Source organism: Ixodes scapularis, unplaced genomic scaffold (genome assembly GCF_016920785.2).
Source record: "Ixodes scapularis isolate PalLabHiFi unplaced genomic scaffold, ASM1692078v2 PGA_scaffold9__187_contigs__length_104089568, whole genome shotgun sequence".
NCBI classification, from domain to species: Eukaryota; Metazoa; Arthropoda; class Arachnida; order Ixodida; family Ixodidae; genus Ixodes; species Ixodes scapularis.
The window spans coordinates 102,018,870-102,163,048 of NW_024609884.1; the positions used below are offsets into that span (position 1 = coordinate 102,018,870).

The 144,179-nt window shown below is 44.8% G+C and overlaps 2 protein-coding genes and 3 long non-coding RNA genes across 7 annotated transcripts in view; 4 read left to right on the plus strand and 1 right to left on the minus strand.

Annotated features, from left to right (window-relative positions):
- Positions 1-7,950: 7,950 nt before the first annotated feature.
- LOC115317821 (uncharacterized protein K02A2.6-like) lies at positions 7,951-9,662 on the minus strand. Its single transcript, XM_042287478.1, has 3 exons — positions 8,590-9,662; positions 8,282-8,520; positions 7,951-8,151 (listed from the first exon to the last, which is right to left on the minus strand). The coding sequence occupies exons 1-3, from the start codon at positions 9,323-9,325 to the stop codon at positions 7,951-7,953; spliced, it is 1,176 nt and encodes a 391-aa protein (XP_042143412.1). The 5' UTR covers positions 9,326-9,662.
- Positions 9,663-44,056: 34,394 nt separating this feature from the next.
- On the plus strand, positions 44,057-70,036 carry LOC121833697. Its single transcript, XM_042287180.1, has 8 exons — positions 44,057-44,084; positions 68,021-68,081; positions 68,149-68,216; positions 68,278-68,334; positions 68,553-68,648; positions 68,742-68,804; positions 69,428-69,490; positions 69,749-70,036. Exons 2-8 carry the CDS (start codon positions 68,041-68,043, stop codon positions 69,883-69,885), a joined length of 525 nt encoding a protein of 174 aa, XP_042143114.1. The 5' UTR covers positions 44,057-44,084; positions 68,021-68,040; the 3' UTR covers positions 69,886-70,036.
- Positions 70,037-97,777: 27,741 nt separating this feature from the next.
- Positions 97,778-99,413, plus strand: LOC121833737. The gene is made up of 3 exons (XR_006076798.1): positions 97,778-98,045; positions 98,989-99,072; positions 99,179-99,413. It is a non-coding gene; the product is annotated as an uncharacterized LOC121833737 (long non-coding RNA).
- A 15,366-nt stretch (positions 99,414-114,779) lies between these two features.
- On the plus strand, positions 114,780-119,071 carry LOC115318634. Of its 2 annotated transcripts, none has more exons than XR_003918297.3 (3): positions 114,780-114,952; positions 117,333-117,410; positions 119,034-119,071. It is a non-coding gene; the product is annotated as an uncharacterized LOC115318634 (long non-coding RNA). The 2 variants fall into 2 exon arrangements; XR_003918300.3 differs by having other exon boundaries at positions 117,338-117,410.
- Positions 119,072-119,253: 182 nt separating this feature from the next.
- LOC115318633 overlaps positions 119,254-144,179 on the plus strand; it is a 34,157-nt gene continuing 9,231 nt past the window's right edge. The window contains exons 1-4 of one of the 2 annotated variants that reach the window (XR_005715854.2): positions 119,254-119,312; positions 120,886-121,009; positions 123,088-123,207; positions 127,773-128,348. This is a non-coding gene — a long non-coding RNA (uncharacterized LOC115318633). Of the gene's footprint in view, positions 119,313-120,885; positions 121,010-123,087; positions 123,208-127,772; positions 128,349-144,179 lie in introns of those variants that run through there. The other variant, XR_005715853.2, reaches the window with a different exon arrangement.

A 144,179-nucleotide genomic window follows, 5' to 3' on the forward strand; every position in this document is an offset into this window, starting at 1 on the left:
TGCTTGCCAGGTAATTGTTTTGAATTTAGTTGATATATCAGTATTCAGTTAGGTATCCCAAGTCATTAGTCGTTGAGGTGGAGTCTCTCTGTAAGTCAGTCATGTTTAACAGTCATAGAAATGCTTGTCAAATAATGGCACTGTCGAGGACATGTATTCAGCTCGAACAATCGCTGGGCACAAGCTGGTCGTGTGGTTACAGGCAGCAAACATCCCGGTTGGTACGTCCTATTTCGCAATGTAGCTGCAGACTAGGTGAGGGCCCCACTCGTAAACGTCTATACTTTTAGTCTCTTTAAGCTGGACCACTTTTAAAACTACAAGCCTTTGCAGCAAAAACAGCATGACGCATGATTATAAGCTCGACGTACCATGGCGTCCAACTAGAAGGTCACATGGCTTGCTTTGTGCACTGAATTTGCAAGGATGGCTTGAAGCTTCTGTCGTGGTTAACTTTAAGCTGAGATAGTTTAAAATAATGCTCTCAGTTTTTAGTGTTGCCCGGCATGGTTAACAAGTTGGTGATATAGCGCTGCATTGAAAAGTCTGTGCATTCATGACTGTATCACCTTATGAATGCAAGCTACCTATTAAACTCTTCGTTTTTCAGAGAAATGAAATGCACTTTGCTTCCAATTGCACCCGCTTCTGTAACTTCATGGTATGAAGCACCTTATGGCTGCAAGCTCTGACCGATCTTGTTCTGTGGTCTGCGCAGGCCCATATGAGGGAGTCACTCCGAGAGCCTCACCAGAGTTTCCTGCCCGTGGTCGTTCTAAATGTTTTTGTTGTAGGTATGCATCCTTTCTGTCTTTCCCTTAATTGTACTCAAACGTCTTCTTTTCATTGTCGCCGATTTGCCTCAAAATTTGTTAAGCACACAAATGCACGCTGTACAACTGTATTGTACATATTTTTTCCAAGGTAACTTTTCTTTGCCAAAGTTACAGATTTTTTTATGAAGGTTAGTCTTTTTTGTTTTTATTTTCAAATTTATGTGAGTTTCCATGGGCAACTCTAAAACGTTATGCCAGAAGCAAGGACAAGTTCACTGCTCTAATTTGTTCTCAACTGATTGCAAGAAATTTCGTTAATGTCGTGAAACCTCCTTCCAGCGCTTGCTTTGCAGCATAAGAAAAAATTATACATAGGACATACTCTGTTTCTTAAACTCCTTGCTCATTCTGCAGGTCTGCCTGCCATAGATGTCGTGCTACTGGAGAGCAGGCGAATTCGATTGCTGGTTTTGCCATTGCTTTTTTTTTTTTTTTTAGACGTTGTCTTGTCTTAGTAGTTGTAAATTTGGAGATTTTCCTAAAAAGCAAGCCGGGAAGAATATTTAGTTTCGTTAGGAAGCTGAAAATAATGATTTAGTACCCCTTTGTCAGTAAAATAGATACTGTGTGCCGCTGTTAGTGTCAAGCCGAGATCCACGCTTTTTTGGCATTTTGCTCAGAGTGGTACCCATTCTTATTCGTTAGCCTCTTGGTGTGCCAACTAAACTCTTTGTATACAGACACCTGCCCTCTGCTGGTACACTCTACCCTCATGTTCAGTGAGTGTATGAACCGGAGTTGTATCCACAGTCGACACTCGCTGAGCACGAGGGTAGGAAAATCTTTCCGTTGCAGCAGAGCCATATATGGGGAGAGTCTGGCAGTCTATGATTTCGCTGCCGTAACGTCTCCCTTCCGAGTGAGCTGATCAGCCCGCGGCACAGAGCAAGAGGCGTGAGCGCATGCGCGTGAACTCTAGGCTGCTCCCAGCTGAACGGGGAGGGCCGCCATTTTCATTCATTCGCCCGGCATGGGATCGATATTCAAATTTCGGTTCTTTCCTTTTATTTGGCAGGCTCTGGCAATAAAATGATATAGTGTTATTCCTCGGTGGCTTAAAAACCTAAAGAAAGAAGTTCCTCCATGTTTGAACGCACTTTTATTTAGGCAAAAAAAAAAAAAATAAGCCCGTAGCAGACGACACGTAGCCTCAACAGTGCTCCGTGCAGACAGCTTTGCGTCAAAATGGTGGTCGTCTCCTCTTTCTTTCTCTGCTGCCTTCTCTCTCCCTCCTTCGGCGTTCTCCTCCCTTTCCTCCTCTCCGGCGCCTTCGTTGCCACACCCGCTGGCTAAACTCTCCCACTATACGGCTTTGCATTGCAGTAGTAGTTTTATTTGTAGTCTTTACAGTTGAATGTGAATATTTGAAAGAAGTCTCAGGTTGGGGCGAAAGGGGGTTAAATGAATGCATTTGATCATTCACCTAAATTCGGTACCCATCATTTTAACGCCTACGTAGCTTTGTCCTGGGGGGTGACTATGACTAAAATAAGAGGATCTATGTGCTGATCACGAAAGAATATGCTAGCCATTCTAATGTAGCTCTGCCAAGTACTTGATTGTGATTTGTTTTTATTTTCAGCTACTTGGGTGCCTCAAGATCTGGAGATCCTAGTGGCCACAAGCTTGGACTCAATCTTTTTCTGTGGTCTGGGCAGGACCATGGGGGAGGTAATCCCAGCAACAAGAGCATCGCAGTATCTCCCTGGCTGTGACTTTCGGTCTGCGTCACGACACGGGAGTCCTCGTGCCACCAGGTGTTAGGTATGCCACTTGAAATAAGCATTTTTCTTACCTATTAATAGAACAGCAAAAGCACTACCAAGCCTAAAATGCAAAAAAACATATTCAAATCTTGGGTTGGATGAAATTCCAATTACAAAAAGGAGTCTGCAGACATGATTAACATGTGAACTTAAAGCCCGCGGATGTAGGTTCGACGGTGTCACAGAAATAACTTCCCGCAGATCGCCTTGCTCGTGCTATACCCAAACAAATTCTTAAAATAATCATTGTGTTTCGTTGGTGTCATCAATCTTATGTCCCTACCACACTCACCAGTCGGGACATGTGAAATATAAAAAAACAGGAACTTGCACATTGTCAGCTCTGCAAAGATTTATATAGTGAACAGAGCACAGCACGTTCAGCTTAAGAAAAAAATTCAGTGCAGGCCTATATTCATGGTTCACATATGTGTAATTGCTCTTTATAATGAAGTGAAAACTGCTTAAGTTGTGGCCCACTACAGGCTTTCTATAAGTGTTAAAAAGTGCGGTAGAAAATATGATTGCGCTTGGAAGACGGGGACATAGGAAGGACAGACACAACAGAGCGCTAACTTTCAAGTGATTTAATTCAAGAACCTCAGCGTAGAAACGGACTGTGTCACCGCACCACATCTCAACCAATCCGTGGCCCTGCCACGGACCGCAAGTACGCCAACTCCTTATCCGCCAAGTCAATTGACGCCACACTGACACAACTTGTGCCGGAACTATTTATAGTGTCAGCCTCCATAATCTCGCTAACAGTCCTATCTTTGTGCCTCTCAAGAACAATAGACGAAGCAAATAATGGTTTGCACCCGCAGTCATGACAGTGACACGACAGATCATGACTGCGAGTGCAAACCATTATTTGCTCAGTCTACTGTTCTTGCTAGGCACAAAGATATGACTGTTAGAGAGATTATGGAGGCTGATGCTATAAATAGTTCCGGCACGTGTTGTGTCAGTGTGGCGTCAATTGACTTGGCGGATAAGGAGTTGGCGTACTTGCGGTCCGTGGCAGGGCCACGGATTGGTTGAGATGTGGTGCGGTGACGCAGTGTGTTTCTACGCCGAGGTTCTTGAATTAAATCAGTTGAAAGTTAGCACTCTGTGGTGTCTGTCCTTCCTATGTCCCCGTCTTCAAAGCACAATCATGTTTTCTAACGTACCGTACCAACTTGCCCAACAATCAGCACTTGCTAAAAAGTGCTATTGTGTTTTAAGCAGCTCGCACCAAATATTTTCTTGAAATACATAGGTTCATGGAAATTATTATGTAGATGTTGGCAGACAGTCATGGTGAGGCCAATCTTTAATGCCAAGTGGTCCACTTATTCAGAGTTAATTGAGTTTGTAAATATTGTAGGTCGCAAATTAAATTTTTATGGTACGCAATGGGCACAATCATCCGTAATGACTAGCTCTACCTAGGGGAACTTCATACGTTTACTACGGCAAGATGGTTTCGAAAAACAAAGTATTTAGTTTATTCAACTCCTGCACTAACCTTGTCTTTAGAAACTTTTTATATTCTTTGCGATGCTGAGATAAGATTCTGGAAATAGTTTTTCTAGAACTACTCTAGATATTTCCAGTTCATCATTTTTCTCGCAAAGCATTCGAGAGAGCCAAACCCTGTAATGTATGGAGGGAACTCACAGAATGATGCGACTGACAGTTTGGAACATTCGGCATTGTAACAGTAATAATGACATGTCACTTATGTAATGTTCATTATCGCAGATCAAACTGCTTTTTCCGTCTACACTCATTTTCAGTAGACTCATTCAGCGAACTCCCACCTGAGACTGCAGCGCTGGGTTCTGCAAAGTAATTTGAATGAATATAGATGCAACAGGTTTCTTTGAGCGTGCGTCTAACACATATTCTTCATATTGAATCTGCTAACTGTATTCATGTCCATGTCCATAATTCCACATTCCAGCTTATTTTTATTTTCACATTTGAGTTTTCTTCAGTACTTTTCTCAACATCTGTGCTTGCTGAGCCGTACTCAAGTCCATACATCTTGTCTTTCGCTATTACATTAATATATAAAACTGTTGATGCCGAGTGAGAATTCAAGGTACCGAATCTGTCGTGCGAGCTAAATAAGAACCAATAAAAAGCTCTACAAAGGAAATTTTGTTAAAGGATGCTGTATGGGCATTAGAATAGCACATGCCATGCTAAGAAAAAATACAAATTCTTGTTAGGTATGCGAGGATGACAGTGCTGTGCTGTTTCTGATGTGTCACAAAAAAAAAAAATCAGTGCCATACAGTGTTCCTTATGGAAGTACAAACTGTTGAATTCGAAGCCCAGAAGTTTTATTCAAGAATGTTCCTCAATACAAATGTATTTAGAGATCTGAGCCACTGACTCATACATGACTATGTGGCAAACATTAATTTTCATGTGGATTATAGTTTACAAGGTCTAGTCTGCATTGATTTATTGCATTCATGCTGAAACTGGGAGGGGTTCCCTGGGTATGAATAAAGAGATAAACATTTCTTGAAATCAAAACATTTGAGAACGGACAAAAGGAAGGATCTGAGAACGGTATCTTAGATTCTCTTCTTTTTCTTACAGTATCTCTAATGTTCACTTTATTTCACCTGATGCATTTAGTTTTTAGCGCAGCTCTTAGCACCCGTTTCCGCGTTTCGCGGCGTCGCTGTCGGCGTAACCACCCAACTAAACTTGGCAGGAAATTGAATTAACGTTGTGGTCATGTGACGTTAATATTTCCGCTAAGTCTAGCTGAGAAACTGAATTTTTTTATGGATGACGTGACACGGTCATGCGACGTCATTTTCCCCGCTACTTTTAGCGGAAAAACTGCATGTGTGTTGAGGTCATGTGACATCAATTTCTGCGCTAAATTTAGTGGGAAACTTAACCAGCTAAATTTAGTGGGGAAATTTTCCCGCTAAATTCAGGGAAGTTTCCTGCTAAATGGGAGGGAGCAGAAGAGGAGGAGGGGAGGGGGAGGAGGGGCATACCTTCCCATCCTCCTCTTCAAGATCTGTGCTCTAATTTCACGTTACAGAGAATTGTAAACGTCTCATATTTCATCTCATGTTTATTCAACTTTTATATTGCAGGTGCGCTCACAGCACAAATCTGGGTTGTGCTGATCCTCTACGCACAAGTTAGGAACTCCTGAGTGGCAAGAGTGGGAGTTTGGTCTGACAGCTCAAGGGACACCATTGTTCAGTATTGAATTTTTAATAATCTTCTTTTAAGCAAAGTTAAGCTTTGCTGCATGCAGTTCTTGTAAAAATAAATACCTGCAACCAAATTTACCAGGTCACGACATTTCGCCTCTGCTCTTAGTGGTCCTGGTGAGCCTCGGATAAGAGCTTACTGGTGTGCAAACACCATGCTTGTTTGAAACTACTCACTGATGTAGAGACTCGCTGACATCCAGCATTCCAATGAAACGCTGGATGTCCACAAGTCTTTCTTGAACAATGCAAGCGGGGAAGGAACCATACAATCGTATCGTATTGGGGGACATTCTACAGAGTTTTTTTTCTATGTTTTACAGATTTTTTTTTAAAAAAAGCCGTAAAAACTACATTTACGCGGTCTGTGCACGTGTGTTATATGGCCAGGGCGGCATAGTATAAAAGGCTAATTTGTAATGATCTGTCGGCTTATTACAGAGATATGCCAGACTTCTTTCAGAAAACTAGATGGAGGTTCATTCTAGCGTAGTTTTATCCCGCGAATCTGAATATCCCGTTCGTTTTCCTCAAAGATATAACTAAACGTGAGAAAACACAAAAAACATCCCACCAACAGTGACATCGTAAGAAGACCTTTCGGCCGCCAAGCGTGTGTCGCTTAAGGGCCGCGCGTCCAATCGCAAGTTTTCTAGGTATATTCTCCGGCACTGGCAACAGTCGTGACACATTTTTCTGCCCTTTTAAAAAATAGCACGTGCGTGCATAGCTTTGATAGGCGCTGAAGATGCGTGAACAAAGATTTTGAAAGCTGCTGTTGTGACGTCGCTCTCTAGGGAGGTGCTTTCACAGCGCTTTAAAAATGACTGTGCAGCCTTGATTAATTAAATTAGCAAATAATTTTGATATTTAAGATTCTCGAGGTCGAATGAAGAAGATTTAAAAGTGTTTTCTCAAATACAAAACTGCTTCAGCCTCTCTCTAAGTATAGTAAGTTCGTGAAATTTTTAATCAGTGAAAATAGACCCATGGTTCCAATTAGAAACCTGCTAAGCATCATCAAAACACACTAAATCAATTTTCTTTGTAAAGATAGACGAGTAGCATTATATGGCGTTATAAAAAAATGGTCAATTTGGACGCATTTCCAGACTTCGGTTTCTTACCAGAGCGCATCTTTGCACCTGCGGTCCAGCTGCCCGGTGACCACAGTGCGAAGCCGCCCCCTCGCCTCCCTCGTAGGATGAAGGGAAGCAAGGCGCATGTGTGTTGCGTGTCTATGCCCCTGGGGAACAGGACCGTGGGCGCAGAGATGAGCTCTGATAAGAAACTGAAACCTAGAAACTCGTCCAAATAAAGCTTTTTACAGAATGCATAAAACGCTACCCCTGAATTATATCCTTCTAAAAAAAAACTTGATTTTGTGGTTTTCAATGACTCAGCAAGTTTCTAATTGAAACCATATTTTCATTTTCACTAATTAAAAAGTTGATTAACAAATTGTATTTAATTATCTGACTGATCGTTACGACTAGGTCCCTATACTACGTACGCCTGGCCGTATAACTCGCCTGCACAAACCGCATTAATATAGCTTTCACGACCTTTCTAAACATATATGTAAAGCTTGAAACTAAATCGCCCTGTACAACAGTGAAAAGGCGAAACCAACACGCTGGAGCCATATGGCTCCACCATGGTGGTATCGCCTTTTTGCTGGTATAGGATGTCCCATATTACGTTATGCATGTATGGTTCCGTCCGCCTACATGGTTCCGCCTATATCCACTACGCTGGTATAGGATGTCCCATAATACGACACGCTTGTATGGTTCCGCCCACCTGTATCGTTCCGCCTTATTCCACTATACTGGAGCCGCCTTTTTCGCTTGTATAGGATGTCCCATATTACGGTTACGCTTGTATGAGCCTTTTCCGTCATCTTTCCATCATCGAGATTTTCCAACAGGGACAGTAGACCGGAGGACCATGGCCCGAGGTTTATTCAATGGAGCGTGGAACTAGAACGAACCTCTCGTGCTATCAAACTGACACGACGATAAAGAAGAAGAGCGAAGGAACTAAAGCGCCGCCACTATAGTCCCAGTAGCGCGCGCTTGGCGGTAACTACACAACACTCCTCCCCCTTTAATTACGTAGCAGCGCCAACGGCAGTATTATACAAAAGTTAGGAGCGAGCTTGGTATCTGTCAGGCGGACGCCGTTCTCTCGATGGGTAGCGTCCTTCAGAAGTAGATCGGCCTGTAGGAGGTACAGGATCCCGTTGCGGGATGGTGTGAGGCTGCTGTGGCCCATGCTCTTGTACCGTGGCCGGGACGCTTGGCTCGCCTGGTGAAAAGACCAGGAACCCCTCAGCGTCGTCGGTGTCCGAAGGTACCGGCGTTGCCGTTGGCCGTGTTTGGCTCAAAAGTTGATCGAGGTGCCGACGCCAGATGAACTTGCCTCGAGGCGTGGTAACCTGGACTTGGTAAGATACTGGACCAGTCTTCTTGAGGACGGTACCACGTAGCCACCTCGGCAAACTCCTGTAATTTCGCACTAGGACATTGTCACCAGGGCAGATTTCTTCTCTGCTTGTCCTCCGTTGCTTACTTTGTATAAATTGCTTGTGGATCACTTTCCCCTCTACCGTAGGCTTGATTACATCCAACCTGGAACGCAATCTTCTGCCCATCAACAAGTTTGCTGGCGTCTCTCCTGTTGTTGAATGTGGAGTATTCCGGTACGTCAGCAAAAAGTGTTGCAATGCTTCTTCCAGAGACTCACCAGCGGATGACTTGCGTAGTGCAGACTTCAGTGTCTGCACAAACCGTTCTGCCAGGCCGTTTGTGCTCGGGTGGTATGGGGCGCTCACGACGTGTCTGACCCCGTTGTTCCTCATGAACACCTTGAATTCCTCGGACACCAGCTGCGGCCCGTTGTCTGAAACGATTGTTTCCGGAATTCTGAACCTGCAGAAAAGTTCACGTAGGCACCTCACAGTGCGCTCGGTCGTAGTGCTCTGCATGGTGAACACCTCTGGCCACTTTGAGTGCGCGTCCACCACGACTAGGAACATGGTTCCGCGGAACGGGCCTGCAAAGTCTAGGTGTAGTCGTCTCCACGGTGCTGTCGGCCATGCCCAGGGGTGAAGAGGCGCTTTGCATGGATCATTACGCTGTTCCTGGCATGCTTGGCAGCTTCGTACCTTTCTTTCAAGGTCTGAGTCAATTGATGGCCACCAAACATAGCTGCGAGCCAGCTCCTTACTTCGCACGATGCCGGGATGGCCTTGATGCAGTTCGTCGAGCACGGGCTCCTGCAGCTGGGACGGAACAACAACCCTCATGCCGTACATTAGGCACCCTTGATGAACACTCATCTGCAAGCGTCTGTCAAAGAACGGTCTGAGTTGTTGTTCTTGCACGTGCGTCGGCCAACCCATGCTTGTGTATTCAAGTACTTGACAAAGTAACGGGTCGCGCGACGTAGCGCGTGCAATCTCCTGAGAGGACACCGGCATTGACTCTAGCCGCAGTGCATAGAAGGACTCTTCGCCCTCGCAACTATCGTCTTTCCCACTTTCGAGAGGGAACCTAGAGCAAAAATCGGCCTCTGCATTGTCACTGGATCTCTTGTACACCAACGAGTACTTGTACGCTGACAAGGTAACAGCCCAGCGCTGCAACCGTGCTGCCGCAATAGACGGAATGCCTGTCTTTGGGCCCAAAATAGTCTGTAGCGGTTTGTGATCCGTGACGAGAGTGAAAACTCGGCCATAGATGTATAAGTGGAACTTTTTGATCCCAAAAATAATGGCTAGTGCCTCCTTTTCAAGTTGGCTGTACTTCTTTTCAGCTTCGGTCAGTGTGCGTGATGCATACACCACAGGACGAGTGTTTCCATCTTCAGTCACATGAGACAGAACAGCGCCTATGCCATACTGGGATGCGTCGCACGCCACTTGCAATGGCTTACTTGGGTCGTAGTGTGCCAGAATCGATGGTGTTGCTAGCGCTGTCTTGATTTCCTCGAACGCTGCTTGACACGCTTTGTCCCAACACCAGCGCTAGTCTTGACGCAGCAGCCTGTAGAGCGGGCTCGCCAGGGTGGATAATCGTGGAACAAACTTCCCGTAGTAATTTACCATACCCAGGAATGACTGGAGCTGCTGCTTGCTTGAGGGTGCAGCAACCTTCAGCAGAGCCTCGATCTTCTCTGGCGTCGTGCTGACACCTGCAGCACTGATCACGTGGCCCAGATAACGCAGCTCCTTCTGGAAAAACGCGCATTTTTCCTTCTTCACACGAACTCCACGCTCTGACAACCGCTTTAGGACTGCTTCCAAATTGGCCAAATGCTCTTCCGGCGTCCTACCGGTGATGAGGACGTCATCCAAGTAGCAACTGACGCCTTTCAGATCTTTCAGCATTGTGTCCATGATTCTCTGAAAAATGGCTGGTGCCGAGGAGACTCCGAACGGTAACCTGTTTACGGCAAACAGTCCTTTGTGTGTATTTAAAGTTAGGTACTTGCTCGACGTTTCAGCCATCACCACCTGGTGATTAGCCCGGTTTAAATCAATCTTCGAAAATTCCTGGCATCCTGAAAGCGCTGCGAACAAGTCGTCGACTCTCGGGAGCGGATACTGGTCAGTGTCAAGGCAAGGATTCACGGTGGTCTTGTAGTCGCCGCACAACCTTATTCCACCGTCCTTCTTCACTACTGGCACAACCGGCGTCGCATAATCACTCGTTGTGACTGGTGTTATGACGCCCATGTCTTGCATCTTCTTTAGTTCAGCCTCGACAGCAGGCTGTAGGGCAAACGGCACGTTTCTTGCCTTGAGGAATTTCGGTACGTGACCTTCTTTTAGCGTCAGCTCTGCCCTTTCTTCAGCAATAGTTCCCAGGTCTTTATTGAACAGATTTTGGTACTTGTCCAGAAGCACACCAAGCTTTGTGCGTTGTTCGGAAAGCGCCAAAACATCTGACCTGGCAATGCTGTTGATCCCGAAAATCCGGTTCCAATCCAATCGGATCGCTTGCAGCCACTGTCGGCCGAGCAGAGGTGGTCCCTTTTCTCTTGTGATGTAGAGGGGAAGCTCGGTCCTCTGCTGTCCGTACTGCACGTCGACGTGAGCAACCCCGACGGGCTGAACGATGTCTCCCTTGAACGTGCGCAGCTTGAGCGTCGTCGGCATGATCTTTGTTGACGGAGATATCTGACGAAACTGTTGCAGTGACATGACAGAAACAGTTGCTCCTGTGTCCAGTTCCATTTCCAAGGCAACTTCCTGCACGTTTATTGTGAGTTTTATTGGTTCCATACCAGACGTGGTCATTTCCTTCATGCCAACTGGGTCTTGAACAGGAACCAGTTTCTTCATCGCCTTACGTGGCGTCCACTTCGATTTCTTTTCTTTGTCAGCATGACACACTCTTTGGACATGCCCCTTCTTGTTACACTTGAAACAGATATCCGCAATGTGCGGGCATACCCGGCTTCCATGTTTCGCTGAGCCGCAGCGATAGCATTCTCGCTGTGTCACGTTCGCCTCCGCGACGGCCTTCACCTTGTGTACGTCTGAAACTCTAGGTTCTGACGCATGTGTTTCAGCGACGTTCTTTTTTGCTGCTTCCATGGCTAGCGCTTTTTCGACGGCTCTCTGGAAAGTTAGCTTGTTGTCCTCTGTGAACAACACACGTTGAATGTCCTCTCTGCGTAAACCGCAGACGAAACGGTCCCTCAAGGACTGGTCAAGTGCGGCTTCGAAGTCGCAGGTTTGCGCCAATTTGCGTAATTCTGCAACAAAGGCTGCTACAGATTCGTTCTCGAGCTGCGTTCTTCTGTGAAACTTTGCGCGCTCGCTGATTACCGATGGCTTCGGTGCCAGGTGATCCCCCAAAAGCTTCTTTAGCTCATCAAACGTTTTTCTTGCTGGCAACTCCGGTGCGGTCAATGACTTCAGAAGACTGTACGTTTTCGGGCCTATCAGACTCAAAAATGCGTGTACCTTGTCGTCCTCGGCGATTCGGTTGACCAGAAGAAACGACGTGAGTCGTTCCTCATACGACGGCCAGTCGCTCGTCGATTCGTCAAAGGGCTCGATGTGTCCCAGTCGGCCGAAGACTTGCGGCACTTGACCCGTCGCTGCCGGATCCCCCGTTGCCATGTCGGCTTCCGCGTAGCAGTTCAGCGAAGCCTCCTCGTCGCCAAGTTGTCGTGTCTTGACGGGGCAACAGACACAGTAGACCGGAGGACCATGGCCCGAGGTTTATTCCATGGAGCGTGGAACTAGAACGAACCTCTCGTGCTATCAAACTGACACGACGATAAAGAAGAAGAGCGAAGGAACTAAAGCGCCGCCACTATAGTCCCAGTAGCGCGCGCTTGGCGGTAACTACACAACATCGGTGAAGTATTGTTGTGAATTTGCGAGGATGTCTGCCAAGCTGACGAAGCTTCGAACGACGATGACATGTCCAGAAGTTCTGACGGTAATAAAGTTTTTGGCATCGCCCCGTGCTTTAGCTGAGAGTGATGTAAATAAAGGTTTGTTTCTTTTGCCCAAAATTTCAACTGTTCGTAATAATAAAAAAAAAACAAATCGACCTATATTTGAATTTTTTTGTTTTTATTCTCGGTGGGTCCAACAAATAGGGTTCGACCTATTTTCGAGTAAATACGGTAACTTTAATTTTTATTTTGGGTTACGTCGGACGTAACTCGAATGCTTAACAGTTACGTTGGGCGTAACTTTAATTTTTATTTCGGGTTCCGTCGGACGTAACGTTAGACACTGCGTTACACTTAAGCAAAATAGGGGCTGCTGGTTCATCATATAAACCAACCATTTGTGTTTAATTAAAGCGCATCACTGGCCTAAAAAAAATACTGCCATCCTATAGGAATGTAGCGCTTCAGATAAATTTGTTAATTTTTACTTTTAGTCCCTGCCCCACCAGATACAACATCTGGCCTAAAGCAGTGTTCCGGATCTCCTTCCAAGACCTCAGGCGGGTCGTCATTCAATCCAGGAGTCGGCGGCGTCTCATGGGCGTGTTGCTGGTGCTTCTTACTGGATGGTGCTACCGAGGGAAAAGTGGTCGTGCTTGGGAAAGGCAAGTATGGCCGCCGTAAGTATAGATATTGTTTTTACCTTTGCTCAAAGCCACCTTTAAGAAATGCACAGTTTGCATGTGTGCATCTCTCAATGCTTCTACAGTCGGCTGTTAATATTTGGAGTGCTCCAACTCTGTCAGCGCTAGTTTCTCTAGATCATGCAAATGGGATGCAACACTAAACCACATATGCTCTCGCAACAAACAGTGCTGTGCTGAAGCACTGTGGAATCTACTCTGGCTTTATAATGCAGCACAAATTAGTTGACGCCAAGTATAGCTACTTTTGTGACTCCGTTTTACCAAAAGCTCTGCCGAAATAAACTTTCCACCTTATAGGTAGTGCAAAAGAACCTCGCGTGCTGGAGAAGGGCATTTTTTTCATAGGTCAATTTTTTCTTAAACCAATACCTTCAGCCTCCTTGAAATGTTAACATCATGTGACACTCAGAAGAACAGTGAACCCCTTAATGTTGGCGAACCTTTAATTTTCGCGGCCTTTAATTTTGCGGAATTCAGTGGCTGCGATTATGTCCTCTGTGACCGATTCGAGAAGAAATAGGGGCCACCAAGCTAAGGGGGTTTTACTGTACATCGGAGGAAAGAGGAAGTAACTTTTGTTTGTATGCAAGAGTAAAACCAACAACAACAATCATGATGTCGACTCTTTGTGAGCCTATCTGTGTCTATTGAATGATATCAATTTTGTTTTAGTTCGTTAAACATTGTTGCCTGTACATTGTGGGACGTCGCCTTCAACACGAGCAGTGGTTTTCCTCTGAAGCAGGCAGCATGGACGCGTGCCGCAGCACAACATAGTTCATTTGCAGGTGGTACCGCAGGTTGAAGGATGGTTCGCACAATATGGGAGAATCGCAATTCAATGTTCTACCTCGGGCGTAGACAAGATTCGCTCATTCTAAATCATTTTGTCTACAAATAAGGAACTTGCGACGAATGTACCCGCATGGTTGGAAGGGTCAGACAAGCCTTGTGAGCGCTTCGTTTTCTAGCCTCTCAGTCCTGAACCCACTCACTCACCACATGTGTAGATGTTCCGATAGGTGGGAGCACTTATTTGGAAAATGGTGAATGGCAACTGTTGTTATCTTTAAAGTGGACTGCATATTTGCAATACTTTTCTTCACTTAAAAATATGTTTTACTAAAAATATGTAGTATAGCCGATGACAAAAAGAGAATGGCTGGGCGTCCTCCAGCACGTGCTTGTGCTTTTCACCCCGCTTTGGACAGATGTGCTCGCTCCAGGCTCATGAGGCGCTGAAACGTCATCGAAGGTAGCAGACGGGCTGGAGGTGGAACAACGGAGACTTCTCCCTGCCTTTCTGATGGTGTCAGTGAGCGTGTACTTCTATACTCTAACTTAGCTTAACCTGCACAGAGCTGAGTAGAATAGGCTTGGCAAGTGCCCTTATTGCATATGCATTTGTACAGCTGAGGTACTTTCTAAGTCAAGAACATTGTGTACCTTACCTTCAAAAACACATCATTTTGGGGGTGCAAAAGGAATTCTAAGGCATATTTTTGTTTGTATTGTCCTATTACGCATCGACTCCTTCAACTTAATGCGGAGTCGACCCATCCTCTTGAAAAATGTTATGCTTGCCAGGTAATTGTTTTGCATTTAGTTGATATATCAGTATTCAGTTAGCTATCCCAAGTCATTAGTCGTTGAGGTGGAGTCTCTCTGTAAGTCAGTCATGTTTAACATTCATAGAAATGCTTGTCAAATAATGGCACTGTTGAGGACATGTATTCAGCTCGAACAATCGCTGGGCACAAGCTGGTCGTGTTGTTACAGGCAGCAAACATCCCGGTTGGAACGTCCTATTTCGCAATGTAGCTGCAGACTAGGTGAGGGCCCCACTCATAAACGTCTATACTTTGCGTATCTTTAAGCTGGACCACTTTTGACTCTACAAGCCATTGCAGCTAAAACAGCATGACGCATGATTATAAGCTGGACGTACCATGGCGTCCAACTAGAAGGTCACATGGCATGCTTTGTGCACTGAATTTGCAAGGATGGCTTGAAGCTCCCTGTCGTGGTTAACTTTAAGCTGAGATAGTTTAAAATAATGCTTTCAGTTTTTAGTGTTGCCCGGCATGGTTAACAAGTCGGTGATATAGCACTGCATTGAAAAGTCTGTGCATTCATGACTGTATCACCTTATGAATGCATGCTAGCTCTTAAACTCTTCGTTTTTCAGAGAAATGAAATGCACTTTGCTTCCAATTGCACCCGTTTCTGTAACTTCATGGTATGAAGCACCTTATGGCTGCAAGCTCTGACCGATCTTGTTCTGTGGTCTGCGCAGGCCCATTGCAGGGAGTCGCTCCGAGAGCCTCACCAGAGTTTCCTGCCCGTGGTCTTTCTAAATTTTTTTTTGTTGTAGGTATGCATCCTTTCTGTCTTTCCCTTAATTGTACTCAAACGTCTTCTTTTCATTGTTGCCGATTTGCCTCAATATTGGTTAAGCACACAAATGGACGCTGTACAACTGTATTGTACATATTTTGTTCAAGGTAACTTTTCTTTGCCAAAGTTACAGATTTTTTTATGAAGGTTAGTCTTTTTTGTTTTTATTTACAAATTTATGTGAGTTTCCATGGGCAACACTCAGTGGCGTAGGCAGGGGGGGGGGTTTGGGGGGTCGAAACCCCCTCCGAAATGCCAAAGCACCCCCCCCCCCCCCGCGGGCCCCGCCCGCCTTCCTGCTCATGCAGTCTGTTTTGCACCAGGCACGAAGCAACGGGGGAGCGCGGACCATCTCCAACCTATATGCTTTCGGAAAAATTGTTTGTGGGGCAGAGAATGTTAAAATTAATAAAATATGCAATATTTCTTCATTCATGTTTATTCGATGGGATGCGGAACTTGATCTCAGATGTATATAGAACGGCTATTTCGAAACATTCGTGGGGTGAAGGATGGCAATTTCAAGGCAAAGTTTAACAAACTATTTTCACTGAAGTACACTGTTCAATCAAACCAAAGTGAACATAATAAAACGAACACACGGTGATGATACAAAACAATGTCAGTGATGTAAAAAATAATAAATCAATTGTAAAAAATAAAAAAATTGCGCTGTAAGCAGCGGGTGGCGCTGCGCTCACGCGCACATTTCGTGATCAGAATTACGTGCTTTCGACTAGAAATTGCAGCGAATAAAAAGGTAACTGTGACTAGTTGTATTAAAATGCAATTTACAGGACCCTGTAAATTGCTTTCCAAGTACCCACACATTAAAATGCAGCCGCCTGCGTTCACGGAAAACAATATCCAGGACGTCCTCTGCTGAACTTTAATGTCGCGGTGAACATTCAAAAGCGCTATACTTCGTTTCAGCTTAGGTCCAGACGCAGCCAATGCTACAAGCGTGAGCTCCGGGCTTTCAGCGTTCCTGCCATGCACGCGCGTTCGTGCAGTGCAAGCACTGTTCAGGGCCACATGCACGCGCCTGTAGCATCGGCTGCGTCTGGAAGTCGAGCAGTCGCTCATTCGAAGTGGACGGTCTCAGGTATTTTTTCAACCGTCGTAGTGAAGAGGACGAGCGCTCAGTTTCCGCTGTTGTTAAGGGCAGAGTCGCTAGGATCTTGAGGAGACGATGGACGTTCTGAAAAATGGGCCTCCGGACAGAGGGCGACCGCGTATATACCGCAGACCGTGACGGGCGCTTCACGTCTCTCCCTCTTGCATTGGACGCCTAAAATTTCCCTATTTTTTGGAGAAGTTTCCCTTACTTTGCGAAAATCGTCGCTCACGGATGCGACGAAGTCTGTCTTGCTTTCTGCTTTGCATATCGAGGTGGCATCCGATGCAATTCCTTATTAGCTTAATCTCTTCGTTGCACGGAACATCAGAAACTCCGAAGAGACAAGCCATCATATTCTCACTACGCATGGGCGCAAAGGTAGTCAAGTTCCTTTCAACGTTCGGCGTGTAGTTTCTGTGTGGTACGTCTTGCCATTTCTCTGAGTGACGGAACGACGAGTTCGGACTGATGACTTCTCCTTACTCGGAGGATATGCTGCTGCTGCCTTTGGACCATGCTGCAAGATAAAGCGGCCTAGCAAATAAACCTTTAACAGATAATAGATTTTCGGTTCGTGATTGCTCAGAATTACCTTCGCCCTAAATTTGGGCTTCTAGTGTTTGTGCTCCAATCGTTCCAATTTTTCATCGTCCGGTTGCTCCAATTTTTCAGCGTCAATTTTTTTTTTTGCCGATTCTTTTTTTTTTGTGTGTGAAAGTTTAGCTATTCTTGTGTTTTGTTTGGCCTTCACGCCTTGGTAATGCAGTGCTACCTCAAAAAGCGGAGGGAGTTGTGTGCTGTGAGGACCGCGAGTACGACGACGGTAGAACATTGAGCCACCACGCCCGTATTCCTGTAAATGAAGCATGTGCTCTGTTTTGAAGAATGACAATGCAGCTTTACCCGTTTTATCTTAATAGCGCTGCCTGAGCGATTGTGTCGGCGAGCTCACCCTGCGTCATTGAGGGGGGAATTGGGGGGGGGGGGGGAAATGCCGTTGAACCCCTCCCGAAATAAAATCCTGGCTACGCCACTGGCAACACTAAAACGTTATGCCAGAAACAAGGACAAGTTCACTGCTCTAATTTGTTCTCAACTGATTGCAAGAAATTTCGTTAATGTCGTGAAACCTCCTTCCAGCGCTTGCTTTGCAGCATAAAAAAGAATTATACATAGGACATAGTCTGTTTTTTAAACTGCTTGCTCATTCTGCAGGTCTGCCTGCCATAGATGTCGTGGTACTGGAGAGCAGGCGAATTCGATTGCTGGTTTTGCCATTGCTTTTTTTTTAGCCGTTAATAGTTCTTGTAAATTTAGAGATTTTCCTAAAAAGCAAGCCGGGAAGAATATCTAGTTTAGTTATGTAGCTGAAAATAATGATTTAGTACCCCTTTGTCAGTAAAATAGGTACTGTGTGCCGCTGTTATTGTCAAGCCGAGATCCACGCTTTTTTGGCATTTTGCTCAGAGTAGCACCCATTCTTATTCGTTAGCCTCTTGGTGTGCCAACTAAACTCTTTCTATCCAGACACCTGCCCTCTGCAGGTACACTCTACCCTCATATTCAGCGAGTGTATGAATCTTTCCATTGCAGCAGAGCCATATATGGGGAGAGTCTGGCAGTCTATGATTTCGCTGCCGTAACGTCTCTCTTTCGAGTGAGCTGATCAGCCCGCGGCACAGAGCAAGAGGTGTGAGCGCATGCTCGTGAACTCTAGGCTGCTCCCAGCTGAGCGGGGAGGGCCGCCATTTTCATTCAATTGCCCGGCATGGGATCGATATTCAAATTTCGGTTCTTTCCTTTTATTTGGCAGGCTCTGGCAATAAAACGATAAAGTGTTATTCCTCGGTGGCTTAAAAACCTAAAGAAAAAAGTTCCTCCATGTTTGAACGCACTTTTATTCAGGCAAAAAAAAAAATAAATAAGCCCGTAGCAGACGACGCATAGCCTCAACAGTGCTCCGTGCCGACAGCTTTGCGTCAAAATGGCAGTCGTCTCCTCTTTGCTGCCTTCTCTCTCCCTCCTTCGGCGTTCTCCTCCCTTTCCTCCTCTCCGGCGCCTTCGTTGCCACACCCACTGGCTAAACTCTCCCACTATACGGCTCTGCATTGCAGTAGTAGTTTTATTTATAGTCTTTACAGTTGAATGTGAATATTTGACAGAAGTCTCTCAGGTTGGGGCGAAAGAGGGTTAAATGAATGCATTTGATCATTCGCCTTAATTCGGTACCCATCTTTTTAACGCCTACGTGGCCTTGTCCTGGGGGGTGACTATGACTAAAATAAGAGGATCTATGTGCTGATCACGAAAGAATATGCTAGCCATTCTAATGTAGCTCTGCCAAGTACTTGATTGTGATTTGTTTTTATTTTCAGCTACTTGGGTGCCTCAAGATCTGGAGATCCTAGTGGCCACAAGCTTGGACTCAATCTTTTTCTGTGGTCTGGCCAGGACCATGGGGGAGGTAATCCCAGCAACAAGAGCATCGCAGTATCTCCCTGCCTGTGACTTTCGATCAGCGTCACGACAGGGGAGTCCTCGTGCCACCAGGTGTTAGGTATGCCACTTGAAATAAGCATTCTTCTTACCTATTAATAGAACAGCAAAAGCACTACTAAGCCTAAAATGCAAAAAAACATATTAAAATCTTGGATTGGATGGAGTTCCAATTACAAAAAGGAGTCTGCAGATATGATTAACATGTGAACTTAAAGCCCGCGGATGTAGGTTCGACGGTATCACAGAAATAACTTCCCGCAGATCGCTTTGCTCGTGCTATACCCAAACAAATTCTTAAAATAATCATTGTGTTTCGTTGGTGTCATCAATCTTATGTACCTACCACACCCAGCAGTCGGGACATGTGAAATATAAAAAAAACAGGAACTTGCACATTGTCAGCTCTGCAAAGATTTATATAGTAAACAGAGCATAGCACGTTCAGCTTAAGAAAAAAATTCAGTGCAGGCCTATATTCATGGTTCACATATGTGTAATTGCTCTTCATAATGATGGGAAAACTGCTTAAGTTGTGGCCCACTACAGGCTTTCTATTAGTGTTAAAAAGTGCGTTAGAAAACATGATTGCGCTTGGAAGACGGGGACATGGGAAGGACAGACACAGCAGAGCGCTAATTTTCAACTGATTTAATTCAAGAACCTCAGCGTAGAAACACACTGCGTCACCACACCACATCTCAACCAATCCGTGGCCCTGCCACGGACCGCAAGTACGCCAACTCCTTATCCGCCAAGTCAATTGACGCCACACTGACATAACTTGTGCCGGAACTATTTATAGCGTCAGCCTTCATAATCTCGCTAACAGTCCTATATTTGTGCCTCTCAAGAACAGTAGACGAAGCATAATGGTTTTCACCCGCAGTCATGACAGTGACACGACAGATCATGACTGCGAGTGCAAACCATTATTTGCTTCGTCTACTGTTCTTGATTGAAAAGGTTTACTCCGACTTAACATAACAAATTAATAACAAGAGGTACAGGCGTTACGCCATCTATGCAGGTGGCATCTTCAGTATACACTGACACAAATGAGGTGAGGTCGACCAGTCTACTTATCACACACGTCCCCGTAAACGTCCGGCAGGGGGCCACGGTTGGTGTTGCACACCGATGAGTCACGGCGAATGAACCAGGACTCGACGAATTTTCTTTGCCCCCACCTTTGTTCTCGGGCCAGCGTCGTCGCATTGTCCAGGTCGAAACTGTGTCCTGTCGTCCAGCAGTGTTCGACAAGTTCCGTCTTGGACCGCGTGGCATGGGTGGCCTTGGCAACGTCCCTTTTGTGTTCTGTCTTGGCCACGCAACGTCCCTTCTGTGTTCCGTCTTGGCCACGCGGTCCAAGACGGAACTTGTCGAACACTGCTGGACGACAGGACACAGTTTCGACCTGGACGATGCGACGACGCTGGCCCGAGAACAAAGGTGGGGGCAAAGAAAATTCGTCGAGTCCTGGTTCATTCGCCGTGACTCATCGGTGTGCAACACCAACCGTGGCCCCCTGCGGGACGTTTACGGGGACGTGTGTGAAAAGTAGACTGGTCGACCTCACCTCATTTGTGTCAGTGTATACTGAAGATGCCACCTGCATAGGTGGCGAAACGTCTGTACCTCTTGTTATTAATTTGTTATGTTAAGTCGGAGTAAACCTTTTCAATCATGAATTCACCCGGCTTTTGGAACATTTTTGCATCTACTGTTCTTGCTAGGCACAAAGATATGACTGTTAGAGAGATTATGGGACTGACGCTATAAATAGTTCCGGCACGTGTTGTGTCAGTGTGGCGTCAATTGACTTGGCGGATAAGGAGTTGGCGTACTTGCGGTCCGTGGCAGGGCCACGGGTTGGTCGAGATGTGGTGCGGTGACGCAGTGTGTTTCTACGCTGAGGTTCTTGAATTAAATCAGTTGAAGGTTAGCACTCTGTGGTGTCTGTCCTTCCTATATGTCCGTCTTCAAAGCGCAATCATGTTTTCTAACGTACCCTACCAACTTGCCCAACAATCAGCACTTGTTAAAAAGTGCTATTGTGTTTTAAGCAGCTCGCACCAAATATTTTCTTGAAATACATAGGTTCACGGAAATTATTATGTAGATGTTGGCAGACAGTCATGGTGAGGCCAATCTTTAATGCCAAGTGGTCCACTTATTCAGAGTTAATTGAGTTTGTAAATATTGTAGGTCGCAAATTAAATTTTTATGGTACGCAATGGGCACAATCATCCGTAATGACTAGCTCTACCTAGGGGAACTTCATACGTTTACTACGGCAAGATGGTTTCGAAAAACAAAGTATTTAGTTTATTCTACTCCTGCACTAACCTTGTCTTTAGAAACTTTTTATATTCTTTGCGATGCTGAGATAAGATTCTGGAAATAGTTTTTCTACTACTCTAGATATTTCCAGTTCGTCACTTTTCTCGCAAAGCATTCGAGAGAGCCAAACCCTGTAATGTACGGAGGGAACTCACAGAATGATGCGACTGACAGTTTGGAACATTGGGCACTGTAACAGTAATAATGACATGTCACTTATGTAATGCTCATTATCGCAGATCAAACTGCTTTTTCCGTCTACACTCATTCTCAGTAGACTCATTCAGCGAACTCCCACCTGAGACTGCAGCGCTGGGTTCTGCAAAGTAATTTGAATGAATATAGATGCAACAGGTTTCTTTGAACTTGCATCTAACACATATTCTTCATATTGAATCTGCTAACTGTATTCATGACCATGTCCATAATTGTATCCACATTCCAGCTTATTTTTATTTTGACATTTGAGTTTTCTTCAGTACTTTTCTCAACACCTGTGCTTGTTGAGCCGTACTCAAGTCCATACATCTTGTCTTTCGCTATTACATTAATATATAAAACTGTTGATGCCGAGTGAGAATTCAAGGTACCGAATCTGTCGTGCGAGCTAAATAAGAACCAATAAAAAGCTCTACAAAGGAAATTTTGTTAAAGGAGGCTGTATGGGCATTAGAATAGCACATGCCATGCTAAAAAAAATACAAATTCTTGTTAGGTATGCAAGGATGACAGTGCTGTGCTGTTTCTGATGTGTCAAAAAAAAAAAAAAATCAGTGCCATACAGTGTTCCTTATGGAAGTACAAACTGTTGAATTCGAAGGCCAGAAGTTTTATTCAAGAATGTTCCTCAATACAAATGTATTTAGAGATCTGAGCCACTGACTCATACATGACTATGTGGCAAACATTCATTTTCATGTGCATTATAGTTTACAAGGTCTAGTCTGCATTGATTTATTGCATTCATGCTGAAACTGGGAGGGGTTCTCTGGGTATGAATAAAGAGATAAACATTTCTTGAAATCAAAACATTTGAGAACGGACAAAAGGAAGGATCTGAGAACGGTATCTTAGATTCTCTTCTTTTTCTTACAGTATCTCTAATGTTCACTTTATTTCACCTGGTGCATTTAGTTTTTAGCACAGCTCTTAGCACCCGTTTCCGCATTTCGCAGCGTCGCTGTCGGCGTAACCGCCCAACTAAACTTTGCAGGAAATTGAATTAATGTTGCGGTCATGTGACGTTAATATTTCCGCTAAGTCTAGCTGAGAAACTGAATTTTTTTATGGATGACGTGACACGGTCATGCGACGTCATTTTGCCCGCTACTTTTAGCAGGAAAACTGCATTTGTGTTGAGGTCATGTGACATCAATTTCCGCGCTCAATTTAATGGGAAACTTAACCCGCTAAATTTAGTGGGGAAATTTTCCCGCTAAATTCAGGGAAATTTCCCCCTAAATGGGAGGGAGCAGAAGAGGAGGAGGGGAGGGGAAGGAGGGGCATACCCTCCCATCCTCCTCTTCAAGATCTGTACTCTAATTTCACATTACAGAGAATTGTAAACGTCTCATATTTCATCTAATGTTTTTTCAACTTTTATATTGCAGGTGCGCTTGCAGCACAAATCTGGGTTGTGCTGATCTTCTACGCACAAGTTAGAAACTCCTGAGTGGCAAGAGTGGGAGTTTGGTCTGACAGCTCAAGGGACACCATTGTTCAGTATTGCATTTTTAATTATCTTCTTTTGAGCAAAGTTAAGCTCTGCTGCATGCAGTTCTTCTAAAAATAAATACCTGCAACCAAATTTACCACGTCACGACATGTTGCCTCTGCTCTTAGTGCTCCTGGTGAGCCTCGTATAAGAGCTTACTGGTGTGCAAACATCATGCTTGTTTGAAACCACTCACTGATGTAGAGACCCGCTGACATCCAGCATTCCAATGAAACGCTGGATATCCACAAGTCTTTCTTGAACAATGCAAGCGGGAAAGGAACCATACAATCGTATCGTATTGGGGGACATTCTACAGAGTGCTTTTTTGTATGTTTTTTTCAGATTTAAAAAAAAAGCCGTAAAAGCTACATTTACGCAGTCGGTGCACGCAAGTTATATGGCCAGGGCGGCATAGTATAAAAGGCTAATTTGTAATGATCAGTCGGCTTATTACAGAGATGTGCCGGACTTCTTTCAGAAAACTAGATGGAGGTTCATTCTAGCGTAGTTTTATCCCGCGAATCTGAATATCCCGTTCGTTTTCCACAAAGATATAACTAAACGTGAGAAAACACAAAAAAACATCCTACCAATAGTGACATCGTAAGAAGACCTTTCGGCCGCCAAGCGTGTGTCGCTTAAGGGCTGCGCGTCCAATCGCAAGTTTTCTAGGTATATTCTCCCGCATTGGCACCAATCGTGACACATTTTTCTGCCCTTTTAAAAAATAGCATATGCGTGCATAGCTTTGATAGGCGCTGAAGATGTGTGAACAAAGATTTTTGAAAGCTGCTCTTGTGACGTCGGTCTCTAGGCAAGTGCTTTCACATCGCTCTAAAAATGACTCTATGCAGCCTCGATTCATCAAATTAGCAAATAATTTTGATATTTGAGATTCTGGAGGTCAAATGAAGAAGATTTAAAAGTGTTTTTTCATATACAAAACCGCTTCAGCCTCTCTCTAAGTATAGTATGTTCCAGAAATTTTTAATCAGTGAAAATAGACCCATGGTTCCAATTAGAAACTTGTTAAGCATCATCAAAACACACTAAATCAACTTTCTTTGTGAAGATATAAGACAAGAGCAGCATTTTATAGTGTTCTAAAAAAACGGTCAGTTTGGACGCGTTTCCAGACTTCAGCTTCTTACCAGAGCGCATCTTTGCACCTGCGGTCCTGCTGCCCGGTGGCCGCAGTGCGAAGCCGCCCCCTCGCCTCCCTCGTAGGATGGAGGGAAGAAGGCGCACGTGTGTTGCGCGTCTAAGCCCCTGGGGAACAGGACCGTGGGCGCAGAGATGAGCTCTGATAAGAAACTGAAACCTAGAAACTCGTCCAAATAAAGCATTTTTACAGAACGCGCAAAATGCTACCCCTGCATTATATCCTTCTAAAAATAGTTGATTTTGTGGTTTTCAGTGACTCAGCAAGTTTCTAATAGAAACCATATTTTCGTTTTCACTAATTAAAAAGTTAACAAATTGTATTTAATTATCTGACTGATCGTTACGACTAGGTCCCTATACTACGTACGCCTGGCCGTATAACTCTCCTGCACAAATCGCATTAATTTAGCTTTCACGACCTTTCTAAACATATATGTAAAGCTTAAAACTAAATCGCCCTGTACAACAGTGAAAAGGCGAAACCAGCATGTTGGAGCCGTATGGCTCCACCGTGCTGGTATCGCCTTTTCGCTGGTATAGGTTGTCCCATATTAAGTTATGCATGTATGGTTCCACATGGTTCCGCCATATTCCACTACGCTGGTATACGATGTCCCATAATACGACACGCTTGTATGGTTCCGCCTACCTGTATCGTTCCGCCTTAATCCACTATACTGGATCCGACGATTCGCTTGTATACGATGTCCCATATTACGGTTACTCTTGTATGGGCCTTTTCCGGCATCTTTCCATCATCAAAATTTTGCAACAGGGGATCTTCGTTTACATTGGCTGAATGAATGCGCACTCGCCATCTCGATCCACCTCTGTCTAGCGACTTTAATGCGATGCGCTTTGCGCATTATGCCGTTTGCATGTCCGCATATTGAATGCGGCAACTGGATTCAATGCGACTAAGTCGCATTTATGTAAACGCGACTTATGTTCTCTTTCGACATGTATGGTGTATGTAACGATACCGGTGGTAAACGATGGACGTCTTTCTGTTAGAAGATGGCGGTCGTCTTTCTGCATGTATGGTTTGGTTATACCGGTGGTCTTGTGGTATAGGCGTTTCGTTGGAAAGATGTCGGACGCCTACGTCATCGGACGCAAAATCATACCAGCCATACCGAGTCATATCGGCGAGCAAACCGGCTGCCAGTATAGACAGACCCGGAGCCATAGCGGTGCCGGTATCTCCAGTTATGGAGAACGCAATACCAAACTAGCTGCATGTATAATAACAGGGTGATTTCATTTGAATTCGACCAAACTTAGAATTGTATAGTTTAAGAGAAAAAAATTCTGAGGCGCTGCAGGGTAGAAAACGTCAAATTCCCAATTTGATTTTATCTCGACTTTAGCCGCCATTTACAAAATATCGAATTCTTGCAGAAATATTATATTTATTACGCAATATTTACGCAGACTTGGCTATTTTTAGAGGTAAATTTCTGTCTTCTGTTATTTTAAATTAATTTTCTAAAAAATCTCAAACATGCAACCTAGAGCAAGTGTGACGCAACTTCGGACAGCTATATAAAACGAACGGTAGGGCGCAATGACGTGAGACAGATATCTGTGCGTAGCTATCAATGTAAGCTATCGATTGACATGTATTTTCTGGTTATTGTGTTTACCGTGTTGTTTTTATTCTGCCACAAATATAGACAAAAATGAAAAATATGCAAATTTTGAAGTCAATTTTCTCAAAAAGCCATTTTTTATTTCGTTCATACTTTTTTAATTTATTGCCCAGATTCTGCTTAATAACCGGGTATAAATATTGCTTGACCTTTTTTTGTTGTAGTTTTAGGACAACCAGTTGAATAAGTCATTTTTATCGCGTAATACCAACCTCCGGCTCCGGTATGCGGGCTTCACCGCAACATTGATAATTGGCTCAGCAATATCAGATTTCACTGAAAACTACTTTACCCCGTTGAATTTTTACTAATATATTTTTAAAAAAATCAGTAACGTCATAAAAAAATGAGAGATGGCTGAATTGACGAAGTGATGTCTGCGAAGTCACAGCTTGCATTTTCGGACGTCGCCACGACAACGTTTTACTACTGAGGTTGCACGAAATTTATATATTGAAATTATTTGTTTGAACATTGTGCCGTGATAAAAAACAACAAAAGTAAATTTAGTTAACATCAATGTTAACTAGCCAAAGCGAGTGGAGAGATCCAAGACGTTTCATCCGTTTCGATCATGTCGGGTTGCATTCTACGGCACTATCCAGTCCAGAAAAACAGTATCCCCGTTTATGCGTTTCGGACAATCTTTATTTTATACAAACATTATCGGAAAATCGGCTCGAATTTTTTAAATTTACCGCATGGCATTCTTTCGCCTATCCTTCATTGGCCCTTAGTATTCCGAGGTACGTGAAAAAAAATTAACTACATTTTGTCCATCCTTCGGCTTTTGGACTACTTGTTGCATACGTTTAAATTTTTTGGGCTAAGCACAGCATATCGGAAGTTGCTTTTCAGCTTACAGTAATCATACTCTTTTGTTGGCAGTATGCAATAAAACATTCATAGGTAACAGTTTAACAAAATCACTCTATTTATTGAGTAATTTATTTGGGTTAACAAGGCACACCTATAGAAAGACATAATTTTTCACAGAAGCGCAAATGCACAAGAAGAGGCTTTAACAACAAAACAAAACAAAGCCGTAGATCATCTGAGAGTTCCGCACGTGCACCACAGAGGTTCATGCATTAAGACGAAGATAGAACAGTTCGCTCAAGCTGCACTTCGCCCCTTTCGCGTCGCGACACGTGCGAAGCGCGGATGCCTTTCCGAGTCGGTACGCAACTCCACTCTGTTTTCTTGATTCTGCGGAAGTCACTCACCTCCTTCTCGGTTAAGTTCATGAGAGTTACGTTTTTGACACGCCTTCCAACCTTGTCTACAAAATCTACTGATGTTCGGACGAGCTGCTCCTCCGGTGAACGGAGGTTGTGCACCGTTGCGTGGTGTTTGAGAAGCCCTCCAACCCCGTCACAAGAGTTTTTACCATGCCCAGAGGCAGAAAATATCCACTTCAATTGGGTATGGCCCACTCGTTCGAACTCATGCAGCTGAAATCTATTTTTAAAATGAGCAGGTGCCCCGTCGGATATGTACGTTAGTGAAGCATAAACTGGGATGTGCTCCTCCAGCCAGTCTTCTATAAGTCTCAGAGCCAGCAGCGCATGGGAAGTGTCATGACATAAGTCCTCACAGACAACGCCGAAGCATTTTGAGCCTTGCGACGTGGATGCCACACACGTGAACACAGAGAGCTGACGCTTGTGCCAGTGGTACTCCTGTATCTCGTGTGGCAAAATTACCGTCCAGTTCTCCGCAAAATCGAAGTGCATGACGATGTGTCTTGAGGTCACACTAGACTTCTCAATCCGTATGGCTTCCCGTTGTGTCCTACGAATAAAATCGTGCGTGGAAAACCTTGTGGCCCATTTCTGTAGCTCTTTCAAAAAGGCGCTGGAGTCGGCAGTCTTGCTTATCAAATTACCATTCTCCCATGTGAAAAATGTAATTTCCTCTTCAGGCACCATTTCCAATGATTCTAAGGAGAGTCTGTCAGTCGAGGGGCAGTCTTTGCATTCGCCTCTGAAACATTCGGACGAGGGTTCAGGGCAGAGGCACAAAGCGAGAATCTCCTCTTTTGTTATTTTTTCTTCTCGCATGCTGTTCAGGGTGGAAAAGCACAAATCGAAATTCGTACAGCACACACATGCACAGACAGTCTGTTCAGGGTTTAGCTTGACCCACTTTGGCCGCAGCGAGTAAAATTTAGTCAGACCTAATTTTGAGTCCGGGTTTGCTTCCTTAAACAGCCTGTACGTCTCTCGGACAGACATTGTCATTTACCGCTTCACGACCACATGTTCTTCGCCATCCTTCAGAAGCTTAACAGCATCTTTTTTGTTTGGGCTCTGCCGAGAACAGTCGAGATCGTCGTCGGTGTAATATTGCGTGGCTGCCCGTATGGTGTCCTCGCTTATGCTTCCACCGTGATAAGGCTCCGGACGCTCCCATACGCCGAACCGTTCACGAAGCTGCTTTGATTTCTTCAGAAGGTACTTCGATGCCTCAGGAATTAGCCGTTCTACCTCCCTAGTGGCTACGCCCTTGGGCACAAGCGTGAGGAGCTGACATCTCTCCTGGTAAGATGCCGCCTTCACAAAGGCCTCTCTGATGTTTGCCCACCACCCGTCGCAGCCGAGGCATGGTTGATCACTGCGAGAACTTGACCCACTTGGCTCCAAGGTATATGCAGTCGCCAACTTTTTTCGTACCTGTCGGCTGTGTGATCCTTCAATCTCCCGCTGTTTTCTTTCAGCATATGCCTGACGGCTTTTCGGGTTTACTGTAGAAGGCATGCGCAAAGGAGTTGTTTCAAGCCCAGCAGCAGAAATCTCTTCGTTAAGACCTTCCACTACTTCGTGCTCTTCGATGCAGCTTGCTGGAGAGCTCGAGCACGGATCACTGACAGATGATGAAAGCTTCTCACCGGTGTACTGGAAGCAGTTCTGGCAGAGCACGTCATCCAACGCAAGAGCCGCGGCTTTCGATGGAGGCAGGATCATCTTCAAGGCGTCTACGTTGAGATCGGTGACATAACGAAAACGTCGGTTGCGGTATACCCTTCGCTTATGTCTCTCGAAGTAGTCCGCGCAACTCTTTCTTTTAAAGCTGAAAACTGCAGCCATGACTGAGTTCAAAATAACGCGTTCATTCCTCGGGAGGTTCCGGCTTTCTGCTTTCGACGCAGTTCCGCAGTTCTCTTATACAAATTCATTGCTGCAAGCCCTCTTCTTATATTTTTTTTATTCTCTTATACTAGATGAGTTTGTCAAATATAGACACTGATTAGCGAATCAACCTAAGGACGCCAGAAATGTCATGGTGCGTGTTATTCGCTTACAAGTAAAAATAAATAATGGATAAGAGAAACAGACAGGCCATAGCACCAGGGGCTCAAAGAGGACTACAAACATTAGTTCCGGAGAAAAGCGCTGCAACGAAGACACAAAATGATAAGCCAACCAAACCTTCCTTTTTGTTCTGATGCTCTTGCCGACACTGTGGCCATGTTTGTACTGGTGATAACTTGCCACCCTTGAAGCAAATAAGTATCCGCAAAAGCTGTATGTATACAGTTACGACTCCATCGACCGGCGTGATAATGTCTAGTGTTTACTGCATTTGTTTTCTCCTTTTGACAAACTTGACCCAGCCGAGCTACAGAAACTTCGGGCACCAAAGAGTCTCAAGCTTCCGCCCATAAATTTATTGGGAGAAGGACAAGGACTGCTTCACACAGTTCCACTTCGCTGTGATGCATTGCGACAGCCCGTGACGACGCGAGTTCCACTCTAACAAGATTAGTATAACCCTCTTGCAACGGCGCACGCCGAGGTCAACTAAGAGTCGCATGGTAATCTTCATGATAAGAATCGCAGCCTTTTGCTGGCGCTCGCGAAGAGGTTACTGAACCTATACTTCACCTAACAACTGGACCAGTTGCAACTGATGTAACGAAGATGGCTCTTTCTTTTGATGTAAAAACAAACATAAAGAAAAGCGCCAGAAAACGTGCATACCCAGCTGGTAAGCAACACACGGGAAATCAATTAAAAAAGTTTGAAAGAAAAAAAAATTTGCCTACGCCACTTGCCTTCTGTCATTTTTTTGTGACATTTCTTTTTTTGTAAAAAGTATATTACTAGGAATGCAACGAGGTAAAGTGGTTGTCAGTGAAATCTGATATTGCTGAGCCAATTATCAATGTTGCGGTGAAGCCCGCATACCGGAGCCGGAGGTTGGTATTACGCGATAAAAATGACTTATTCAACTGGTTGTCCTAAAACTACAACAAAAAAAGGTCAAGCAATATTTATACCCGGTTATTAAGCAGAATCTGGGCAATAAATTAAAAAAGTATGAACGAAATAAAAAATGGCCTTTTTGAGAAAATTGACTTCAAAATTTGCATATTTTTCATTTTTGTCTATATTTGTGGCAGAATAAAAACGACACGGTAAACACAATAACCAGAAAATACATGTCAATCGATAGCTTACATTGATAGCTACGCACAGATATCTGTCTCACGTCATTGCGCCCTACCGTTCGTTTTATATAGCTGTCCGAAGTTGCGTCACACTTGCTCTAGGTTGCATGTTTGAGATTTTTTAGAAAATTAATTTAAAATAACAGAAGACAGAAATTTACCTCTAAAAATAGCCAAGTCTGCGTAAATATTGCGTAATAAATATAATAATTCTGCAAGAATTCGATATTTTGTAAATGGCGGCTAAAGTCGAGATAAAATCTAATTGGGAATTTGACGTGTTCTACCCTGCAGCGCCTCAGAATTTTTTTCTCTCAAACTATACAATTTTAATTTTTTTCAAAGGCAGTTTCTTTTATCACAAGGATTCGGGTATCATATATATTTTTTACGATTAAATCTAAAGACCCCCCCCCCGACAAGTTTGGTCGAATTCAAATGAAATCACCCAACAAGAAATTACGGTGGTGTCATACCAGGACTGCACAAGCAGCAGGTTTGTTTCTTGTACGTTTTTCCAATAGGGTAGCAAGTTTCTAATTGGAACCATGGGTCTATTTTCACTGATTAAAAATTTCAGGAACATACTATACTTAGAGAGAGGCTGCAGCGGTTTTGTATTTGAAAAAAAAAAAAAACACTTTTAAATCTTCTTTATTTGACCTCCAGAATCTCAAATATCTAAATTGTTTGCTAATTTGATGAATCGAGGCTTCCGTAGAGAGCGACTTCACAAGAGCAGCTTTCAAAATCTTTGTTCACGCATCTTCAGCGCCTATCAAAGCTATGCACGCACATGCTATTTTTTAAAAGGGCAGAAAAATGTGTCACGACTGGTGCCAATGCGGGCGAATATACCTAGAAAACTTGCGATTGGACGCGCGGCCCTTAAGCGACACACGCTTGGCGGCCGAAAGGTCTTCTTACGATGTCACTATTGGTAGGATGTTTTTTGTGTTTTCTCACGTTTAGTTATATCTTTGTGGAAAACGAACGGGATATTCAGATTCGCTGGATAAAACTACGCTAAAATGAAACTCCATCTAGTTTTCTGAAAGAAGTCTGGCACATCTCTGTAATAAGCCGACTGATCATTACCAATTAGCCTTTTATACTCTGCTGCCCTGGCCATATAACTCACGTGCACAGACTGCTTAAATGTAGCTTTTACGGCTTTTTAAAAAAAATCTGAAAAACATACAAAAAAATACTCTGTAGAATGTCCCCCAATACGTTACGATTGTATGGTTCCTTTCCCGCTTGCATTGTTCAAGAAAGACTTGTGGATATCCAGCGTTTCATTGGAATGCTGAATGTCAGCGAGTCTTTACATCAGTGAGTGGTTTCAGACAAGCATGATGTTTGCACACCAGTAAGCTCTTATCCGAGGCTCACCAGGAGCACTAAGAGCAGAGGCAAAATGTCGTGACCTGGCAAATTTGGTTGCAGGTATTTATTTTTAGAAGAACTGCATGCAGCAAAGCTTAACTTTGCTCAAAAGATAATTAAAAATTCAATACTAAACAATGGTTGATTGATTGATTGATTAAGGTTTTATGGCGCAAAAGCATCTTAGGCTATGATGCGCCAGATACAGACTATTGCAGAGAAGGTTTCAGAGGGGAAAGAGCTTTAGTAGCTGTGATGGATTAAAACTATGTATATGACTTGTAAATAGTGATGGAGATGAAGTTGAACATAAAATTAGAGCCGGTGTAAAAGACCGATAGCTCTCAAAAAGTTAAAAACACAACTGTGTGGTACAAGTGGGACGTTGCCAAGTAGAATACTAAGGTGTAAAGGCGTATGCTCGTTATATAACTGAGAAAAATGTTTCCGACGTTCTCGGTCATACGCTGGGCATTCAAGTAAAATGTGTAAAACTGTTAGAGGACTAAAACAGTTCTCGCACTCTGGTGCCTTTTCCCTGCGCAGGAGGTGGGCATGAGTAAGGTGTGTATGACCTATCCTCAGTCGACACAAGACAACCTCATAGAAACGTTCAAGGTGCCGGGCACTCTCCCATTCACTGATCAATGGTTTTACAGAATGGAGCTTGTTATCAACTTCTTCATCCCGTTCTTGCTGCCACTTCCTTCTAATACAATGCTTTAAAAGTGTGCTATAATCTGTGTATGGAATGTCATGCAGGTCCACTTCTTGCTCACCAGCAGAACTAGCAGCAAGGTCTGCTTCTTCATTTCCGGGTATACCAACATGGCTAGGAACCCAACATAAAATTATTTTAATATTCCTTCTTGAAGCATCGATAATTTTATTTTGTAACTCTATGATTATTGGGTTTTTCGAAGTCTTTCATGATGAGAGTGAACGCAGAGAACTCAGTGAATCGGTGTACACGACTGACTGCTTGCTCTTTGTTTTTACAATGTGATCAACTGCAAGACGGAAACCGCACAACTCTGCTGTTAAAATGGTAGCTGTACGCGCAATTCGTTTTACACAGCGAACAGAGGGGCCGACCATAGCACATCCAACAAACGATTTTGTCTTAGTAGCATCCGTGTAGTATGAGTTGTTTCCAGAATATCTACTCTGAAGCGAAAACAATTCCTGTTTTATGTATTCTTCGTTTTAATTTTCGTTAGTGAGAGGTCACAGGAAATGAGGCAGTGGTCCCACGGAGCTATTGCTTGTTGAACAGGAGTGACAGGCATTGTACTACTCAGTCCCCTTGAATCTGCTTTGGATGCATTTCTCGTACTAAAAGGTGGTATTACAGTGGGCTTGTTGTCAAAAGTATGTTTATATCTCATTTCTTCAACAGCTTCTCGAGAAGGGTGCAAGGGAACCGAACGAATTCTAAGAGAATACATAAACCCTAAAGCAAACCTTCGCTTCTCCAGAGACCATTCATTTGACTCTGCGTAAAGGCTGGGGATAGGCGACGTGCGAAATGCACCTGTAGACAGCCGCAGTCCCTGGTGATGAATAGAGTCAAGCATTCGTAGGGCTGAAGGCCTTGCCGATCCATACACACTACTACCATAATCAAGGCGCGAGTGAATCACCGATCCGTAAATTCGGAGGAGGCAGAGGCGATCAGAGCCCCAGGAAGTGTGGGAAAGCACCTTAAGGATGCTTAGTACCTTTTGGCTATTTACTTTGAGATATCTGATATGCGAAAGAAAGGTCAATTTTCTGTAAAAAATAAGCCCTAGGAATTTATGCTCAGGTTTTGTTGGAATTGAAGTGGATCGCATGGTCAACGAGGGCTTCACTGAAGTTCCCCGTAGGCTAGAAAAACAAACAGACACTGTTTTTTCAGGTGAAAAGCTGAAGCCGTTCTGGTCTGCCTACTTGAGCAAATTGTTAATTGCTAGTTGGACCCTACGTTCGCACAAAGCAAGGTTGCAGGATGGGACGGATATCTGAAGGTCGTCAACATAGAGTGAATACTATACAGATGGTGGAATGGCCCGAGCTATTGAGTTCATTTTAACTATAAAAAGGGTCACACTCAAAAAGCTTCCCTGAGGAACGCCATTTTCCTGGCGGAACTCTCTAGAGTACACTCTCAGAAAACAAAGGTGTATTATTACACCCCTCGTCCCATATAATACACCCCAAAACTTCAATTCGACGTACAGCGCCCCATAATCGAACAGGCGGCCCCAAAGTTTACGAGGGGCTTGATAGCCGTGTGGTACAACTTATTAAGATAGCTGATGTACGTATTATTGACTACAAAAAAGATTATCGCAGTTTTCTTGGCCGCACTGCAAAAGCTTCATGTTTTCTTTCTTTGGTCTTTGATACGTGCTTTAGCAATTTAATAAGTTATATTGCACCGTTATCAAGCCCCTGGTAAAATTTCGTGCCGTATGTTCGACTCTAGGGCGCTGTACGTCGAAATGAAGTTTTGGGGTGTATTATATGGGACAAAAGGGTGTAAGGTGATACCCTTTTTTTTTAGAGTGTAAGTAGTGCTCAATTTAACACGGAAGGTACGCATCCCCAGATAGCTCTTGGCGAATGCTAGCATTCTACCACGAATGCCAAAACTATACAGGTCTTGCAGGATGCCATGACGCCATGCCGTGTCGTACGCCTTTTCCAAGTCAAAGAAAACAGACAGGCAGTACTGCCTATTTACAAAGGCCTCACGAATAGTAGTCTCCAGACGAACTAAATGATGTATTGTAGACCGTGACGAACGAAACCCACACTGGTATTTGTCAAGGATATTCTCTTTTTCCAAAAAATACTTGAGTCGTTTGTTAAGCACTCTCTCCAGAGTCTTACTAAGACAGCTTGTTAGCGCTATTGGGCGATAACTGGTCGCGCACGATGCATCTTTTCCAGGCTTTAGCAAAGGGATAACAGTGGCCACTCTCCATGAGGATGGAAATGTGCTCTCTTGCCAAATGCTATTAAACTAATACAGGACTATGTCAAGTGTAGAGGGGTGGAGATGTGTAAGCATGTAATAATGAATTCCATCTGGTCCGGCAGCCGTAGGTTTCACTTCATGCAGCACCCGTTCCAGCTCACTCAGCGTAAGGCGCGAGTTGTAAGCTTCTCGAGAACCACCGGATGTTCGAACAGACTGCCGCTCTGCCTGAGTCTTGTGTTTCAGAAAAGCAGCTGAAGAGTGCTCGGAACTAGAAACACGTTGAAAGTGTTCCCCAAGGAGATCTGCCTGCTGTTCAAGGCTCTCGGGGCAAAGTCCATTTGCAGAAAGAAGCGGTACTGAAAAAGCATGGTAGTTCCCATTGACTTTATGAATTTTGTCCCACACTTCTTTGCTAGTGGCAGTGCTCTTAATCGAGGATGCATATCCTTGGAAACTTTGACGTTTAGACTGACGGCGTATGTATCTCGCACGAGCCTTCATTTGTTTAAATTTGATTAGGTTATTTTGATTTGGGTAACGTCTGAAAATCCCCCAGGCTCTGTTTTGCTTTCTTTTCGATTTTTCACAGTCGGCATTCCACCATGGTTTAGGACGACGGGGTAGGTGAGACGAAGTCATGGGGATAGCTATCATTGCAGCATGAAGAATGTGACTACTAAGCAGACTGGTGATTTGATTGACAGACAGGTTGTCAAATGATGTGCAAGCGAGCTGAGTGGCCTCACTAAAAGTACCCCAGTTTGCCTCTTCGAACTTCCAACGGCGTGTTCGTGTGGATAGTGTAGCGGGTGGATTGATGCGGTTTAAAATTATGGGAAAATGGTCGCTTCCGTATGGGTTGGGATCAACAGCCCATGAAAAAAAGGGGGAATAATGTTGGGTCACTTAGTGACAGATCAGTGGATGTGAACGAACGAGTTGGAGCACTGAAATATGTAGGCTCTAGTTTGTTTAACAGGCATAAAGCAGTACAAGAAAGAAAACACTCAATCATCGAGCCACGTGCGTCACGTCGTCCACTGCCCCACATAGGGTTATGAGCATTGAAACCTCCTAGGATTAGAGCTGGTTGGGGGAGTTCGTCATAAAGAGATTCTAGCTCTCTGCGAGATAAGCTGTAGCTTGGAGGAATATACACAGAACAAATAGTTATCAGTCGATCAGACAAGATGCGAACTGCCACAGCCTCTAATGTGGTATTTAGTGGTACCTCGACACAAGGGGTAAGCCTTGCAACAATTATAGCTACACCGCCAGAGGTGTGGGATGAATGGAGACGGTCCCTACGAAAAACCTGGAAGCGCGTTAGGATGTTAGTATGATTATTGTTCAGATGAGTCTCCTGAAGGCAAAACGCTAGTGTTTGATGAAGATCTAGTAGAGAGTAAACGTCGTCATAGTTTCGGAGTAAGCCTCTGCAGTTCCACTGGAGAACTGTTTCTGCCATCTCACAAACAGGAAATATATATATATATATTCAAGAGTATTTGTTTAACTAGACCTTAAAATCTATTTTGACGCGGGGAGCATTTTTCTTTTTAGCCGTATCTTTCGGCCTGCCGGTGGTACCACCGGAGGCCGAAAGTAGGGACTCCGAACTTGAGTGGAGTCTGTCCTCGTCGGACTTGGACCCACTCTCGTCCATTGGTTCACTGGGGGTTGCCGCAGGCTGATCCTTACGGGCCTGCGACCCCGACGGCTCACCAAGTTTCCGGGCGCCTTCAGAGGTGCGAGGAGGAATTCCCCGACCTCGAGGCAACTGAGTTTTAGCGGGCGCAGGGGGTCTACACCTCTGCGCTTGGGTGGACCCTGACGGACCAGGATCCTCCCTTCGATCAGCGAGGGGAGTGGCTTGTACCACTCCAGGTGAGGTTGAAGGGGACTTGGGGAGGACACACAGGTCGTCCGTCGACGTCTGTGTTCCTGCTGACACCGTTGACCGCGCAGGTCCCCTGCGCGCGGCCTCGGCGAACGAACCTTGAGATAAAAATGAGTGTCGTTTTCTTGCTTCTGTGTCGGAAATATTGTCTTTGACTTTCAGGGAAATAACTTCCTTCTCTCTTTTTCACACAGGACAGCTGCGAGAGTATGCCGGCTGAGGTCCCTGACAGTTGACACAAATAGCAGTGTTGTTACCACAGTTATCGGTGGGGTGGTCGGTTCTTGCACACTTGGCACAGGTAGCCTTTCCTCTGCAAGAGGCTGTTCCGTGTCCAAAGCGTTGGCAACGGAAGCAACGCCTTGGATTTGGGATGTAGGGCCGAACCCTACAGTTTAAATACCCGGCCTTGAGTGTTTGAGGAAGCGTAGTCGAATCGGGTTAATACTAAATGTTTTGTGGGTCGCTCTTCACCATCACGCCGGAGGGTAATACGTCGCACAGAAACGACACCCTGACCTGAAAGTCCCTCAACGATCTCGTCGGTGGAAATTTCGAGAAGGTCATCTTCGGAGATGACGCCCTGCGTGCTGTTGAGTGAACGGTGTGGGGTCACAGATACTTTGTATTCCCTTACTTCGTTGAGAGCCAGAAGTGCCGTACTCTGCTTCGCAGTAGTGACTTCCACGAGCAGGTCGCCAGAGGGAAGTTTTTTTCGCTTTGAAGTCCTTTCCTATCACATTCTCTATGCTTCGTTTCAGCTTCCGTCCGAGCGCAGCCAAAGCTACGTGTGGCCGGAGCCAATCACACGCCGGCAATAGGTCACGCGATCTCGCCTGCACTTTGGTATCACTCCGCTGCGCCGCTGGACGTCCGCGCCGCCATCGCTCGCCGATTATTTCGTCTGCTACGGGTGTATCAACGGTATCGTCTGCTAGAGGTTTAAAAAATGCCCTTTCACGTTCTGAAATTTAATCACAGGGCATATCAGTGCGGACACAGACACAGACAATATCTGTTGTCTGTGTCCGAGCTTTCCACTTGTTCGGCATAGTTTCGAGATGTAAGGTTGCAAGGTGCCCGACGACCCGGCCGTTGATGGTTCCTTGTATTGTCTGGATATACCAGGGCTCGAGGCGCAGTTTTTTCCACCAGCTTCTCGGCATTCAATGTGATCGGCAGGTAAAGGGGTGCCCTGATTTCGCCGCGTATTAGTGAATTGTAATGGCCCGGACGCTTTTCTTGTTTACAACGCATTCGCGGTACGACGCGGCCGGAGTCTCCTACCGAAGTTGAAAGTAGGCATTCATCACGACCGCTCGCGCCTGACGCCCAAACGTGCCTTGGCGAAAGGACGTTCTGAAGCGACTCAGTGAGGAAAGCAGCGAAGCACATGATTTGGCCATTATAGGGAACGAAATCACACAGAAGAACCAAGCCGACCGAGCGCTGCAGCCGTGTTGCCAGCGGATGTACGCGTTTTCACCAAACCGCCTGCATTTAAATATATTATTAAAAACATACACTTCAGATATTTAATTTTTTTCGTTACAAATCATTCTCAGCAGTACACATCTGGAATGTTGTGCAATGTTTACGCACAAAACAGTTATTCTAAAAAAAAATTACTTTTGTGGACTACTTTGTGGTGCTTCGGAATGCTCTTCTCGCAGTTGCGAACCGTCCCTCAGCCTTTGACTGCGCTCGGACGGAAGCTGAAACGAAGATTAGGGTCTTTGCAACCAAAAAAGGTGAAAGTTTTGAGAGTGGTTGGTTGTCGTTCTCCGAGTGCATTACCAGAAACTTTGGGAAGGTAATAACTGGCATTGTAGGGCTTGCTTTTTTTATGTTTCTTCGGTCCGACCCCTTTTCAAGGGCCGATCTAGAAAAGATTTCGCTTTGGAACCCATACGGATGGGAGAAAAAAAAATGAAAGCCGTTTACAATCCCTGTAACGCCGAATTGGAGCGCAGCTCTTGAGGAGGAGTAGGGAAGGGTACTGAGGGGGGTCACGTCACCTGCGGGTAGTCACGTGACCCCGGGGGTCACGTGATCCCGGGGGTCACGTGACCTCGAGGGGGGAGTCACGTGACCTCGGGGGTCACGTGACCCCCCCCCCCCCCGGTTACGCCGACGCCGACGCCGCTCAGGCTGGAAACGGGCCCCTAAGAGCTGCGCTCTAAAATTCAGCACCCGTGGTGTGCCACCCACCACCGAGTCCAACAAAGGGAATGGTCAGCAGCCCATCACAAATGGGGGTTTGCTGGTACCGTTGAGCCATTAGCACTTGCCGGGGTGCTATACCCAAGCGTGGTTAGAATTTAGACAATTCATTACCACACAAGGTTGTCCCTTGCCGCCAAAGAAGATGAAAAGGGCGTAAGGGAAGTAGGGTGAAGAAAAGGAAGAGATTTATAAGTAAAAGAAGAGAGGGGATAGTAGGAGAAAAGGCAACTGACTGGATCATCCTGGCCGGGCCTTACCAGGACATCCGTCTACAGGAAGCAGGGGCCAAAGTGGTGTGTTGCCTGGCCCGGAGGGCCACGAAGGGTCCAAACCTACCCCGGGCTCGGCTCAACCACCAGGATGCCCTTTTCCCTGGACACGGGCTCGCCACGCACAGCCAGACGTAGGTGGGTCTTACCCACTTTTTACTCAGGGTCCGTAATGTAGCCAATCTGGCTGGGGTCCGTGGTGTCGCTACTCACCAAGCACCTTGCACCTAAGGTGCAGGTGCCCCCTGCGGGGCTTGGGGTCCGTGGAGACGCCACTCTCCAAACACCTGCTTTCACAGGTGCCCCCTGCGGGGCTGAACAATGGTGTCCCTTGAGCTGTCAGACCAAAATCCCACTCTTGCCGCTCAGGAGTTCCTAACTTGTGCGTAGAGGATCAGCACAACCCAGATTTGTGCTGCAAGCGCACCTGCAATGTAAAAGTTGAAAAAACATGAGATGAAATATGAGACGTTTACAATTCTTTGTAATGTGAAATTAGAGTACAGATCTTGAAGAGGAGGATTTGAGGGTATGCCCCTCCTTCCCCTCCCCTCCTCCTCTTCTGCTTCCTCCCATTTAGGGGGAAATTTCCCTGAATTTAGCGGGAAAATTTCCCCACTAAATTTAGCGGGTTAAGTTTCCCACTAAATTTAGCGCGAAAATTGATGTCACATGACCTCAACAGAAATGCAGTTTTCCCCCTAAAAGTAGCGGGGAAAATGACGTCGCATGACTGTGTCACGTCATTCATAAAAAAATTCAGTTTCTCAGCTAGACTTAGCGGAAATATTAACGTCACCTGACCGCAACATTAATTCAATTTTCTGCCAAGTTTAGTTGGGCGGTTACGCCAACAGCGACGCCGGGAATCGCGGAAACGGGTGCTAAGAGCTGCGCTAAAAACTAAATGCATCAGGTGAAATAAAGTGAACATTAGAGATACTGTAAGAAAAAGAAGAGAATCTAAGATACCGTTCTCAGATCCTTCCTTTTGTCCGTTCTCAAATGTTTTGATTTCAAGAAATGTTTATCTCTTTATTCATACACAGGGAACCCCTCCCAGTTTCAGCATGAATGCAATAAATCAATGCAGACTAGACCTTGTAAACTATAATGCACATGAAAATGAATGTTTGCCACATAGTCATGCATGAGTCGGTGGCTCAGATCTCTAAATACATTTGTAGTGAGGAACATTCTTGAATAAAACTTCTAGCCTTCGAATTCAACACTTTGAACTTCCATATGCGACACTGTATGGCAGAATTTGTTTGGCGACACATCAGAAACGGTACAGCATTCTCATCCTTGCATACCTAACAAGAATTTGCATTTTTTTTTAGCATGGCATGTGCTATTCTAATACCCATACAGCCCCCTTAAAAAAAATTCCTTTGTAGAACTTTTTATTGGTTCTTACTTAACTCGCACAACAGATTCGGTACCTTGAATTCTCACTGGGCATCAACAGTTTTATATATTGATGTTTGATGTTTGACACTAACAGCGGCACACACTATCTATTTTACTGACAAAGGGGTACTAAATCACTATTTTCAGCTACCTAATCAAACTAAATATTCTTCCCGGCTTGCTTTTTGGGACAATCTCTAAATTTACAAGAACTATTAAGACAACAGCTAAAAAAAACAAAAAAAATGGCAAAACCAACAATCGAATTCACCTGCTCTCCAGTAGCACGACATCTATGGCAGGCAGACCTGCAGAATGAGCAAGCAGTTTAAAAACAGAGTATGTCCTATTTGTCATTTTTTTTTCATGCTGCAAAGCAAGCGCTGGAAGGAGGTTTCACGACATTAACGAAATTTCTTGCAATCAGTTGAGAACAAATTAGAGCAGGGAACTTGTCCTTGCTTCTGGCATAACATGAAACTCACATAAAACTCTTATAAATTTGAAACTCACATAAAACCATGAAAACTCACATAAATTTGTAAATAAAAACAAAAAAGACTAACCTTCATAAAAAAAATCTGTAACTTTGGGAAAGAAAAGTTACCTTGAACAAGATATGTGCGATACAGTTGTACAGCGTCCATTTGTGTGCTTAACCAATTTTGAGGCAAATCGGCGACAATGAAAAGACGACGTTTGAGTACAATTAAGAGAAAGACAGAAAGGATGCATACCTACAACAAGAACATTTAGAACGACCACGGGCAGGAAACTCTGGTGAGGCTCTCGGAGCGACTGCCTGCAATGGGCCTGCGCAGACCACAGAACAAGATCGGTCAGAGCTTGCAGCCATAAGGTGCTTCATACCATGATTGGCCGCCTATATGAGTTTCAGCATTCATCAAGGAGCGCAAAATCAAAGCCTGGGGGTTGGCCATTGCAAAAATGTTAACTCGGAAGCGCATAGGGAGGAAGCTTTGTAAAAGTATCCACCTGCTTCTACAAGACAAACCAAAACTAAGAATGTGGGTTCCATTTGAAAAAAAAAAAAAAAAAAAAAAAACATTGTCAGCCCGAATTAACTCGGGGGCGGCACGGAGCAAACAAGCCACGGTACGAGCATGCTTGGTTCAGGCGTTTGTAGGGGTGGTAGATGACTCGGTGTTTTCTAAAAAAAATTTTTTTTTTCTAAAAGTGTGGTGGTCGAATATTCAGGGATGGGCATTGAGTCGGGATGTTAAGGTAAAAATTTTATCCAGATGCCGGGATTCATGTGCCTTGTCCCCCTAGCGAGGGGGACAAGGCCTTCAAAATTTTGGGTTCGCAATAGGGGTGCGTCAGTATTGACGTCTCATTTTACATCATGCGTCTTAATTTAAAACGCACTATAAATGACATGCCTGAGATTCGTTTGGGTGTACTTCCTCTCAGCAAGTATATGGTTCTGTCTCAAAAAGGTCTAATCTGATGTTGACCGCTCCTCAGGTCTCCACCGACGATTCATCAGGACGAGACCCAACCGGGACACTAGGGAGGAACGGCTTAAAGGGGCACTGACACATCAAAATCATATTTTTTTTTATTATCCGAAACGATTGAAAACGATGCCGGGACATTACCCTCAAAATTTAAGATTTGGGAATTCAGTATTCGTGAAGTAAAAAAACAATTTCCAAATGCCGAATTCGAAGTTCCCGCGGGATCGGCGTTGGTGCCTTGACGTCAAAAATTACGGAGACCTGAGAGTCCACTTCCTTTCACCACTCCGTGCTGTTGCCATGGCGACCCAAAGCGAGGAGGAAAGGAGTGAGCCAACACGAGCGCCCGGCGTTGCGGCGGACCGGTTTTGAGCGGTGTCGCCTGTTTTCCGTTGGAGGATACAAATCCAGGAGACGGCACCACAACGAACTCCCGATTTTTGGTATTTCAAAAAGAAGGGCCGTAGTGCGTTCGCAATTGCGTTAAAAAACATGTTTTAGGATTGCCGTCATTAAATGTTATAAAGATGCCGCCTACAAAGCTTCTAAATTTCCTGATTTTTGACGTCACCGATCAAAAGAAGCGAGGAGGCGAGAGGCGGGAAAATCAAACGCCAAAAATAAAAAGGTGCGCGCGCGCGCGGGAAAATTTTTTTCGCGATGCGGTTTTTTTTGCGTGTTTATTACTGCAACTTGCATCGTTTTAGACAATAAAAATAAATACGACCTTTGGGGTGTCAGTGCCCCTTTAAGCAAGGGAGGCTACATATACGACAGCTTCTTGCGGACAAGAAACGAAAATAGCTAGATGGTGGGTGTTTCATTTGCTATGCCTTTTGGCGTGCACATTATGTTTGTTATGTTTCAAGATTCCTGCAGAGTTCGGTTTCAACTATTGTAAAATACCGAGCATGCGCCCAGGTCGCAGAAGCGCCTACCCTCTGATTCGGAACGATCCGCAAATAAGCAAAGGGCATACCAGACACCTATCCACCTGTTTTGAGCCGTGCTCAAAATATTGAAAGAGCACATCAAGCGCCAGGTGCTGTAGCGTCTTTGCCACAATAGCGCCAGTCGCAGAGCTGACAGATCCGTGACTGGCGCAAGCCATGGCATGGCCTTTGGGAACCAGGGAATCGAGATTAAAGAAGTAGCGCAGAAATTGGAGGCGAGTGGTGAAGGTGAGCGGAGTTAACAGAAAACAAGGACGAAGGGAGTTCCGTCGCATGAGGCATCTGTGTCCCGTGCATGTAATTTTGAGTGTGCTGTAGGTGGCTACCCAAAAAAATTTTTACTTGGACGTAACTAATCGCAAATCTCTCTTGCAGTTTCCATGGCCCACAAGCCAGCCGGCGCCAGTTCGTTCTCGTTCAAAGGTGAGGATTCTAGATTTTCTAGATTGCTCTGAAGCAGCAATACTAAAGCCAGACAAGCGGTACGGCATATTTAATTGACAGAACGACTGGGGACGCTTTTACTGAAGCTTGTTTTGCTGCAATACACGTGTGTATTGCAGCAAAACCAGCTTCAGTGAAAGCGTCCCTACTCGTTCTGAGCTCCGTCAATTAAAGGTGTCGTACCGCTTGTCTGTCTGGCTTCAGTGTTGCTGTAGGCGACAAAACGTGTGCCCAGTTTTGTCACAAGAGGCACATTATGTCACGCACATGTAATTTTGAATTTATCCGGCTTAGTGTGCTGTAGGTGGCTGGTCAAAGAAATTGATACTTGGACGCAGCTAATCGCAAATCTTTCTGGCAGTTTCCACAGCCTAAGAGCCAGCAGGTCCCAGTTTGCTTTTCTTTAAAGGTGAGAATTCCAGATTCCCGAAGCAGGAATACTGAAGCCATATGACCGGTACAGCATTTTTAATTGACGGAGCTCAGAACGACTGGGAGCTCCTGCATTGAAGCTTATTTTTCTGTAATACAAGCGGGCGACATTGACACGTGCCCAGTTACGTCGCGAGAGGATATCTATGTCCCGCGCATGTAATTTTGAATCTTTCAGACTTGGCGTACTTTACGTGGCTACTCAAAGTAACTGCTACTTGGACGCAACTCACCGCAAATCTCTCTTCCAGTTTCCACGGCCTACAAGCAAGCAAGCACCAGTTCGTTTTTCCTCAAAGGTGAGCATTCCAGATACTCTAGTTAGGTGCGAAGCAGGAATTGTGAAGCCAGACGAGCGGATACGTATATTTAATTGACCGAGCTCAGAATGACCTGTGGCAGTGGCATTGAAGCTTATTTTTCCACAATCAAACGCAGACATAATTTTGAATCTATCCGGCTTGGTGAAGGATTGCTACTTGTCGCAAACTAATCACAAAATTTTATTATGCAGTTTCTATATGGCTACAGCTAGCAGTTGCTGTTTTCATTAAGGTGAGGATTTCACATTCTGTTTTCAAACATCAAGTTTTTGAATGAGAGTCCTAAACATTTTACTTTCTTTTGCAGTAAATGCCAGATCCTCCAGTTCAGGAATATGCTAAATATATTTGGAATGGATAAGTCCAGTGTTTTGCTACTTTATTCACAATTTGACAACAGCAACATTTTTTTAAATTTATCACTCAGAAATACACACAAGAAGAGACTGCGTTGCAGAGAAATGTTGCGCTAAACGTGATATTCCAACTCGTATATAGTTTTATTGGTAGCCGATATAATATATTGGATTCCAATATCCATAATACGCTGAGTATATTGGAATCTTAAACCCTTATTGGATCCCCATACGACATATGGGGATCCAATAAGGGTTTATACGGTATTGGATTCCAATATTTTCAGCGTATTATGGATATTGGAATCCCATAACGAATCCTTATTGTAATACAATACAAAAATGTAATGTTTTCCTATACACTATCTATATTGTATTGCAATACAATAAAAAGATACTGTTTACCAATATCCATAATACGCTGTTTATATTGGGGTTTTCCAATAGGGGAAGCCTATTTGTTGGACCCACCGAAAATAAAAAATAAATAATTCAAATATATGTCGACCTTTTTTTTATTTTTAAAAAGAGGGGAAATTTCGGGCAAAAGAAACAAACCTTTATTTACATCACTCTCAGCTAAATCACGGGGCGATGCCAAAAACTTAATCACCGTCAGAACTTCTGGACATGTCATCGTCGTCCGAAGCTTCGTCAGCTGGGTAGACATCCTCGAAAATTCGCAACAATACTTCACTGAAACCGTTGTAAAATGACGACAAGAAGAAAAGAAAGAAGGTGCGAAGCGACGAAAGACAAACTACAAAGACGCAAGCAAAGCCTCCGTGTCGCCATGAGCAACACGCGAGCCGAGCGTTGGCCGAGCCGCCTCAAACAACAAACAAAAGTAACTTTTTTTTTTCTTTTTTTGTTGTGCGCGTTTGCGAGGATGGAGGGCAAAGTACATGGCGCATCGCGTTTCTTTCCTTCCCCGTTTCCCAGCAAGAAGAACGCTAGTGGCTAGAGGCGCAATGGCGAAACCAGACGCCCGAGATGCGCGCAATAGCGGCACCGGCCACCGCGCGCGCGGGCCATTTCAATTGTTTTTGTGCACCAAAAGCTTTTTGAAACAAGAAGCGGCGCGGCTCTACGGCAACTCCGGCTCGGTGACTCGATATGTCCATGCCTCTGCTAGGGTCGCAAAATTTGGTCGCGAATGTAGGTCAAAAGTCTTTAATCGCAAATTGCAAAAAAAAAAAAAAAAGAAAAAAAAAAGAGGTCGACTTGTATTTGAATGAACACGGTAGTCAGCCGCGCGACGAGACACACAATATGAAAGCGATTGGTGCGAGCGACCAAGGCGATGAGCGACGTTTTGTAGAAGCCCAAGAACCGAGCGGCGCAAGCAGCGAGAGTGAGAAATCTTCGTCGCTCGGCGCCGGCACTCGTAGCTTCTCGCCGTCGCTCGTCTCGTTGATCGCTATATTGCTTACATGCCGGTCAGAAAGGCGCTCTAAGTGCTTAACATTGCATTGGGACCAGCCTCGCATCCAACCGTAACCAGTCTTGACTTTTTTTAAAGCCGCCGAGGTAGAAGTTAACATCGTACATGCATCGTTTTCAAGCATGGCTCCTCGTTCATTGCTCGATTTATATTTTCCGTAAATGACAAACCGCAATGAAGCACAATTATTCTAGTTCAAAATTGTTACGAACACTTGGCACGCTTGCTTACACTGTAGCGCACCTAACGTACTTTAAAAGTAGAACGAAAACGGGACGAGATTCGCTTACCGCTTCACGGAGACAGACGTCTTCGGATCCTAGGCCTCACGGCCGAACTGGGAAGTCGCCTGCGGTCCGGCGATCGGACGAGTCGAGCCGGCCTGACCTAGGTTGGCCACGCCTGGTTGAACTATGAGAGGCGCCGTCGAGTTCAGAGCCAGAGACGCAGTGGACACGGACCGAAAAACATCTGCCCCCCAAAACGCAGAACGAGCCAGCGACGCCAAAACCGCCAAAAACACTACGTCGCCATCTCCGCGACGACCGGAAGCGTGGAAGCCGGGAAGTCATAGCATCCTCGATCATCCGCACCGGTGCGCACCGGGGCACTGAGGTGCGCCCCTTCATCTTCGATCAAGTGCACCGGTGCGCACCGTACGTCCTCGATCAACGAAGCGCACCCTCCCGGTGCGGCTTTTTGTTGCCCCAACGTGCACCAATAGCATCTTCGATCAACTCGCACCGGAATCACCCTGAAACCAGCACAGTGCACACCGCTCCTCGGTCGTGCAGCGCGATGTCGGTGCAACATCGAGGACAAACTGCGTCGCGCCGGTGCACCGCGGCGAGCTCCATCTTGCGTCACTTCGCGTTTTGTTCGTTTATTTTGCGTAGGTCCCCTAATGAAAAATACACCAGGCAATCCTGGTGTGACATCAAAGAATCCTGATGTGACACCAGAATATCTGGTGTGCCCACCAGCGATGCTGATGTATCGAGCACACCAGCCTGGTGTGCCCACCAGAAATGCTGGTGTACCCGCACATCAGCCTGATGGGTACACCAAGAGAGTTTGGTGTCACACCACAAGGACTCATGCGCCGACCAGGCAGCCTGGTGTGCACACCACGCAGTTTGATGTGACACCAGAGTTGTGTTTTTGTTGACTTCTCCCCCCGTCCGCGCGCGTGTTTTCTATTAGTTTGTGTGCCGCTCCGTCCCCCGTCGGGGTGCCTTGTTTCCTCCCGTCTTGGTGGTCGCCGGAGACCCCGCGGCGGGCTCCTTTGTGCCCAAGAAGTGTCCCCCTCGTCCCGAGCACTTTCCCGGGCGGCCTTGAGCAGCTTGGGGCGCTCGCCGGCTCGCCTCTTCGAGGGTTTCTCTTTCCCTTTCCGCCGGTATTCTTGTTTAAGTTTGAGAAAGTAAAGAAGTCTTCTTTGTGAGTCGAAGCCGAAAAGATGTGTTAGTGCGCTTTCCTTACTTCCGACGAGCTTGGTTCGGTAGCAAAGAAACAAAGGAAGCTAGTAATTATTACGAGTTTTGGGGCCGAAATGCCTACTACGAGCGAGGAGGGCGTCGACCGCCTGAAGCGAAAGAGGATTACCCTGCGAGCCGCCACAACAAAGATCATCAACGAGACTGGCGTCTGCTGGCCACGGATCCAACCGACATCGGTGAGCTCGGAGAAACATTTGATATTCTTCTACTTAAGGAGGCTTCCCTGAAAGAGCTGGACAAGGAAATCAAGCTATCTGTCGAATATGATGCCTTAGAAGAGGAAATTTCTGGTGCGGAGGGGTATGCGGAACGGATCAGCGTAACTAAGACACGAGTCAACCGCAAGCTGAAAGGCCAAGAATTTCGGAACGACAGGGCGTCCGGTTCTTCGACGCACGGCAGTGGCTCCGGACAAACTCCAGCTGATCACGGCCAACTCCCTACAACAGTAAAGCTTCGGAAGCTTTACTGTTGTGCTTTTTTGGTTTTTTGAATAAAGTAATTATGGCAGCAGCGTTGTTGTCAAACTTATCATTGTACACTTTTTTGTGAGTAAAGCAACACCCGGTCAACAGGTGGTCTGGTATCATATTACAAGAAAACCTGATGTCCCGCCAGAACACCAGATTTCTGGTGTAACATCAGAACATCAGATTTCTGGTGTCATACCCACACATCAGATTTCTGGTGTCACAACAGAACACCAGGTTTCTGGTGTCACACCAGAAAACGTCCCAAATCACATCTGTGAAAAAGTCTGGTGTAACATCAAGTCACACCAGCCCTCGAGCTGGTGTATTTTTCACTAGGGTCAGCGCACGGTGCCCGTCTGCTGTCAATTTCTTTTATTTTTTTACTCGCGGATTTGACGGTCCCACAAAAATAAACATCGTGGACGTGATTGTCGATGGGGTCACGAAGCGGGTGACAATTCCACATGTATATGTTGGCCATCATTATTAGTTCAAGAAAACGAAACACCAGATAATAGCCGTACCTCGCTGTCATCAAAACGCCTCGCGCCGCTTTCCACGAAGTTCGTGCTTTTCGGGCGCTCCTTGCCACCGCAGCAATCGCCAGTAATCGCCAGTAATCGCGGCGATGGTGAGAAGCTCGTCGTCTCGCCGTCAGAAGACCCGAGGAAATCATCTAGTGCAGCTGCAAGGCGTGTTCGTTTTTGCAAGATCGCCATCTCGATAGTCTGCGCGTCTGCTACTCCCGCCATCTTCTCGATTCCCGCTCCTGGCCGCAATGCCTGATGGGACTGCCCCCCGGCGCACCGCCGATTTTCTTGGTGCACGTTGGGGCAACGAAAAGCCGCACCGGGAGGGTGCGCTTCGTTGATCGAGGACGTACGGTGCGCACCGGTGCACTTGATCGAAGATGAAGGGGCGCACCTCAGTGCCCCGGTGCGCACCGGTGCGGATGATCGAGGATGCTACAAGAAAATCGGCGGTGCGCCGGGGGGCAGTCCCATCAGGCATTGCGGCCAGGAGCGGGAATCGAGAAGATGGCGGGAGTAGCAGACGCGCAGACTATCGAGATGGCAATCTTGCAAAAACGAACACGCCTCGCAGCTGCACCAGATGATTTCCTCGGGTCTTCTGACGGCGAGACGACGAGCTTCCCACCATCGCCGCGATTACTGGCGGTTGCTGTGGTGGCAAGGAGCGCCCGAAAAGCACGAACTTCGTGGAAAGCGGCGCGAGGCGTTTCGATGACAGCGAGGTACGGCTATTATCTGGTGTTTCGTTTTCTTGAACTAATAATGATGGCCAGCATATACATGTGGAATTGTCACCCGCTTCGTGACCCCATCGACAATCACGTCCACGATGTTTATTTCTGTGGGACCGTCAAATCCGCGAGTAAAAAAATAAAAGAAATTGACAGCAGACGGGCACCGTGCGCTGACCTACGCAAAATAAAGGAACAAAACGCGAAGTGACGCAAGGTGGAGCTCGCCGCGGTGCACCGGCGCGGCGCAGTTTGTCCTCGATGTTGCACCGACATCGCGCTGCACGACCGAGGAGCGCTGTGCACTGTGCTGGTTTCAGGGCGATTCCGGTGCGAGTTGATCGAAGATGCTATTAGAAAAGGCGCGACAGCGGAAGCCACTGGGCGGAAGCTTTACGTTTCGGTTTCGCTTTTCTCCGACGCCGGGTTTGTGGCTGGTTGCGACGACGCGAGGGGCCACGAAAAGACGCCGAGTTGGCCGAGTACGAGTCATGGCCCACGATACGAGCAACGGGCCGTTTGCCGCTGTCGACCGGCGATGCGGTATCCGCGGCTTGGTGTCACGATCGGTTTGTTGCCGTGCACGCTGACTCAAAGCTCGAAGTTACGCAGTTCCGTTCCGGCACCAGCCGCACCACGTTTTCCGGTGCATCGCACGTGGAGGCCTTTCGACGCATTCAGTGACCGTAAAGATGGTGCCCGCTGTCTTCGGTGCTGTGTAAGAAGTTGCGAGACGGAAGATGCATCGAAACCAAGGCGTTTAGGACTCCAGGCCGGGCCGCCGGTTACTCTGAACGAGAGGCGACGTGTGTGCGCACGCTTTGAGAAAGCCTCCGCGTTTCGCCGCGCCACAACTCGCCGATCGCGACCGGACCCCGAGTCCGAGAGGCTTTTGCGCAGCCAGGAACGGCACCGAGGTAGGAGCTGCTCGTTCTGCGCTACCATGGAGTGCTCAACAGTGCTCGGGGCTCTCGGTGTCGTTCGTGCTTGCACCGATGTCTTTGTGACCCCTTCGGACGCGCAAGTCGTACTTCGCAAAGGTTTGGACGGGGCCGCCCACACCGAGCAGCTCCGCTATACTCCGCTTAGTTATGATCACAATAAAAGCTTGCGTTTGTTCTCGGGAAAAAAATTGCGGGACCGCTCTCCGCGCCGCCGACGAGATTGGCCGCCGCCATGTTCTCAGCTGTTCACTCGCTCCCGCAGCGAGCGCCTTCCGATAAACCTCCCCGCTCCAAAATGCGATGCGATCTCCGTTTACATGGGCTGAAGGAATGCGCACTCGACATCTCTATCCACCTCTGTCTAGCGACTTTAATGCGATGCGCTTTGCGCATTATGTCGTTTACATGACCGCATATGGAATGCGGCAACTGGATTCAATACGACTAAGTCGCATTCATGTAAACGCGGCTTATGTTCTTTTTCGACATGTGTGGTGTATGTAACGATACCGGTGGTAAACGATAGACGTTATGTTGGAAGATGGCGGTCGTCTTTCTGCATGTATGATTTGGTTGTAACGGTGGTCGTGTGGTACCCTGTTGGAAAATTTCGAAGATGGAAAGATGACGGAAAAGGCTCATACAAGCGTAACCGTAATATGGGACATCCTATACAAGCGAAACGGCTGATCCAGTATAGTGGATTAATGCGGAACGATATAGGTAGGCGGAACCATACAAGCATGTCGTATTATGGGACATCCTATACCAGCGTAGTGGAATATGTCGGAAACATGTGGAACCATACATGCATAACGTAATATGGGACAACCTATACCAGCGAAAAGGCGATACCAGCACGGTGGAGCCATACGGCTCCAACATGCTGGTTTCGCCTTTTCACTGTTGTACAGGGCGATTTAGTTTTAAGCTTTACATATACGTTTAGAAAGGTCGTGAAAGCTTAATTAATGCGGTTTGTGCAGGCGAGTTATACGGCCAGGCGTACGTAGTTAGGGGCCTAATCGTAACGATCAGTCAGATAATTAAATACAATTTGTTAATTAACTTTTTAATTAGTGAAAATGAAAATATGGTTTCCATTAGAACTTGCTGAATGATTGAAAACCACAAAATCAACTCTTTTTAGAAGGATATAATGCAGGGGTAGCCTTTTACGCGTTCTGTAAAAACGCTTCATTTGGACGAGTTTCTAGGTTTCAGTTTCTTATCAGAGCTCCTCTCTGCGGCCAAGGTCCTGTTCCCCCTTAGACACGCAACGCACGTGCACCTTGCTTCCCTCCATCCTGCGAGGGGGCGGCTTCGCACTGCGGCCACCGGGCAGCAGGACTGCAGGTGCAAAGATGCGCCCTGGTAAGAAACCAAAGTCTGGAAACGCGTCCAAATTGACCATTTTTTTTAGAACGCCATAAAATGCTGCTCTTGTTTTATATCTTCACAAAGAAAGTTGATTTAGGGTGTTTTGATGATGCTTAGCAAGTTTTTAATTGGAACCATGGGTCTATTTTCACTGATTAAAAATTTGAGGAACATACTATACTTAGAGGCTGAAGCGGTTTTGTATTTGAGAAAACACTTTTAAATCTTCATATGACCTCCAGAATCTCAAATATCAAAATTATTTGGTAATTTCATGAATCGAGGCTGCATAGTCATTTTTTAAGCGCTGTGAAAGCACTTCCCTGGAGAGCGACGTCACAAAAGCAGCTTTCGAAATCTTTGCTCACGCATCTTCAGCACCTATCAAAGCTATGCACGCATGTGCTATTTTTTAAAAGCGCAGAAAAATGTGTCACGACTGGTGCCGATGCGGGAGAATATACCTAGAAAACTTTAGATTGGACGCGCGGCCCTTAAGCGACACGCTTGGCGGCCGAAAGGTCTTCTTACGATGTCACTATTGGTAGGATGTTTTTTTTGTGTTTTCGCACGTTTAGTTATATCTTTGTGGAAAACGAACGGCATATTCAGATTCGCGGGATAAAACTACGCTAGAATGAACCTCCATCTAGTTTTCTGAAAGAAGACTGGCACATCTCTGTAATAAGCCGACCGATCATTACAAATTAGCCTTTTATACTATGCCGCCCTGGCCATATAACTCACGTGCACAGACCGCGTAAATGTAGCTGTTACGGCTTTTTTAAAAATATCTGTAAAACATACAAAAAAATACTCTGTAGAATGTCCCGCAATACGATACGATTGCATGGTTCCTTTCCCGCTTGCATTGTTCAAGAAAGACTTGTGGACATCCAGCGTTTCATTGGAATGCTGGATGTCAGCGAGTCTCTACATCAGTGAGTGGTATCAAACAAGCATGATCTTTTCACACCAGTAAGCTCTTATCCGAGGCTCAGCAGGAGCACTAAGAGCAGAGGCAAAATGTCGTGACGTGGTAAATTTGGTTGCAGGTATTTATTTTTAGAAGAACTGCAAGCAGCAAAGCTTAACTTTGCTCAAAAGAAGATAATTAAAACTTCAATACTGAACAATGGTGTCCCTAGAGCTGTCAGACCAAACTCCCACTCTTGCCACTCAGGAGTTCCTAACTTGTGCGTAGAGGATCAGCACAACCCAGATTTGTGCTGCAAGCGCACCTGCAATATAAAAGTTGAATAAACATGAGATGAAATATGAGACGTTTACAATTCTCTGTAATGTGAAATTAGAGCACAGATCTTGAAGGGGAGGATGGGAGGCTATGACCCCTTACCCCCTAACCCTCCTACTCTTCTGCTCCCTCCCATTTAGCGGGAAATTTCCCTGAATTTAGCGAGAAAATTTGTCCACTAAATTTAGCGGGTTAAGTTTTCCACTAAATTTAGCGCGGAAATTGATGTCACATGACCTCAACACAAATGCAGTTTTCCCGTTAAAAGTAGCAGGGAAAATGACGTTGCATGACCGTGTCATGTCCTCCATAAAAAATTCAGTTTCTCAGCTAGACTTAGCGGAAATATTAACGTCACATGACCGCAACATTAATTCAATTTCCTGCCACGTTTAGCTGGGCGGTTACGCCGACAGCGACGCCGCGAAACGCGGAAACGGGTGCTAAGAGCTGCGCTAAAAAAACTAAATGCACCAGGTGAAATAAGGTGAAAATTAGAGATAAGAAAAAGAAAAGAGAATCTAAGATACCGTTCTCAGATCCTTCCTTTTGTCCGTTCTCAAATGTTTTGATTTCAAGAAATGTTTTTATATTTATTCATACCCAGAGAACCCCTCCCAGTTTCAGCATGAATGCAATAAATCAATGCAGACTAGACCTTGTAAACTATAATGCACATGAAAATGAATGTTCGCCACATAGTCATGTATAAGTCAGTGGCTCAGATCTCTAAATACATTTGTATTGAGGAACATTCTTGAATAAAACTTCTGGGCTTTGAATTCGACAGTTTGTACTTCCATAAGGAACACTGTATGGCACTGATTTTTTTTGTGACACATCAGAAACAGCACAGCAGTGTCATCCTTGCATACCTAACAAGAATTTGTATTTTTTTAGCATGGCATGTGCTATTCTAATGCTTATACAGCCCCCTTTAAAAAAATTTCCTTTGTAGAGCTTTTTATTGGTTCTTATTTAACTCGCACGACAGATTCGGTACCTTGAATTCTCACTCGGCATCAACAGTTTTATATTTTAACGTAATAGTGAAAGACAAGATGAATGGTCTTGAGTACGTCTCAACAAGCACAGATGTTGAGAAAAGTACTGAAGAAAACTCAAATGTCAAAATAAAAATAAGCTGGAATGTGAATACAATTAAGGACATGGTCATGAATACAGTAGCAGATTCAATATGAAGAATACGTGTTAGACGCACACTCAAAGAAACCTGTTGCATCTATATTCATGCAAATTACTTCGCAGAACCCAGCGCTGCAGTCTCGGGTGCGAGTTCGCTGAATGAGTCCACTAAAAATGAGTGCAGACGGAAAAAGCAGTTTGATCTGCGACAATGAGCATTACATAGGCAAGTGACATGTCACTGTTACTGTTACAGTGCCGAATGTTTCAAACTGCCAGTCGTATCATTCTGCGAGTTCCATCTGTATATTACAGGGTTTGGCTCTCTCGAATTCTTTGCGAGAAAAATTATGAACTGGAAATGTCTAGCGTAGTTCTAGAAAAACTATTTCCAGAATCCTAACTCAGCATCGTTAAGAATATAAAAAGTTTCTAGAGATAAGGTTAGTGCAGGAGTTGAATAAACTAAATACTTAGTTTTGCGAAACCATCTTGCCGTAGTAAACGTATAAAGTTCCCCTAAGTAGAGATAGTCATTACGGATGATTGTGCCCATTGCATACCATAAAAATTAAATTTGCGACCTACAATATTTACAGACTCAACCAACTCTGAATAAGTGGAACACTTGGCACTAAAGATTGGTCTCACCATGACTGTCTGCAAACATCCACGTGATAATTTCCATAAACCTATGCATTTCAAGAAAATATTTGGAGCGAGCTGTTTAAACTGCCATAACACTTTTTAACACTAATAGAAAGCCTGTAGTGGGCCACAACTTAAGCAGTTTTTACTTCATTATGAAGGGCAATAACAAATATGTGAAGCTTAAAACTAGGCCTGCACTGAATTGCTTTCTTAAGTTGAACGTGCTATGCTCGGTTCAATATATTATCTTTGCAGAGCTGAGAATGTGCAAGTTCCCACTTTTTTATATTTCACATCTCCCGACTGCTGGGTGGGTAGGTACATAAGATTGATGACACCAACGTAACACAATGATTATTTTAAGAATTTGCTTGGGTATAGCACTAGCAAAGCCATCTGCGGGAAGATATTTCTGTGACTCCGTCGTGTCTGCAGACGTCTTTTTGTAATTGAAAATCCATCCAACCCGAGATTTGAATGTTTTTTTTTATTTTAGGCTTAGTAGTGCTTTTGCTGTTTCACTTCAAGAATAGGTAAGAATGCTTATTTCGAGTAGCATACCTAACACTTGGTGGCATGAGGACTCCCTTGTCGTGATGCTAATCGAAAGTCACAGGCAGGGAGATACTGTGATGCTCTTGTTGCTGGGATTACCTCCCCCATGGTCCTGGCCGGACCACAGAAGAAGATTGAGTCCAAGCTTGTGGCGGCTAGGATCTCGAGATCTTGAGGCAACCAAGTAGCTGGAAATAAAAACAAATCACAATCAAGTGCTTGGCAGAGCTACATTAGAATGGATAGCATATTCTTTCATGATCAGCACATAGATCCTTTTGTTTTTATACTTTGTACTTGTACCTATTAAAAAACTGCTCCTTGACAGCCACATTCATAGACACACCCCAGGACAAGGTCACACAGGCCTTGAAATGATGGGTACCGAATTAAGGCGAATGATCAAATGCATTCATTTAACCCTCTTTCACCCCAACCTGGGAGATTTCTGTCAAATATTCACATTTAACTCTAAAGACTATAAAAAAAACCTACTACTGCAATGCAGAGCCGTATAGTGGGAGAGTTTAGCCAGTGGGTGTGGTGACAAAGGTGCCGGAGAGGAGGAAAGGGAGGAGAGCGCCGAAGGAAAGAAAGAGAAGGCAGCAAAAAGGAGACGACCGCTATTTTGACGCAACGCTGTTGGCGCGGAGCACTGTTGAGGCTATGTGTCGTCTGCTATTGGCTTAATTCATTTTTGCCTTTATAAAAGTTTGCGTTTAAACATGGAGAAACTTCTTTCTTTAAGTTTTTAAGCCACCGAGGAATAACACTATATCATTTTATTGCCAGAGCCTGCCAAATAAAAGCAAAGGGCAGGTGTCTGGATAGAAAGAGTTTAGTTGGCGCACCAAGAGGCTAACCAATAAAAATGGGTACCACTCTGCGCAAAATGCCTAAAAAGCGTGCATCTCTAATTGACACTAACAGGGGCACACACTATCTATTTTACTGACTAAAGGGTACTAGATCATTATTTTCAGCTAACTAGTCAAACTAGATATTCTCGCCGACTTGCTTTTTAGGAAAATTTTTAAATTTACAAGAACTATTAAGACAACGGCTAAAAAAAAGCAATGGCAAAACCAACAATCGAATTCGCCTGCTCTCCAGTAGCACGACATCTATAGAAGGCAGACCTGCAGAATGAGCAAGCAGTCTAAAGAAGAGTATGTCCCATATATAATTTGTTTCCATGCAGCAAAGCAAGTGCTGGAAAGAGGTTTCACGACATTAACAAAATTTCTTGCAATCAGTTGAGAACAAGTTAGAGCAGTGAATTTATCCTTGCCCTTGGCATAACGTTTTAGTGTTACCCATGGAAACTCAAATAAATTTGTGAATAAAAACAAAAAAGACTAACCTTCATAAAAAAAATCTAACTTTCGCAAAGAAAAGTTATCTTGAACAAAATATGCGGGATACAGTTGTACAGCATCTAATTTTGTGCTGAACCAATTTTGAGGCAAATCTGCGACAATGAAAAGAAAATGCCCGAGTACATTAGGGAAAGACAAAAAGGATGCATACCTAGAACAAAAAAATTTAAAACGACCACGGGCAGGAACCTCTGGTGAGGCTCTCGGAATGACTCCCTGCAATGGGCCTGCGCAGACCAGAGAACAAGATGGGTCAGAGCTTGCAGCCATAAGGTGCTTCATACCATGAAGTTCCAGAAGTAGCTCCAATTGGAAGCAAAGTGCATTTCATTTCTCTGAAAAACGAAGAGTTTAATAGCTAGTATGCATTCATAAGGTGATACAGTCATGAATGCACAGACTTTTCAATGCAGCGCTATATCACCAACTTGTTAACCATGCCGGGCAACAATAAAAACTGAGAGCATTATTTTAAACTATCTGAGCTTAAAGTTAACCACGACAGAAGCTTCAAGCCATCCTTGCAAATTCAGTGCACAAAGCAAGCCATGTAACCTTCTAGTTGGACGCCATGGTACGTCCAGCTTATAATCATGTGTCATGCTGTTTTAGCTGCAATGGCTTGTAGTTTCAAAAGTGGTCCAGCTTAAAGAGACTAAAAGTATAGACGTTTATGAGTGGGGCCCTCACCTAGTCTGCAGCTACATTGCGAAATAGGACGTTCCCACCGGGATGTTTGCTGCCTGTAACCACACGACCAGCTTGTGCCCAGCGATTGTTCGAGCTGAATACATGTCCTCAACAGTGCCATTATTTGACAAGCATTTCTATGACTGTTAAAGATGACTGACTTACAGAGAGACTCCACGTCAACGACTAATGTCTTGGGATACCTAACTGAATACTGATGTATCAACTAAATGCAAAACAAATTACCTGGCAGGCATTAAATTTATCAACAAAGTGGGTCGACTCCGCATTAAGTTGGAGTCGATGCGTCAGGCACGTAGCCAGGATTTTGTTTCAGGGGGGGCCCACTCATAGCAAAATGCTGTATGAGGGGGAGGGGGGAGAGGAGGACCCATGCAAAATGGAAGATATCGGGGGGGAGGGGGGGGGGGGCCGGGCATCATAAGCCCCCCCTGGCTACGTGCCTGCGATGCGTAATAGGACAATACAAACAAAGATATGCCTTACAATTCCTTTTGCACCCCCAAAATGATGTGTTTTTGAAGGTAAGATACACAATGTTCTTGATTCAGAAAGTGCCTCTACTGTACAAATGCATATGCAGTAAGGGCACTCGCCAAGCCTATTCTCCTCAGCTCTGTGCAGGTTAAGCTAAGTTAGACTATAGAGGTACACGCTCACTGACAGCATGAGAAAGGCAGGGAGAAGTCTCCGTTGTTCCACCTCCAGCCCGTCTGCTACCTTCGATAACGTTTCAGCGCCTCATGAGCCTGGAGCAAGCACATCTGTCCAAAGTGGGGTGAAAAGCACAAGCACGTGCTGGAGGACGCCCAGCCATTCTCTTTTTGTCATCGGCTATTCTACATATTTTAGTATGACATATTGTTTGGTGAGAAAAAGTATTGCAAATATGCAGTCGAACTTTGACCATAATACAGAAGTCTGATAAAGATAACAGTTGCCATTCACCATTTTCCAAATAAGTGCTCCCACCTATCGGAACATCTACACATGTGGTGCGTGAGTGGGTTCAGGACTGATACGCTAGAAAATGAAGCACTCACAAGGCTTGTCTGGCCCTTCCAACCATGCGGGTACATTCACCGCAAATCCCGGATTTTTAGACAAAATTATTTACAATAAGCAAATCTTGTGTACGCCCGAGGTAGAACATTGAATTGTGATTCCCCCATATTGTGCCAACCATCCTTCAACCTGCGGTACCACCTGCAAATGAACTATGTTGTGCTGCGGCACGCGTCCATGCTGCCTGCTTGAGAAGAAAACCACTGCTTGTGTTGAAGACGACATCCCACAATGTACACGCCACAATGTTTAGCAAACTAAAATAATATTGATAACATTCAATAGACACAGATAGGCTCACAAAGTGTCGACACCATGATTGTTGTTGTTGGTTTTACTCTTGCATACAAACAAAAGTGGCTTCCTCTTTCCTCCGATGTACAGTAAAAACCCCTTATCTTCGTGGCCCCTATTTCTTCTCGAATCGGTCACAGAGGACATAATCGCAGCCACTGAATTCCGCAAAACTAAAGGCTGTGAAAATTAAAGGTTCGCCAACATTAAAGATTTTACTGTTCTTCCGTGTGTCACATGATGTTAACATTTCAAGGAGGCTGAAGGTATTGGTTTAAGAAAAAATTGACCTATGAAAAAAAATGCCCTTCTCCAGGTTAGGCACGCGAGGTTCTTTTGCACCACCTATAAGGCGGCAAGTTTGTTTCGGCAGAGCTTTTGGTTAAACGGAGTCACAAAAGTAGCTATACTTGGAGTCAACTATTTTGTGCTGCATTATAAAGCTAGAGTAAATTCCACTTTGCTTCTGCACAGCACTGTTTGTTGCGAGAACATATGTGGTTTAGTGTTGCATCCCATTTGCATGATCTAGAGAAACTAGCGCTGACAGAGTTGGAGCACTCAAAAAAAAAACAAAACAGCCGACTGTGGAAACATTGAGAGATGCACACATGCGAACTGTGCATTTCTTAAAAGTAGATTCGAGCAAAGGTAAAGACATTATATATACTTACGGCGGCCATACTTGCCTTTCCCAAGCATGACCACTTTTCCCTCGGCAGCACCATCCAGTAAGCACCAGCAACACGCCCATGAGACGCCGCCGACTCATGGATTGAATGACGACCCGCCTCGGGTCTTGGAAGGAGATCCGGAACACTGCTTTAGGCCAGATGTTGTATCTGGAGGGGGCAGGGACTAAAAGTAAAAATTAACAAATTTATCTGAAGCGCTACATTCCTATAGCATAAACTCTAGGATAGCAGTTTTTTTTTAGGTCAGTGATGCATTTTAATTAAACACAAATGGTTGGTTTATATGATGAACCAGCAGCCCCTATTTTCCTTAAGTGTAACGGAGTGTCTAACGTTACGTGCGACGGAACCCGAAATAAAAATTAAAGTTACGCCCAACGTAACTGTCAAGCATTCGAGTTGCGTCCGACGTAACCCAAAATAAAAATTAAAGTTACCGTATTAACTCGAAAATAGGTCGAACCCTATTTATTGAATCCACCAAGAACAAAAAAAAAATTCAAATATAGGTCGACCTTTTTTTTTATTTTTAAGAACAGGGGAAGTTTTGGGCAAAAGAAAGGAAAAAAACCTTTTTTACATCACTCTCAGCTAAATCACGGGGCGATGCCAAAAACTTCATCACCGTCAGAACTTCTGGACATGTTATCATCGTCCGAAGCTTCGTCAGCTGGGTAGACATCCTGCCAAATTCGCAGCAATACTTCTCTGACACCGTTGTAAAATGACGACAAGAAACGAAAAAAGGTGCGTAGCGACGGAAGACAAACTACAAAGACGCAAGCAAAGCCGCCGTGTCGCCATGAGCAACACGCGAGCCGAGCCGCCTCAAGCAACTAACAAAAGTAACATATTTTTTTTTTTGTGCGCGTTTGCGAGGATGGAGGGTAAAGTGCATGGCGCATCGCGTTCCTCTCCTTACCCGTTGCCCAGCAAGGGGAACGCTAGAGGCGCAATGTCGAAATCCGACGCCCGAGGGGTGCGCGCGATAGCGGCACCGGCCACCGCGGGCGGCGAGCCATTTCGGCAACCAAAAGCTTTTTGACACAAGAAGCGGCGCGGCTCTACGGCAACGCCGGCTCGGTGACTCGATAGCTTCATGCCTCCGGTAGGGTCGCAAAATTTGGTCGCGAATGTAGGTCGAAAATCTTTGGTCACAATTTCAAAAAAAAAAAAAAAAAGTTGACTTATATTCGAATAAACACGGTAGTCAGCCGCGCGACGAGACACACATAATGAAAGCGATTGGTGCGAGCGACCAAGGCGATGAGCGACGTTTTCTAGAAGCCCAAGAACCGAGCGGCGCAAGCAGCGAAAGTGAGAAATCTTCGTCGCTCGGCGCCGGCACTCGTAGTATCTCGCCGTCGCTCGTATCGTTGATCGCTATATTGCTTACATGCCGTTCAGAAAGGCGCTCTAAATGCTTACCAGTGCATTGGGACCAGCCTCGCATCCAACCGTAACCAGTCCTGACTTTTTTTTAGCCGCCCAGGTAGAAGTTAACATCGTACATACACCGTTTTCAGGCATGGCTCCTCGTTCATTGCTCGATTTACATTTTTGGGCAAATGACCGCAATGAAGCACAATTATTCTAGTTCAAAATTGTCACGAATACTGTAGCGCACCTAACGTAATTTAAAAGTAGAACGAAAACGCGACGAGATTAGCTTACCGCTTCACGGATCCTAGGCCTTCGGATCCTAGGCCTAACGGCCGTACTTGGAAGTCGCCTGCGGTCCGGCGATCGGACGAGTCGAGCCGGCCTGACGCAGGCTGACCACGCCTGGTTGAACTATAAGAGGCGCCGTCCAGTTGAGAGCCAGAGACGCAGTAGAAACGGACCGCAAAACATCTGTCCCGTAACCGTAAACGAGCCAACGACCCCCCACACCGCTCTACCTTCGCTATCTCCGCGACGACCGGAAGTGGAAGCCGCGAAGTTAGAAAAGCCGCGGCAGCAGAAGCCACTGGGCGGAAGCTTTAAGTTTCGGTTTCGCTTTTCTCCAACGCAGGCTACGGTCGCTACGGTTTCGGGCTGGTGGGTTTGTCGGGTTTGTGGCTGGTTGCGACGACGCGAGGGGCCACGAAAAGACGCCAAGTTGGCCGAGTACGAGTCACGGCCCACGATACGAGCAACGGGCCGTTTGCCGCTGTCGACCGGCGATGCGGTATCCGCGGCTTGGTGTCACGATCGGTTTGTTGCCGTGCACGTTGACTCAAAGCTCGAAGTTATGCAGTTCCGTTCCGGCACCAGCCGCACCACGTTTTCCGGTGCATCGCACGTGGAGGCCTTTCGACGCATTCAGTGAACGTAAAGATCGTGCCCGCTGTCTTCGGTGCTGTGGAAGAAGTTGGGAGACGGAAGGCGTTTAGGACTCCAGGCCGGGCCGCCTGTTCACTCTGAACGAGAGGCGACGTGTGTGTGCACGCTTTGAGGAAGCCTCCGCGTTTCGCCGCGCTAGACCTCGCCGATCGCGACCGGACCAACCGGACCCCGAGTCCGAGAGGCTCTTGGGGAGCCAGGAGCTGCACCGAGGTAGGAGCTGCTCGTTCTGCGCTACCATGCAGTGCTCTACAGTGCTCGGAGCTCTCGGTGTCATTCGTGCTTGCACCGAAGCCTTTGTGACCCTTTCGGACGCGCAAGTCGTACTTCGCAAAGGTTTGGACGGGGCCGCCCTCACCAAGCAGCTCCGTTATATTCCGCTTACTTATGATCGCAATAAAAGCTTGCGTTTGTTCTCGGGAAAAAAATTGCGGGACCGCTCTCCGCGCCACCAACGAGGTTGGCCGCCGCCATGTTCTCAGCTGTTCACTCGCTCCCGCAGCGGGCGCCTTCCGATAATCCTCCCCGTTCCAAAATCCGATGCGCTTTGCGCATTACGCCGTTTACATGACCGCATATTGAATGCGGCAACTGGATTCAATGCGACTAAGTCGCATTCGTGTAAACGTGGCTTATGTTCTTTTTCGACATGTATGGTGTATGTAACGATAGCGGTGGTGAACGATAGACGTTTTTGTTGGAAGATGGCGGTCGTCTTTCTGCATGTATGATTTGGTTATACCGGTGGTCCTGTGGTATAAGCGTTTTGTTAAAAAGATGGCAGTCGCCTACGACATTGGACGCAAAATCATACCAGCCACACCGAATCATATCGGTAAGCAAAGTGGCTGCCAGTATAGACAGACCCGGAGCCATAGCGGTGCCGGTATCTCCAGTTATGCGGAACGCCAAACCAAACCAGCTGCATGCATAACACAAAGAAGGTAGGTTGGTGTCATACCAGAACTGTACAAGCAACAGGTTTGTTTCTTGTACGTTTTTCCAATAGGGTATAAGCGTTTTTTATTGGAAAGATGGCGGTCGTCTACGTCATCGGACGCAAAATCATACCAGCACACCGAATCATATCGGCAAGCAAACTGGCTGCCAGTATAGACAGACCCGGAGCCATAGCGGTGGCGGTATCTCCAGTTATGCAGAACGCCAAACCAAACTAGCTGCATGACTGATAACAAGAAATTATGTTGGTGTCATACCCGAACTGTACAAGCAGCAGGTTTGTTTCTTGTATGTTTTTCCAATAGTGCTGGGAGTCGCTATGACTCTCTTTGGGGGGTATTGGCGCGCCGCAGAATTGACTCCACCACGACTCCAGTTTGTAGAGTCCCTCGACTCTTTTTTTAAAAAGAGTCGCCACGACTCCCTGTGGGGGGTCTTTGCGCGCTACAGATTTGACTCCCCCACGACTCCAGTTTGTAGTCACTTGACTCTTATTTAAAAAAAGAGTCCTGCGACTCTCATTGCACTGGAGTCATGGTAGTGTATGGGCGACTCCAGGTGACGTAGTCAACTGCGACTCTTTAACGACTCTTATCCAACGGAGAAAAAGAGTCACACGACTCCTTCCTGGTAATCCCCGTAACTCTGTAATAAGAGTTGTGAGGACCCACCTTTTATAAAGAGTCCCCCGACTCCTATCGCAAAAGCGTCATGGGAGTGTATGAGCGACTATCTGAAAGATAATCAGTGCTGACTCTTACATTGTCTGGAGTATAACAGCCCTAGTCAAGTATCAGTTCGTTGAACAAAGGGAGGCATTGTGATCGTTAGGAGACTTCTTGCCGCCTGCGAGGTTCAACTTGAATTTCGCTAAAACAAGGGTAGTAACATCAACTGTGTGCAAGTAAAAAAGTTGAAATGGAAACTTCGATTCCACCTATAAGAAGCGGTAACATCAATTGCCAGCAAGTATAAACGTCGAAATGCAGAACTGATATCTTACAATTTCCTGTAATGAAACATGGAAAAATGAACGATGATGGTCTTAACGATGCTGAACTGAATGCTGCTCTAAAATTTATCATGAAACACAACAGAAGCTTTCAGGACAGCATTATTTTGTTACATTGGAATTTGCACACAAGAAAAAAAGAAGTAGAAGTTTTTTTTTTATCGGCAGCTTAACTTTCTATTAGCTTGATTATTCTTATCATTTACAATGGGTTGTATATCGTTTTTATCACATGTCTAGACTATTGGCAAGAGCTGGTGTGAACGAGCATGTTCTGTTGCTTCATGCCTGCTTTGAGTGGACAGGTGGGTGGCAATAAATCGCAGGAATCTTCAAGTTTAACAATAAAGATAGCTGTTTTGTCTCAGCTGATATCACTGCCATTTGTGCAAATGGAACTTCATGAGTCCTACGATGCAGGTACTGCAATATAAGCCACAAGTATTTAAAACAATTACTTTATTAGAAACTAATGTGATACATATTGCCTCAAAGGCCTGCTTCGGCTTATCACAACCGTTTTATCACAATAACTAAAGAAATAACATCATAAGAAATAATACTAATACACAAAACTGGTATAACTATTAGACAAGAACGCAAATAAATTACAATGACAAGTTTTGTGAAGGCTTCCCTACTGAAAAAAACTATATGAACCCATATGGCAAACCATATGGAGTAGTATGGATTTATATGGTTCCATATGGCAAACCATACAGGATGGTATGGATTTATACGGTTCCATATGGCTGAACCATACCGAGCCATACCATACACATATGGTTCCGTATAGTTGGATATGACTGAACCATACCGAGCCATACCATACACATGTGGTTCCGTATGGTTGTATAGGCTGGCCCATACAAAACTATATTCATTCATATGGTCGCACCAGTACCATATACTGAACCGTTTACGTCCATATGACTGCAAACAATTCCACCTTTTGTCACGCGCATCGCCGACCAAGCGCGCTCGTGGTCGAATGGTTATCGTCTTTATATCCTACGCAAGGGGCTCGAGGTTTGATGCCTTGGAGCGGACGCGCCTTTTTTTATTTCTGTAATTTTTGAGTTTTGGTAAATTCGAGAACCCTGTTGGGGCTTATTTGAGGTAAGAATGTCCTATGGGCCGAACCTCCTACGTTGATTTTTTGAGGAGCCCACATGTGTACATAAGGAGCTCCGTGTTGAGAGCCGGGGTCAGTCTCGCCCCAGCGTTTGATTGGAAGTGGGTATTCGGCTGGTAGCTGGCACACCAGGGAAAATAAATGCCGGCCGTTGTCCCATATTCGGTCTCGTATAAAATAAATTGTGAAACAGCAAATCGGAACTGTCGAGTGGCCCAGTGGTAAGGTGTCTGTTTCATAATCGATTGGACACTGGCTCGATCCCTACGCTTAAGTTTTTTTTTTTTTGGGGGGGGGGGGGGGGCATTTGGCGATATTTACAACATTTCTTCATTTCTTCAGCAAAAGCACTTTAGCAGTGCTTTTGCTGAAGAGACAAAACAAAACTATATTATAGATTTTTTGCATTTTTATTGAAATATCTATATAAATCTTCCAATAAAAAAGGCATTTCACATGAGCATGTTCTGGCTCGCCGCAGTCGCAATCTCATGCTAACCCGGCTGTAGTTTTTTTTTTTTGTAAACAATGCCCTACCCATATAATGTTTGTACAGGATTTGCGTAAATCTGGAACCTGTTCACAAATAGGTGTCCGTTTGTGTAAACCCATGCAAGCAGTTGCATCAGACTGTGCGTATGGGTCAACCATTTAGATGAGTAAACTTGTATAAGCAGGTCCTAATAACCTTTGCACAAAGAATAAGGCCTAAATGTTGTTGCTGAAAAAGGCTTGAAAACGTAATGTAAAAAGGTGCTTGTGGATACTGATGTACCGAATTACACCAAGTAAAATCTTAATCTAAACTGTCCTCTGTGTTGATAGATCTTGTGCCAGCAGATAGCTAGATCTTGTGCCAGCAGAGCCAGCTAGATCTTTCTTGAAATTTTCTTTGGTAGGCCGCAAGACATGAAAACAAGAAAACAGAACCATGAGTATTTACCAACGTTATGTTGATCACGTTTTGAATGTTTGCTAACGCCGGCCTAGTGATCTACAACCGGGAACTCTGCCAGATTAGTCAACTTAACAAATTTAAAGTATAACTAGCACCACCGAAAAAATTCTACGATTCTTTTGATTAGGTTACCCTGCAAAACTGTCAGATTAGTCAATTTAACAAAAGTATACCGACAGCACCACTGAAAAGGTTCCACAATTCTTTTGATTAAGGTTGCCCCGCAAAAGCATTTTATATATGCGGTCAGCATATGAACAGTCCTTTCCACAGCCCCAAGGCTCTGCTACTTGACAAAATCCAACTACTGTGTTCTCCAACACGACGTGCTTAGGTTCAAACATCTATTCTACAGCTCATGAAGGTTGTTCAAATTTAACAGTTCCATCAGTGTGCCCAAATAGAAAGTCTCAAGAGGCTTTTATAAAGTCACTGCATAGCCGAAACGTAAATACTCGCACATATTTCAAATTATGTTCTTTTACGCACGACAGGTTGTCGTGCATCGGCTTCTGCGTGCATCGTTTTGCCGATACCCGTCATGCCTCGGCCAACCTCAGGTCACAGAGCGAGTTGCGCGGCCGCAACACGGTAGGCGCCACCATCGAGGTGTACAGTAGCGCTCGCGTGGTCGGAGGCGCTCATTACTAAAAAATAAACAAAACAATGATAATTGAAGCTTACTGTTAGTTCCATAATAGTCACTTATTACTCAACACAAAATCAAATGAGTATAATTAAAAATGTAAAATATTTTTCTCCGACTTTGCGTGACTTTCTTGTGTTGTCGAGTTTAAACCGAAACCGTTGCCCGCACGCTACCGCGCTTATGCGCCTGCGCGATGCAAACCCGCGGCCGTTTCGCCCGGGCTCAAGCGCCGGCGCGCCGGCTCCCCCTCGCCCCTCTCCCAAAGAAGAAAAAAAAAAGAGAGAGCGAAAAACAAACGGATTTATCTCCATCGCTCCGCGCGGCGCGTTCCGTGGTTTTTGGGGTGGAGTTCGTAAAGTCGAACTCAGTTTTGGTTTCCTCTCCATGAACTCCCTATGTCGAAGGGGGGTCATTCTGTGTGTTGCGCGAAATGGTGCCTGAACAGTGCAAGGGACAAGAGGCACCGTTTCTTTCGAATACCCACGGACGACATGTGAGTCGGAAAGTTTGTATCAGAAACTGAACTAACTTTGCAGGCACAGATCCCTGTGCTGCTAGTTCGTGTTTGCTTTACTTCACATATTTGAACATCAAATATATGATTTTATTTAGATTCATGCATTCGCGCATAGATCAACACGCGCAAAGCGTGAATATACGATCGCTATTATATACTCTAGACTCTACGTATTTTTTCGTTAGACATTGGATCGCGTACTTCGTGTTCTCCTTATGGGAAGGCATTTATATCCAAGGAAGATGTGTGTATTGGAGAACATAAAACTTTGTGTTCGTCACCCGCCTTCAGCATTAAATAAACAAGAAGATATTTAAAAAAAAATGACTGCGGGATTTAGACAGGAGTGAACGGGGACTCAGTTCAACAGGGAGGAAAAGGGATTTAATTTCACGATATTTAAAACATTCTTCAAATTTTTACATGTGGACATAAACATTCTTCAAATTTTTACATGTAGACATTTCTTATTTTTTGAACGCAAAATATGTTTAAACAATACCAAACCGGGAAAGGACGGAGGGAGCCGTTTGGCGATTCTCACTTATGACATGCGACATTACATAAAATATGTTTTGATCGGTTATTCACACTGAAAAATAAACAAAAAAAAAGTTTTTAGATGTCATCGTGTTCGACGCACTGTGAAATAAAAAAAAAATAAGGTTTTGTTGAATTTTTGTTTGCATTCTTTTTATGTGTTTAGCCCTTAGATATGACGAGCAAAGCGACGATTAATGTAGTGCTGAGCCTTAAAGTATGCTATAAACCAGTAACTTATGACAGCCAGTTTTTGATATTTGCAAACTGTCAATTTTGGATGAGCCCCAAGCGTCTAGAAATTTCTACCAAATTCTACTCAATATAATTAGAGAACTTGCCTGACTAGATTAGATGCACTACCCTAAACAAATGAGTATCTGTCGCCAAAAGCTTGGGATCGAGTGTGATTTAAAGATATCACGGATAATTATCCAAACTTGCCGTCCTTTCTAATTTTGCTGAGATTTTATTTCCTGGAAACGAAAGATGTCTGAATGTTCAAACAGAAGCGTTGCCTTTGTGCAGTATATGCCACAATTAGCATATCGAAAATTTAATAAAGATAAAAATAACATGAATATACCTTACAGCCTGAATTCAAATAAAATTCCCCACTATATGAATTATTTTGACTATCAAGAGTTTGAAGACATTTTAGCGGGGTAAATATATTGTTCTGTTACTAATATTGATTAAAATTTGCAGATTTGAAAGGTGGCTCTCTTATGCCAACAGACCCGACCTCCTGGAGAAGCCTAGGAAAGAGGTAAATAAAGCTTTCCGGCTTTGTTCAGAACACTTCTCAAGTGACAGCTTCTGCAATGAAAAACCAGATTGAAGGCAGATGCAACACCCTCCGTTGTTGTCGCGAACATCAGAGTCCGGGCCCTTGTCACCCCTGGTATGTTTTCTGACTTCAGCAATCGGCTGCTTGAGCTGACGACTCTTTTGTTATAATTTAGGCTACTTCAGGGACCCACGCAGTGACGTGCCCGAGCCTGTTGCTGGCCCAAGCAAGGGTAAGTACTTTCATTTACTATACCGATGCATGCAGAAAAGAGAGGGAGGGCAGTGATGAAAAAAAATCATAATAGAACTGGGGAGTCCTAGCTTTGGTTTAAAAAATACCATTTTCTTTGCCATCCTATCTCAGCCAAATAAATAAGGGAGAAAGCCTAATTCTCTCAAAAACAATTGAGACCTCAATTAAATGAAACTATCATTGTTCCTTGCACAGGCTCTCCTTCCTCACTTCATGCCCTGGAGGAAGAAGGGACTGCACCAGAAATGGAAGCTGGCATGGAGTGCTCACTGCTTGACACAACAGATGATGGTGAGCTTTACTCAGCAATATGCTCATTACAACTAGTTTTACCCCAAATGGGATAGTCACACTTCATATGCCCTATTTTGTGTATCCATGCAGATCCTCATATGATGGACATGGACTTAAGTGTCCCACAAGAACCGAAAAAGCCAGAAACACAAGGTAAAGTGATTATTGGCACAGTGCACGGCCAACAAAATCTACCGTAATATACCGAGCAAGCGCCCACTCAAAATTTGAAGATAATCGCGAAAAAATAGGGGATGGGTGCATGTGAGGTCGTCAATTTGACATACTGTATATGTACTGTGCATATTTTTTTCAGATATTTCAAGTTTTTGGGGGTGGGCACTTAGTGCGGAGTGGGCGGATGCATGGTACTCTACAGTACCATAAATTACCTGGCAAGCACCCACTCAAAATTTAGAGATAATCGCGAAGAAATGGGGGATGGGCGCTTGTCCGGTCGTCAATTTTACATATAAATGTACTGTGCATATTTCTTTCATATCTTAGAAATTTGTATATGGGCGCTTAAATGTGGAATGGGCGGATGTGTGGTATTCTACGGTAGTGATAGAGGCAATCTTGCCCGTGGTAAGCTTTATTGAAAACAGCTATGGCATGGGCTTGGCTGAGGATAAATAAGGAGAGGAGTCCTACGCTTAGAGAAAATCATACCGCATTTTTTAATCTAAATTTTTTTAGGGCTATTTCTTTGTGAGTGTGTTGTGACCAGGGACATAAAAGCTGTTCTGTTACATGAACTTTTGTTTCCTATGCAGGTCCTAAACTTATGGAGACTAGCTCTGATGTGCCCCAAGAACCAGGAGCTCCAGAAACACAAGGTATGGTTTCCTTAGGCACAGTGCTCCCTCCTGCCGGTCGGGCTTGCATCTAACATGATCAACAAACTCTAGTGGTGTAAGCTACATTGCATGTGGTAAGCTCCCAAGAAAGCTGACTGTGGTGTGGGGTTAAAACAAGAGTCTAAAGCTTAGGACGTACCTTACTGATGATTTTTTTCAACCAGATCTTTTAGCCACTTTTCTCCTCTGTTAGCGTGTCGTGACTAGGGAAACCAACATTTATGTTATTTTATGCAGATCCCCCCAAGGTAGATGTCAGTGCGGACAACGAGGTGCCTGGCCCTTCCCACGGGGGCCATATGACTCCCGTGGTAACTCCAAAGAAGGCTGGGCGGAGGGGGCGGGTCTTTACCCCCGAACACAGCGACGCCTGACAAAGATTCGGAGTGCAAGCAGCAGGTATCGGAAGGCCCTCAATAGGCTAAGAGGAATGAAAGGTTCCAAAAAGGTGTCGAGACAGGAAGCCCTAAGGAACATTAAGGACTATGTCCCAAAAGAGCTTTTTAAATTGCTATCAGCCCAGGTGCATCTCACATCTCCGAGCAAAAAAGGGAGGAGGTGGTCTGAGGAGGTAAAGCAGTTCGCTCTGAACCTTTACTTTCACGGGCCAAAGGCCTACAGGGTCCTATCTCGAGTGTTTGAGCTGCCCACGGAAAGGTCCCTCAGAAGGTGGCTGTCATCCATTTCTATGAAACCAGGAATAATGACTTGTGTCCTAACTAAGCTCAAAAGTATAACTGAGAATTGGCAGCCCACTGATCGGGTATGTACTTTAATGTTCGACGAAATTTCACTGAGGCGGCATTTGCAGTATGACATTGCACATGATGTCGTAATTGGCTTCGAAGATGACGGCACCAGAAGGACCAAAGATGTGGGCACTACAGCACTCGTGATACTCCTCGCTGGTATTGTGAGGACCTGGGTGCAGCCTGTGGCTTTTGCCATCTCGAAAAGGCAGACAAATTCATCTGCTATTCGGACACTCTTGATTGGCATCATAGAACAGCTGCAAGAAGCAGGTATTACTGTCAAAGCTGTAATCTGCGATCAAGGGACAAACAATGTCAGCTTGGCTGGTCTGCTAAATGTGTCGATCGATGAACAATTCTTTGAAGTCAAAGGCACGAAAGTTTATTTCCTCTATGACACGCCACACCTGATGAAGTACACAAGAAATAACCTTCGTGCTCACAAATTGCAAATCGGATCAGAAACTATTGATTGGACTTACATTGAAACACTGTTCAAAGTGACTCATGACACTTCCGCTGACAGCATTGCTGCACCTAATTATCATCTAAAATCCAGATTGGCAAAAAACTAACGGAAAGACACATTTATCGGAAGCCTTTCAGTGACATGAGAGTCAAGTATGCCACACAGGTGATGAGTGAGTCAGTTGCTGTGGCACTCTTGACTCTCCTTGCCATCGGGGAATTGCCAGCTGCAGCAACTGACTTCCTCGAAAGGATGGACAAGCTCTTCGATTGCTTAAACAGCTCGGTTGTCAAGCAACCGGGAGACAAGCTGCGTTATGCAATCAAAGAGCAGTCCGAGCATGCCTCCTTTCTTGAACAGTGCCTGCCTTGGACAGAAAGCTGGAGGTTTGTTTCTGCAGACAAACGGCAACCCCACACTATCAAAGGATGGCAGGTCACAATCAAGGCTGTCCTCCTCCTATGGGGCGAACTCCACCAAGATTTTGGCTTTGACTCCCTCTTGACCCGCAGATTGCAGCAGGACCCGCTCGAGAACCTTTTTGGGATTGTTCGCCAGCAGTACGGCTGTAACGACAACCCGACTGTGTTCCAGTTCATTGCCGGGCTGAAACACATTATGCTTGGGAAGTTGTTTAAGATATCCGAGAGTACGAACTGTGAGGACGACACCAGCTTTCTCCTGGCCGAGTTGAGCACTTTTCCTGTGTCTGTCCTCACAACAGGAGCTGCCCAACTCAGCCAGGCGTCAGGTGATGAAGCTGTTCAGGTCTATCCGTCTGTCAGCGACACTTCTCCAGAGGTCCCTGACATAGTAAAGGACAATGTTGTCTACTATGTCAGTGGTTCCCTGGTTAAGTCATTCCTTCGAAGCAAATCCGCAGACTGCGTCTGTGAACGTTTCCTGACAGACAAAGGACCTGAACAGCTCCACGGTTCGCACCAGTTCTACAGCCTGCTGGCGGCGAACAATGTTCCAGAGAGCCTTTTTGGGGACCTCACTGCACCTTCCGATGCATGTTATGAGTATGTGCAGCAGCTAGAAGCTCGGTTCCTAAAGAAGATTGACTCTCTGATACACCTTGGTGATGTATGTCAGACCATCTCTAAAACCATCACAAGTGAGACTGCTGTGTTCTGTAGTAAAGAGTGTCATGAGCGGTTTGTTAATATGTTTGCTAACATACGTCTTGGGTGGTATTTGAAATTCCGTAACCAGTCATTTCATGAACAAAAATCTAAGCACTCTGTCGGAGCGAAGAAAATGAGGAAACTGGCTCACTAGGCTCAATGTGTATTTCACCAGTATTCTTTGCCACATGCAGCACCACAGCAATACTTTGAGGATTAATTTTGTGTTCTGCTACGCCATATAAAATAGGAATAATGGAAAATAGTTCCATGCAAATCCCACCTGCACAGTTACTATAGGGAGTATTCACTGGCGGTCATAGCTGAGCTCGCTGCTGCTTTCTTACCACCGGAGAAGAGAGAGAGGGGAAAGATGCTTTTGGTTCGAGTTTTGAGTGGCATGTTAATCTTCTATAATTTTCTGGAGGGAGAACAGCGACGTTTGGGGAAGCCTGGGACCTGCAAAGGAGAGTCCTGGTGATGAGAGGACTTCTCCTTCCCCTCTTCTCGAGCGGTTACCCGAGAGCTGACGAAAAACTCTTCCCGGGCATGCGCTGTGAGCAGTTACCTCAAATGTGGCGTCTAGTGAATACCTCTTATAGTGATTTTCACCTCAAGAACCATAGAAAAGTTTGGCTTCTTACAAAGCACTGCTAATTTCCCCTTTTATCGGGTGAACTTAGGTGCTTGTATCTGCAGTTAAGATCACATATTTGTGACTTTAATAAACCATACACATTTCCTATCCAAAAGCATATATTCTTTTTCTGATAAGCTTTAAAAAGAACTTTGTGCAGAGACTAAAATATGTATACGTATCACTCAATTTTTTTAATGAGGATGAAACATGATGCACGTTAAAGACCCCAGGTTTGTCGTCGTACTGCGCTAGCAAACATTTCATCCACTATGAGCATAGGAGACACAATTAAAAAACACGGTTCCCACCCCGAGACGAGGAGAAATGAAATAAAAGACAAGACACCTTTCTCGGGGTTTAGATTATGTTTCCTAACCACCTTGCCTGCTTACTTTCGCCCCTTACAGTTCCCACTGTGCAATTAAGCAATCAAGGCAATATTGCCACACGTGTGGCAGACTTGGCTACGCATTTGGCAGCCACGCGGAGGAGCGGGTCTCAAACCTTGCTTAACTCGGTCCTTTCTTTTATATCTGTACTTTGCTGGAAGGTCCTAGCTCATTCTCAGCTATCATTGTGTGTTCTGATTCGGAACATTCCTGCACATATTGCATGTATAAAATCAACGGTAATGTGCTATTTCGTGACAGTCGCTACACAATATGCTTGGTATTTGTTATTTTTAGTTTGTAGGCACAAGTTGGTTTATTAGGTGTTTATTTTCAGTTTTCAATACATCCGTTACTTTCCATCTGTTTTGAAAACATGACTGGCTCTGCTGCAGAAGTATGGGTTTGCTAGCTGCTGCACATACACTTCTGTCGAGGCACTCTGGAGCTAAAAATCGGTCCACCTGCAGCTAAATTATGGAACTGGTGCTAGTTGGCACCAGTTTATAATCCGGCGGCAGGTGGACTGATTTTTACCTGGTTTTTCACGCACTGTCGTCTATTTATAAAGGGCCAGGTTATAGTTTGTCAACAGGAACGCAATGACCCAGGCCCAACACCTGTCTTTTAATCGAGCTATTCAAAGAACCGCTTTTTTCTTGTCCATTTAGTTTTAAGCTGCATTACGCTTCACTTGTCTTTGAAGCTTCACAGTATGAAGGTTTTCATAATGTTAGGAAAATGCTTGCAACTGAAGTCACCTTTTTATGTGGCACCTGTGTAATTGAACCCCTCCCCCCCCCCCCCCCCCAAAAAAAAAGCACTCATATTTAAGTGAAACCTTTGGCAATACTAATCAGCACTTTTAATATCACTTGTAAATTATATGTATAGCATGTGCATATTTTAATACAAGTGCATTTGAATACGATGTATGTACAGTATGTGTATGTGTTTCGATCTATATGTACAGTATCTGCGCATTTTAATGTACTATGTGTACTGTTTGTGCACACCTCAGTGATATATGTATAGTTTGTGTGTGCTTTTCAGTGTGATATATATACAGTGTGTGTGCATATGACTGTGATGTATATAGTTTATGTATATTGCAATAGCAGTGCATCGTCAGTGTGATCTTGTACATGATTATCATATTGCCATCTGAATGCTTAAATAAACATCGAGGCAATGCTGCATTTGTTGGATTCCCTGAAAGACGCCGATGACAGCTCCGTCAGGATACGGGCTGTCAGCTGCTGGGCGCAGGAAATCTGCGACACACGAAAAGACCAAAAGGTAGGCAAGGGCAAAACTTACAATTCTTCGTCATGAAAAGTAACACGGAAAGCGCGAACCGCAAATTTTTAAGCAAAACTTACCGCAGGAGCGGTACTTGCGGTACCGTGGTAGGGAGCAGCATGACCAACTGAGGCCATATGCCACACGGCAGAACAAAGCGGGACAGGGAGTCCGCGACATCGCCGCCGACGGCGGCGATGTCCCAGACTTTCAGTTCCGCTTAGTTCCACCGTGTAGCATAGGGCCCGCTGGGAAGCTGCGGCGGTATGTGGCTGAGGGCCGGCGCCATGTTGGATTTTGAGCGGCTTCGTCTTCGCAAACGGCTAGGAAGCCGCTGCACGTAGCTGGATGGCGTCAAAAGTCACCATTAAAACGTCACTTTTCCATTTTATGAATATAATGTTTGCTTCTTATTTTAGTTTCACAATCTACCGATATAGCAATAAGAAGCCCATTCCTTGCAGTAATGAGCGCCTCCGACCACGGAAGCGCTGCTGAGCGCCCAGTTTCCTCAGAAATCGACTCCATTGGGTCTATGGGAGTGACCGGGCACTGCCTCGGCTTCCAAAACGCTTTGCATGTCTATTAGAAGTGTTTACGGACCACAATATAAAATTTCACAGACATACCTACACTAGAACTTTATAAAATATCAATTTTAATAGGAGCTCAGGTGTCGAAGCCGCATCACTCTTGTCGATCGCTGGCGTACTCGTAAACAATGAGCAAGTGTGCACGCTGCTGCAGCCCAGAGTTTCTCGAGATGCGCATCACGTGCACACGGTGAAGCGAACTATCAGCCCGACCCATGGTGGCAGGAAGACAAACTGTATTTCGCGGATAGGCGAAATAGTATGCGACACTCTCCACAGGTGGAACCACCAGAGTAAACGCTCGCAAAAAAAACTCGCCTCGCTACGCGCGCGTAAAACTGCCCTCGCCTACAAAAAAAAAAAAAAAAAAAAAAAACGCTTTTTTTTGCGTCTTTTTTTTGGGGGGGGGAGGGAGTGGGCGGGGGAGCCGTTTTTCCTTTCTCTCTCTCCCTCTTTGCGGTCTTTCTTTTTCTTTTTGGTCCACACGTTTTTTAGTTTGTTGCCGACAAGATGAGAACTTGGAGCCTCTTCGAGCGACCTTTCCCACCGTTTTACCATGAGGCTGGTTCAGGGCCCAGGCATATGTGTTTTCAACAGTACCAGACGGCCCCTTGCGTTCCACTACGAAGCGTTGAGCTATGGTTGAGCGGATCTCGGTGGCCATATCAACGACCTCATAGCAAGCGCTTAAAGCGGTCACTACGCGGTCGGACGCGCAAACGGAACTGTCTGCACCAGAGTGTCGAACCAAAAACTTTATCGGTTCGGTTCGGGTTCGGGCTCACGACTTTCGGTCCAGTTCCGGTGCAGCTCCGGGGAAAAAAAATACAAACCGGTGTGAACAGCTAAATTGAGAATATATTTTCCACGTTATTTTGGCAATAAGCACTACTTCCGCCGTGAAACGAGTAACTATTTTCTTTCTTTTCGTAGGTGCAATCTACTTTTATTTTCACGCACCAAAAATAAGAAATTGCGTTATTTAATTTTGACGCAAAAGTAAAGGAAAATCGTTAATATGCAAAACGTCGTGTCATACGACTGAACATCCACTTCTTTACCTCAGTCACATATATTTGTCACGAAGTTTGGTAGGTCGCCTAAAATACCCGTGATTGATACAACCTTGCATCGCAGTATTAAAAGCTGAATCAGGCACGTAGCAAGGGGGGGGGGGGCGCCATGAGGCCCGCCCCCCCCCCCCTTCCCCCCCGAGATCTTCCATTTTGCTGGGACCTCCCCTCCCCCTCATACAACATTTTGTCATTATCTCCCCTGGGTTTGTTAAAACCAGGGGAGATAAAAGTATCAGAGGGCAGTCTGTTTCAATAGGCCTTTTGCCGAATTACCCAATCATCAAAGAGAATGCCGGTAATGTAGGTACAGGCGCTGCGCGTGCTGGCGTCTGCAGCTAGAACTGTTCAAAAGCAAAAATCTTAAACAAACGGCACTTGGCTCGCGCGTTCTAAAAACGCTTTATTTTGGTCATTTACTTCGATTACTTTGTATAGGGAATGCGAGCGCGTGTACCAACATTCCCAGCATTCTGTACGATGCTAGGGTAATTTAGATAAAGGTATATTAGATGTACTGCGTGGAAAAAATAAAAACTTCAAAAAGGTTAGTTCGAGCAAATATTGGCTGAAGAGAAAACTCATAATAGTAGAGCAAAACAGTATTCTATGCTCTACTCGACATTGCAGCTACTTAACTGGTCACTTTCTGACGGTCTGCGTGCGTAATCGTCATATTCCGTCACGCATCCCTGTTTGCTTTGCTTTTGTTCTGCCCAAAACACACACACACACACACAAAAATTGCTTTTCATGACATAAAAAAGGCATTGCCAGATTTTCATGTGTTTGAAAGGCTCTCCCAACTCAATTTGGGCCTACTGAGAGAAGAAAAACTCCTGAAAAGATTTGCAGAGCATGTTTCAGATACTTATGATGTGTATATTCAAGGCCCGGGGATTGACCCTGCATTTATGCTGCAGGGTCGATCATCCTTGGGTGATTTTCAACATGATCAACATCCACCAGCTCGCCTGCACACTCACCGCTGTTTCATAAAGCTTGAGAAGTTGTTTATGTATGATTGCTCAGAACAATTTGGAATATTTTCAAATGTGCGCCCACCGCGAAATCGTATTGCAGCGATTGTTTAGCACATCTGACAGGAGAAATCAAAGTTCTTATCCATCACGCGTCACAAGGTTTGTAATATAAATTAATACATAAAACACATTAAAATTACCCGAGACTGTAGTAAAAGATGGGAAACGTCGTGGAAGAAAAAGGACACAGGAAGAAGGACGGCTCAAAGTTCCACGAAGTTTCCCATCTTTTACCACCAGTCTCGGGCTATTTTCAGCATTCTCAAGCCTCTTGCTGTTGGGGTCTTTCCTACTCAGATTACCAATAATAAAGCCAATACCTTTACAGAAGACGCCGAGAACGCCTGTATCGACCCGTACCCCTACAAACTCTTGACACTCGTAGAAAAATAGATCGTCTCTCTTTCATGCAGATATTGTACTATAACCCGTGGTCTCCCCAAGCCCTTATTTCCCCTGCCCATCATAATTCCTCTCGTCTTGACCACCCCTGTAAAGTTTAACCCATTTTTTCGAAAACAAACACAATCTAATACTTACCTCTTCCATAGTGCATATCAGATTGGACTAGCTTGCCCACAAGCTTCGCAACTACCAGTGACCATAAATGTCACTAGAAAGCACAGAAGATACAAACTAAATGCGAGGCCCTGGCGCGGCTTCCCGACCTCTTTGAAGGATATCGAGGTGGTCGTGGCCTGGCCACCTCTCGCAAAAAACAAACAATGTAAATAGAAAACGGCGATTTTCCATCTGCAACCCTACCCTAAAACGAAAAGACAAAAAAAAAAAAAAAGGAAGAAAAGAAAAATAGGGGTTAACAGCTGAATTGGGGGAAAGATTAAGGAACGGTGTTTGTGGAGAATAACATAGAGGACGAAAACCGGACGACACGTGTCGTCCGGTTTTCCTCCTCTATATTATTCTCCACAAACACCGTACCTTAACCGGCGCGCACCATTTCCACGAAACAATAAGGAGTTTTCGTAGACCGTTTTCTCAGTTCCTCTACGCCCTCCGAAGCGAAGACGCCACTCTTGAGCATCCGGGGCGCGAGCCTTGCCTGCAGAGTCCCAGATCTCGTAGCGGGTTGCGGAGCGGAGAACGTTGCGGGCCAGCGGAAACCATCTACGAGAACTCCCTAATGTGGCACTTGTCAGTGAAGTTCGCCTCGCATCGCTGAGATATTCCCTCACTGACTTTTCCAGCACGTACACGGACGACCACAGGTGTACGTCGCTTATGTTTTTATTCTTTCGTTTTTAAGTATTCATTATAACAACGCGCTCGAATTAACTGCTACTGAGCTACACACTCTCTTGTGTAGTAAAAATGAGCTGTCAGGGCGGCAAACTCGATGTTCTAGCCAGAACACCGCTACCACTCGGAGACCGCGACCGCAATTTCGGCGACAAGTGGCCTGCGGGCTCCGTGCAGCGAGCAACATGCGCGGGAACGAAAGCTGCGCTGCTGCGCCCACCGGGAAAGACTGGAAAGACAAGATCGTGAAGAGGGGAGAGGGGAGGGGGCGGGGGGAGGGGGGGGGGGCCGACAGCGGCCCGTTCCGGGAACATGCTTCCCCTCGGGGAATGCTTCCCACAAAGAGCGGCCGTCTTTAGTCGGTTGCAGTGCTGTCGAAATACCGAAAACGTATTGTTTTCATAAAAATATCATCTGTATATACAAATTAAATAATGCCGGTCCTTGAAAAGTGCCCTGGGGGACACCTAGTTTGACTAAATATTTTGGCTCATTTTTTTTTTTGTTATTTCTGTAATCTGATTTCGGTTTTCTAAATCTTGAAGACTGCATTCGATCCATTTAATAGTATTTTATGACGCACTTTCATTTAGTTTTTTTTTATATCTAATATAAATAACGGCATTGCCTACTTTCATTTGTGAAACGAAGTCGTCCAAAAAGTTTTTTTAGTTGATTTCTTCTTGAAGCCATCTGTGTCAATTTTTAAATAGTATTTATTACGAACAAAGTTTTAAGGTATTTTACACGCTTTTTTTAAAATTATGTAATCAATTACTGGAAGCATTCAAACAGGCCTGTTGTTCGGATATTTCTTATTTTCACCCTTTTTTATATTTATTGTTTTATTTATTTATTTGACAATATTATCAGCCCCACAGTGAGCACTTGGAGAAAGAAATGAAATAGCGGCAATATCCGAATTGAAATTCTAACACGCACGCGCAAAGCAGCATAAATTAATGCATAAATACGCTATAAATATACTGCGGTCTACTGTCTAACTGCCGTTTTTAGCTCAATCGATATTTTCCTATGATACATATTTTGTTATCAAGGTCGAACAGGGTCGCCACCGTGCTGCCGATGTTGGAAACGCTGCTAGTGTGGATACCACCGCACGTCGTCGGCTCTCGGCGCACGTTGAAACATGAATCCTCGCGACGATGAAGGCTTGTTTTCGGATAAACTGCTCAATGTACGTTGTGAATGCTTGTTTCTTCGAAAAGATTGTATCGTTCCTTGAGAGTGGAAACCCGCCAAGGCAAGGAATGCCAAGCCGGGTGCTTATATAATGTTGCTACTGTGGTTGTTGTTGTGATGTGGTTATTTGCTTGTTTCAGTGGCATTGCACCCTATTATGGAGTCCATTGCCGACGGAAAGCGGTGCCTTATGTCAAAGGCAAACAACTTGTGAATGTTGTGGTCTCAACGTTGTGGTCTCAACGACCATCGACGAGCGTACACGTGCAGAGTTATGTACTGCAGTCATCGGCTCTCAGCAAGGATCCCCACGCTGTGGATCTGAAACCACGAACGGTGCCACGATTGCTGAAATTTCGTGCACTCACCCTGCCAAATAACTATTGTTTGTGACTCCCACGCCCGGATACGACTTTGACAGAATCGCACGATCGTCCTTCCGATTGTTTTAAACGCTGCGATCCCAAATATTCGAATATTAGGCATAGGAACCTATTCGCTGTCGCTAACTCTCGAGAATTCTAGAGACGTGAATTCTGGCCTCAAAACAAGAGAGGTATTAACGTGCCTTTATTTTTCGCTAATTTTGTGATTCTCGAAAATATGGGGCTCGCGAAGGGTTTTGCAGAAAGGCGCCGCAGACACTTCGGAAAACGAATGGCTCGAGCTTCACCCATGTCCTTTAGTGAGCTGTAAACCTCAGATGCAGGGATGGGCAGTATTTCAAATACAAGTATTTGAAATACGTATTTCAAATACTTTGTGTGTTTTGCATCTGTATTTAATTACAAATTGGGTAATGCATTTGACGTGTGTATTTAAATACTAAAACGTGGGTATTTCAAATACAATTGTAATTAAATACAATTTTGTGGGCAAAAATACATCCCTCAAATTTATTGTCACGACAATTCTTGTTTTTATGCATGTGGTTGTAAGATATAGTCTCCATCCTTTATTCGGCCATGGGGCTTTTTTTTCTTTTTCTCCTCCGGCTTTATTTTAAAAGCACTGTCCAGAGCAGGAAGAAAACTACGTTCTGCACCGAATGCAGTGTCTCTCATTCAAGCACAAGCGTTTAGTGACTTTGTGATTACGGTGAGAGTACACGGCAAGAATAGTGACGAAATCGACGTTCACAGGCAGACTGGCTAAATAAGTGCCTGTGACAACTTGTGATGCTTTCCAGCCTGATTTCCATCCATATTTTTGCCTGGAACATTCTAAATGTGCGGGTCGTCCAGATTTTCGTAAGAAATTCTCTAGCTACACTGTTAGCAAAAATAACACGCCCAGACGTGTAAACTGTTGTCCCATAGCGGACACGTCGAAACGTGTTCGTTTTACACGGAGCCATCTGTGTTTTTCGTCTACACATGAGGTGCTGTGAAAAGTTAACACGCTACACCGTGTTTGCCTTCCGAGAAGCACGGTTCAACGTGTTCCTTACGAAACATGGCGGCCAGCAGCCGAGAACAGGCGAGGGACGAGCCCAGCCAGCCGCGCCTTTCAGCCGAACTGAAAGCATACAGGACGCGTTCGTTCTCGTTCGATGTCTTTTATGCACAGTAAACAGACTCCGAGCGGCGGACGTAGCTACGTGCAAAGGTACCTACGTGCATCGTCGGCGGTCGGTGGCGTCGGCAGCTACGACAAAACCGCTAGACAAAAACAAAACAAAAAAAAACGAATATTGAACTTACATGGATAAATAGCTCAAGCAAACTCTTGTATTCGGGCGTTTAACTTGCGCCACCTAGTGCGATTTCTAGCAACCAATAAAAAAAAAAGCAGGAGTCGGCTAATACGCTGGGAACTATCACGAGCAGACTGCTACGCTACATACATCACAAACAACACGAGCACCACGTAGGACACAGCAGCGACACATACACAAACACAACACCGACACTACGCCCGACACTTCCTACTAACAACGGACTCTCCCCGCGGCGTATATATGCTTGACATGTACGGGTGAGCTCTTTGGTCGCTGACCTTTACCGATTTATAGAAGAAGACACAAAACACGGCACAATGGACAGCCGTATGTAAGAACTGTTTGCATTTAAAAAGTATGCAGGCAAAATCTGTAAAATTAGTCCTTTGCGAAAAACAGCGATGTACTAACAATAAATCTTAAACCGGCCATGCAAAAATTCAAATTTTTGTTATTTTCATGCTCGACCAGTGTTATGAGCAGTCCGACTCGCTTGAATCAGATAGAAAAACAAATGATTGGGATTTTATCAGTACGTATTCAATAATCAATGGAAATTATACTTGCGCAAGGCATTTTTTATATATATTATTGTGAAGGACATCCGCCCAACACTTCACTTCCGCTAGTTGTAGTACGCGTACGGGAGCAGACGCCTTCACTTTTGGGGCGTTTTGATGCAGATTGTTGTTGTATGTCGTGTTGGTGTCGAGCGAAGCGGTGAGGCTTGGGAGTTTGTGACCGGTGTTATTCGTGATCATTAATGTGGCGCTGATGCGTTTTTTTTTTGTTTTTTTTTTAAATATTTCTATATAGCCACATTGAAAAATCACGAGCCCGTGGCACTGCATTATGCTAAAATCGCGAGCTCCTTCTCTGTTGACGTCGTTTTTCTGTATAGCACTCGTGGATACTGCAAGCGTTTAAACAGTGCACAGTCTCGCCTACATCCGCGGTGACGTACTCGACCTGTTGAAACTTATTGCTTGCGTCATTTTGGAGTACGCAAGGCAATTATCTCGCTGCTCTGGTTTCGGTTATAAAAGCAAGGCAAAACGCTCGTAGTTCCCGCCCTCAGTACACGTTGGACATCTTCCACACTTTGACACTGGATAACTGGATGAACGAGGATTTACATTTACTTCAGAGGTCACACTCGCCGCTTCCTCACCGTCGAGCAGCAGGATCAGCTGGCGACAAGCCGCGTATGAAAGGCTCGAGCATCAACAGCCCAAGAGCACTCGGTGCCGATGCGGGCGATGCGGGTTTCTGTCAACCGCTAGCCCAGCACAGACCGTGACCGTTCCAGCTCTTCGTCATGACGCGGTGTTGCAGAAAGCAGCGTATAATACCACTACACGGACCACCGAAGCGAACGCACTGTTATCGTAAATCTTGGCTTGTGATTGCGCCTAAATTTGTAAATAACCTTATTCTTTTTTCTGGAGACGCAAACGAAGGGCATAACAAAAACGTTTGCATATTCCGCATACCTCGCAAAAGCATCAGTCACCTTGCGAGAAGCGCAAAACACGGTGTCCGCACCGTCCTGACTTCCCAGTCTTTTACCTGCTTTAGAGCAGTTTGTACCTGTTAGTAGGTATGTCTACTGAAACTGCAACTTGAAACTTGGGGCAGTGCCAGAGGGAAAAGAGACAAATTCGGGCCTCTTCCCAATGTAAAGAAAAACCACTATGTTCTCTACGTAAAAAATTGGTCTCAGTTGATGCATCTGTGGGCAGGTAGAAAATCTTGCCCTAGTTTATTCACACCGCATGATGAGCGCAACAAACTCACACGAGTCACACGAGATTTACAGGAAAACATCGGTGGTGACTTAAGTTTCCCTGAAATTCTGTATAACCGGTCGTTTGCGGGACCGAATCATCTACTCGAGCGGTGTGCGTCGCTGTGCGAACACGTCGCTGTGCAAATGCAGTCTAACGACACGAAGCATAGAAACGGCAGATTTAGGGAAACTATCCGAAGTCCCTTGTTCAATTAAAACGACGTAATTTTGTTGAAAACGTCCGCAGCATTTTACTCACGGTATGCGTCATTCTTTCACATTTTGAAACGGAACGAAGGAAGATTTACTTTAAAGAACGCTCGCTGCGTCCTCCCCGACCAGCTGGACCGGATCAGCTGACGACGACGGGGCTAAACCCGTCAAACGCAACCCCACAACAACCAATATGAGCTCCGCGTTAGTGCGGGTTTCTACCTACAAGCACCGCACCACACACCACGAACGTTTCGGCCCTTTCTCGCATCGCCGTGTTGCCCCAAACAGAACGAGATCGCCGAAGAACGCAGCGCTGTCGTGAACCTTGGCTTGTGGTTGCGCACTCGTGGACCCTGTGACTCCCCTCGCTTTAAAAGCACACACGACGAATGGTACTTTCCGTCTTCCGGGAACATCCCAGGGGCACTTCTCCGGTCACGTCTTCACTGTGTGCTCGCAAACTGCGAAGCTCTATGCGAAGCTTCTCGCGTCCCGTCAAACCAAAACAAAGCGGCTGCCAGAAATTTCTCCGGTCAAACAAAAAGAACGAAAGCCAACCGGCTCTTGCTTCCACCGTACATCAACGTTGCGATTGCGCCATGGCCAGATCGGCCAGATCGCTTGCAGTTGAAGCAGTTGAAGGTTGAAGCAAAAACGAAACCAACTGCAATGTCACGTGTTCACATCGAAGACACGCTTTTTATATCCATTTTAACTGTTTTGAACGAATAATTGGACCCATGACTTTATTTGTGGTGTGTAAGAAACTATTATCAAGAGCCCTAAACTAAATGCAAACATGGGCGACATGAGGGAAGCCGCATTGCCATCGACCAGAAAATGGCGGCGAGCCACGGTAAGCGCGGGTTTCGCCAACGTCCCGCGACATGGCGTAATTCCTTTTGGTGCATATCTGTTTCCGAGACATGTTTCTTTCCGCGGCATTTGTATAGACGGTCCTTTCTAAGTGTGTCCCCAAGCATTCCGGTGCTTCGATAGCCGGCGATGCCGCGGTCGTCGCCGGAGGCGATGCGTGTTATCGAGGTCGGCTACACGGTTATGCGTGTATGACCGAACCAAAACACGTTTTTTACAACCTCGCATGATATCTGAACGTATTATCCGTTACTCATCGTGTAAATTTATGGTAATTTGTGTAAATAGCGTGTTTTTCACCCCAAATATTCACCAAATACACGGCACTTGCTAACAGTGTAGTGCTGCGATTCTTGGTCGCCTCGGTTCTTTGTTGGTCTGACTCTATAGGTTGTATTCGTGAAGCGGTGCATGCTGGGACCAGCGCCATCTTGCCGTCCTCGAGAGCAGACAGCCGCGCGCGCACTCCCGTAGCGCCCAGCGACAGAAAGCTCGCATTCGAGTGTTTTTAAGATCCTTTAGAATGACTGAACCAACTAACTTCGATCGAACTTGCGCTGCAAGTAGGCCTAGCCCACTGATTCGAAAAGCTCCAGGAAGTTAATGTCAGAGAAAAACAAACTATGCCGACACTCACCCGAGACGAAGTGGCGTGAGCACACCTTGTACTTGTCGAGGTCAGCGTCCAGGTCTTTTCTGTTGATGCGTTTCAACCATTCTCGCTGTCTCCTCGCGGACAGTGTTCGCGTCGTGTCGCATTCACGAGTCCGTACCTTCGGTATTTTAAAGAACCGAGCGTCTGCGACCTTGCACTCTTTCTTCTTCTTTGACGATTGCGTCTTGTTGTGGCAACCTACCACCACACACGACACCATACCCGAGGCAGAAAGCGCGGCTGCGGCTTCGCCTGAAGTTTGAAAAGGTAGGATGCGGTTGTCCGTACGCGACTGTGCGACTGTCTGCTCCCGAGGACGGCAAGATGGCGCTGGTCCCAGCATGCACCGCTTCACGAATACAACCTATACGAAAATGTAATCGACAAAAGAAGCTGCTTGAAGCTCTGTACTTTTTTCACCTATTACGTCCGAGCTGATTACATTTTTTTTTGTGATTATATTTCTATTACGTTACTAGAGCCTCGCACACTAACTCCCGAGTGTGCGATGCAAAATTAAAATGAAATACCCAGAAACCCGTTGCAGGTGCCTTGAAGTCGCTGACGCAAATTTTGAGGAATGTATTTGGAAAATTATTTGAAGGAGACCAAATACATTTGGTTGTATTTGTATCTTGTACTTAAATGCTTTTTTTGGAAATGTAATTGGATTTGTAATTAAATACATTTTTTACGAAGTATTTTGTATTTGTATTTCGATACATATTTGCATGTATTTTGCCCATCCCTGCTCAGATGTAATCATACTGCTTTCATGTAGCGCAATTTGCCGTTGAAAATTTGTTTTTCATACGAATTGGCACGAAACCTTCGTCACGCGGAGGGTAAGCAAAACTCATGGAGTATAAACAAGTAATGAATTAGGCTCTATAGTCCCTGTTGCTCTTTCGGTAGATTGACCAGTTGCCATCAGCCCTATTTACCGCGTACTTCAAACCGATTTTCAAGAAAATTTATCAGGTGCGTCCGACGCACACGCATGACACGGAGCGAGTCACTTCCGCTGCAGTCCGTGCCTCCTTTATGGTACGTTTACACCTGAAAAGAAATCCGCTGCCGCGGGAGCGGATCCGCTCCAGGCGGCGGCGTCGACGAGCGGGTTGCGTTTACATATATTTCCTTCGAGCGGCGGCGGCAGCGCCGGCTGCGGCAGCGGTTCCCGTAACATCTCGTCAAATATGACGAGAAGGCGCGAGAGTTCCCGCCTCGGCTCTCTCTCTCCCGGGCGTTGCTGCTCCCGGAAGAACGCGTACTCGTGACGTAGGCAGCGTCGCACCGCGCAAGAATGTCACTTCCGGTCAGCGAAACGCCTCGTTCGGCGGCAGAAATAGGTGCCGGACCTGTACGCCTCGCCGCCGCGTTTTCCGCCCAGCGTTTCGCCCAGCGGCAAAAGCTGGGCGGATTCGCTGGCGGATCCGCAAGTGTAAACGTACCATTATGGCGCGTTCACACTGAAAGCGGATCCGCGTTCGCAAAGCGGATCCGCGCATTCTCAACCGCAAAGCGGCTAGGACCGAGCGGTTGGAGCGCGTTTTTGCCAACCGCTTCGGGACCGATTTCTCTTAACCGCTTTCACGAACCGCAAAGCGGTAACCAATCACAACGCGACGCTGACGTGACGTCAGTGACTTTCAAAACAAGGTGGCACCTGTCGCTGTTGAGGCGTCGAAGGTGCTGTAGTCCTAGCGCCGTAGTCTCAGCTTTCGACAAATCAACGGAGAAATTTGATGTTCACGTCCGTCACTGGAATCCGCCGCGAAAAGAATTGACTCGTAATTTTAACCGGCTTCGCACCGGTGATTTGGTTCGTGTAAGAGTTTGTTTATTATTCCGGGTGCCACAGCCCAAGCTCGCTGCCTTCTTAATCTCTGCCTATAGGACGTCGGAACCCGCCTTTAAACGACCGAAATGTCAGCTTTCCTACCCCCTAAGATAGTCGCGAGAACTATTGAAAGCTTTCGACACCGTGAATGACCACCACGAAGGCCGACAGAGACGTCGTGAGCTTGATTGCGTAGCCAACGCACTACCGCGGAGGGGGCAGGGTACCTGCGCTAGCTCGACCTGTAACGTGTACTACTAACAAACTAAATAAAGGCAACCTACTCAAGGAATAAAGGGCACGTACCAGACAATGCAGAGGTAATCCATACGGCGTTTATTTGAGCTTAATGTCAAACAAACAGTAGACTCGATCGACGAGCTAGTGACGAGTGGAGTGTCCGCCACCAACGAAGCCACGACCGGCTAGCACCGAACACATTCCTTCGCACCCACGGTCCGCCCCACCGCTCACAACTTCGAAAATGATAAGAGCGAACAACGAGGTCAGCTATTCATGCGGGAAGGGTCTACTTCGAAGAAAAGGTCGGGGGCATCCTGTCAGCAAGGCGCGCCTAGCTGGGCTTTGCTTGTGGGCGAAGTCGAGGGAATCACAGGCGAGTCTGGCGGGTCCATGCTTCTTTTTTCGCTGCCTGAACTCGTGATGCGTGCGAACATCCCGGAGAAAAATATTCAGAGTGCCAAAATAGCAAAAGTTTGGCTTTGGATCTTGAATTAAAGTGGATTTTGGATTGTAGAACAGGGTTGCCAAACGCAAGTCTCAAAAGATTACGCGTGATCGCCGAGAAACGACCAACCGCCTCTCGTTGTGTCTGAACGGGGTCGTTCGCGAACCGCATCCGCGACCGCTTCGCGAACGCGGATCCGCTTCCAGTGGAAATGCGCCATTAGTGTGACATTAGGGGGATCGTAGGAGCGACAATTCTACAATGTTTCAAAAGACGATCACACTGCCCAGCAGCGAAAGAATAGGGAGTTTTAGAATAACGTACGCAATTTTAGCGCACGCTAGCGCTAAATTTAGCGCTTGTATTAGCGCACGCGACGCAGAAGAGTTTTAGAATAGCGTTTCTCCGCCGTGACGCAAAAGCCCAAGCATCTCGCGCTTGCGACGCCACCAAGATACTGTAAAAACTTTTATTTCACACACGAAATGATGTAACTTTAGAAAAGAAAACGAGTTTTTTTGGTCCAGAGTAGCATTTTAATTTGTTTAAACATGGGAACGCGACGCGAGGGGTTGACCGGTCGTGTCCGCTTGCGTCGCCTCTGCAAGAGAGGTCTCGTGTACTCACCTTCGCCGTGAAATGTTCGCGCGTCGCAAGCATCAAGTTGTCGGTGATCGCTGCCAAACCGAGTACAATTTCGTCCCGTATTCAAAATTGCAGTCGCGAGGATGCCGCCGACGTCGCACCCACGACGCCGCCAAAGCAGCCGCCAACATAATTCTGGAAGCCGCCATTTTTTTTAACGGCGCTCGTCTTGGCTTTAGCCAACTTCTCATCACGAATCCTCCTTGGAGAAGCGCAAAGACTCTTTGCGTACGCACGCTATTTCCGAGAAATTGCGCGCGCTAAAATTGCGCACGCAAAGCGCAAAACCTGGTTTGCGTTCGGAGCATGCGTAGTGGCGACGAAGCTATTCTTTGCGTACGCAAAGCTTTAGCGTGTGCTATTCTAAAACTCCCTAGTATCAACGCGCACGCTTTACGCGTACCATACTTTCGGCCACTCGTGACACTTACGTAAACAGTTTTATTTTCCTATTTACCTTGGTTGTCATGCATTGTTTGTTTTAAATCTTCGGCAGTGAAATGTTTGGAGCAAACCATCGCGTGAATCTGATCTCAACTTGGAGAGTCACTCTTTCCTCAGCGCGGAGTTTTTAAGGATTCACAATAAAATTTAAACCAGATGATACGTGTCATTGTCTTCCAAATTATATTGTGTTTATATATAGACATTATGAGCCCGCCTTAAAACATTTTTACTATTTTTCGTTTTGTCGCCTAAGATTCTATTCATTTCTTTATCATCACATCTAAAACGGTGCAACTTATATCATATGCTGCAAATAACGAAGATAAACGAATGTGCAACTAGCCTACCTCTTTCAAAGGGCTCATTTCTGTGCTTGCTCTAGCCAGAGCTTGTACGCTAATTTTTCGTGTTTAAATTATTACGTCTGAATTCCGGGAGGCGTCCATTTCAAGGTTCAATCAAATCATTTTAATTTAAAAAAATATTTAATTGGCAGGATCGGGTTTTCAAGGCCACAAAAGGGGTACATAAAATGTAAATCTAAGTAATAAAATAGGAAATGTAATTTTAGGGACAGTCGAAGAATGCTCATAATTTTTAAATGGCCATACACGGATAACTTCAGTGCGTGCACCTAAAAGTTCTTGCACCAGAAAGGCCCGCGCACCAGAAAAAGTCAGTGCACTGAAACGTCCGTTCACCGGAAAATCCGTGTACCGAAACGCTCGCAACAAAACGTCCTCGGACCTCTAATCATGCTATGAAACAGACTTCTCGACGGCGGGGTATGATGAATATTCGCCTGTGCCACTTAAAAAAAGTGGTTAAATGCAGGAACTTTTTTTTGGGGGGGCCGGCACTGATTATCTGCATTAGGAACACGCTTCTGGCTAGATGTAGTGGCCACCACATCAGCGGATCGTGGTACTTTAAGTTGAGTTTTCAGTAAAACAACCTTGCCAACAAGAAAGAAAACAATATTCCCTTTCTTGTTGACAAATGTTTTTACTGATATAAATCCCACAAGCGTTGAAAATATCATATCTTGTTTTGACGATATTAGGCTTAGGTGGACGCTGGCTCATAGGAAAATTTAGCTTGTGTTAATTACCCTTTGATCCATGCAACGTCATATTCTCAAACTTTCGCTTTCTGACCCAACAGCTTCACATTTTCACGGAGTACGAGCTTTCTGCGATGCATACGTAGTTTATTTATCTGGGCCGAAAAACAAGGTTCTTTTTCGTTGGGGGCCCCTGTACATCATCGAGTGCTTTGTGGGGAGCAAAGAACTCTCTAAGAAAAAAGGTTGCCAATGGGGGGAAAATTGGTGCCAAGAAAGAACTGATACTCACAAAAGATTGCTTTAAAGCGTACTATCCTGCTACAAATGTTGTCCCCAGAAAAAATAACGTTATTTGGCCAAAGAAAGCCAAAACGTACAAGCCACATCAACGTAAAACCTTCATAAAAATAATGTGCGCGCGCGTTTTTCATATATTTTTTTTATTTATTTAAGAGTTGCGATTGTACTGCTAAGTGTGCGGTTCGGAGCACACAGTCGTGGGCTCGTGTTTCAAACTGATATCAATTAACGTTTTGCCATTATTGAATATTGTGATATTTTCCCAGTGGTGCACCGCTGCGGTGAGAGACTGTTTTTCTTCTCCCACTTTTTTATTGTTTGGCTTAAATCAAATGACACAATGTTACCAGTTCGACCTTTATCAATATTTATGGTAAGACAACACGCGTTTGCCTAAAATGGGGGTTACAAATAAAAAAAAAAAAAAACATAATTTTTTCTTTGGAGTGCATCTTCTGGGCAGAGTGTCGCAAACTGTCAGCACGATCTCATAACACGCAAACATCTTTCCAGCGACGCCACGTGTTGGAAGGATGATCGCTTGTAATATAAATTCGATAGAGCAGAATACGATAAAATGACTTTAACTGCATATTCCTAAGGCCCGTTTACACACTTGCGTTTGCTTACGACCGAGTTCTTGTGATTTCTTACGACGAGAGAATACACTGGGAAGCTGATGCTATTTACGAGGTCAAATGAATGTGAAGCAGTCAAATAATATATATATAGATGGGTTTTTCTTCACAGCGTGCTGAACTTGTACTAAATTTGAAAATCTATAATTTTTCATACTTTACTTCTCAATATATAAAAGTGCGCATTCAACGCGCTCCCTAACGTTACGTCGACAGCTAGCGTGCGTTGTACGCAGTGCTGACGCAAGGGTCTTTAAGCTATTCTAAAACTCTCTAATGACACGTGCTGTATATGGCATCAATTTTGAATTTGAATCCAATGTACTCCAAAAACTCTACTCGAGAAAAAATAATGAAAGATTGGGGCTGCAAAAGCATGTTTGGGAATGTTTACAAAATTCTTGGCGATAAATACTAAACATTATTTTATATTTTGACTGGTTATGTTATACATAGAATACTCAAAAAAGTATCGACGATCTGTCGCTAAAGGTTCGAGGTTGATCGCGAATCGAACATGACAGTCGTCAAAACTCCGCCTTCCTTTCCATTTCTTTTGGGATTTATTTGCCTGACGGTCATTCGTGAGGGTCTATGTTTTCGGGTAAATCCAAAAAAAGTCGAAGAACAATCGCCGGTACATTTTCCGTCGATAAGGATTTGTCTGAAAAAAACACAGAAAAAAAAAAACGGTGTTTTACAAATAAACTTTTTATGAGCACAGTGTCACTGGTTCTGATGGCGTGCCACTTCAGTTTCCTTTTAAATATATACGTAGAACTACTCACAAAGGGGGTTTGCCTTTGAGGTTCCTTCAAGACAGTGGGTCACGGTACCCGGACTTTATTTTGTTTTTGAAGCTTTTTTAATTATAACAGCACAGTCAAATTAGATCAGTATTTAAAAGATTGGGAATTTGACAAAAATAAACTGTGATAAACCCAGAATTATCAGCGAAAAATAAACTCGAAAAAAATACCCTCCGACTTCACGAGAAATAAACTCCGAAAACACGCGGAATCCTAGCCGCATTCGAAAACAAAATACGGATGCATCTCACTGCCTGCATTCAAATAACTGACTGATCAACCTTTGAGAAACTTAATTGTTCGTGTGCCACATTATCATTACGAATACTTCTGATCACATAAACTCGTAATTGAAAAAAAAAAAAAAATAAAGGGTTTGGTATTATCTCTGGACCATACATCGCTCCAAAATTGGTTTCAACGATTTGTTTAGTCGACTGTTTAAGTTTTTTCCCCCTCTTACTTCGTTGGTTAATCAGTGAAACGTATTGCGATGGATCGATTGTTTCTTCAAACGTTTTCCAAATATATTCTCTTTTCTCGGTTGGGATTAGCGACTATTCTAAAACAAATTCTTTATAGTGGTCCCTTCGTTTTGTTTGTTTGTTTTTAAAGATTTTTAGCTATAATTATTTTGTTTAGTAAGACTCATTTATTTGTGTTACCTATGCCCTAAACATCTGGTTCTCTTTTTCTGAGGGTCACTTCTCCCGCAATACGGACTTTTAAAAGTATTTTTTACGCTTCAAATTACGTAAAATCTTTTATATCACTGCAGATTGGGAAATAGTTAGATTTTTGGTTTGCGATTACTCGGCGGAATCGCGGTATTCCGGGAGGAAGAGACGTGTTCTCTTTTATTTCTGGTAAGAGAAACGAATATGCTGCATTACAGCGTTCAAAACTTGAAATGATAGCTGTACGGCATGGAAAAAAATATATATATATATATATATCATTAGCGGTGCTGCGCAGCAGGTTCGAAACGTAGACTTTGTGGTGGTTCCAATTTTTAGTATCGCTGCTTCAGTGGCGGCAGTGCTCCACTACAAAAGCACAATCCGCGTCTTACTTTTTTGCACAAAGCAGCCCTTACTAAGTGGGAGGGGAAGCTCGGTGCTTTCGCGCAAAGCGTACGCCAAAACCACTCGGTCGGAAAAAACCAAAAAGAAAAAAAAAAAAAAAGAAGACGACGGAGAGGGGGCACCGTTTTGGCGGGGCGGTTTTTGTGTGTGTTAGGAGGGGAGGGTACGCCATCTGTGGCGAGTACCACGCCATCTGTTGAGAGTGCCGCACCAACACTGTACTTAGTTTGCCCTTCTGCCGCAACGCGCCGCGTCGTTAGCGTCGTCGCGATGGTAGGAGTACAGTGTTCTAGAGGGGTGTAGTGGCAAATGCGGCGCGCACTCCGCGAGGATCTCGAAGCGGATGCCGCTGTATGGCGCTGGCGTAGTTACACCGAGGAGCAGCGCCGGCAAGCCGGAGCGTCGGCTATTCACTCGCGGATCTGTTTCGTAAGATTTTTATGTTAGCACGGCAATTTCTCAATTCTGCAGTCATGCCACTGAACGATAGTGTTTCAGGTGCTTCGGAATGTGTTTGGGGTAGCGATATATTTATTTACCTTTGACATAAACAATGTTCAGAAAAGTTGAATGAAGAAATAGGGCCCGCTCCAAGGCTCTTTTTGCTACTATTCTCTTATAAACATTATTATGCTCCGTTAATAATCCCAGACATGATTCCAACGGCCCGCACAACATTCGGTCTGAGGCAGCGCGTTTGGCGTTCCGTCGTTAATTTTTTTTAAATTCCAAACTACATCACTGGTATTTACAGAATGTGTTTCCCTCTGATAGAGAAGAAAAACTACTGATCCATTCTAATTATTTGAATGTCAAGACGTTATTCTCTGATGGACCGATTTGTGTGTTGGAGACGAAAATTCAAGCTATGCCTGGTTTCTTTAGCTGCTCATTGCTTATCCAGAACTTCCCGAATGTTTGTAATTAAAGTGACTGTGACCATAAACTGGAAAAACGTGCTTTTTTGTTTCGCCACATCAAAAGCAACAATGACTTCTAGTAAACGCTTTGCAGTCATAGTCATAGTACACACCATAATATAGCATTTATTTACACTTCAACTGCTATGAAAACAACCCTATAAACAGCAGGACAAAATTCAAACAATTCCACTTCCCGAGAGCTAAAAAAAATTGTAAAATGATATTGAGCGAGGAAGCCTCTGCTTTGCATGCACCATGGCAAAAATACAAATTACAGAAAAATAACTTCAAAACCTATGCACACACAGCTGCATCTGATTTTATACATTCTAAGACTGAACGAAGTGAGAAAAACATTACGTCAGACAAACACGATGATGGTACACAAAAATGACAATAGAGGTACACATGGAAATATTTAAAGAATTGAAGCAAGTGGTAAATTGCACAGCAGAGAAAGGCAAGGCACAGCTACAAATGCCGAATTTGCTGAAAAAAACAAAACCTCCAGATGACAAGGCTGGATGAAAAACTTAAGTACAGCGACTAAGCTTCAAATATTTTGCCGTTTCACGCTTCTGCACTCTGACACGATTGAGTGATTTAACAAAGAAATGCAACCTAGTGGTAACATAAAATGCCATCACTTTAGCAGTCAGCGTTTGGGAGTGATCAGAACATCCGATGTGGGGCTGTGCTCGTCGCCGAATAAGTGAAATGATGTCCATGACACTTTCGTGATGGAGCTCTTGTGTGCTAAAACAGCTTGTAAACAGATTTTCTAGGTTTCTCAGGAACATGAAAAACACATCTGATGGGTACAAAAGGCCCCCCTTGTCCTTCAACTGTGTGAACTGAGCTGCATGGAGGTTCTGAATTTTGTTCTTGTCAACAAGCAGCAGCTGTCTGCATGCCTCACAGGGGGATTTGAGCAAGAACTTCCTTGCCACGTATCCAGCAATATAAAAGATCAAGCGCTGGTCACTCCTTGCAGAAACGCATGACACATGATCTGAATCTGCCTCTGTCAAAGATTGAATAGCAAGCTCAGCACTGCAGAGATCACCCTCGTCAATCAGTCGATCGATTAGCGATTGCTTGGTGTGCTTTGATCCTACCCCTCCTGCATCAGCCTCGAGCAGTGAACTCAACACACTTGGCTCAGCATTTCCACCTGAGACAGACTTGGCAAGACTGTAGAAGCTGAGGCAGGAAACAGTAATTAAAAACTGTTGGGGCGTGGGGTGTGTGTTGCAGCCCGATGACTGCCTAGCGATGCCGAAAAAGTTCTCGAGTGGGTCTTGGCTGAGCCTCGATGTCATGAGGAACCTGTGCCCGGCCTCTTTCCTCAGGTAGTCCATGAGAGACAGGGTACTGGCAATTGTGACCCTCAGTCCAACTGTAGTAGAGTTTGACAAAAATCCACCACGTCCTCCTGCATGAAGCTCCCACTCAACAAGGTAAGCCAGAAATGACAGCAGCCTGTCCACAGCAGCTGAATCTGGACGAAGAGCCTCAGCAGAAAATCGCGATGACATTATCGCAATGAGGTCCCGCATCATGCTGAAATGAACAAATCATGTGATCAGTGTTTGTTACGATGCGGATTATTTAAGTCAATCAAGTGACCGTAATAAATATTTTTCGTCATACCCAAAGAAGATGAGGACAGCCTCGATACTTCCGCAGCGGGCTTCGATGTCACTTTGGTAGAGGCGAAGTCCATTCAGAACAGTGTCACCGAAGAGTTGAAAAGCATATGTCACCCTCATCTTTTCAAAATTGTTAGGTTGCACGTGCCGTGTGGTGATGCCCGGCATAGCCTGCAGGGTCACGTTCGAGCCATCAACTTTCAGAGCCTCTCTCACTGGATGGACGGACACCTGTAGGACGGTAGGAAAAAATATTATTGTGTTAGACATCACACTGATAAGTTTGAGCACAGTGCAGTGTACATTTGTTTTCTTTATATAAACGTGGTCCAAAAGGGGCGATTACTTTTACAATTCAAATGCGCTAGTGCGATGAAAATATCACGGTGTACACTTACATGTCCGGCTGGCGTATTGAAGCCTGGTTGCAGGAGCCCATTTCTGACACATTTCACGAGATGGGGGAAATCTGAGACGAAATGAAGCGAGCGCTTGCTGTCAACAGGATGCTGCACTTTACACTTTGTGCTTGTCGCGGTTGCGCCAATGCCCATCAAGGCCCACATTTTTCTATTCCAGGTAGCTCCATCCGATGTTATGAAATCTACGAAGAGGCCAGCATTTTCTGCCAAGATCACTGCCTCTAGCATCACTTTTGCTAGGAGATCTCCTTTCATGTTGCCGTGTGTTGCGAAAGTAGCAAGTATCTGTGTCCACTTGCCACTGAATGGCACAAACATTATAACCATTCCATGGTCTGCCACCTGATGCTTTTCAGTACTGGGGGTAAATTGACCCATGTCAACAAAACCTTCTATGTGGCCCGAGGATGAGACGGATAAATTCTCTGACAATTTCATTTCATCCACCACAAGCCCTCCGTGCCTCTTGAAGCCGTCCATGGTGCAGGTTTTTTCTTTCAGAACATTCAAGACTTTTTCATTGAACCCAAATCCGGTCCTGTATAGGACTTGAGGTACTTCTGTAGAGTGACTTTGCTTGGCAAGACGAGAACCTGCTGCCTGCGCATATGCTCGTAGAGCTTAGGGCCTTTCATGCGCATGATGAGGCACTCAAGGATCCACTTTTTTGAGTATGTCATTCCTTTTAGGCTTTTTAGTTTCGCTGCTCTGAACATATGCAGAGCCGCTGCTTGCTGCTTTCCAGGTAGGCCTTTAATTCGATATTCAAAAACTTCATCTGTCACCTTGGAATTGTCTTCTTTCATCTTCTTTAGTTGACCTGCCAGGGTGCACAAGCGTGACGTCAGCCGCTTTGTCTTCTGGTTCACAACTTTCAGCCGCTGCGACAGCTTCCGCGTCACCGGTTTCTTCGTCTTCAATCTTGACTTTCTGGTCAACAGTGCTTTTCGGCTGGTCCGGCAATGAACACAGATGCTCCCTGAAATGAAAAAAAAAAGATGCAGAATTAGATGCATGAGGACAACACACTAATAAACACTGTGTGATCCGTACAGTGAAGACTACAGAGGCTTATAAAATGTAAAATAATTTAACCTTTAACTTAAAAGACAAGTATGAATTGATAATATTTTGAAGCAGAATAGCTGCACGGTGTCTAGATATAGGTTTTTAATCAGAGTGCATCTCTATTGAATTCAAACAAGTGCATACCTTCAGTCGTGACTCCTCCAGGACAGGCCTTGCTGAAGATATTGTTGTTTAGCAGACTGAAGGTGTTGGTCATCTTTACAGTCAGTCTCTGTTCAATTTCTCTGTATGCAGCTTGACTCATTGCTCAAGTGCAGAGGGGTGTGGCGTTGGCTTCTTCAAGCACACTTCTTGCTTCACGAAGGGAGCCAACTCCTCTGGGCTCTCCTTCTTTCCCATTAAGGTAGCACCGAGCTACAATTGCATTTTCTCCATCCGAGGAGAAACAGAGCACCTTTTCATGCAACACTTGAAAGGGTTCCTTGCTTGTGCGTGTCGTTGCATACACGAGAACATCGAGGTCTGGTGTGTTTAACATCGTCCACATCTTTGGTACGGCTAGATTGTCAGCGATGACCTGAAGACCGAGACCGTTCGATTCGAGATAAAGAGGATAATCCTGGCTTGGGTCGCCGGCGGGGTCCACGTTCGGGTCAACGTCTTGATCGAGCCGACGTTTCTTTATCGGTGCTGGGTTAGGAACTGCCAGGCGCTTTCTTTCCGGTCTTGGCCGCGCCACGGGCTTGGACAAGTAAGCCGGCAGGTCCGGTAAGAGCGTTGGCACTGCACCCGGAGCTAGAACAGGCCGCGCTCGAGGAATGCGCACCTCACTGCCGCCGATCACGTGTACGAAGTCGCGAAGAACGAAGTGATCAGCGAAGTGTTTCTCACATACCGCTGACGTTTCGGCGAGAGGTTTGTCCTTGCGCTTGAGATGCCGCTCCCAAGCATTTCGTTGGATGTCATTCTTCGGCGCTGAGAACAGCGAAAGCTTCCGTCCATTTTCGCCGCGATGCCCGGGATAACCGGTTTTGCAGCCCGGTGCAAAGCAGTGCGTGTCCACCTTTTTCTTTTCCATCTCACAAATCACTAACGTCAGAGCTGAGACATCATGTTGAGAGCTTCTCACGGGTGTTCATGGCACACAAGATAGAAAACTAGCGGAACCCGCCAAGGACCTGTGCCAAGGACCACTCGACGGCGTCAAGCGGACAAACGTGGGAGAACGCAGCCGAAGCAGCCGCCGCGTCCGTTTTCTCCTCCAGTTACCGACAGCAGCGCCACATGCGGCCGTCCGCTTTTTCCGGCACAGCTCCTCCCGTTGATATCGGCCTCGCTCTTGCCACTACACCCCTTCTAGAACACTGTAGTAGGAGGAAACTGGAAGCTGCACTTCCCTGGCTTCCGAGGCATGCATCTCCGCAGTAAATGAGAAAAATGAAAAGTAAACGCGTAGACTCTAAACATTAACAAGTTACTAACAAAATAAATTAAGCAACATTTTATATTCAGTTGTAAAAGAAATTGTTATAAATAAATAGCTAATATATGGAAATAGCTAATATCTTCATACGTATTTACTGCAGAATTATTCCAGGCAATGGCGCCTTTTCCGGCCCGCTAGTATCGCCGCTGTCTCTGCTGTTATCCTGCTACCGCGCTCGCTTTCTCTTTTCGCGAGTGTTATATTCACTTTTAAATTGCAAAGATCAAAAGCGAGCAGACACGAATGAGCCACTCTCAAGTCTGGGCAAGCAAACAAGTGCGAGTCTCGATTTAGGACCGGTGATTGACAGCCTCCGGCTCGCCACTATTGCCACTATGCTCCATTTCATCGAGCACGGTTTCATCGAGCACGGCTACACGGGAATCGGAAGGTGAGTGACCTTTTGGAAGTTAGTCGTTGGGCTGTTCTCAGAGACAGTGGACAATTGTGTTTTGACGCTTGAGAAAGTCAGGGCGGTGGAGCTGCTGTGTCGTCGGTGTGGGCCTGACGCCGCGCCGTCTAAAGTCCGCCCCGTCCAGCCCGGGTACGGTGTCAGAGGGCTGCTTGGTCTCTCGGGCGCAAGCGAGTTCGGCTACAACTCCAGCAATGTTTGGGGCCGTGTGTTTTTCCCCTCATATGTGTTCCTCAGTCAGGCTTTTTTAATCATAAAGCAGACCAAGAGATTTGCTCTCCAAAAATCAATCGTATTTTTTTTTTTTTACACACGAATGGCTTTGATCGAAGCTACTAATGGTTGTTTCACTTCGTGTGCAAACGAAGCCGAAGCTACTAGCACAAGCATGTTCCCCTGAACCTTTGCTTGCACTGCACGCTCGCGCGTGCTTGGCAGGGGCGCTGAAAGCCTCGCGTTTAGAATGAAGTGGATCATGGTGAGTCAATGTGTGCTTGCATGGGGCATAGTTTAGTGCTGGACTCGATTCTGCAGAAGCAAAATGCGAAAGAGCGGCAATACCGTTCCTACAGTGGATTTCAAGCAGGTAGATAGTGCGCAGTGTTTAGCACAGTAAAATTAAAGATTCTCAATTAATCGGTAATATGTTGTTTTTAATACCATACATAAACTCTGATGTTGATTATATACTATCTGCACACTCATGAAGGCACACCATCATGCCTGCACTTTCCTTTGGCAGTTTCGTGATTAACATCGCTATACATATCCTACCTCTGCAAAATACATGCACGTCTGCCCTCTTGCAGAGCACATTGTAGTCCAATCACTGCAAAGTGCACCCAGATGATTACGGGGCTTACAGTATGATGCAATTTAAGAACGTAATTTCAACATGGATATGTTCAATTTCCTTGCACAGATCACTTCCTTGGTGCCTCGTCGTACACTGGATGCACTCCATAAATGGCAGGAACTGGCCTACTGTGGATTTGTGGGAAAGAAGGTGTGCAAGTACATTTAATGCTCTGCTTTTGTATTTGAGTGGCACTCTACTTTTGATAGCAAATTTATTTTTGACTTTTATTGAACCCATTTTTTTGCATTTTCAGGAAAGGCCAGGGAGCAGGCATTAATGGGACCAGTGGACCATAAAAATGCCCCTGGTAACTTCTACTATGGAATGTGCTGTCCTTTTTGACTACCAGTCAAGTCGTGTACAAGGCAAGTTTGAACATTGTTATATGTGCCTATTTGTTTCCAGAGCTGTGAAGCAACATTTTTTGGTAATTAGTCACAAAATTACAGTTCAAAGGCTTATATTTTGTGCCTATTTTTTAAGTATGAAACCAGTGTTGTATAGGCATCTTTAATATTCACCTCAAGATCAAACTGTGTGGCAAATATGGTAAAATTTACTTGAAGGGCAACTCCGCTTCATTTCTGGTTTTGAAAAAACAATGCAGTCCTCTTCAGTATCGCCTAGGAAGACCACACATCAAATATTACGACGCAGTTCTGTCTAAATGTATCTTAAACGGTCCGGCAAACTTTGCAACTCGCCAAGTTGCCGAAATCAGCTGAATCGAGCGGGCGAATTCAGGCGCAACCAACAGCGCAGTCAAGGCTACGGCATGGGCGGAGCCAACATTGAGCTAAACGTCATCATCATGGCCCCCTTTTGCTTGTTTTTACTTCTCCGATCGAGCGTAGCGCATGACGTCAGCAACGTTTCCTCTCGGCGCTCAGCGGTGTCCACGCGATTGGCGTACGCGCCTGCGCAGCGCGCTTCTTGGGAGCAGATTAACCGCCCGCCGTGGTCCCGCCGTTACCGCCGTTACCGCCGTCTTCAGCGTCACAACCACCGTCGTCGTCTCACCGTTCGTGATTATTGCCTCGCGGAGTTTCGTCCACACTATGGACACCACGTGCGCAGAGTCGCAGACTTATGCCACAGTTGTGCAGACGTCGTCGAATGCCGTAGACACCAAAACGTGGCGAAGAGTGCGGTGCAGACGACACTCGCGCCTGCCGCACGCCCGCCCGCCCCCATCCCGCCTGTCGTTGGGCCGAGAATCACGTGACATCTCGTACCACGTGATGGCCATGTACTTGGCGGCCCGATGCCAATGTTGCCGGACGGAGCCGAAGTTGAAGTTTCGATTTCCGCTTGTGTTTAAAATTAGGTTTAAAAATATATATCCCATTTTTCGCGAAGCAAACGACGTAGTGTCTTTTACTAGGGCTTTTTAATTCGAAATCAATCATTATCCCGAAATCTTCAGAATTGAGCGGAGTTGCCCTTCAATGAAAGTTGTCTGCACTCACCCCTTCAAATGGTTTTGTTAGGGTCACGATATGTAGAAATGAGCTCCCCACGGCAAAGACTATATTCTGTTACAACTAAAAAAAGTGCAAAAATGAGACGAAGGACAAGTGAGAAGAATGTACACGAGAAGCGCTGACTTACAACTGAATTTTTATGGGGAAGAAGCATGAAACGTTCTAACCTTTAAAACACCAAACACTGCCAATCTTATCAATGTGATTACAATATTGCTTCGTAAGGACACCGTTACGAAGCAATATTGTAATCACATTGACAAGGTTGGTGGTGTTTCATGTTTTGGTGGTTGGAGGGGTTTTATGTTTTCTCCTAATAAAAATTCAGTTGCAAGTCAGCGCTTGTCGCTTACATTCCTCTCACTTGTCCTTCGTCTAATTTTTGCACTTTTTTTGGTTGTAATGCATCACCCAACTCGCCCAAGTTGCCACTCTTAAGGCACATTTCTACCGGCGATGTAAGCAGTCGCAAAAATATTAGATGGTCACACCGGCGTGCGCGATGAGAGAGTCCAACGCCTGCGTTGGCGAGTCGTTTCTCGAAAACTCGCTCCGAACACCGTTGATTGGCTTAGCCGCTCTGCGACTAGATTGCATTGCGAAAAAATCGCGTCGAGTAGCGGACTGTTCAAATCGCGTCGCTTTTTGTACGCGATGGTCGCTTTTGCGACTGGGTCAAACCGGTTCGACAAACCTTCGAAACTTTTAACCAGATTCGACTTTGTGGACAGCGTGGCAAGACTGTGATACAAGCATGTCTAGGTCTGCAGAAGTTTTTTTCACGCAAAGGTTTATTTCAATTTTATAAACAGTTACAAATAAAAGAAACTAACTCTAACCTCTGAAAAAGTTAATAACTTACTTTTTTGTACTGTATTAACTGGAATAACCAATCCGTGCTGCCCTTAATTCATCCCTTAGCCATCACCATCCAATCCGAAGCCAACTGGCCAGCATGTCACGCATGCGAATAGCAGTTGAACCTGAGTCGAACCTTTTTCTAACTTTTCGCAAGAAGTTAGAAAAAGTCGAACCTGGTCGAACTCAAACCTCGGCCAGTTCGCGACACCCCTACAAGAAAGGTCTTGCTGGCTGAACGGTTGATTGGAGATGCAAAGCGATCGCGTCGTGCTAAACATGATTTGATAGATGCTTCTCGGCGCAGATTAATACCAGAATCTGCATCGTGTCAGCCCGGCAAAGTTCCTCATACCAACTTTTTTGGTATGAAAAATGGAATGAAAGAACGTTTGGTGGGCAATAGTTGGGGTCATTTTTCTTTAAAAGTCTTACTTCCAACTTTCAGAAAGGCACAAGCATTGGAGACCAGCTGCCTTCACAATCATGCCCCCCCCCCCCCCTTTCCTGGTAGTTGCTGTCGGTGAGCAACCTGATAGCCTTTGGCTTTTCTACCTTTCTAATAGAAATGAATGGTTCTTCTACACGTGCAAAAGTGAAAAGTATGGTACTGCCATGTTTTTCAGTTTTGTAACCCTTTATTTCCTCAGACCAAACATTTTTCTTCAGCTTGGTTCAGATGCCCAATACATTCATGGAATATTGCGTCCAGAAATTTCTATTGTGCGTTGTGTGTATGTTTGGGGCTGGGGGGAGGTTTACTTCGTAGGTCCGTTTGGTAGACAGGACGTTGTCAGAAAGAGAACTGTAGATATGAAAACCTTTTATTACGGGGCGGATGAAAAAATGAGAATATGAAACAATATGACGTCCTGTCTTCCTCTTTCTTGTTACTTTCTGTAACCTAGTCTTGTAACTTAGAATCATATACTACTACATAAGATTCAATGACATGGAAGGTACTGGAGCTCCTTAAACACTTAAAAAGCACATGCAAAGGAAAAAAAAATTTTAAACAGACTAGATGGAAAAAGATTGTTATAAAACGAATTTACAACGAAAAAATACAATTTTTAGAGCTATATTTATGGCGCAAAACGAATTTGTAGTTGGCGCCCGTGAGAGCCGCTGCTGGTCACGTGTTAGACCTGTGCACCGCCGCGCTGTGTCGCCAAAGCTGCAAAGTCACGCCGCCACAGCATGCTGAGCATTGTGCGCCGCCGCTCCAATGCATATGTCCTCGGCGGTGCCACCGTCGCCGTGCAAGTTTGTGTGCTCTGGGGTGCCGCCGGATTCCGAGTCAGAACATCCAACCCGTCAGAACATCCATCGAGTCAAAACATCCATTCGTGGATGTTTTGTCTCGGTGGACGTTCTGACTCGATGGATGTTTTGACTCGGATGGATGTTCTGATTCGATGGATGTGTTGACCCCATGGATGTTTAAACTCGAATGAATGTTCTGACTCGATGGATGCTTTGAGTCGATGGATGTTTTGACTCAGATGGCTGTCATGAATATTTTGATGAGTTGAATGTTTTATCGTTTTTTTGCCTGAAAGGACAGAGCTGTTGTGTAAACGACTTTTGACGTTTTGGTAAGCAAGGACCGTTTGCATACGCTCCTGGACAAAATTGAATTATTTATGAAGGACAAAATTGAGTTCCGTATTTGACGGAAGTGGATACGATATGCTCTTATTTCTTTACTCTTATTTGAGCTGTGAACTGCCTTTATGATTTTATTATCTTATTGAGACCTTGTCAGTTATTTAGGCTATCCAATAAACGTGTTTTTATATGTATTTTGTGATTTCGATTCCTTCAATTTCCCTCTATCAGTGTTAGTTACTTTTTTTTTTTTTGCAAGATTTCAGATTTCAGAATTAGTTTATTTCGTCTATATGTACAGACGACAGGGGCATGGGCAAAAAGCCAACACATGTTGGCTTGACTGGGCCCCACCCCCGTTTTCTTGACAGAGGCGGATAAGCAAATTGTAAGATCATTGCTGTTGTTTCTTTAATCCCTGCTTTAACCACTCAAGGTCTGTTGTTTTTATTAATAAATAAATAAACAAAATATTAAAGTTAATATCGTCAGGGACATGTAAACAGACCTAAATAATTTTTCTTTTGTTTTGTCACGTATTAAGGGGTGTACGCTGTCAGTGACCCTGTGTCTTTCTTGTAGCATAATGGAGCGTAAAATAAGAAAGTATTTTGGTGGTCCACTCCGTAATAAAATCAGTTAGGACACGACGGCGCAGTGGCAATGGCTCTCGAAAGCGTCGATCGGTAATGTTACGTGATCACGCGACGTGGTTTAAGATTGTCATTTACTTGCATTACCGGTAAAGTACGCTGCTTTGCCGTCTTAGTGGCGTTTTATTTTCTGTCGTTTGACCCGTGCAGCTCGAGAGCACGCTACTCTGCGCTTCGTGGCAGCTACGTGACCCACAGACAATGAACAAGGCCTTTTGAATCCGTATAAAAATGATAGGTATTTAGATCGCCTTTGAAGAAACCAGTGTGACAGCCATTCTTTAATTTTAGCTTGGTGTATGTCAATGCGTTCCTAAGAGGTTCGGAAAGAAAAGTGTATTTGTTCCAGGCAATGTGTGGTAATAAATTTTAGCAATTCATTCAAAAGCAACGTGATAAAAATCATCCAAACGAAAAGAACGATATTATTATTCACACGAAAGATTACTGCACTCTGAAGCTTGTGATGGTGAAACATTTTTCAAAACAGAATGGATCTGTTTTAAAAGTATTTTTCTTCGCCTTATTAATTTAAAAAAAAAAAAAAAAAAAAAAACTCTTTTTTTTTCATATGGGTGGGAGCAGCAGAGCGCGCGACGGGCTAGCTCCGAGTCTGCGCGATTGCTCGAGGTACCAAAATACTGTTGTCGGTGAATTATGCAGCGTAAGCCCTTCAGAAAAATTAATTCCACCTCGCCAGTCAATTACTTCCATTTTTGTGTTAAGCCTCTGAATTGTTTCAAGACGCTCTTGTCCCAGACGTTCGCCGTGATCAGTAACGTTATTCCGAGAGAATCGTAGCTTTAGTTCGTGGTTTTTAAAGTTAGTGTCACTCTCGGACAAAACACTCTACATGGATTTGCTCAATTGTATATAAATAGTAGTTTTTAAATTACGGAAATACTATTGGAACAAATTTTCGTTTTGTTTTTTCATGTATTACAACTTTTTAGGTATTTGTACCCTGTCGTAGTGTCTCTACACCCATTTTTGTCACGATTACTTGTACCAGACACAACGTAGTGCATATCGTTCGCATAAAGTCATTTGGCTGAATCAGACACCAAGACATAGTGAGGCATTCAAAGAGTTTTATTCAAAGAAACTGGCCCATGTGTGCTGTTCAGTTCATTCTACGGAAGAACTATACAAGGATTGTATAGTTCTGTCCAGATAGTTAAGGACATCCTGAAATGTCGGGACTGCAGATGACAAATAGCCAAATATACTCAGTGACAAAAATAAAACACGAACACGAGCGACCCTACTTCCAGGACACTGACCAAGGTAATTGATCAGCTGTATGCCCGAAACTGGCACTTGGCAAAATTCGAAGTCTCGATCCGGGAAAAAATTGATATATATTGTTTTCTTTTCTTTTCAATTCAAATAATAGTTTTGAATCAGATGGAGGTTTTGACTCTGATGGATGTTCTGACTCAGTGGATATTTTGGCGCGATGGATGTTTAGGCTCGGATGGATGTTCTGACTCGATGGATGTTTTGACTCGGATGGATGTCTTGACTCGTTGGATGTTCTGACTCTGGTGTCACGTGACCTGTTGGATGTTTTGACTCGATGGATGTTCTGACCCAATGGATGTTCTGGCCATAAGCGGTGCCGCCGCCGTCATCTTATCGGTGCACAGGTTTATCACGTCTGCTTGCGCTTTTTCAGGAGCTTCCTTTGGACTCTAAAACTAACTTATTAATCTTTGTTTTTTATTGCACTTCAAACGAAGATGAATAAGTAACTTTTCGAGACCGTAGGAAGCCTCCGAAAGAGTGCAAGTACCATGTGATAAATAGCGGCCAATCATGTGATAAATGTGGGCCACTTCTCCGCGGCGCCCGCGGGCGCCAACTACAAATTCGTTTAGCGCCGTAAATATAGCTCTAAACGTTTTTCTTTTTCGTTGAAAATTTGTTTTATGACTTCCTTTTCCTAACCCGGCTGTTCACAAAAAAAGTTTGTTTCCTTTGCATGTCTCCTTTAACCGTTTTAAACAAGCCTAGCTCATCCACCTAGAGCCGTCCCCTAGGCGTTTAGGAGGAGTGTAGCACGTCCGCGCACCCTACCTTGCCCCTTGGCTGTTTTGGACCTCCAAGGCCCGTTCCGAGCTTAGTTTGCGGTGCAGCTGAGAGATGGCAGCACACATTTTTTTATTTTACACATTTTTAAGGATGGCGACCAACTGTGGAGGTACGTGCGGCCCAAGCCGCACAGGCTTTAAAAAAGGAAACAAAAATTTAGGATCATAAACTGAAGAACAAAAACCGGTTAAGTGGTTAAAATGAATAATGTGCGACATCATTATGCACATTTTTGAAAACCGGAGACGACGGACGAAGAAGGGGACAACACACAAAACGTCTCAAACGCAGCTACTAAATTTTATTTGAACAGTCGTTTATATAGCATCTCTCCCACACGTCTTCCGGAACTTCCCACGTCACAGCAACTTTTAGCCAGGGTGCATCTCGTCTTGACCTTTTTTTTTTTCTCTCTCTCTCTCTCTTATCACCTCACTTAGAGAGAGAGAGAGAGAGAAAAAAAAAAAGGGTCAAGACGAGATGCACCCTGGCTAAAAGTTGCTGTGACGTGGGAAGTTCCGGAAGACGTGTGGGAGAGATGCTATATAAACGACTGTTCAAATAAAATTTAGTAGCTGCGTTTGAGACGTTTTGTGTGTTGTCCCCTTCTTCGTCCGTCGTCTCCGGTTTTCAAAAATGTGTAACATCAACCAGCTCGCCTGCCTACTTACTTTATCTTCAATCATTATGCAGTTTCCTCGTTTCTTCGAGAATATCTAATTGAACACAAAACACACGTTCATGACGTGCAGGCAACGTCAACAGAAATGTTAAGTGAGTGCAGACTCCACAGTCCACTTATGGCTGATTTACACGACGTGCTAATCTGCGGATGGGTTTATCACGTGACAAGACGTCCACGGAACGTTAGCGCCCCAAGCGCTTCCACACAAAGGAGACGAGCAGACGACAGCAAGGACATACTGAACCTATTCGCAGCCCTGCAATTTCGCAAAACGCCAACATCGCAGTGTGGCGCTGTTTTCCAAGAGCAGAAGTGATGTTATGACTAGGATCACGGTGCTATCATGAAAAGGAATCGTTGTGTGCCGCTGTTACATACCAAGTGAGCGAAAACATAGTGGCAGGCTTAGCGCGAAGTGTCACTTACTTTACTAACGACATGACACAAGTATAATCCTCCTTCAGGAGGCTTCAGCATCATAGCGATGAAGTCCTGGGTTCGTGCAGAGGCATTTGGAAATGCCTTTACACACTGCTTGCTTGTACACCACTCATCAGCACACTGCAGTCATAAGAAAGGTCTTGCTGGATGGAAAACTGGGTGGATGTGCAGGAAAGATTGCACTTTGCTAGGCGAGTCTTGACAAGCTTCTTGACACCAACCCGGAGGAGTACCAGAACGTGCGGTGTGTCAGCCGGGCAAAGTTCTTGCAGCTTCTTTCACGCATGGAGATTTAAGAGTGGCGCGACAAAACAATGATCCACTCTCTTTGATTGGCTGATTTGAAAAAAAAAAAAAAATATTGGTGAGCTGTTGCTACCCTACCGTAAAAACGCTTTTCCAGTTACTCACTTGCCAAAAATCTGCGATTAGAAAGGCACTCTGCCCTTTCAGTATGGGTGTCCGCGGACGAGGGATAAATCGCAGGAATAGCCTACATGATGGTAACTTGACAAATGGTGCACGAATGAAAATTGCAATTTGATGTATCGTGTGAATTTGCCATTATTTGGCAATTATCCTAACATGATCAGTTGATCCTAATTAAGAAAGAATAATTGTTCTCTGAAACAATGTAATGAAAGGAGGTTTTTATAAATAATGCCTGCTCATTTGACAATGGAAAAGGCTTGGTGGAACAGAGACTTTCTGTAGATGAGATATTACGAATTGCAGGCGTATGCTTAATTGAGAGAAGAGTAAAAGTACAAACAAGGCTGGGTGAATTGCAGACATAACTAAACCTGAGACAAAAAAAAAAAAGAGATGACAAACGCAACACGTCTCAACCACAGCTGCATTTTTTTTATTTGTTAGTCGGTGGGTTGATCTTCGCAAGTGTGGGAGCGTCGAGGGCAGTTCTTTCGTTCGCCCTTGCTGACATTCTGGGGGTGTGACTTCGTGTGAGGGTTCTTGGCGTTGACTGCGGTGGACTCCTATAAAATGTTGTGGTTTTAGAATGAACCTGCAGCTGTGTTCAAGACATTATGTGTGTCGTCCTCTTTTTTGTGTACTTCTTTTTCCTTCTTCCGGTGTCTCAGATTTAGTTATGTATGCTTAATCCATGCTCAAAGTGAAGACATGAGCTTGTGCTGGCCTTTGCCAACCTTGTGTGTATGGTCTATGAAAAGTGCTTAATGACTATGGTTAAGGGAGAGGAGTTTCTGCTTTCAAGAACAGCATGGGTGAATGGAAAAGTGTACTCACGAACAATGAATTCTCCGGGTTACCCACTCAGTCGAACGGAATTATGTAGGATAAGCACTTCAAAATCTTTAGGATTTGCCAAGGGATGAAACAAATTAAACGCACAAAAAGGTAGGGGGAGGAGAATGGCACAAAGACTTTGGGGCTTGTGTTCTTACATTTGAATTTTTTGTGCAGGAAGCATTAAGGCTGAATTAAAATTAACTGTTGTGCTAGCTGGTTAAACATCTTAATTACAAAAGTGCAAAGGACAAGGACAGGACAAAGAAGGAACAGGACAAGCGCTTAAGCATTAAGGCCCGTTCACACTCTTGCGACCGAGTAAGACTGAGTGAGACCAGGCCGGTTTTCAAGCCCCTTACGATCTCTTAGCGCGTCCCGTCCTAAGAAGTCACAAAAGGCTTAAAAACCGGTCTGGTCTCTTTCAGTCTTACTCGGTCGCAAGAGTGTGAACGGCGCTTTATTGAAACAGCCCTTCAGTCCTGGGGTCAATAAGTCATTGCTAGTCAATACCTGATTCCACACATGCATCTCAGGCAAACACCTCTTAAAAAGTCCCTAAAAAAAAAGAATTTTTTTTTTTTTACAGTTTGATAAAAACATTTGTGTCAAAAAAACAAACAAATTTATGTGAAAAGAACTAGTCGCCTCGATGGCTCGGAGGCGAGAGCGCCGCCCTACGGATCCCCAGGTGGCGGGTTCGAATCCCGACCGAGGTGCCCGCAATATGACGGAGGCTTATTGCGGAGAAGGCGCCGTGTAACTGAGCTTTCGGTTGCACGTCAAAAGATCCCCAGGTGGTCGAAATTAATCCTCAGTCCTCCGCTGGAGCGTGCCAGATGCCCGTGTTCGTTCCCTAGCAAAAATAACGGTTTGAAATCAGTCCGGAAAGTGAAATCCGGACTAAGATCAAACCGGAGTCACACCGGAGAGGCGGCTTCCGGTTCGCACAAACCGTGAATTCTCAAATCCGGTTCAAAGTCAAATTGGAGGAATTCCGGAGAGGCGAATTCCGGTTCGCTCATACCGTGATTTTCCTAATCCGGTTCAAAGTCAAAGTGGAGGAATTCCGGACACGCAAATTCCGGTTCGCTCTAACCGTGAATTTCCTAATCCGGTTCAAAGTCAAATTGGAGGAATTCCAGACAGTCAAATTCCGGTTCACACAAACCGTGATTTTCCTAATTGGTTCGAACAAACCGTGATTTTTGGAGTCCGGTTCAAAGTACAATGGAAGGAATTCCAGACACACAATATGCGGTTCGAACAAACCATTCCTTGTAAAATGCGGTTAAAAAACAAATTGGACAAAGTCTAGACTGAAAATATATTCTTTGCACAAACCATACTTTGCCATATCTTGTTCCAAAGAAAATCGGATCAGCCGCCTGATGCCGAAGACTTTCAAGCGTATGGTTGAATTATCAAGTTGCAAACAATCCATCCCGATACCGTACGTACGGGCTGCTGCGTCCATCAAAGCTCAGACCGCACAAGACAGCCAGCTGATATGCGGCGCCAAAAAGGCGACATCACGGCGATTTTTGTGCAAGTCATCGCCATCTGATTCCATCTAGAATTTTTATGCACTCTGCAATACTTGTTCATTATTATGCTTAAACTACGTTTTGTTATTTTTCAATTATTTTTTAAATAATTGCTTGATAACTGTCAAATAACCTTTTTTATATAATTTTCTCCAGATAAAAACAAACAAAAACAAGAACTAATTCGATGCCACAGCTAGATGTACACACAATCGGAAAGTGTAATTTCAGTATCTTTGACAGCTTTCCTGCGGTCTCCTTGTTTATGCCTGCATGCTGAACATTCTATTATGGTGCACATGCAGGCAATTTCAGGGGCTTTTATCAATATAGGTACGCAAAGCAGGGATTTAAACCGTAACCGAAACCGAAAACCATTTAGGAACGAAAATTTTCAGTAACCGTAACAGAAAGAAAATTGTTATTTGAAATTAAAAAAAACAAAAAAAAACACGTAACCGTAAGCCTAACCGTAAAGTATTTACCGGTAACTGGTTTTAACCAATATTAGCCGAAAAAAATTTTTTTTCTCATGTATGACTTGGAGGACGGATCTTGAAATATTGTGGCAATTTGACAGAGTTACTTTCAGCGAGTGGTGCATCTGTTAATACAATTTTCGTTCAATCTAACTTTAGGATTAAGGATACTCGGTTGGAATCATTAGTCGTGCTTATAATAAAAAAAGTATATTTCTAAATCTATCACACTCCTACATCGCTACATGTGTCAGTACGTGTCGCCTTCAGTGTAATAACTAATAAGTTAGAATTCTCATATGTCCATCCAATTCGGTTCTATCAAAACCACCAATGTTCCTGACATGCAGTAGCCAGTATGAAGAAACGAAGTAAATTGACTGTCATGCAGAGCTGGCGGAAAAGAAAACATGGTATTCATTTAGTCTGAAACGTCGCTAGTGACGGTTTTAAGACAACACAGAAAGAAAAAAGAATGTGACAGGTTTGACATTGGCGTTAAGTGTATGTTTCATATTAACCGTGATCCAGAATTTATCTGAACAGAAAACAATCACAAAAATTAAAATTATTTTGTGAAGTGAAAGCTAATATATCCTTTGATGGCCAGTATTTACATGGAAGTTCAGTGACTGGCCGGCATCGGTGCTTTGGTGTTCAAGCTGGCGAGCCCCGTCATGGAAGATCCGTTTACTGCCCAGCATCGTTTTATTTTTTTCCCCTTTTTCACTATGAAGTCAAGTCATTGAGATTCTGACAAACTGTGGCAATTCATGGATAGCGAGTGGAAATGTTTGCGTTGATCAATCCTTCCAAAATGACTGCCGACGCTAGGGTATTTTATCCCAGCATGGCAAGGCTGACGTGTTTTATCGCGAAAACGCAAGAAAAAACAATACGGTGAAGAAAATTAGCTGCAGAGGATTTGAGAATGTGACCGCCTACCCCACGAAAAATAAATTTTACAACGCCGAACATCACTTTTTTCAGGAAGCTAGTTTAATTTGATGTACTATACTTAAGGTCCGGTGGTGTACGCAGGTGTTTGCCCCTGATAAAAAATAAAAACGGTATAACGGAGCCTAAAAATTAAGAAAAAAAAAAAAAGTGGCATGATTGAGCACGCGCTTTGAGTTACAAAAACAATAGTAAACATTACTTTCCAGAGACTAGAAAAGTAAGAGATGTGTTTATAGCTTATGACGCTACGAAATTGAGTGCGAAAATATGCTATTTCAGACAGGAATCAACTGCTTTCTGTGGTAGTTACGATTATCTAACAGAAATATTTCGAACGTTCCCATAGCCAAACGATATCTGTCGCTTTGATAAATTATGTTATACGACATACCGTTCCAGAGGAACGCGAATATAAAAACTTCTTTTTTTAACGCAAAAAAAGCGAGAAACACCACTGCATTGTGGATGTTCACACTGCCGGGTTTGTGAATGTGACCCCTTGACGCTACGAAAAATAATTGTTACAACGTTGAACGAGTTTAATTATCCGTGCTGCACTTGAATCTCAGGAATAAAAACGTGTCTAGGCCTAATAAAAAAGTAAAACTGCGGAGCGCAACCTGTATAAATAAAACCTGGCGGCTCGCGGGGGATAGCACAGATCTACGAGAACAAATTAAATACTACTTTCCCGAAGTCAGAATATTAAGAGATGTGCTTAATACGTAGCGCGCTATGAGCTCAGCTAAATTACTGCCTTAAAATGACGGTATTTTTGATTCGACAATGGGTGAAGATGGCCGCTTTCAGACAAACTTCAGCTGCATTGCTGTGGCAGTTTTACCACTTACACATTTTCCCATTTTGCTCGCAATATGCTCATTATTATTACATTTCTTTCTTCTTTGAAAGGACTTGTACTGTTTGCCTACGGTTATGAATTATCCCGGCAAAACAAGAGGGCCACGGTTTGTGCTTTGCAACAATTCAAACTTAGGCTCGCACTTTTTGTTTTCACCTTCTCCGTGATTATTACCCTAAAGAACGGTGCCGACGACTGCAAAAATGTAGAAAATATTTAAAATAATAAAATCTAATACAGAAAGGTGAGAAAAAAAATTTAAAAATATAAAAACTAATAGATAAAGGTGAGAAAAAAAAAATATTTAAAAATATAAAAACTAATACAAGAAGGTGAGAAACAATGTTTTAAATAATAAAAACTAATACAAAAAGGCGAAAAAAAAAATATTAGAAATAATAAAAACTAACACAAGCAGGCGAGGAAAAAAAAAATATTTAAAGTAATCAAAACTTATACAAAAGGTAAAAAAATATTTAAAATAATAAAAACTAATACAAAAAAAAAAAAACATATAAAAAGAGTGTTTTCCGGGATTCGAACTAACGTCCGCACGCTCTGCAACATAGCGCGCGCGTTAGCAAACTAAGCTAAAGTCCCCGGCTATTCCGGTGTATTTTCTGGAAGGATACATGTCTGCTGAATTTGTTTTGAACCGTTGTACTTAGTTTCGTATTTAATATTTTCTACGTGTTCAGGACTTATTCATAATATTATGGCAATAATGACGTCCGCAATAATTTATTATTGCTGTGTCTTTTATGAGTTTTATAATGCGGTTTGCTTATCCTTTTATTTGACACGTTTTGAAGATACGAAAACAATCTCATCGAATCAACAGCCTATGTTTCGCACGGTTTGCCGGCCGTATCGGCCGTGTGCGTTTGAATGCCTGCGTTCACGACCGGATAACGGTTAAATTTCCCGATTAGTCGTGATGCGTGGAGTTTGCCTTAGTTTCAAACGTGTCCGAAAAAGACGGAAGCGACTGTGAGAAGTGGAACTTCGTCAAATCGGCTCAACAGCCAAGATCACGGCACGGGAATCGAAGTAAGTTTGTTTCTTTGTTCGTTAGGGCTAGCTTATTTCCTGCGTTCAGAAAGCTTGTTATTGTCTGTAGATCGCTTGCTTTTACCAGTATTATTAATTGTGCGTGAATGGTGTTATGCGAGGCTGTTTTCTTCTTTTTTCCCCGATGCAGAGACTGTACTCGCTCAAGGTTCATCAGTAGCGGCGGAACTCTTTGGGAGACGGGGGGTGCGGGGGTTGGGGTCAAAGCGGATGGGGGAGGATTGCCTTTCCTAAAGGCCTCCCTCTGTCGTATTGTTTACTGGTAAACTAGAATGTCTGGAAGCGCGCGGTGCGGTGCCCCTCCATCGCCGACGCCATTGCATGCGGAGAGCTGGACCCGACAAAAAGCAGCGATTGATTGATCGAGCTTCCACCGCCCAGCCGTCTCTAAACGATTTCATTTCCGCGATTCGTAATCAGAAAAGAATTGCCAAAAATTGGTGCCGCAATGAATTCACCCCATGGTTATTAATGCATAGCATACCACTTCCGATCGCAAAACTTTGTGCCCGCGAAATAATTTTTGACGCCGGCACTTATTCCTCGCGAAATGTCGAGCTCTAAATATCATTTGCTGTACACGTGTTTTGTATGATCCAACGTACGTGCAACGATTTTCACAGCTCCAGAAACACTCAGGCTGATTTAAATGGTGAAGCATTTATTCTTTTCCTACTGCTGTTTTTTAGAGGCTATCAAGTATTAATTACAAGCTTCTAGGGAAATTTACAAGCATGTCCTGAATTAAGGTAGTGTCTCGCCATTTTTTGGTATCTATATTTTTTTCAGTGTAAGTATATAGTGTTAGACCTACTTCACCAAATCCCCGTTTTTTCGTTTGGTATTGCCTTTAGCGAATGGTGCAAGTTGTAATTGTTTTTAGTTTTTGCATGATTGTAGTAAGGTGGTGAGCTGGTACTAATGGAACATCTTGAAAAATAGTTCGCAAAAAATCAAGGAGACAGGGAAAGTAACACATAGACTTCATGCAAGCGCAAACTGAACTCGCATAAATCAGAGAAGAGAGAAATATAAATGCGGAAGGGCTCGAGCACAGGCCCAAGTGGAACGCGCTGATTTACCTGTTAGCAAGAGCCGACTAAAAAAAAAAAAAAAAACGTAATTTTTACGTTTGTGAAGGTAACAGATAGATGGCTAGTACATAACGAGAGCTCAATCTATCTCTAAAATCTACGATGGATTGTCACATACCTATGCACTGTTTACACTACTCGTGTATGTCATCCTTAGGAAAAACGTCAATAATTAGCAGATACTATAAAAACATAGAAGAATTATTTTAGGACTTTCTTGTTCGTAGTATGGGGCAACCAATGGTGTCCGCACAACCGTCGGTTACCTGAGCTGCCGAGGAAATTGTTTTTACAGTATTATGCATATCGGTGAATTAGCACGGCCCACTTGGACCTGTTCGAACTTTTGTTAAAGCTCCTAATGCATTCTTTTTTTTTCTTTTCTAATGTATGTGTGTTGAGAGTCCGCACTCGTATGTAGTGTATGTATTCCTAGCCTTTATTCCTTGTTTTTTGGGTACTATTTTTCAAGATGTTCAATCAGGATGAACTCACCACTACTACATGGAAAGGCTGTTGCTAGTTCTAGAGTGTCTGTAAAACAATATACCTGACATCTTCGCCTCACATCCCGGTTCCTGAAGCTCACATTCTCCGAGTAAAGCCTTTCTGATTTCTCTCATCCTCTTATTTTCTGTTGTGTACAATCAATCGAGTTGCGAATGTACACCAGTCTGCGTCCTACGTGTTTCTATATTTTTGTCCTTGTCTTTTTGTGCACTTTTTCAAGTTAGTCCACGATATTTTTATCGTATATTCTAATCTGTGTTTTCATCTTTGTACTTACTGCAGCCTTTCCCAATTAGATGCTGGCATTCACTTTCGTCATCCTGATGTGAGTGACCTGAGACGACACAAAATGACAGTCTCCCCTGCTGAAGTCCTGGTGTCATGAAAGACTGCCAAGGCTGTTCGTGGCAAGGTTAGCAATATAATAGCAACTTATTGCTGCTAGGATTGTTTTTGACACAGACTGCATTTATGGGCTGGCCTTTTGCAATTTTGTTGCCACTCACGTGGAATGAAAGTCTTTAGGGAAACTGCGCATTTCATTCGTAAGCGGAATGCTGAGTTTACAACAGAAGTGCATTGCGTTGCCTTGCGTAGGGGGTCGGTGGCCGACTGGGCAAGCGCACACCATTTGGAGCACGTGGAACGAAAGCTTGCGCTGCAGAACCCTGGGATCCTGGGTTCAGTCCGAACCCCTGCCCATTTCGATCTAGAAAGCATCGTACTGGCATGCGTATCACTACTGCGTGGTGCAGGTTGTAGATTCCAGGCTAGCAGTCATACTGCACTGGCTAAATTGCTCACCTACAGCGAGCAACTCATCGCAACTTTGAAATGGCTCACCAACTACACGCTGTAAAAATATCCACAGAACCCCAACAGAAGTGCGTCACTAATTGCATCCAGTATTGCTGTGTTGTATCTGTATTTTGTATTTGTTTACTTAGTGTTCCCAATGGCTGAAGCCTTCCCATTGGTGCGCTTGTTAGTAGCAACACACAAACACAAACAAACGGCGAGAGTTGTGAACACCACCACTTTTACCGCTCGCCGCCGCGCCCATTGGTTTTCGGAGAAGTTTGCAGTGTTAGTCCTTGTGGTATTTGGTCATATATTGCACATGGACACAACCAGGGCACTGTACCTGCAACTCAACACTTGCAAGACTTGCTTGAATACACCCTGTAGGTGCTCGCACTTTCAGAGTCATTTTAATGTTGCAGAAATGATAGAATGGATGCTTGGGCGAGTTGATGAACCATATTCTATGGTGACAGCGCAGAAAAACATTCGCACACCAGATACCCAGGAAGACAAGCACACGCGCTGAACTTACAACTCTCGTGTATTCGACTACTTCGTTCTTCTCGTCAACGTCTAGATTGACTTTTCAGAGTGTGATAAGGAGAATAGCACAAAATACAAGGAAAGAAGCAAAGAACAGAAAAAAAAGAAACTGAGGAAAAACAAAAATAGGAAGATCTTAGAAGTCATCCCTCTCCCTCACTACGATCCTTAAGATAGAAATTGGAGCTTTTTGGTCGACAACACAATAGGAGGACTACTTACACACTTGTTCTTCAGATGCTCTATTCTTTGCGCTTCTATTATTTCTCTTGGCAATGGGTCTCGACTCTTAACTATTACGGAACAATTTTCAAAATGTGCTACACAACCACACTCCGGACAGTGGGTTCCTAAATGTACAGCGGCGACTCGGTGGGTGTTATAAAAATGCTCCTTTAAATTATTTAAACACCTGCCAGTCTGGTCTACATAAGTAGTGTGGTAAGGAGCATGTAGGCCAGACTGGCGGGTGTTTGAATGATCGTTTAAGGGAACATTTTTAAAATAACCACCGAGTCATCGCTGAGCATTTGGGAGTCTGCTGTCAAGATTGTGGTTGCATAGCACATTTTGAAAATTGTTCCATAATAGATATGATTTGAGACCAATTGACAAGAGAAATAATGAAAGCGCAAGGAATAGAGCATCTGAAGGACAAGTGTGTAAGTAGTCCTCCTATAGCGTTGTCGACCAAAGAGCTTCAATTTCTATCTAAACAATAGCGGTAGAGAGAATGATGATGTGTAAAGGTTTTCTTTCTTCTTTTGTCTTGTCTTTCGCTTTTTTCCTTGTATTTTGCGCTATTTCTTCTGCTTATCACGTTCTGGAAAGTCGATCCAGACGTTGAAGAGAAGAATGAAGTAGTCGAATACACAAGAGCTATAAGTTTAGCGCATGTGCTTGTCTTTCTGAATATCTGTTGTGTGATTGTTTCCCTGCACTGTAACCATAGAATATACAAAAATGAATAATGCCATTGGCATATTTGTCATGCCAAAGCCTGTCACACTTGTTCCGAACATTTATCTCCACGAGATCACAATACCATCGTTTCTGTTGTAGTGACACTGCAGACTCTATACTTGTTTTGCTTCAGTCTTTGTAAGGGGGACGCTGTAGTCCGATTCTACACATCTATGGTGTACTAGACAGCACCATATTTGCAGAGCTAGTCTTCGGTTTTTGTAGTTCCATCGAAATATATTTCAGCCTTTAAGTTATTTGGTATTTGACATGTACATTTACAAGCTTATCTAGATTGAAGGCAGCGAATATTTTGCCAGCACTCATGTGCCATGAGTGCGTTTGAAGTATATTGCGTTAAAATAATTGACCCAACCTCTGATTTTTATTTGTTAGTGCCTCTAGTGAATTGTGCATGCTAGGATTGCTTTTCTTTGTTTGTTTCACATAATCTACGGCACATTTTTCACCTTTCTACTCAGTGTAGCCCTCGCCGAACAGAAGCTAGCATCGACCAGGCCGAGGCTCAGTCCATGGCGGTGTGCAAAAGTTGTTGATGGGTAAGCTGCCTTATATATACAGCTGTGTAAGAGCAGCTTGTCTTGGGTGACAATTTGAAATGCATTTTTATGTTCTAGAAAGTGAAATTTGCATGGGCATACTTGCAATGTGAAACCTTAGCAAGCCTGTTCTGAACTTTCATCCTTTTGAGATTTCAATACAGCCGCTTGTGCTGCACACACACTGGCTACTTCGGCCAGACAGAGACTTGATCCATATGAAGGTAAACAGGCGAGTATCAACGGCTCAGTTCCGTGTGTGGTGACGTTCTCTCCTTATCCGACGACTTGCCACACTTGGTTCGCAAGGCATTTGAAAAGGAGAGCAAGTCAGCTGCTGGATGATGCTCCCAGTACTGAGCAGTCGACGATTGCTTGTTCACTTTTGTATAGATCACGACTGTACTTCAAGCTCGGCAAGTGTGAGACTTATCTGATTCAGCCTAGCAGTGGTGTGCTGAGCGGTATGTGTAGAGCTAGTTGACTTGTGTATAGACAGTGGCTGTGCGGTATAAAACAGACCCAATTGGGAACTTTAATGCAATCTTTTGTACTCCCATTGATGTTATAATTATAATTACACAACGTTTTATGGGGAAAAAAAAAACGCGATGTAATCGCTTTTTTAGACTGCGTGTGCGATCTCCAAGCTTGTGTTTGTGCGTTCTGTCCGGTGAAATGCCCTGTATAAGCAAAATTAGAGAATCCTTGAGCTATATGCTGCAAGGAGTGAAAACAGCAGTCCGCCCGCATTCTCCCCTCTTCTGTATACTGTGCAAATGCAGACGGACGCGCACTTTGGATGCTTTGCACTTAAAGGCCCCACATAAAGCACACTCCTTAATACGCATCAATTATTGTGAAGTGTTTGCGGATTTGGCTTTTAAATGTCATGCACATAGGAAGCACAATGGTGATGTAAAGTATGCCGAAATCGTAATGGTGCACTTTAAGCTTTTACAGGGTATGTTTTGCAAAATTCGGGCCAAATTGTTTGTGTGAAAACTTTACATCGCCCAAAAAAAGGTCTTGTGTTTTCCTAGGCCAGGGGCCTATTAAGAAAAATTATTACAAAACAATGTAGCTAATAATGTGTATATCTGCTGATTATTGTTTTTTTTCTTCCAATTACAGCATACACGGAGGATATCTCCAAGGAGAAGGGGTGGGATTATGTAGAGAAGCTAGTGCTTCTCTCTATGGGTACAAAGCTGTCCAAGTTCCGCCTGGTCCCGAGCAGCCACAATAATGAGCACAGAATTTAGAAAAATAGTAATATGAAGGACCTAGGCAGGCAGCCACACGTTTTGAGTTCGTAATGACATTTGATTATGATCACAAATATCCCTGCATTGCTCAAAGTCGCATAGTTTACAAACCATATTGGTTATGGTTAGCGCAGCAGGAATATTTTTTTATCAGGCTTAAACGTCATTTTTAATTGAACAAATGTGGCTTTCTGTGTAAGTCCTTTGTGTTTTTACTCTTTTTTATTTGTGTGTTCGTTATTTCACTTTTTCTTATGATTAAGTCCGGGTTTCTGTTACTTATGTGTTCATTATTTATTTATTTTTTCTTTTCTTAAGTTTTAGTTAAAAATATGATGCCCTCGTCATTTTCCAGTCCGGGAAACGGTGGTGACCTCGTCGTGTTCAAGGAGCAGTAATGAACTTTTCATCTTGTATTGCTTCCGGCGAACAATGGTGTCTGTGCGTGTGTGTGCGACGTGTTGGTCACAAGGGATGATTTCGGGACTGAACGGAAAAACAAGGCCAGCGAGGAGCGACTGGGGGACTTTGAACATTGCACGGTGCAAGGAAGGACTTCAAAGACGAGGCTAGCAAGCAAGCCCATGTCAAAACTGCTGTGCTCGACCGGAGAGTTGAATCAGAACTTTACCCTGTGAGTAAGGATCAACGACTTTGGAACTTTCGTATTGTTTACAGCTTAATTGTCGCCTTCCTTTTGTTTTATTTTAATAGGAGTCTTTGTGCTATTACATTTTTAGTTTATTTTAATGGTTGTTCGTGTGATATTACTATTATTTTTTCTTGAACGGCGGAAGTGCTTGTCTGGAATTTTGGCGCTTTTATGTATAAAACTTTTTTTTGCAAACCATATCTGTCTGCTCCCTCGACAACCAATCCCGCCAAAGGGCTGTGACTTTCAGACGTCGAATGATATGTTACAATGTTTGCTAACTAGCGATCGCCTGCATTTGATTTTTGTAGCATACATATTTGTCGGAATTACAAATTTCGAGCCAGGCCACTAAAGATTGGTCAGTGGCCTATTCTGCCGATGTATCTACGTAAACACACGTTTGGCAGTGTGGGATAGCAGTAAAATGTATATTTTGTGGATATTCATAGAAATGCATTATATGATCCCATGTCTGGCCCTGAAAGTATGGTACCTGCCCCATGGCAATAATTTTAATGTGATGCTAGAAGGAGCATCACATGAAAATTGCTTTGTATGAGGTGGGTACCCTATTTGCCAGGCTCAAACAGGGGATAATATAAAGCAGTCTATATATGGTATATAAGGAATTGGGCAGATATGGCTATATCTATCCATATACGGCATGATTATGCATATGTGGTCATATCTGCCCAATTCCTTATATATCCATATCTGTATCTTTACTATAAGTCTAGATATGATATTTTTGTAAGGGATGGCTTGTAGCATCAGCTGCAGTACATCGGAAAGTGAAACAGTAGGTGTGTCACTCTATTAAACTACTTCTATTATATTCAGGTGTTGCCTGATACGGTTTAATATACGGTTAGACTCACTCCGGTGAAGCTCTACGGATTAGCCAGATACGGTTCAGCTTCCGCTTCGACCAATTACGGTTGGGTTTCCGGACTGGGCATTTCCGGTTCATTTCCGGTTTCTAGAAATCCGGTTTGCTTAGGGGCCCATATGACGGATTAAAATTCCGGATTCATTCCGGTTTATTTTTAAACCGTTTTTTTTGGTAGGGTTTGGCACGTAAAAACCCCCAAATTTGACTTTTGCGGACAATATTGACAGCGAGAGATTTATTTCAAATTCTGCGCGCAAAGTCTATGACGTCACGGAATGGTCATTCGCTCTCGCCACCTCAACATGAAGGCGAAGCTGATCCCCTTCTCCTCCACTCGCTCGAAATGCCCTGAGGAAACAAGTGGAGAGGAGGTGACTACCGACTAAATCGCGTCTCGCGCCTTCACTATTGCTCTGAGCAATTTTTGTTTTTTTTTTCACGTAAAATTAATTATGTGACGCGTGTCCCAACCAGGCTGTTTAAAAAAAAAAAAAAAAAAAGACGTTTTGTTTTTCGTTTCAGGGGCCCTTTATTGAAACAACTTTGCTCTCATTGTCCTAATTTAACACTATTGTGGGAAATCACTCAGGAAGCATGAATTGCAAAATTCGCACGTGAAAAGGATTGGTAATTTTTAACAAGATGTTTTGTCTCTTCCAGTTGTACCAAAAAGTGCATAAGGGTGGACGTTACTTAACCATCGTTTCAATCCTGGTGACATGAAGTCATTGCTAACCAGGGCCGGTCACTGCAACCAAAACAAGACTTCATGGGTGCATATCAGGTTAGTACTTTTTCTGGTATTTATTTTTTTATTTTAACGAGACAACCTTGAAATGCAGAACAGAAATTCTTTCAGATTATACGTACCATAATATACCGGGCAAGTGCCCACTCAAAATTTAGAGATAATCGCGAAAAAATGGGGGATGGGCGCTTGCCCGATCATCAATTTTACATATAAATGTACCGTGCACATTTTTTCTTATCTTAGAAATTTGGATATGGGCGCTTAATGTGGAATGGGCGGATGCGCGGTATTCTACGGTAGTTTCTAATTTCCAGAGAATTGAGCTCATCTCTCTGAAGTCCCAAACCAAAAGCACAGATCCCTGCAGACGCTGTAACCTATTTTTGCCGAACGTCTTGCAGTTTTGGATGTTTGCTTTTTATAATGAACGATTCAACTCTGCTGGTGCAAGGGCATCGGTAGATTTCTGGAACCATTCAACACAGACGAAGCACCTTATCTGGCGTGTGGCTTGTTAACCTCAAAGTGTATGTCCTATACCTTCTTCCAGGTGCTGGGCATGTTGAGGTTGCGATCCTTTACCCTTACTCCGAGTGCAGCAACTATACTCTGTTTCACGATAACTTGATGAGCTGTGGAGGCTGCGGCCTTCCCGACCGAATAAGAGCGTCGAAGCAAGGCATGTGACAGCAACCCCATGGTTGAGGTGGCTGACGAATCTCATGGTTGAGGTTGCTGTTGAATCGTTTTTGCGAATCGCCTACAATTGCGGAAAAAGTAGGTCCCGCGAACAATTCCGGTAAAATGTAAACACATTGGAATCTATATCGAGATCCCACTGCATCACGAAAATTAGAACCCACGAATTATTTCAAAACTTCAGCTTCGACCTTAATTGCGAAATATGGAGCCCGCGAAAAATAAGTCTACAGTAAGCACAAATAAAGTTATTTCCTTATTAATTCCGAGGTTTGAGTGTTTCTGGATTACATTTGTCTAGTTTAAACTAAAATTTGTGCTTAATAAACTGCAGGGATGATTTACTTAACTAAAAGTTCCTGTTCATGAATAAAATAATTTTTTAATTATACTATACTAGGATTATGTGGCTACACTTCCATTAAGTATAATGATAGTGCAGCTTGTTCTTGGTACTCCAAATATTGCCCAGGTAACAATTTATGTTGTGGAGACAGTCGGCGCAACAAAGTTTCGCAACAGAAAACAGTTTTACTGCAATCGCGCAACAATGTTGTAGCAACAGTCATACCACTGCAGAAGTGTCCGCTGCTAAAGCACTGCGGCAACTGTGTCGGTCAACCGTTGATTGTTTCATGCTTGCAACAGTTACCGAAGCATTGCTTTTACCCAGTAAAATGTGTGCTGTCCTGATGTTGCTAAACTGTTCCCGTGGCAGGTTCAAAAACAGTTTGCGTTTACACTGCCAGAATGCAATCCCCAAACATTCCTTTTCAAAAGTGTTCCAACCGTACGACACAACAGTTTCGCGCTAGGTTGGGATAGATGTGTGGAGGAATTGTTGCGGAAACACTGGACACAATTGTTGGTTGACTGTTGCTCAAGCCTATTCGGCAGACGTTGCGTGCCACAACGGGACTGCAGCTGTACATCAGTTTTTGCCAACTGTTGCCGCATGCATCTTCTCAACATTTGCACTGCATGACCACGCAGCGCTCCTCGCGACAGTGCTTCCCCATGATCGGGCAACAATATCTTGATTTTGTTGCTAGAGTCTGTCACACCACAGCTGCGTGGCATAGTTTTGCGGGTGTTCCTCACTTATCTCGCAACAATTCGAAAACAGTTGGACAGCCTTTTGGCAACTATTGCGGGCACCTTATAGCGGAACAGTAGTACAGCCAACGTTACTAAAGCTCAGTATACTGCATGGAACATTCCCCAAAGAAGTTCCACCGATCCGTACAATGGAACCCAACTGTCGGCGATGGCAACTATCGGCGATCGCAACGCCGCTATTTCTCCCGCCGCGGCCACTGAGGAAACTGCACAGCTTTTGAACTGTCTCAGTGTCGCATTCATTAGTCTCAACTATTACTCTTCTATTTTGGCTTTCATCGGCTATATCGTAGCCGAAACAGACCAGGTAAAAGGACGTCAGGGTAGCCAGCGCCGTCTCCATGCAGAGGTACTGTGAATACACACAGAAGTCAGCACGTACCCAGCTGCGGACGCGCTACCTCAAATTTCCGGTGAGTCGTAGTTGTATAAAAACAATAGTAATTATGCCGCGAACCCTTGTAAACTATTTTTTCAAGAACCATCCCGTGTCTGCTATTTTGTACCAATCTCCAATAAACGTTCCCACAAAAAAAGTTTATTTCCGTTTGTTTTCATGCAAAGAACTAGTTTTCTTAAAGTTCATGGTAACCAGAGTCCCGATGCCCGCCAAAGATGTTACTCTTTCTGTGGATGCAACTAGAGGGCGCCACCGCCGCGTTGTTCCGGAGTTCTCCGGCCCCTCCAGCAGCGCTCCGATGCGAAGCTCTGTGCGACGACCGCCGTTTTAATGGCATTTATTTTAAAAAGAATTATTCAGAAACCATATGTTTTAGGAGTATCATGAAACTGCCTATTATTCACGTACTTTAACTGTTGCTTGTGGTTCTCTCATTCGGGTAGTGGTGCGATAGCACCCTCCGCGCCGTTATGAGCACTATCATGCTACCATGCCGCTGAGACAAAAAATAACCATCCAATGACTCAGCTGAAAGTGACATCCTCATAGATTAGCAGAGCATCCCACTCACGTAATACACCCCTCCCCCCCCTTTGCATTTATATTCATATTGTATTACGCTTAAAGGAGTGATGAAATTATTTTTCATTCCTCCTTATCTTTAATCCTCAACTCAAACGCGGATTGAGAAATCACGTGGTCGTGACATGCTTTTGCACCGGTGCGATGACTCGAAGCTTTCATCGTGCTTTTTGAACACAACGTATAACTTGTCATTCGCAAGTGATTATAAGTTCTGTCAGGGCACTCATTGACCACGAACGCGAATCCAAATATTTGTTGACGAGCGCATACATCCGAGTGAAGCAGTTCTCGTGTGCAACGCGTGAGTTCAGGTCGGCTGACGTGCTGTGGGTACCGTTAACATGGTTTGGGTAACACTGACATGCTCTGAGTACAGCCGATCTATCACAGTGAAAAGGCGGAGAGCTTTCAAGGGAAATGAGGTACAAACTAGTCCCCTATATCTCCAAATGTTCGTAACCGAAAAGCTGGCTTTTGACTTTCTACCCTCTTTATTTTGGCCCACTAAACGATATGCGAATAGTAAACCCCTAATGGTAAAATCATCTGTCCCAGCCCATAATTCACTTCATGTCGAATAAAATTATAAAAGGCGCGAACAGAACAGGACGAAAAAAGAACCACGTACGACGCGGGCAAGCGTCAACTTCCATCTGATTTAATAAAACACGAAACATTGTCAAATGTCGATCCCCATCGCCTAAACACATGCAAGAGATAAAGATTCCTATCGCTCATCACACGCAGCCCTCAAGAAACACAATTTCTTTGTTTATAGCAGATAAAGGAATGGCTGCTTACGCATTTGTCAGCCGCTTTGTGCATACCGAAAGCTTCGATTTATCTCTTTTCCGTCTTCTTCTTCCCTCTCTTAATAAACCTTGTGTGCTCTAACAAATTTCCACACCCGAATCGTTCGCAGTGCTCCGCAAGATGGTCACCCGAATCAGTGCGTCCGACTAGCTTGTGTTCCCGCGCTCTCTTATTAAGGGGTACTCCACCGATTTTTTGAGCTACCTCAACTAACTATATTTTCGGACTCCCCGGCCTTTACCCTTTCCGGTATTCTATTTAGCATCGCGAAATTCATAATAGGTATTGTGAAATCGGCAAATGAAAATGGTGCAAAAACCAATATTCAAATATTCGCGCACTTTTCAGTGCCGTGACGTCAGTGGCAGGCAGGCTTGCCAGTCGAGCAAGTAGTCTAAAAATAGAATACGCCAATCATTTGTTCCGTGCTGGAGCGCGGATACGGGAGCGAGCTTCCAAAGCACTCATTTGACACCAAGAAACTGCTTCAAATACGTTGGGAACAACTTCTGTAGTCCAAAAAGCTAACCCCTGCCTTCCACTGACGTCACTTTGTTGTTGTTGCCAGCAGAGACTTTCAGTTTGAAAAACATGGTGAAGACCAAAACTGTAAATTCAATAACTTCGCGAAAAAACAATATTTTGACCCAATATTTGGGATACTATTTTAGCAATGTTTGTTGGGTAGTTTAGCAAAATTTCAAGCAAATCGGAGACAATGAAAAAACGATGGAGTACCCCTTAAAGCATCGGCCGGTCTGAGCGATCTCAACTTGTCCGCAACTAAAAGGAATCTCGTAAAACCACCTTATTCACAACTTCTAATATTTTAATTGATTTGAACCAACTAGCCTTAAACCAAATTTTTATTTAATTGCATGGCCCCTCTAAATCTGGAAATCAATAAAAGCAAAAGCACATCGAAAAAAAAAAAAAAAAAAAGCCTCGCGAAAAGCTGAAGCTTTTCTTTTTTTTTTTTTTTTTTTCCCAAAGAGGGCAATGTAAATTACCTCAACCTGCAAGTTCGGAACTAAGGGTCTAATTTTAACATTCCCGTTTTTGTTTCGTGAAGCGGTCATAGCACATGAACATGTTGGAAGCACACCTAATCTTGTAATCCTCGTGTCCCACTAGAGCGACAGACAGAAGCAAACCACAACGACAAGCCTCAAACCGGAGTCTTTCGCTATTCGAGAGGCTTTGTAGAATAAAGGATGCTATACTGAAACACGAGCATAATGCACGCGAGGGTTGCTTTGGCAGGCTTGCAATCGCTCGTGCTTACTTCACCAGCACCGAGCGACTAAACGCCTGCCATAGGTACCATCGCGAGCATGCTGCGTGGGTTCGAGGCTTGTCGCTGTCTTTTGCTTCTGTCTGTCGCTCTAATGGGGCACGGGCATAAACAACTCCGGAACGCAGCCCAGTGACGGAACCTTACATTTTTTGTTACGTCCCTGTTTATGTTCTATACCTCGTCTCACCTTAGTATGGACTATTGTTAGCCGCGCGTGCTAAAAGCGCGAGCTAGTCGCTTTGAATCAAGCCGCGGCGGCTGCACGAGCGGTCGTGCAGCAGGTGCTCTGGTCAAGGCTGTCAACGTTGGCCGCTCGCGCTAGCACAGCCTTCGCGGTTAGTCCATGCTAGGGTGAGACGAAGTATAAGTGAAACGGTGTTATCTAGAGTGCCTCAATGTTCTTACCCTAGTGTTATCTATCTCATCCGGAAGACCGTTTTAAAAGCAGCACTAAAAAAAAAGATGTTGCAGCAGAAGGTTTTTTTTATTTTTTATTTACATGAGGAACCAGACAAGCACGGAAGCACACTATTTAACTTTGAAACACTTTGGAGGCTTTTGTAATTGGACTTCAAACTGTAGCCAGCTGACATTATAATCGCTCATTTGATTGCTATGTACACCTCAGATACAATAAATACAAGTTTGTTTTAGTGCATTGCCTACGAATGACAGACAGCTATTTTGACGAGCTCTGAGTGGGCGCTAAGCATAAGTTAAAATTTTCTTGCATGCTTTCCATAAGCCGAGCGAATCCTTTATCGCTGTCCATAAATTGTATCCCTTTCCAAGTGGAAATTATTTCACCGTTGCGCAAAATCGCACAGAATTCCCGTTTTGCTACCAGAATATATAGACTTTTTCTGTGTACTCTCGTCTCCAGCCACCTAATAGGCGTATCCGGTATGGGCGACGAAAAAATAATCCAACGTTTCAACCTGCAAATAGTAAAAAAATAAAGGGGAGGCAAAACGAGAATGGGTGACGGTTACGCTTATATCCTAAATGCCTTCTATTGGCGTGGCGACGGCAAAACAATGTTTTCGCCCATACTTGAAGTGATGTCAATTCAAGATGGCGGCGCACTTGCAGAAAAGGTCTATATATATATAATTTTTTTTTTACATTTTCAGGGAGCGGTTAGTGCTTTTTCGTCAAAGGCTCCATGAAACAAATCTTGGGCTAGAATAAATCAATATATATTGGGATTTTACTAATAGCACATCGTTCAGTGGGCCAAAATAAAGAACAAAGGTAGAAAGTCAAAAGCCTGATTTTCGGTACGAAAATTTGAAAATATAGGGGACTATTTCGTACCTCCTTCCCTTCGTAAGCTCTCTGCCTTTTCACAGTGATACATCGCCGGGCCCAAACGCAGGTCACACGGCACCGGACCTCACTTAATCCCTTCACCCCTAAGCTGACATTGTGCTAGAAGCTACGCGCTTGCCGGACCAATCAGCCGCCTCCCTTTCATCACCTGACCTCATTCTCTGCGCGTGGGTATGCGCGAGAGAGCGTGATCGCGTGACACAAGTGTGGCTGGTCCAACGGGCAAGTAGCTTCAACAGCACTGTCAGCTTCGGGTTGAACGAGGTGGGGAAAGCAACTTTTGTCTGAATTTCGAGCCACGGGCTAATCTTCTAGGGGGACAATGGCTGTGTCCGTAGAAACGAGATTACGAGCAAGAGGGGACTTCCCCCTTTCCGTCTTCTTGAAGTCTTTGAAAGAATGCGCCATTTACGAGTTGAGGAGGAAAGCTGCTAAACAAGAAAAAGTTGGAAAAGCGTTTTTCGCATCCTTCGCGACCGCTAACAATAACCAGATTAGTCGGTATGGAGCGCGGTCATGGACTTGTCCTTCCGTTCCCCTTCGACGCTCAGCAGCGCCTTCGTGAACGGCTCGAGAGCGTCCAGCGTCGGGCGACCCGAACCATCTGGAGCCGGTCATCCGGTGCAGCGAACGTCTCCTACAACGCACGCCTTGGGGCACTCGAGTGGCGACCCCTCGGACAGAGGAGGCGGACACCACGTGTACGTGCGGTCTGTCGGCTGCTCGACAGGTCGCTTGCGGGGTCCCACCTCGCGTCAGTGGTGCGTGTCAGCAAAAGGACAGGTCAGCCCGAGCCGCTCCGCGGCCGTACCACTCGCCATAGCGAATATTTCATCCCCGCCGCCATCAGAGACTTTCTAACTATCCCACTAAACGCTCGCAACCCTCTACCGGCATCAAACGATGAGTCCCGAGAAATGTGCAGGCTCTTCTCCCATCAAGTGGCGTCGGACACCTCATGAGCTGCGGCACCATAACCACTGACCACTGTTGTTGTTTTGACTATTTATACTTACCCAAATTGTTTTTCCCCTTTTCCTTTCCCCTCATCCACGGTGTGTGCGGCGACCGGCTAGCAGGCGCAGAAGCGTAAGGGTTGTTACCCTTCTGTCTAGCCTCGCACGTCGTCGCATATACATGTAGACCGACACGCGGAGCGGCTCTGTTTACCAACACGGCCGGAAGGCCGCGCATGCGCGGTAGCTATGTGGGCAAAAGCAGCTCGGCTCTCCGTGTTTTCGCCATTAAGTTCTATGGCGTGCGCTCGTTGTTGACGTTGTAGGGACGCTTGTATCTTTATTTGTGTGTCGTGTTTCCTCATAACGTATGTCGTATGCTATGCCCGACTATTTGAGCTCGTTGCCCGAGCCTGAACGGTAGCGGTATCGAAACAAACTGTGCTTGGACGGCGTTGCCTACGAGGATCCGTACGCCGTAAACAAGGCCTAGCTGCTGGACTTCCGACGTAAAGTTGCTGCCACGGAAGTCGGCGGCTCATGTCTTCGTTTATTTAGTTTCTTCGCCAAGCCAGTTCACGGCCGACACGGTGCAGGCGTACAAGTCTCTCGAGGCCTACGATTACATCGAGTCGGTTTCCGCACTGCCGGCGGGATCAGCAGACTGGGGGTCTGCGGAAGTGTGTGTATTCATTAATTGATTAAATACACAGAGCGTCTTCAAGTCAAGGTATTATATTTTTCATACCCTCATGACCACAAGGCATTACAACCAGTAAAGTTTGTCTATTCTGCAGTCTTGGCGGTAACAATTAAGTTACAAGTAACGGCGTTACCAGAAATGCGTTACTTTTTTCAGAAACGTAGTAACCTACTCGTTACGTTTTTGACACAGTAACGGGTAACGTACTTATGTTACTATTTCAAGTAACGCAGTTACGTTAGTCATTACTACTTCCCAAGTCTTAAAGAAATTACACTTCAATTGTTTCCGTGTTTTAGGCGTCAAGCCATGTTTTTCTATGCGTTTTTTTTTCGTAATTATTTAGGTGAAACCGTAAAAAGAAATTAAATAATTATGTTAAGTTTCTGCTTGATATATGACGTGTATCGTCAAAACCGTAAAATGTGTTAAATCATAATTTAAAAAAGTAACGCAGAAGTAACGTGCCTTACTTTTTATCGGTAGCGGTAACGCGTTCCCTTTTTTTTTTTTAGATAACGGAGCTCAGAACGCGTACCTTTTATTTGCAAGTAACGAGTAACGTATTCCGTTACTTTTTTTTTTGGTAACAGAGAGAGAGAAGTAGGCGTTTATTAAAACAGTGATGTCATCCAGCGCCTTGTGCTGGTTTGCTACACTGTGTTTTTTGGTAACGCCTACAACACTGCCGTTCTGTCGCCGATCCCTTTCTGCTCGGTAGCACGGGCGTAGCGAGCTTCCGACGAGCGCTTGGCCGGTGCGTTGTGCGCGAGCACCATGGGAACAAAATCCGGGTGGTCTCGATCAGACAACGGTTTCCCTGCACATAAGCAAGCCTCGGGACGGAGATTGAAATGGAAGCCGCACTTGCCTCCAAGAAAGTGTTTGCCGCACAAACGGCCGTTCGCGCGAGGCGACCATTCTTTTCGATCCACGGATATTATCTACCTTCTATGCCCTTCAGAGTCTGCCGGGAACTTGTGGAAACTCACTCCGCTGCTTTTCTTGTACATTTCGGTGAAATCAACGGCAACACAGCTTCGCGCAATGCTGAAATGCTATGACGCCCATGCGAAACGTGCGCGCTTTTGCCCACACCCCCCGGCTCCGGCGCGATCGCAGCGCCGCCGCAGCTCCGTGACGTCAAGCCCGCGTGTCGGTGTATACATCATACTTCTTGTGCAAATAAATTACCAATTACAATTACATGTCCCTCAATCTGTCTAATGAGTCATTTGCGTGGCGAAAGTGCCTTACCAAACATATTGAACCGTGTTATTTATGTGTACGTCCCGCTTTACGGGAGACATACTCGTTGGTATAGTTTATATTAAGTTTATTTATTTCTCTTCATTACCCTGACATCCGGTTTGATGTTAAGCGCGGATTGTAGTAAGAAGTAAGAAAATTACGGGGGTTCAGTCAAAAGTAGGAATAGCTCTTGTACTGTTGGGGATGTTTCCTTTTTGGGCATGGTGTGGTGAACCTAAGAGAGGATTAACCAGCCGGACTACCGCCTGAAAACGCTCTGAGCTTTGGGACGTGTTTTTTTCTTTTTACCTTTTGCCGGAATGTATATCCACAATAAAACTTTGGTTGGGGCTAGTTGGTTCATTTCTATTAAAAAATTAAAAGGCGCGAACAAACAAGACGAAAAAAGGCACACGTAGGACTTGGACTGGCGCCACCTTCCAACTGATTTATTGAAATATGAATCAACGTCAAACTCGATCCCAATCGCCTAAACACAAGCAACTGATAAAAAATTCTTATCGCTCATTACATACATACTTCAAGAAACGCAATTTCTTTGGTTAACAGATAAAGGGATGGCATGCGTACGCATCTGTCAGCCGCTTTGTGTATACGGATTTTTGTGTATTTGTATTTGAGTACCTGTATACACAAAGCGGCTGACAGATGCCTAAGCATGCCATCTCTTTGTCTGTTAACCAAAGCAATTGCGTTTTTTGAAGCATGTATGTAATGAGCGATAAGAATTTTTTATCAGTTGCATGTGTTTAGGTGATTGAGATGGAGTTTGACGATGATTGGTATTTCAATAAATCAGTTGGAAGTTGGCGCCTGTCCGTGGTCCTTTTTCGTCCTGTTTATTCGCGCATTTTAACCTTTTAATATGTATCCACTCACGCTTTGTGGTGAATAAACCCCCAGCTGCGTTTGCCTTGACCGTTTTGTTTTAATTTCTCATCTCGAGTTTCATCGTAGTGTAGCAATACCACCTAGAACACAAGGCCTGCGCGTTTCCTCCTCTAAACGTCATCACTAGTAGATCCCCTCAGCGCCCCCTAGCTAGCCCGGATGAGCAACATCGTCTGCTACATCGTCTGCTACATCGTCTGCTACATCGTCTGCAACATCGTCTGCTCCATTGACTGCTTCAGTGGTTTGTGTAGCAGATAATGAAACAGATGTTCATGTCGAGTGTCTTTTGCTATAGCATACGATGAAGTTAGACGTTCACGTGGAGCGTCAAATGCATGAGTGAAAGTGCCTTACTGCTGTGCGAAGGGCCGCAAATCCCTCCGCTGGGCGCTGGACGCTGGCACTGGGCGCCAATTTTGAGGGCGCTGTTCATACTCCGTTCATTCCTAAGCAGAGAACGCAGCCAATGCCATAAGCACGAGAGCTCGAGGTGGCTGCTTTGAAGCGTTCTTCGGCAGAACGAGCGCACGATCGAGAAATGCTCGTCCCAAAGCCAGGAGCGCGTGCTAGCCGGCGCTTCTGGCCGAGGGAGTGTTTGCATGCACTTTACAAAATGACCGGCAAGCTTGCTATCAGCTCGCGCTCAACAGACGCGCACGCAGCTATGGCCGCAAGTGAATGCGACGTAGTTGGCCGTGTTCCAAAATTTACTCGATCTTACTCCAGGATAAAGTGTTTATACCTTGGCGTTCTAAAGCCTACCCGCGTCCAGCGTTTTTCAATATCTGTCTTGCCACGTGACACGAGCCGTCGGAGTAACTCGGATCCGTTTGGGTAAGATTTGGAACGCAGCCGTAGTTCTGAAGCGGCCCATATATACTCTCGTTAAGCTTCGGGGTGTTTGCCGCTTGGGGCGGGTCGGGGATCTACTAACGAAACGTCATGCCTTGTCTTCTAGGTGGTATGGAGTGTAGGCGCAACATGTTCGCAGCGTCAGAAGGCGGGTGCTCTTTAAATTAAAGGAAAGGCCGCGAACGCGTAGCGATGGCAACACGCTGGCAGTTCACGGCCAGTGATATTACAGAGTTTTACTGGACTGTACTCTACAGCTTTGCGTACGCAAGGAAATTGCGGGTCGTGAGCGCCGATGCGCAGAACGCAATAGAAGATCTAGCGTATTGCGTACGCACTCAATGCTGGGGATCTTGCGTTGGGGGCTAGCGGGCTTTGAGGGAAGTTCTCGAGAGATCTCGGGCCCAACGAGAGCAGCAGTTTCAAGATGGCAGTTACCTCGACTGGCGCAGCAAGGGCGACAGGGTATTCAGGAAGTACAGGGTTACGTGAAATTGTGTGGTGTCCAGCACGGCAATTCATTCCGGGACCTACCGCGGTCGAATCAGATCGCCGTGCAGCTGAAGGAGTGCACAGCGAATATGTTCACCGCTCGCGATGTGCGTCAACGCTGCGATCTGCTCAACGCTAAACCTAATCGCGCAGTTCATCGCCGACGGACGAACTTCAAGGAATCGCCGAAGTGGTCGCTATGCACTGGACATCAGTAGGTCATGGATTTCATTCCGCGACAGCATTGATGAAAGGTGCCGTTTCCACGGGACAATTTCATTTCATTTATATACTCACAAGGCCGAAGCATTATAAAAAAAAGTGGTGAAGCAAAAAAAAAATACAACATGTACACTCTCCGGCAATATGAAAGACCCACTGGGAGCGCGTGGCCGAGGCGGTGGCTGGCGGGGGCGCTGCGAGCGCTCCGGGCAATTCCATTCTGCTTCGAGGGGAGGACGCTCACTCCCGGCTCAGCTAAAGCGAAACGCGTTTATCAGATTGCGCTGAGCCCCGAGTGAGCGTCCTCCCCTCGAAGCAGAATGGAATTGCCCGGAGCGCTCGCAGCGCCCCCGCCAGCCACCGCCTCGGCCACGCGCTCCCAGTGGGTCTTTCATATTGCCGGAGGCTGTACATAAACGGGAACTCCGTGATCGAATTTGGCTACGCACTCGTACTCGTTGCCTCTGTACCCTGCAGAAAAGCTGGCTTGACAAGGCAGCTGCGGCTTGGTTTAATTTGAAATGAAATGATTTCCCACGTTAATATTTTAATTTTTTTTTCTTTTTTTTTTGTGAGGAGCATGTTTATAAGCGCGCGGAGTTCTACGGCTCAGGCGAATTAAACCAAGGTCATGTGGGTTGTTCACTCGTAAACGTAACGCACAACTAAATTCGGTCCGAGCAGGTGTGTTTAGCGCACGCTACATTATTGCGTATTGCCTACGTAAGAGCCAGCAACGCTATTCGCGTCTCCAGCTCGACGCTCGCCCTCCCGCGGCGGAAACGGGAAGCGCTCTAGTGAGGGTCCCCCGACTCTTCTGCTCAGCGGGCATGGCGGAACTGCTCGCGATCATGGCTCGCGAAATGTCGTTTCCGAATGTAAACAAGACTCTTCACTGTCCCAACGTAGTGCTGCAGCCGGTATGGGATTGTACCTTACTGGAGAGTTTTAGTATTGCGCATAGAAGCAAACGCAAGCGGTATGCGTCTGCGTTAGAGTTCCGTGCCCCACGTTGTGCGTGCGCCCCATCGCCATGCGCCATCCAAGACCACAGTACGAGCCATTGCATTTGGGTGCCATTTCATACCAACCATTTGCGCTTCAACATGGCGTTAGTTGTTGCTACTGGAAAAATAGGGTGCACATATCAAACGCTTTTCAGCTAGAACTATGAAGTGACATTAATTTAGAAATTTCTCGCGTGATCATGCGTTTGTCTCATCAGCAACTTGAAAGCCAGCGGACCCTAATAAATCTGCGTTTATTTTAACACGCTACCTCAAAAATGTGTACACCTGTGATCCCGCTTGCTTGCCCCCCGCCCCCCCCCCCCCCCCCTTCCCCTTCGCACGCGCAGTGTAGAACACGTAAAGCTAACGCAAACACACAGGGCTTGAGTTCGCTCGTATACGCAATATTAAAACTCACAACTGTTTCACCGGCTTCCAACGCCAACGAAACGTGCTGCAGTGACCAGACGTGCAAGCAGGTAGGCGTTCCTTCGAACTGGAAAGGTTGATATTGGCAAAACAACGGCGAGCAATACAAAAGTAAATAAATGTCATGAAAAAACTCATAATTAAAAAAAAAGCTTTTTTCTTTTTTTTTATTTTTTTTTATTTTTGGGCATTTGGTTTGGAAGGTTACTGGCGGCGACTTTGGGCGTTTCGCCGGTTGTCAAAAGTCGCGACTTTGAGCACAATATACTTTATTCACAATTAATGTAATTTTATATGGATTTCTCACATTCGCTAAAATGTTTTCGTTGATTTTAGACTATTTTTTTATTGGTGATTAAAATGCAGCAACTGAAACCAGTGATGACAATTAGCACAGTTTTTATTGTCATATTTCTTCGCGCATTTAAAATTAGATCATAAGCAACAAATTATATTAGAACTTGAAGAATTACTTATTCAAATATGTGACTTTTAATATTATTATTATTAATACAAATCGCGGCAAAGTACGCCTCCAATTAACGCCAAGATCGCGAGAATACGCTATTTAACAATAATAGTCTTTCCAGAAAGGTATAATTCTGTTTTCTTTTTAGCATATGAAAAACTCTGACATAGTTATCAAGATAGGCAAACAGTCAAACAATGGATGTAATATGAAGTCCTACACGTCACGCGGTGCTATAAAAACACACACACACACTTCAGCTGTCTGACTCGGATTCCGTCTTTGGGTTGTTGCAGTGAGAGCAGCGTTTATTAATGTTTATACGTTTCGTGGACATATTATAAAAATTAGAATTATTTTCTTATTCGTGTGCTGGAATAATTGTCATTATTTCTCATGACAATTATCTGAGCGAGAGAAAGGCTGCGAGAACGCACAGATATCAGAACTGATATTTTCAGCAACTACAAATATCACCCTGGATCGAACAATATGTCACAAAATAAAGTTTCCGCGAACAACTTTTCTAAGTCAATAATTACGATGTGAGACACATCTTGAGTCGTGAAATAATTCGAAATTAAGCCCTATATCGAGAATTTAAATACAAAATAGAGGTAAGTTTCGGTTTCGCTCCAGAATTAAAACGCGCATCCTTCCGTAAAAAATACGCTAAACACCGTTCTTGTTTTCAGGTCAAAGGGGTAACCTGCGCTCATAAAACATTAGCTTCCTCGTATTACCAGAAATAATTTATGTCGCTCAGTGAAGCCAGCACACTAGACGGGCTCAACAGCGGCACGCATCTCTGACCCTCACTAAACCCGACATCTTGGAAAATGAGTGGCGCCACCTATAGTTAGTTGGAGTCGCGGTATAGTTAAGGGAAAGTCCACTACAGCGCTATCGCTATCCTCTTGTACTATTTGAGCGTGTTGGTGCATTTTAAACATTTAGAAAGTGGAGACACATATGGGACGACTCAGAAAGGACAAACTTTCAACTTCAACAACATTTAATTTTCGCCTTCAAGCTCAAAGCCCGCCCGCTCCATGGGTGTGCGGGAAAGGGAAATCTTGGGGGAAGGAGAGGAGGTGGAGGAAGTGAGGAGGTTGCCAAAGGAGGAAGGGAGAGGAGGGAAGGGGGCTCAATTATTTCTCTCAAAGAGAGAAATAATTGAGGCCTATCCGATGGCGTCAAGCCCGAAAACCATAAGCACCCCTCCCATCTCCCTCTCAAGAAAGGAGATTATCTTTCTGAGGCCCACAATGGAACCCGAACGCTGACAGACTATAGTCGGTTACAGGTTAAGAAGGTAGCGGCAAATGCCCCTCAAAGGGAATGCCATATTCCTCCGCCACCTCCGCATCCAATAGCGTCCCACCGTTTCCGTGACGTCGCGGCCAACGCGCGAGGAGGGTCTTGCCTTTCTGTACATATTTGCTTTATCTTTCGACTTGGACTTAGCATTGTGGAAGCCACGAGAGGGAGATTAGAGTTCTCCCCCACCGACGGAAACAAATACGACCTTCGGGGATTAGCTTCCCCCCCGATGGATACAAAGGCTGCTTTCAGGGGCTCGGTTCCCTCCCCGATGAATACAAAGGTCGCTTTCTTAAAAAGTGGGATCGGAGACAAGTTGGAATCCATTGAAGCGGAACAAGGAGCGTTTCCAGCGAACTCTTCTTTCGACTGCGGAGAAATTTGAAACGGGCGCATCACGCTTGTGGGAGGAGCTTCTCCTACCTTCTTGACTTGTAACCGACTATAGACCTTTGCAGAAACAGCTCGCTGGCCGCCGCCATTTTGCGACTCGAGTGACCCCTATTAGCCAAAACTTTCTGCCACCCGCCTGAGCTGTGGAAACCCGATGAGCGCGACTCCCCACCTGCATCGTGTGTTCGGAGTTGGCCGGCTTTCCTTGTAAGTGTTTACTCTATTTGCCTGTTCAGGATGCTTGCGTGTTTTTGTAATCTTCCACTGTGAGAACCTGGGAATACCAGGACTTATAGCCTTCTGGACCTTCGCAGGAAACGAGCGAAGAGAGCGGGCGAAGAAAGCGAACGTCAAGCAGCCCGCGACGCAGGCCGTTCGACGTTCTTCGAGGATTATTTCCGTTGAGATAATCTCCGAAAAGCCTTCCCGGATATGTTCCCGGTCTTGGCGAGAAGTAGCTGATAGGGTCCGGGGTATGGGAACTAAATAGACACGTTCGTTCATTCGCTCTAGTGCTGTGTATAAAAAACATCACTCTTCAAAACGTACCCCAAGACAAGCCGGATTCCGTGCGATCGTCGTGAAGTGACTGTCGTCGACACTGTATTTTGGATATGCTGTGTTATTTGAGACCTTTCTCAAATCATGTCCGGATAACGCGGCACCGTGCGGTACGTACAATATATGTTCGATTTATGAGACTCGTTGAATTTCATATAGTGAGGGGGCAATACCCATGCAGTTCGGCTATCCTCTGGTGTGGTCAAATATATTAGGCAGTTAAGGTTGACACGGCTGAGTGTATAGTGCCGTTATAATCGCCACAGAACACAAAAGAAAAAATAAAGCGAGGCGATTTTGCCGCCACCAGCATTCAAAATTGCTCCTACGCAGGCTGCCACAGCCTACTGACGAGAAAACCCACAGCTCAGCGCAGTCGGGCAACACTGACGTACAGTCTCAAAACCAGGGATGCGCGCTGGAAATCGCTTCGTTCGAGACTGCCGCTGGAAAGGTCTATAGACGAGGCCACAAGGTCACCGGCAGAAGCGGCCTTCCTTTCTTTCCCGCACATCCAGTCTTCGAGCCCCCTTCCCTCCTCTCCCTTCCTCGTTTGGCAACTTCCTCCACGTCCTCTCCTTCCCCCAAGATTTACCTTTCTCGCACTCCCACGGAACGGGCTTTGAGCTTGAAGGCGAAAATTAAATGTTGTTGAAGTTGAAAGTTTGTCCTGTCTGTATCGCTATCCTCTGTTGTTTTTCTTTCCCACGTTTGCGGGTCCCGTCGTCAAGACCGCTTTCATGGCCGAGTGGACCAACTACCCCTCTCTAGGCAACTGTATCCACAGTAATGAAAAAAGATTGAGCCGCCATCTTGGCACCTCGTGCCTGGGAGTTTCGGACTCGGGGAACGTTCAGTGACTAGCAGATAGCCATATGAAACAACTTTCATGTTTCAGCTCGTCGCTAAAGGGTGGAGCTGTTATCGTGCTTAGTTTAATTCCTCTTCTCCCTGCGTTTTACTCCTTTCCATCGAAAGCTATCCTCCTTGCCTCCTTCCGCGCTACGCCCCCCACGCTTCCCCCGCGCTCGCCCACAAGGCGCTGCGCCTGCGTGCCGGGTCGTACTTGTTTGCTATTGCATACGACGGACTAGAGTTTTTTTTTCTTTTTTTTTCTAAATATGAAGACAGTTTTGTTTTCTAACGTGAAGAAACTAGCGTTTGTGCACATTTATTGGAGCTCTAAAGCACGTGAAGAAGTCTAGATCAGCAAATATAGTAACGTGAGCAGAGTTGGAATCGCTTTCTTTCTCCGAGCTTTCTCCGGTTCCGCTAAACACAAAACATAAAAAAAAAAAAAAATTCCAATGTAGTCTTGAATATTTTGGGGCATCGGCATGCACTGCAAAAATATATTTTGTTTACCCGTTTATTGCAGCAAGAGCTGAGAGCAGGCACACGATAGACTGCACCTCTCCCTGAGTGTAAAGAGTTTCGTAGGAGGACTGCGTTGCTGGCGGGAGCTCGTGCCGTCGCTTTGAGCATGAATTGGCACGCGCCCGCAACGCTCGTAGTCCATAGCGTACGTCCTTCTAAAACTTTTCATGTGCTTGAACAAAGTACATTTGCAGACTCGGCATCACTCGAGTTAGGCAAATAAAAGATACCACAACGCGCGCAAAACCAGGGCTTTTAGGTAATTTTAAGCAATACCGCTCGTTTTGCCAAACCGGCAGCTTGGTTTACTTCGTACACATTTTATAAACGTCGAATACTACCTAAGACTGTGCACGTGCGACGACTGCTATTTACGCGCCTCGTGCATATAACTACCCACCAAATACACTCACTTGTATCGCCTCTGTTAAAATTTAAAAAAAAAAAAAAAAAATAACGTGATCGTTTCCCTTGGCAGTTCGTTTATCATTTCGCCCATTTATTAGTGAGGCCCTTTTCATCCTTAAGGGCGAGACACATGGACGGCAGAATCGTCCGATCCGACGTCCGATCCGACAGTCCGAACGCCGCTTCGAATTGAGACACACGCTTCTGACCTTGCAAGCGACACGACAATCCGTCCGGCTCCGCCCAGGAGATCCAACTTCCAAGCACTCCAGCGGAAGTCCGCGTTCATAGATCTCTGGTCCCAGGTTGACGGTTTAGCTCGCACAAGCGAAGTTAGGAGCTTGTCCTCGCTAGCGCGTGCATTCTTTGCCGGGGCCATCTTTTTCGAATGGGTCAGCGGGATCCACGCGTCCGGCTTTCCGTCGCCCGTCCCGTTTTCTTGTTCGCCTCGCCAGACCCAGTACCTCATCATGACATCCGCGCTAGCTGTGCTGTCATTGGCTGGACGCTTCCGACAATCCGTCCGCCGTGCGAAACTATCTGGCACGTTGGACGCACGCCGGATCGCCGATCCGACATCTGAAGCGACCAAATTTTTCGAATCAGGCATCGTATTGCCAGATCGGACGTCGGATCGAATGGATATTTCGCGCATGTGTCTCGCGCGTTACTCTGTTTCGAGGTATTGTTTTGACGTCCTCACCCGCAAGGTACACCCTTGAGTTCACTTGCAAGGCATATAAGCTTTGCCGTACACCCGCGGGTGTGCCTTACTGCATGAGTTACGTATGAGGAGAGAGAGATGTTTCAGCAAAGCCTTAAAAACACAATAGCAATTTTTTTTTAATTGTCAATATATAATGTTTTATTAATCACAGATGACAAATCACATACAAATATGAAGACAAGAAAATATATATTGATACAAGGCAAAATATTGCACATTCGGAAGAGGTCAACCGTGCTCGGGCCCCGGGACCGGCGCTTTGTCGCTTTGTTTTGCTCGTAGCACTGCCAATGCACGCTGCCTCCGGCGAGGCACCAACTTTGAAATTGTATGTTTATTATTTTTGTGCTCTTAATTTAGCCGTTACTCGTTCTATCGGCGTTACATTATCAGCGTGACAAACAGCTTGTAACGCCAATGATGTGAGGAGGTGTTAATGCCATGGCTATAAATTATGTTGTAACGCCTAAGTGGTCTAGGATGACGTGGAAACGCTGGACTGTCATGGCTACTTTTAGGGTCACTCTCTTGTCATGCCGATATCCACCGTATGTCACGCCTAAATGGGCATGTAGCCGTTTCATTAGCCGCAGACTTGTACCGTGCGCATTACAAGTAATCAAATTACTTGTAATCGATTACTTTTGGGAGTAATTTTGTAATCAGTTGATTACTTTTATTAGGCAGTAATCAGAAGAGTAATCTGATTACTTTTTGAAGTAATAAAATTACTTGTAACCGTTACAATTTGGCCATGCCCCCCCCCCCCCCCCCCCCCCCCGGCGGGCACACGCCTTTCTTTTATGAAATGACAAAAATAAAATTTGCTTTTTTTTTTTTTTCAAACCGAAAAAAGAAAGATTTTTGCGGAGCTGTAGGAACCGAGGTCAATCTCTTTCTATGTACAGTTTCTGTGGAATGTCAGTTTTTTTTTTGTTTTTTTTTTTCGAGCTGGGACTGGGAGTGGGAAGCCCCTGGGAAGCCACAGTGCGTGACAAAGGCCATTCAGGGCGAAGTTTGAGGAAGCAGAATGTAGCTTTGTGAGTCCTTCGTTCAAACTAGCCCCCTCACGCACACACACACAGAAATAAAAAAAAATAAAAAAAGATTCCTGCTTAGGGTACCTACTCGCAGCCCGTAGGAGAACCAGAACCGAAGAATGCCTAAAGCGGATGCAAAATATAACAAAGGCAGTTAAAGTATTTCCCCATTTCCCCTGCGTGGTCTTTGTGACAAGCAATGTTTCGAGTTGAGAAGTGGTCGGGGCGATCTCTTCCGCTAATGAATACTACGCCTGATGCGTTTCAAATCCTGAAGCTGCTGCTCTTTTGTATAACCTGCGAGCTCATCCAGATGTGAATAATAAAATGAGCGACGCAAACTTTTTGGCGACAACCCTTGCTCAAGCTTAACAAGATCTAGAACCCCCTCCGCTCCCCCCCCACACACACACACAGTTGCGAACGCCCAAATCATTAAACGCCTTCAAACGAATTCTATGCTTGTGTCCGCATTGTGAAGGTGCAACGACCACGAAGAGGGAGCCAGTTTTTCTTCTTCAATACTTGTGCAAATGTGAAATATAGGTTGGAAGTAGTTCATTGTTATGAGCGCTAAAAATGTGTCTTCACACAATAAAGTAATCGGAAAAGTAACGATTACTTCTTTAAGTAATGTCCAATTACTTTTGCCGTCGAGTAATCAAGTAATCTAATCGAATACTTTTTAGCCAAGAGTAATAGTAATTGTAATCGATTACTTTTTTTTAGTAACGTGTACAAGACTGATTAGCCGTTACCGGACTAAGAGTGTACGTCTGCGAGCCGTCGCGCTCTTCTCTAACAATTTGATATGAAGGTGTACTTGGACGCCGGTATTATTCGTTTAGGAATCAAGCGAAACTTTGTATCGGATAATTATACATCTACGTCCACTCCCATTTGATGATTATCGTGTTTTAGAATCCGTACACAGGGTGGTTTTTAGGGGTGGGTTTTTAATCTGACTGCCCGCCAGAGCGCGTGCCAGAACGCACTATGGCCGCGAGCAGTCGCGCTCTTCCCCTTCATCTCCGTATCAATAAACAGTCAAATACCTGGGCGGAGCCGTCAATCGTGTGGGTGTCGGGAACCAGTAACCGCTCATTCACACTGGAAGCAGATTCGCGTTCGCAAAGCGGTTGCGAACGCGGTTGTATAAAGATCCAGTTCAATTGCACGTGTACTCGATGACAGCGAATGCGCGTGCAATTTACTGGATCTTTTTAGAACCGCTTTCGCAACCGCCTTGCGAACGCGGATCCGCTTCCAGTGTGAATGAGCGGTAAGTCTGAGCCTTGAAATGCAGGCGTGACGCAAAACCCAAAGGCGTCTCGTTCGCCCACTTACGTACTTCCCAGGCGGTGGGGACTGTTGTTTACATGGGAATATCTGAACAGATAAACGTTACTCGAGCAAGCTCGCGTTCAACATCAATTTCTTTTCTTTCTTCCTGGGTCACAGTGATGGAACTAACGCGTTACAAGTAACAACGTTACTGGTAACGCTTTAGTTCTTTTTAGTAACGTACTATCGTACTCGTTAGAATACCAAATGAGTAACGAGTAAAGTAATGTCGTTATTATTTTACGGTATCTGCTATCAAATTACGTTACCCATTACTCGTTACTTCTGACTAAAAATGGCAGCATGGTGGTTCGAAAGCAAAATAATTTTTATTCTGCACACTACAAAAATGGCAAAGAAACCCCAACAAAGCTATGTATAAACGATTTCATTTCGAAATCCCTCGGAAGACACTTTCAACGCTCCCACAACCGGGACCAAAAGGCGCTTGATTATCGCTTTGTCGAATTCTTGAGCGTCCTTGGTGCAGTCTTTGTATCGAAGCTACTAAGGCCACCGTCGCTACGCCTTGAAGGAGAAGCCGTCTTGCTGGAAAGAGACATCCGCTCAGAAGGCAACAGGCTGCCACCGCTCGAAGGATTCTGCCGAATCGTCCCTAGCTACTCTAGCTGGTCAAGAATTTCTCTTCAAAATAAATATATTCTCTTTCTGTCAAAAACAGAAAGGATAAACTCTAAATTTAGAAGCATTGACGTTCCCACACTTTGAACCAAAATAAGTGGCAAGGTTATCGCAGGACTGAAATGCGTCCGTCACCAGAAAGACGTCACCGTCTTTTCGAATCCCTGCCGCCGTGGTACAAAGGTGCTTTCGCTCGCTCGGTAACGACTCCCGTTCAGAAGGTCGCCTCCCACTAAATCCTCTGGTCATCCTTTCTCCCATAGCGCCCCCAAAATTAGACAAAAGACTGCGTAACCACCATGGACGGCACCTTCTTTGCATCGGAGTTAGCCCCCAACTCCCTGGCATTCAAAGACCGAATTATGCTGGACGCTGCGCCCGCGTAATCCTTCTCGCAGTTCCTGGTTGCGTGTCAAGGCTACTATACCATTTCTCTAAAGAGACACATTCGTAGCAGTAATAGTGATGGCTTTCGTTTGCTTCGCCCTTACTTTTCCGCTACCGGCGTGAAAAAAAAAAAAAAAAGAAAAGTTTTTGGACAAGAAAGACAAACTTAGGGTAAAACTAAAGAGCTTATAAACGCTCGCCACCTTTTTAATCATATATAGACGTAAAGATACTACAAGTACGCATGGAATATTAACCAAAGTATGGCCGGCGCTATACTTCGTTTATAATCACCAATAATCTTTTTTGGTTATTATTATGGGTTATCTAAGCGATCGGTGTCCTATTTTCGTTGCTTGTGAAGCCTAAACCGGAATGTGACTAAAACCGGTGTGGCTATAAGGTATGCTGTTTGCGAGCAGTCCGTGTACTGTACACTTGCCCTTGTCATGCAACTCCTGCCTCTAACCAACAGGGCCGTTTTGGAACGCTTGTTATAAAAGCCCTTTTTACTGCCATCTCGCACTCACTTTTCGTGGAAGATGGCAACGACCACCGAAACTTTGTTATTATGGCCCGGGCTAAAGGCTAAACTCCATGGAGCGAATTATGCAACGAATAACTGACGAACGCCGCCCGACTGCACGCTCGCTTGGGCGCGTGACGTAGCAGCAACTGTGCTGATGCCACGCGCAGAGCAAAAGCCACCGGGCTAAATTCGTCGATTTTTCGCTGTATATTCGTCCCGTGGAGCCTAAAGTGCTATGTTTAAACTGAGCGAAACGAAGTGAGACAATTTGCTGTTTAAGTGTCTGCTCTGTATGCCGAAACTCAAACTGCTGAGCACATCCAGGACGTGGAACTCTAATTTGAAAAAGCACATTAAGAGTTATTATTCAATGTCACTTACCTTTTTCCGTTGAAATGTTGTCGTTAAGCCTTCTTAGCCAAAATAACGCACCTTTCTTTCGAGATCGTTTTGTTAGTCGCAGTTTTTCAGCTACCATCTCACGATGCTCATTAATGTAACCTAGCGAAAAAGCCTTCGAAAACACTATAGTTTAGTTATTTGTATAATTCAGAAGGAAAATAAATGAATCATAGAAGTTATATATAAACACGCTTATGTGATATATTTGTTTAAGGTTGCGGTTCATTTAGACCTTTTTTTTTTCTATACTAATTCATGAAGCAGTTTATTTAGTTAATCTTTCGTTGTTCCACACTACTGATAACTAGAAATTAACAGCGGTGCTTCGCACCAGTCATAATTGTTTTTCTTTTCCGCCAGTCCCTCTATTCGCACAAGCTGAGAGGGTTCGCGGTAATTTCAGAGAAACGAAAGATCGAAGCTACAACCCACTTTCCCAACACACCCTTGAAGAAGCAGAGGAAGATCGACCGTATGCATCAAACTCCAGTTTCTCAAGAAGTGTTGAAACAATCTTATAGGCACG

Bases quoted from the DNA above. Each gene is read 5' to 3' on its own strand.
- LOC115317821 (XM_042287478.1), bottom strand. From the start codon at position 9,325: ATGCCGGTGTCCTCTCAGGAGATTGCACGCGCTACGTCGCGCGACCCG. The intron at 8,521-8,589 runs GTGAGTCTCTGG...ATTCAACAACAG, and splicing joins ACTACGCAAGTCATCCGCTG to GAGAGACGCCAGCAAACTTG. The intron at 8,152-8,281 runs GTTACCACGCCT...TCTTTTCACCAG, and splicing joins CAGTATCTTACCAAGTCCAG to GCGAGCCAAGCGTCCCGGCC.
- LOC121833697 (XM_042287180.1), top strand. From the start codon at position 68,041: ATGCCAACAGACCCGACCTCCTGGAGAAGCCTAGGAAAGAG. The intron at 68,082-68,148 runs GTAAATAAAGCT...ATGAAAAACCAG, and splicing joins TGGAGAAGCCTAGGAAAGAG to ATTGAAGGCAGATGCAACAC. The intron at 68,217-68,277 runs GTATGTTTTCTG...GTTATAATTTAG, and splicing joins CCGGGCCCTTGTCACCCCTG to GCTACTTCAGGGACCCACGC.